General features: G+C 34.4%; 3 protein-coding genes across 19 annotated transcripts; 1 reads left to right on the top strand and 2 right to left on the bottom strand.

Annotated features, from left to right (window-relative positions):
- Positions 1-1,620: 1,620 nt before the first annotated feature.
- On the bottom strand, positions 1,621-12,304 carry LOC105197591 (probable cation-transporting ATPase 13A3). Its single transcript, XM_026138383.2, has 18 exons — positions 11,525-12,304; positions 10,153-10,276; positions 9,544-9,611; positions 9,275-9,442; positions 9,107-9,174; positions 8,748-9,014; positions 8,431-8,635; positions 8,170-8,368; positions 7,042-7,153; positions 6,643-6,832; positions 6,258-6,458; positions 5,579-5,764; positions 4,890-5,267; positions 4,625-4,787; positions 3,942-4,090; positions 3,624-3,858; positions 3,241-3,322; positions 1,621-3,144 (listed from the first exon to the last, which is right to left on the bottom strand). The coding sequence occupies exons 2-18, from the start codon at positions 10,166-10,168 to the stop codon at positions 2,109-2,111; spliced, it is 3,723 nt and encodes a 1,240-aa protein (XP_025994168.1). The 5' UTR covers positions 10,169-10,276; positions 11,525-12,304; the 3' UTR covers positions 1,621-2,108.
- Positions 12,305-12,900: 596 nt separating this feature from the next.
- LOC105197575 (protein retinal degeneration B) lies at positions 12,901-56,058 on the bottom strand. Of its 14 annotated transcripts, XR_005575167.1 has the most exons (24): positions 41,077-41,324; positions 39,673-39,797; positions 37,186-37,428; positions 36,170-36,506; positions 35,659-35,798; positions 35,430-35,547; positions 33,941-34,361; positions 30,653-30,822; positions 30,007-30,036; positions 29,275-29,379; positions 28,903-29,088; positions 28,074-28,236; positions 27,608-28,000; positions 27,141-27,415; positions 26,863-27,015; positions 26,201-26,463; positions 26,014-26,122; positions 25,651-25,807; positions 25,206-25,355; positions 24,587-24,767; positions 23,915-24,189; positions 22,795-22,911; positions 21,218-21,472; positions 12,901-17,872 (listed from the first exon to the last, which is right to left on the bottom strand). XR_005575167.1 is itself a non-coding variant. In XM_039451410.1 (22 exons), the coding sequence occupies exons 3-22, from the start codon at positions 37,261-37,263 to the stop codon at positions 22,988-22,990; spliced, it is 3,801 nt and encodes a 1,266-aa protein (XP_039307344.1). In that variant the 5' UTR covers positions 37,264-37,428; positions 39,673-39,797; positions 41,077-41,325; the 3' UTR covers positions 22,686-22,987. The 14 variants fall into 14 exon arrangements, 3 of the variants coding, with proteins under 3 accessions (XP_025994158.1, XP_025994160.1, XP_039307344.1); XR_005575156.1 differs by lacking the exons at positions 22,795-22,911; positions 41,077-41,324 and adding an exon at positions 55,872-56,047 and having other exon boundaries at positions 21,218-22,661; XR_005575155.1 differs by lacking the exon at positions 22,795-22,911 and having other exon boundaries at positions 21,218-22,661; positions 41,077-41,325.
- Positions 56,059-58,399: 2,341 nt separating this feature from the next.
- Positions 58,400-98,552, top strand: LOC105197574 (putative glutamate synthase [NADPH]). 4 transcript variants are annotated; one of them, XM_039451376.1, is made up of 27 exons: positions 71,146-71,708; positions 72,795-72,842; positions 77,851-77,976; positions 78,560-78,690; positions 79,432-79,558; positions 79,664-79,789; positions 80,205-80,348; positions 80,490-80,578; positions 81,432-81,636; positions 82,125-82,285; positions 84,480-84,585; positions 86,307-86,429; positions 87,039-87,041; positions 87,524-87,750; positions 88,099-88,198; positions 88,350-88,684; positions 88,775-89,015; positions 89,123-89,260; positions 89,614-89,799; positions 89,958-90,241; positions 90,407-91,163; positions 91,488-91,822; positions 91,954-92,092; positions 92,207-93,113; positions 93,413-93,810; positions 94,392-95,076; positions 95,423-98,552. In XM_039451376.1, the coding sequence occupies exons 2-27, from the start codon at positions 72,804-72,806 to the stop codon at positions 95,557-95,559; spliced, it is 6,249 nt and encodes a 2,082-aa protein (XP_039307310.1). In that variant the 5' UTR covers positions 71,146-71,708; positions 72,795-72,803; the 3' UTR covers positions 95,560-98,552. The 4 variants fall into 4 exon arrangements, with proteins under 4 accessions (XP_025994172.2, XP_039307310.1, XP_025994173.2 ...); XM_026138387.2 differs by lacking the exons at positions 71,146-71,708; positions 72,795-72,842 and adding an exon at positions 58,400-58,648; XM_026138388.2 differs by lacking the exon at positions 72,795-72,842 and having other exon boundaries at positions 71,147-71,708.
- Positions 98,553-117,101: the final 18,549 nt, after the last annotated feature.

The following is a 117,101-nucleotide window of genomic DNA, read 5'->3' as shown; positions in this document are numbered from 1 at the left end:
GGACGGGATGGCACGAACGGACGGATCGCGTTGCGCGTTCAATCACGTCTTCTCCGTTGCCCCATATCCCGTATCTCGAGTTTTCGACGGGCGTGAGTGCCGGAGGTGCCGAAAACGAACCAAGTGTCGCGCGTTTGTGCCAAGTATGAATCGAGAGGAGGAGGATCTTGGATCTTTGGAAGCGGCGGCTGAGACTACGAGACGGAGTTGGACGGAGCGATCAGCGAACGGTGAGTCAATTTATTTGTACGAGTATCTACTGTTTATTTAACCCCGCATTTCAGTATTTGTGTCTCGTCCTGATTGCGCTCGCATAAATTGCGACTCAATAGATTGCGCATAAGCCGGGGTAATTAGGGTAGGAAAAATTTAAAGTTCGTGTACGCGCGCTTGGCACTCATCCCTTCGCCAGGTGTGCCAACAGACGCGATTGATGCACTTTCCGAGGTATTAACCGACTCACGATTGTATATACATTGTCATCATAGTGTATGTTCACGTTGTAGAGATGGCGTCATGGCGTCTCGAAAAATCATATCAATTAAATCGTGGACATGGCCATTCTCAGGCTTTTTCTTCTCTTCTTCCTTTCGATTTTCTCGTAAAATCTATCCTATTCAAGTTCTTTTTATGCGTACTTTTATTCTACAGAAGAATTGCGATTTTCTCTTTTTTTGCAATTGTATACAGAATATACAATTTTACAATCTTCTGACACAATCTTCGTTGATCAAATGCACCATAATTTTAATTTTTTTAAAAGCCCGCAAATAACAATAAATATGCAGGCGTCCCTGTACCCTACAACATTCTTAGAATATCATACGAATATTATTAAAAATTAAAATAATATTAAAATAATATTCCGAGAATATAATATTTTTTAATATTAAATCTAATATTTTAGGAATATTATTTAATATTAAATAGTATTGTGTTATAGGGTATGTGTTTGTGATTTCTGATCATTAGTTTGTTTCCTATGTTTCATGGAGCGGAACTTGTAAATGCGCAATCAATGCCAATAAACACTATTCTGGCAGATTTCATATAAGTGATCTACGGGAAGACTTTTGCGATTGATCAGTGCTAATTGCAATTTCCGCTCAATGGGATATAGGAAAATACACCTTAGCGCAGCGGAATCGGCGAAATGAAGCCGCTATTAATCACGAACATTCTGCAGTTCCGCCATTCCGCGTCCCATGTGAGCGCACCTTGAATGGAGTTTTACGAATCCGCACTCTGCAGATCAGGACATGATTACAGAGTTGGGCAAGTCCCCCCCCCTTTTTTTTCTTTTAAATTAAATTAAAGTTAGGAAATAAATTATTAATTTGGGAAAAAAGTTGAAGTTAAAATTTATGTACTATAAAAATAACTAGTTAAAGTTAAAAATTAATTAACTCATTTGAAACTAAATTAAGTTAAAGTTATGAATTGTTTAACTTTCTTTTTTAATCAGTTACTATCCAACCCTCAATCTGTGTATCTATAAAATTCTAATTCTAATTCCTAGAACTAGAGAAAAAAATAAAAAGTAAATTAAACCGAATTTAAAGTTAAGCTCCATTGGTGCAAATGGACGATTGCATGTACAATTGAAAGAAAATGCTAAAATGGACGATACTTAAATAATAAATTTATTACATACCAGGAAGCGGCATTTCATACGTATTATTAAAATTTCATAATTTTTTTGAATCTCTGAACTAGAGACTTTTCTTTGGAAAAATTAGAACATTCGTAAAAATGGGCACGTTTCAATTGTTTATCGAAATACTTGACATAAAAAATTGAAAGAATGTTTAGAATAGAATTTGAACTTTGTCAAATTCACATTTACAAAGTATAAGTAGTTTACATTGTCGTTTAGCCGTAACGTGCTATTTATTCTTAAATCTACAAAGACCTATATTGCGTATCTAAAACATTTAAATAGTAAATTAAAATTGAGTTTAATTATTGTTGTGTATCCGGTCTTTTTTTCTATAAAACACTGATGCACTTCTTTTCCGGAACATCTCTGATGTCATGCCAATATCAAGTCATTACATCTGGCTTATTTGAAACGATTATTATGAATATTTCTATAATACATTTCGGCATTATACTTGATCATTTGCAAAGCCAAAATTTTCAAATCCATTTTCTTTGTTGGTCCGTTCTCTCAGTAACTTGCTTGAGTAGCTAAAATCATTCATCGTTTGATTGTTCGAAACGTCAATCTGACTGTATCTGTTACAGTGCGTAATACTGGCGATATTTTGCGAGCCATCTTCTTTCCGCAGGCTAGATAATATTGGCAGTTTCTTGAATTTCGGCCAATTTTCACAGTTCTTCAATTCGTATTCTATCTTTAGGTATCGTTTCTTGGATTTTTCCGGCTTGTATAGTTTTCTCTTCAAGATATTTTCAATGACGCGCTCTATTACGAAGCCTTCGATGAAAAGAGAAATAAAAAAGTTGGCTAGAGCGAGCGCTAGGATAATGAGTCTCCAGTCGTAAACGGGTGGTAAAACCAACTCCAGCGCGTTTATTATCCAATTTGCGGGATAAACCGTAATGTATATGCATATGGCCGTTGATACCAGTATGGAGAACAAAAATGCGCCGTTCGTGTAGATCGCACGTCTGTAAGGCTTCCCGCGTGAAAATACAATCGCCGTCGTGATGTATTGAAACATGGAGAGGCAGAAGACCGAATAGTTTTCGTAACACGTGTATCCAGTGTTGCTGGTAGGAACGAACGGGGTGAACCATGAGAATTGCCGAACGCCGTGGTATACTATTTCTTGAAAAACGATCGTCACGAACATGTACACTGTTAGAGATAAAAGTGGAGTGAAGCTTAGCATACTCGTCATCGGTGCTTTCTTGGATAATTTTTTCTTAGACGCGCGAGTCTTGGAGAAGAAAAAGACAAAGTTGAGACATAAACAGATATCGATAAACAGAAATTGTAGATCCGTCAAGTTCGAATCTATGGAGTACAGTATTATGACGGAAAAGAATTCGGTAAGGGAATACGCGATCATTAATTTAAAGATCCCAAACGACGTAACTAAAGCGGCGCGTCCTTCCCTTATTACTTTTGGGACGCAGCTTATGTCGGGTACTCTCGAGGTGAACGGACTGGCCACGCTATAAAGAAAAAATATGCAAATCGTCAATTAATAAATAAGAAAAGTAATACTCGATTAACAGGGAACATAGTGTAACGTGTGCGTGGTCGCTCACCTGGCTTCTGCTTTGGATAGCGATATACCGACGTGCGCGGCCCTTAACGCTCCGCAATCGTTAGTACCGTCACCACACATGGCTGAACATCGTACATAATAAATTAAATTTTCTACAGCTCGTATTATCATCAACAATAATGTGAAAAGATAGTAGATCTTTTTATAATTGAAAATTAATTACAGGAAATAATAACCCATTTTGCTCGTTTTGTTATTGACCTACTATTTTTTTACATTAATATTATTGTACGTAATAGGATTTATTTTATTACTTGGAACGCTCTACATTATATAAATATAAAATTTGTGTACATTTATTGTACACATACAAATTTATCTGTTTTTTTTTCTTTTTCGTTCGTTCGTTTTTGAAATACGTACCTACGTAATAACCGAGTTGCATTAGCTCCACGACCAATTGTTGCTTCTGATCGCTGCTCATTCTGGCGAATATCGCACTACGTACGCAAACGCGGTCTACAAGTTCGGGATAATACTTTCGCATCGCTTGCCACGTTTGGCCCGTCAAGGCGAATCTATAATTGCAATCGGCTATACCGCATTCTATATCTTTGATCACATTTGATGACATCACGTAGTCTTGATCTGGCGAGCTCTGTAAGAAGAAATTGAAAGATTCGTCAATTACCGAAGTTGGCGGCCAATAAGGTCCGATTCAGAGTTCTCAATGAAGGTTACCAATCTTGGAGAGCGAGACTGCACGTTGAAAATGATCTCTGGACGATCCTTTTCTTTGTTCGAGGCTACAGTTATGTCAACAATGTATTCTTTGACCGAAATTATTCCACATTCTCTCGCGACGCTCACCGCGGTTTGAATATTATCTCCTGAAAATCAAAGGTCGAATCCATTACACGTGAACACACAGCATCGTGACTGAAGAGAAACGCTTCCCAGCAAACAAAATTGAGTTCAAATGAATTAAAGATTGCAATTTATTTTAATTCATTTCACTACGTTTTAATTTATCCGGGTTCGCGCTTTAGAGTCTTGGAATATTTTTGGACTCAAATGTATTGAAATCCCTTATAGAAATGTAATAAATTGGCGAATAATTTAAGTAATATATTAATTAAATTATTCGCCAATTTAATACTGTCAGTATTATATTTCTGTAAAGGATACGACGAAGCGCGCTTATTCATCATTTTGAATTCGGATGGATTCAAATGAATTGAAATGCGAAGTGAATATTCATCATGTTGAATTTAGATGTATTCATGTCCAAATTATATTATTTTTTAATTCATATGAATTTCAAAAAATCAGAGGCGCGAATTGGAAAATGTCGAAATCAATTCATTTTTATCCGTTTCAATTAATTTTTATTCGCCGTATTACTTGATATCGTTTAATCAAACCTGTAATCATCAGTACGCGTATGTTGGCTTCTCTTAGTTCCGTAATCACTCGTGTCGTTGGTTTTTTCAACCGATTTTCCAAAATGACTAGTCCCAAGAATTCCAAGTCCCGTTCCACCGCTTCTCGAGACAATTTCGATATCGACGAACATAAGTACGCACTCTTCGGGAGAATCACATCGTGTTGGAATATTTTTAAATCGTGCATAATGATTGCGCGTTTTTATTTTTTATGTGGAAAAGAGAAATTGGGTGAACATGTTACCTCTGCACTACTTTTGGAGATTGTCGCTCTACGGCCCATAGCTATCACGCGAAATCCCTGTCTCGTAAATTGCTCCAAAACGGACATGATGTTCTTCGGTACAGTTTCCGTTTTACTTAGTTTGATTATCATCTCGGGAGAGCCCTTCGTGTAAGCTCTGAAATTATCTGTTCCCGCTGCGCGCACGATCACGGACATTCGTTGTAAATCACTTGAGAACTGATATTGTTGTATTATACTAATCTCCGTGATTTCATTCAGATTTTTCGTCGAGCTTGTGCTCTCCGGTGGCCTCACGACAATCGGTGCCATCGAATTATATTTATCCACGTGCGTGTAATCCGAATCCTTCAATATCCATTTGGTACTTTCAAACATCTGTAACGTATAATGTACACTGTTAAAATGTCATAAAATTTAATGTATTTTTAAGTTACATATTAAATTAAACGTACATTAAATTTCATATATTATATCTCTAACTGAAACGCATGTGCACGAAAAGTGCACTTTTGACAACATTAAATTGACATTTAATTTATATTAAATGTTTTCAATGAGCCTGCTTGAAATTTGCTTCCATTACATTACATTAAATTCTGCTGCCGATTTTTAACATTCCACGTGTTATCATATCAAGATATTAAAACGGTCGAAACAATAAAAGTGAAAAAGAAAGTATATCTTACCTTTGCGTCCAAAGGATCTCCACAAAGTTCTCCATCGATAAGTGTTAAATTGTGACAAACTAGCATCCCTTCGAAAAGAGGATGATCTTTGAGCTTGGATATATCTGTCTCGGCCTCGGCAAAAATGCCATTTGTACACGGTACAATGCCCCACATGTCCATTCCATCCTCGGTCAATGTTCCCGTCTATGAACAGAAAGTTAAATTTAAAAAAAAAAACGAGAGAAAATGTATCGAAATTAACGTTGTAATATCGAATTACTTGTCTATTTTTCGACCATATATTGAAGCATGCAAATTTATATTAAATTTCGTGAAGTAAAACGTTGTTATAAAAGAATGAAAATTGAGCTTGTGCAACTATTCGACTGATTTGCTATTTCAAAGAGAATAAAAAAAAATTATTTTTATAAGAAACTGTTCAATTCTATGAGTAAATTTTGATTCTTATAGAGAGTGACAAATTACTCAAAAATAAATATGCACCGACTTAATTTTTATTCTACGAGATGGGAAATATTTATACATGGAGCTATCAAAAGAAAATGCTTTTCATCAAAGTAAAAATAGCTTGCAAAATACATCTCGTACGTTTTTTTCAAGAATATATATTTACTCGTTAATATGGATTCGTTTAATCTTTTTAATCATACACACACGTACACATACTTATACTCACCTTATCGAAACATACGCAATTTATGCTACCGGAAACATTTATGATCCTGTTATTAATACAATAGATTTGCTCATATTTCAGTCTCACTTGAGCATATAACTTTCCTACGATCATCGCGGCCGGTAATGCTGATGGTACGACTATCGTAATTATGTCTAATGCTTTTATCGCTACATCGTCAGCTAAAATTCCTCTCGACGCCTAAATTATTTATATTATTGTTATTATTGTTGTTAAAATATTTTTTATCATTTATTATATTTAACGATAATTAAGATATTGATATCTTTTATCTCTTTTTACATAAAAGAATTAAAACAAATTTATGATGCGATACAACTAAATGATTAAGCGTAAGAATTCATTTGAACATCTTAGAAATTACCTTTGTTATTACAGTATATATACAGCCACAAAATGCGATGAATGCCAAAATGCCAATAAATTTATATGAATCTTTATCAAATTTGAAATCCGCTGGAGGTGGATGTAATATAGCGGCGATCAGAGCACCTTTATTAGTTAAAAAACCAGTTCTGATTACTCTCGCGAGAACTGGTTGATCTTTGTGATATCTGCGAATATCGCTCATCAATTATCCATGCTGTAATTGTTTACTATAGGAGCTTTCCAGCAAGAAACACAAATGGCACAGCAGTTTCTGTCTTTGTCTCTCATTGAATATCAAACAAAGACAGAATTACTCCTGTGTCAATTTGTGTTTCTTGTTAGAAAGCTTCTTATATATTATCTACATTGAAAATAGAAGCATCATGTTTCGTACTTAGTTTGTATTATAGTAGTACCGCTGTACAACGTGTGATACGTATGCTCTCTAGCGTTGTACAATGTATGGTGTAATGGTAAGGATGTTTTCGTTACTGGCACAGACTCGCCTAAAATTAGTAAAGCGTACAAATTTGTACGTGTGTATATCTATCAAAGTTGAGCAAATTAATATTTTCCTTTTAACTAAATCAAGTTAAAGTTAATGTTATAAAATTAATTTAATTACATTAAAAGGTGTGTGAAAAGAAAAACTAAATTAGTTAAAAGTTGCATTAGAATTAAATTAACTTCAGTTAAATTCGAGGGGAAATTCACAGCCGGCATTGGTGTACAAAATTTCGGCAGTGGACTGCCGAAAAAAGTAAGCAGTGATCTATAATATTGACGGCATTGTCGTCAGTGGTTGGGGAGTGGTGAGCTCACTTCAGAGTCGGTTTTTCGATCATGGGGTTGAGCACAAAAATTTTTGAATACTTCGGGAAAGCTTTAGAATTCTTGTGCAGGCATTGGCGTATGATAATGGGCACGCGGTAGTGTTCATAATTGCATGGCATTGCCTTAATTTTAATATAGGATTGACGGCATTGTAGGCATTGACTAACAATAAGCATTGTCAGCAGTGTACAAAAATGTCGGCAGTGTTTTACAGCAATGCCAAAAATCGGCATTGGTGTACAAAATTTTGGGTTGTGAATTCCCCCTCGGTTAAATTAAAAGTTTATTTTGAAAAACATCATTTATATTAAATTAAAATATATATTCTTTTAAATTAGATTACTTTTAATAACAAAATAAATACGACATGGATCATTAAATAAATTTAATATTTTATTTGTAAATTAACACAAAAGCATTTCATTTGCTTATTTATAGATTGAGTTTGTGTGAAATAATAAAAGTAAATAAATTTTTTTAAATATCTTTTTTTACATTTTCAACTTTGTAAAAAATTAAATAATAAGTTAAAGTTTACACGTTTTTAAAATAACTAGTTTAAGTAAAAATTAACTTTTTAATTAGTTACTACTTAATTTTAATATTTATATGTGGAAATATTAAGAAAAAGAGCTTTCTTTATCAAAGTAGAAATAGCTTGTGTAATGTATATTTTTTACATATTTACCTGTTAACATTGATTCGTTTAATATACACTGCCCAGTTAATAGAACCGCGTCGCACATAAGAATCGCTTGATGATTCGGTAATTCTATAAGATCACCAGGTACCAATTCCTTACTAGAAATATTCTCGAAAATACCAGTGTCGCGTAGTACACGTACATTTTCTGACGATGCAACGGTACCATGTAGATTTATTTGGTTCTAAAAATAATCGGTAATAAAAATTTTAATGCAGTTAACATTTTCTGTTTCCGTATAAGTACCTTACGCGTTTGCACTATAGAGCTTATTATTCCAAACAGCGACATTAACCCTAGAGCTATAATGTAATAAAAATAATCCTCCGCGAGCCATACGGACATGGAAAATACTTGAAAAATGTAGAAGGGATTTAAAACTTCCAACAATAGTAGTACGCCGATACTCTGAAGCGGAACTACTATGTCATTATTTCCATAGACGATGCGCCTGTAACAAAAACATGTTTCATAACTGAAAGAAAAATCCACTTATAGCTTGTACGAGACTTAATTGTTGCGATTTACATCTATCTGTACGAATATATCTACAGAAAGGTCACCTAAGTAATTGTTCTTCCTTAGATAAGCCGTTAGCGCGCAAAAGGTAGAGATCGGAACACATTGTACCATTCTCAAGTCCTACGAGCTTCGAGAACATATTTTTCGTGGTATCCCAAATGTAACATTTCTTTTTACACCAAAAAGCCTTGTATTCGTGAACCTCGCAAAGCGTGCCGTTCTCTAAATTAATTTTCAATTCTTTGTCCTTGATTTTCTCTAAGAGATCTTGGTCAACGGTACCCAAAGTGGCCAACAAACTTTTCTCACTGAAAGTGCGTAGTAACAGAGTTAGAGGCTAACATCAAATTGACAATTTTGAACTCGTATTCTTTTATCATCATATAACGCATAAGCTTACCTTGTATCTTTGGTAGAAATCTTTCTGACATCTCGCACAAAATACGACTTATATCCTTGATAATCATCCTACATTCATTGTTGTCATTACATACACATACAATTATTCCATTATATATATGCGACGTTATAATGATGATAATGAGCGTATACTGAAAAGAAAACTTACTATTACGAGTATTTTTGTCGCGCAATTTAAAGCACATTTTCGATGAGTCGCATACAGGTGTAGTCGAGGATACCAATGAAATAATAGCCGAACTAATCCGATAGACAATACGTATGATACGTATGTCAAAGTGATTCTTAGCGAACTTTTCTTGAATCCGTAAATACACTAAAATTCCATATTAATAATAATATAATAAATAAAATACTGCAAGTGAACAAAAAAATACTTGAAAGATTTAATATATATAGAAAAAATAGACAAAGTACCAGGTGTTCATTTTGATCAGTATGAATTTTCTGCCATAAAACATCCGACTTTTTGTAGTCGTTCACCCCTAAATAAAAGAAATTTTTAAAAAATGAATAAATTATATACATAAAATGTATTGACTACTTGAAATACAGCATTTATGCTAATGAAACTAGAGCAAAAGAACCAGGCAAAAACCAGTCGTGTTCAATTACTTAGTGAGAAACAGGTTTAACTACTTTGCTGACTTAAACTTGTCTAATGATTCATGTAATTTGCGCAACGTCTTTCACTTTCTCTATTTTCCTCTCTCTCTCTCTCTCTCTCTCTCTCTCTCTCTCTCTCTTTCTAAATTTTTTATCCCTAAAAGTATTTTTATTTTACATGCACAATAATATTTTATGTAAATATAAAATACATCAAACGTTTCAAGAAAAAGAGAAAGAAAGAAAGCGTAAGATTGAGTATATATTATTTAAGGGAATTTGTTCGCGATTCATTTGCTCGTTAATATCGTACAAGATGTGTGAGAAGAGTCAAAAAGAATTACAGAAAATATTTAAGTTTCTCCAATTATATAATTCTACACACGTACAGTGCTGCAGAGTATGCTTTAATTTGCTTACCATTAGCATTGAGCATAACTTCGACCTTGTTTGATTAAATTATTCCGTAATTTAGATAGTTTCTTTCGTTACGATCCAATGGTCTGTCACAAGATTTTTTTCGCCGTCGACAGCAATGTATCGCCTGCAAAATGCAAAGTTGCTTATTTAAAAATTAAGTTTAACGCTCTGACTTTTATACACATTAATCCGTGCACATATTTCATCGATGTTGCGTAACAGAAAAGTTCCAGTAAATAATATATATATCTATTATATGAATTAAAAGTTCTCTCTTAATAGAATCAATCTGTGAGAAACCTTTACGTTTTTGGTAATGCTTTGAGATGTGACGCTATCTACATTGCGTCAATTTATCATCTGTCCCGCTGCAATCACGCAATTACGTTCTATCGTGATGTTCGTAATAGCTCGTAGAAATATAACGTATATCTCGTTTATATTGCAAATTGTAATTTTGCTAACAATAAGGGGATTGACATATGATGTATATATATATGTGCGTGCACACGTGCAAGGGTATCGAAATTTTCCAATTCTTCTGCCATGTTTCATTTATGAATTTTTTCAACGATTTCAAGTAATTATCGAAAGTATAAACGCTTCAATAATAACAAAAAAATACTTGAAAAAAATTTTAAATAGTTACGAATATAATCGTTATTAAAAAATTGTTATTTGATCAAAATTAAAATTAAAAATCTCAGAAAAGCCCAAATCCACATGTAGTCTGTCAAAGAAGAGCGAATCCGGCATTATTTTTGTTTGGAAAACGTTGGACGAAAAATTTTGGTGACAGAGCAAATAACGAGCTTTTCTCTACGATGAGTTTTAAACGAAACGTCATTTATTGCCCGACTTTTATGAGAAAAAGACGTATTCTATGCCACGTATGTAAAATAATTCGAAACTGTGTTTTTCCAAACTCGGAAAAAAAAACTAAAAAATGTTGCACGAAATAAATACACAGAAAAAACCGCTGAAGTATCTCTAAAAATTTAGCCAGATACAGATCTGAAAACAGATTCTTTGGACCGTCAAAATAACCATGTAGAACATTCGAGCATGATGAATAATGCTGCAAAAAATATTGACATTAAAATCAATCATTTTAAACGTTCTACATAATTATTTTGATGATGTAACAAAATTATTTTCAAATCTGTATCCAATTAAATTTTTAAATACTTTAATAAAACCGTTCTTTGTTTGTAAAAAAAAAATCCTAAAAAACAATAATACATATAAAAACTAAAGCTTCCTGAAACGAAAAGTTGAAATAGTTTTGGTTCGATGGATTCATTCTATATAGACGACGATGACAATGATAACAACGACAATAATAATAACAATATAGAAGAAAAATACATACGAATGCGATGCTTTTCGAATATTCGTCGAGTTTCTTCAATTCTGCCTTCGCTTCCTCGATGGCCAAAGCGAGCGATTTCGCGCGCGTAACGAGATGCACAAACGCCTTTGCACGCCAGTTCAAGCCAATTCGCTGAATTTTTATAATGTGCAGAACTTTCGAAAATTCCGCGCGATACCCGTTCGTGAGTTATTGAGGTATTAGGAATGCAGGTGGAACGCATTGGTCGTTCGTGCTGTCGGTGCACGCGAGGCGAAATGACACGATTCGTCTATCGTGGAAATCTGATCAACGATGGAGTCACTGCGGATTTATTAAGCGTCGAGAGCTATAACGCGAGAGCGCTTCGTTATTGTTCGCGGCACACAAGGTCAGAGAGTGAACGTCGGATGCATCGGTAACTAGAGTACGTCAGAGACTTTGTACGAGTGACTAATATTTATAATAATAAATTAATTGATTGATTTCCGGTATTTTTTGTCTCGCATGCTGCCTTGCACTGAATTAATTGCATTTTATATTTATGGGAACAAAACGGAACGAACCGGAGTGCAGCGGTGTGCGCATGCTTTATACGCTATCTCGATTCGTCTCCATTTAGCATCCGACCGGTCTCGCGAATAAAATGCGCGGCTACTCACCTCTTCTTCTTTCAACTAATATAAAAAAGCACATACGTAATACTTTTGAAAAACAACTATGTTTTCTTAAAAAGATTATAACAGATCATAATATTGTACAATAACTGTATATATTATTATTTTCGTTTATTATTTTAGTTTATTATTTTAGTTATTATTTTAATTATATTATTATTTTAGTTAAGTACTTTGGTTAAAATATTAATATTATTTATTTACTGCACAATTTTTTTGTTTGGCATATAAAAAAATATTAGATTAGCGACAATGCATTCTGTAATGATTTTGTTATAAACAAAATTTCACCACTAATTAATAGAAGTTTAATTTAAGTTACTAATTTAAGTTATATCCAAGACTGAATAAGTTAATTATTTTTTTTAACTGAATTAAGTTAAAATTAGTAACTTATAAAATTAATTTGATTATGTTGAAAGTTGCATAAACAAAACACTAATTCAGTTGAAAATTGTATTAAAATTAGTTTAAATTAAATTGCTCATCATTTTTATGAACATACAAACTATTTTTGAAAACTCTTTCAAAGCTGTTAAAACTTTTTAAAAATTGTTTCCTGTTAAAGTACATGCAAAAATATATATATAATTTAGTAAAAATTGAAAATCTTTCGAATATATTATAAATGTAATATAATTGGATTATAAGAATATTTCTGTAAAGAATACAGAATTATGAGCGATGCGTCAACAACAGTAAAAAAAAGGATACCGAGAATATAGATTTATCATTTATTAATATCCAATGAAGGAAGTGGAATACAGTTTTGTCCGCTAAGCGTCATCTCCATTATCTCCCTTAACTAGGAAAAGAAACGGGTGTCTCGCTGCGGCGGGTTCGATCTCGGAATGGGGGAGGGAGGAAGCCGAGTCGAACCGTGATCGTCAACATTATATACATATATGTATATATAAAACAATTGTTACACACTAGAGCGAGAGCGCGTAATACAAAACAATGATTCTTCAGTTAGTTTATTACAATACGTCATTTTTTTTTACGTTACGTTTACTAATAAAAATATAACTCTCATTACAATACCGCTCAGTACAACATGATCGTCCGTCTCCAATATAGTATATAAGTAAAATATCTCTTGCAGTCGCTTATGTATCTACGAAGTGTCCACCAAATCGTGCGTCTCACGGAGACCGCTTTTACAGTTCAACTTTGCACAAGCGATTCAATTCGTCTTTATCCTAGCCCCCGTCAAATTCTAAAAACGTCCGTTTTGCCCATAGAACCAGCAATAATAATAGAAGACACTAATTAACTACGCGTTACTAGATCATCCTCAGTCACGACTGACTAATTTTTTTTTTTTTACATCCAGTTTTAATGATTATTAAAAATCTTATTGTTAACTTTACAGCACATCTATCTGTAATCGATTAGCCTTAACCGTAAGCGATTGATTCGATTACAAGCTAATTATTTGGTATCTCTTATCTCTAAAGTTAGTAAAATAATTAATCTTGATTATCAGTAAGCAATCTTAGTCGCAATTGTTGTACATACATTAGAAAAGAAAAGCCCCAAAGCGTCGGCGCAAACGATCTTTAAATTGATCTCGCTTCGATGTCGTCTCTCCTCTTCGTTTCCGGGCGATTCTCGTCTTCGACCGCGATATAACGGGTTTCGTGATTTGGGTTCAGAACCTGGGAAGGTCTCCTCGTCAACGATGCCAAAAATTCCCGAAAAGCGCAACAGCTGAATGGAAATGGAAGCAGCCTCCCTTCCGACGCAGGACTTCGTGGATACTACGCAGGAATGCATATATACATATTGTGTATACACACGCACACGCGTACATAAATGTATATATGCATTCGTGTATATATATATATATATATATATATATTTATATTCAAGTTTGCAACTTATATATGTATACATAATTTTTTTTTTTTTTTCATTTAATATTTATATATGTAGACATCTGTATAATATAGAACTATATTCTCATGCCATATTACAACAATACAAACAGTCAATATTAATGATAATGTTAACTTGCGTAATGCAAGCACCACAGCTAGTATAGCAGTTTGAGCAATACGTAATGCTTCCTTTAATCAGAGCTCGGGAGATTAATACGACGGATCATCGAGAAATGTACGATGGTAACAAATTAATCTCCGTCACCCTCGTCGCGCTTGATTCCGTTCCACAGGGTGTCCCGAGAACGACGAAGGTCAAATATCAAGACAATATCTCGTGTCTTTAATTTTTATCTTATTTACATATAATTTAAAACTTTAATCAAACATTTTTCTCTTAGCTACTCTTATCAAGGAAGATTAATATTAATTTCTCTCGAATAATATTACATTCAAGACATATAAAAATACAATATAGTTTTTTTTAATAATTAATAAAATAAAACGATAATTTAAGTTTAAAAGATGATGAGTGTGAGAATGAAAGTTAAGATTTCATATATTTCTCAATCTTGAATAGGATTATAGAAAATAGGATTGTCAGTTTTCGTTATGAAACACAGATCACGAAATACGTAGAACACTTATGGAATTTCGATACACACAGACAAGACTCGGAACACCGTGTATAGCGAATCGCGCCTGTAGGAAAGATTTTACCACTTTCTAACATTGATTGTGATAGATTTAAGCGTAATGAAACATCGCTGATTATGTCACTCCTATTCCCATCACATCACTGTGATTCAATGTCCGTTAAACTAGCATGCCAAAAAGAAAAAAAAACATACGTCTTTGTAAGTTTTACTAGGATTCCGTGAAAGTAAATTTCGTGAAATTAATTATTAATTAATTTTTGTAATTTTATAACTACAAAATTGCACGTAAAAAGACAAATGATAAAAATTACAACTTTGTTAATTACATATTTTATAAAATTTATTTTATTTAGATATATATAAATTAAATTATGTATTTAATGAGTCAAAATATGTATAGCAAGTTGAATTTTTTTAACTATATTTTAGAAAAAAAAAATCAGCACATAAAGGCACTAAATCTTCCTATACGTTTCATATGCTGATATTGGCATGCTAACTTAATAAACATTGCGATTCAGAGCTAAGACGAATCTCTTTTTTTTTTCTCCTGCGAACTGTACTCCTGCGAACTGTATCGCTGCAAGATATCAGGATTCTCCCTAAGAATAAAAGATCTGCGGGATAGAGTCGGGGAAATGGAATTCCATATCGGGAATCAGCGCATCAATTTCATCTCAGCTCCGACTCGCACGCTCCGCTTGGCACGCTTTCATCGACGAAGCATCTAGCAGCCAGTCACGTAAATATGATCTCGATCTTCTTCTAACATTTATTCACGGATAATGTACTTATTTACACAACATCTCTAAACGTATTTACATCGCCAGTAACAGGTTTACGCGACTATGTAATAAGAGAAGAGTAGCTTTGTACCGGTTGTCGCGCGCGCGCGTCTATATATAGGCATTGATGCTTCGTCTTATAAGTATGATACGCTTCCAACTTTCTCAACTAAACGCACGAATTCTCTCGATTATTTTCCAGAATATTCCCGAAGTACTGAATCGTAAAAAAAAAAAGATTCAGAAAGGATGAATCTATTAGAGACAACGATTTAAAGAAGATCCTTTTCTCATTTCTCAAATTAATATTTTTGGCTTCATCATTATCGCATTCTTGTTTATAAATAAGCACACTGTCATTTTTCAAATTACCCCATTAATATTGTCTTATATCATTTTCTTTAGTACAAATTATACGCATTGTCAGCTAATTTAATTATATAAATAATACAAAATATATATCCTCAGTATGTGTGTGTGTGTGTGTGTGTGTGTGTGTGTGTGTGTGTGTGTGTGTGTGTGTGTGTGTGTGTGTGTGTGTGTGTGTGTGTGTGTGTTCGTGGATAAATAATATTCGTAGGATATTAAATTTTCTTAGAACGAATGAAACGGTGAAGTGAAATGGATAAAATCGCGTAAAACAAGTAACACCTGTAAATCAGTGTTACCAAGCATGTTCCTTCGTTTTACGATTGCCTTTCTTGCCAGCGATATGAATATATTCCACGCGAGAAAATAGCCCTGAAAGAACTTGACGCGGACTTTGCAGAGCATTACGTATTACGTCTCTATATAACATTTGGCAATGAGTAGAGTGCTAACAGTTCTTACGCTAATTATCTCTAAGCGTCACAGTTAACATTACGTTATTTCTCCTTAATAACAACAGGGAGACTCAGGTAACAGTTTCAACAAGTTCTCATTCTCGGCGTATTATTCCGCTAAACAAAAAATTCCATTGGTATTTTAATTCATGCCTTTGCACTTACATAGCGAGGAAAGAAAACGTACTTAGAATAGACAAGTATTTGCAAGTGTAGACAATGAGATTACTGATAAATTGTGGTATAAAAGTGGCACAAAGTATATAAAAGATAAATCTTGGATACAACTTTTATATAAGCAAAATTTTGTTTATTGGAATAATACGAGAGACGTGCTAAGGTCGTATAACAGAAGTCGTATAGTAGGAGCTGTACAAGGATTCGTAAAACTAAGATAATAGTTAAAACGAATTATGGAATCAAAATTGTACATATATGTAACGAAAGAGCTATAAAATCGAATTGAGAAATAAATAAGTCATCATAGAAAAATCATGCAGATAAGCGAACGTAATCGTCAATCTAAAAGATTTTCGTCTAATTTCCTGGGACATCATAAATATTCGAAATCAGAATTTCTATTTTGATCATCTTTGTTCTGCTTGAAATGCTTATTATAAATAAAAAAAAAACAAGTGTTAAATGAGATTTTAACATAGTGTACACGCGATAAAAATATTTGAATGAAAATGTTGAAAAATTAAATGTTTAATTTTCAGATATAAACATTAGTTACGATTTTCGCTAAGATCTTAATGTTCGTTTTAACTTATAATGTACATTTTAACCAAAATGTATAGAACGGTAAATATAAATAAACAATTACAATATCCCAGGAATTAGATAAAAAATTTTAGAGCAATAATTTACGCACACTCATCTATGTCAATTTTTTCATTTAATCGTCAATTCTCGAGATTTTTAAATTGAAACTCAAATTTTGGAGATTAACATAGTATAATAAAAAAACGATCAAAGCGCAAGGTGGAATAAAAACGCAAGATTTCAAAGATTATTAAAAACTAGCACTTCACGTACAAAACTAAAAATATGCGAGATCGAAAAGGCTAAAGTGTGTCTATAGTACCATAAAAATCTGCGAAAATAGGTCAAGGAGATTTACGATATGAGATACGACGAAATGAGACGACAACACCTAAATACGTCATCTACAGGACAGTAAAAGATCTATAATACGAGATATCTGCGAGAGACCGTTTCTGTGAATCGTGAATACACGACGTAAAAATCTGTCACAGATTATCACAAAATATAACGATCTTTCGTATTACGAATAAAGAAACTAGCGGATACGCAACCAAGAATCGTGTACTTCCTTCGAAAGCTACCGCCGCGATTCGAAGAATGAGCGGCAGCGTGCAAATCGTCAGAGCTTCTCGGTTGTCGCTGACTGATGAATGCCGGCCGATGCCGATGATCCAGACGTGACGGATGGGCCCACGCTCGTTGAGCGTTCCAACGGGAAGGATGTCTTGCCTAAGGGTGGCTGTGAGATCGCACGCTTCGCCGTCCTAAAAGAGCTGTCGATCAACAATAGTCAATAAACAGTAGTAACCGAGTTGAGATAACCGAGGAACGTTTAACGTGAGCTCGATTCTTCCCATAGATGAATTTCATATCGATTTAATTTTCAAACATTAAAGATGCAATTCATCACATCGTCTTCGAAACAATCTTTTATGAATACTCTCAATATTTTATATTAAATATTATTTATTATTATATTTAATATAAAATTATTATGTACGACAAATTGATATGATTAAATTGGCTAATTCAATTCAGATGGGGAATTTTTCAATTATCTTTCGTCGAAGACTGTGACGTTTATTCTAATGATTTCGGTAATCCACATTGGGAAGGAAAGGTTTAAGCATTCCAGAGTTATCTCGATGAGTGATTTATATCGTCGGCACATTCAGCGTACTGTCATTCGAATTAGCATGACTGACAGCACGCGAAATACGATTATACTGCGATGGACACCGTATATTGCATTCTCGAGACTATCCGCACATCTAATTAAAATCTATCGATCGTGTGGCAAAAATGAATTGTAAATCAATCCTGAAAATAGAAGCCTCTTCGATAACAAATTTTAAGAGCAAGTTTTATTTATTACATAAATGCTGCGATAATAATAGCGTACGTATAATGGCATCGACTGATGCTAGATGAAAAAAGCGATTAGAAATTAGCGTAAAAGTCTATGAATTAAAAAAAAAATGGACGATAATCCGACAATATGCCATATAAAATTATTAACTGGACATTATTTTCCAGACGATATATTGTGCAATCCGCTTCTGTGCTGTGCGACGTGTGCAATAAGCAGCAGTGATACATCTTTCTTATTCGCTTTTCGCGTCTGGATGAAAGCACAACAATTTATCTCTCCTTTATAACATTTAGACTGAAAAACGATTAATGATTTCACTTGCATTTGCACATTATTCATTTCTGTTGTGTTGCAGTGTAATATATACATGATTTCTCTCGATAGTCTGTACATAGATAACATCAACGGATATTTACAGGATGCAAAAAATATATAAAACGGGTTTTTTGAAAATTTTCATTAAAAAAACAATTTTATCAAAAATTATATAATTTACAATCTTGACTTTATCATTATAAAATATTTCTATAATTAAACTTTATATACATATGTACACGCACGATAAATGACGAAAATATACATAAAGTGGAAATTAATTGAAAAAATGTATTTTTATATAACATTTTAGATTTTTCTCGAGAATTCTTTATTAAATATTTCCAGATCTCGTAAAGTTTCAGTTTTTAAATTGAAATGCAGGGAGAGTATTATCTAAATGATTCTAAAGATATCGCCTTATACTCTTTTTATATATTTCGCTCTGCATCCTGTACAGAATGGTGTGCTTCGTATTGTAATTTAACTCGCTTGCGAGTGAAATAGATCGCCATTGAAAGCGGAATGAATGAGAACAGCGCTGTGGGAAAGCGGCGTGTTTTACGCTGGTATTATACTGCTGGAAAAGCATGACGTAACATATCTGTGAAGCGTTAATGGATAATGAGCCAGATGTGTAGACGGAAGACACCTGTCCGCCCTGTGGATGACAGCGAGACAATTATTTAAATCTTGTTGTCCTTGAGTGACGTGGGGGGGAGGAGGAGGATCGTGGCACTAAGCATTCAACTAAGCGAAACGATTCTGTACTGTCCAAGCTTCTGTTATTCGATCCTAAAATAACATAGCTCTGGCAGACAATTGCACAACTACAGAAAGAAAAAAAAAAGTTAATTTTACAGTCTCCCCTTATACTTTCCATTATACGTAATTACAAATTAACTTATAAAGATTTTTCTATTCTTCAGCTTCCACTGTAAGTGCAAATTTTTTTTCTATTTACGATCACACATACGAGATGTATATGTCGGCATCTGTGGAATAGTGCAATGTAAGTTAATAGAAAGTTAGCAAGTTATACATTGTACAGTTGATAAACTCATCTTCGCACTTGCTGCCAGTACTATGGAGAGAACCATAAGTAGACAAGCGAAAAGGGCAAAACGATTTTTTTTTCTCTCTCTCTCTCTCTTTCTGGAACAATAAAACAGCTGCGGAATTAATTAAATACTTAATTTCCGCGGAGCGAATTTTCTAATTGATCGATTAATTCGTTTCTACAAGCACGCCAAGAGAAAAAGAGATCTTAGGAGTTGCCTAGAGGCTGATCTTACATTTTGGTTAGTCTTTATTTTATTTATTTTTGTTTTCCGGTAATTCTTGATACCGCTTTCTCCTTAGCGTATGCTATCGTTTGTCCCATGATTCCGCCACCTATGGAATGCAATATTATGAACGAACCAGAACCGCTCAGAGCGACGAGATTATTAGCGCGCGTGTATCGTGATTGGCACAGCGGAGTATGCATGATCGGGTGACAAGGGCGGCGTTTGCCTCTAATAAACGGAGATCACACGGGCGTAACCGTGAGCTCTCGGAACTTGCACATTCACATATATGATAATCGTGCACTGACAGTGTCTTCTGTAAATAAATCTATCGCATCCCCATTCGTGCTGTCTGTAGTCTTTTCACACAAGCAACGGTTCAGCCCGATCTACCACCAAGGAAATCATTCATTCCATTGATTCTTTATATATCTAATCTATAATCAAAATCTATCGATTATACTTGATGGCTGTTTAAACTCTGCGGCATGATAATGAATGTTCTTCTGTAAATTCTATCGTGTTCTTTTCTTTCCAGAAAGCGATTATCGGCAAGCGACGGTCCCTCAGTCAACTTGAAAATAGTTTCTTGTTATGTAGCATAAAATTTCTTAATTTATCAACTAGCGAATCATGTTTTTCGCAAAGTAAAACTATGAGTACTATTATTTATTAAAAGAATTACGTGAATTTTAATGAAAGTTTTAAAATTTGATTTATACGTCATATTTAAATCTCTATTATACCTATAGTATTAAATATAATATATAATGCATTAAATATTACATGCTGTATTAAATTATGTTAATGAAATAAAAAATTAATATACATTGTATTACAGTGAATCATAAATTTCAATAAATTTCAATAAATTAAAAACTTGCTGCGTATATTCAAATAAGTATTTGCATCAAGACCACGTGTTAAAGTTGAAAAGAACATTAATTATTCAGTTAAAACATGTAGCCTTCAATCGTATAACTTCTGATCCAATTTAAATTAAGATTACGATATTAAGTCAGAATCCCGTTGAGAGTTGAGAGACGTATATAAAACGCGGAGCGGACTAGGTGGTGGATCTAGCATTCTGTGACACAAAACACTCATCTAACAAGTTTCAAGCGGAACGTGAGACGGTTTACCTTCGTCGCTAAAGTGAGACCGGTTCGTTTCGGAGAGGATTACGAAAACGACTCTATTTCCCGGGCGTATCTAGCGAGCGGTCATAGAGCGGATTAACCACAGATCCTGGACATTGTGTACTAGCCGATAGGCAAACAATGAGTTCGAGCGTAGGTATGGCGACAACAGCTTTTTTCGCCAAGTGAGAGATAGAGACAGAGAAGTGTGATATTTAACTACGTTGAGACAACGCGACATATCCTCATAGCAGGTACCTGCAATCAAGAGACTGGTCAGCGAGATACGGTCGATGGGTCTCCGCTTTTACTGACTAGACAGCATGGGGACGTGACCCGGTGCAGCGCGCGTTAATGGCAAAAAGATCCGGTCGTAAGGGAAGAGCGAAGAGGAAGCGGCGAAACGTTGATTACGAAACGTCTATCGGACAACTGGCAATCGCGACAACCGTGTCGATTTTCACAATCGAACGTTCTATAATTCAATTATCCCTCTTCCCTCGTTCAAACGTCCTTCCTCGCGCACGACAGCTAGTGCAGACGATGCGATTCGAAGACAGACGTTAATAAATCTCATTGTAAGCCGACCGCTGTCAATTTCCGCGATTTGTTAAATGCGCATTGTTTCCGTGCGCGAAAAGATAATATGATTTTGTACAATATGATCTTTTTACCAGTAAGAGATCGCGCTGCGATATCTGCGATAAAGATTTGGGGAAAAGCGGAGGGCATAGGCGCCGACGCATTCTCGATTTGGATCAATTGATTTAAGCTAATTGAGTTAAATTCGGTAACAAGCGAGCTTTAAAACAGCCGGATTTTCTCCAGAGTGAAGAATGGGCACGAGGGACTGTTACGACTTCCCTTCCTATAAAAATTGCAAAGAAGCCGAAGGAGGCCATGACTCTTCGCAGGAGCTGTGGAGAGCAATCAACAGGGTGTTTACTCAAATATAAAAGAATTCCCTGAGAATTCTCGGATTTTCTAAGAATTTTATTCAAACTTATAGACAGGACTAAAGAATTTTTTAATACATTTTCGAATAATCTATTTTACGATAAGTTTTAAATATTAAATTTGAGGAAATATAACAAGAATCGTTCTAGCTCATTGGAAGTGTAGAATTTGAAAGGATGATTAAACGCGCAGAATCAATTTAGAATCAGGTACCGTCTTCTACTTGTCTTCCCATTGGTTTTTTATAAAAACTCGCGAATCTAATGAAAATGTACGTGGATGTATACATGTTTATTATTAATCGCTTGTCGACATTTTGCATTATCAAGAAAGAATGAGCAAAGAAATAATTTTGTCAGAAATAGAATTTAAAAGTATAAGATTACAAAAATTTCCTCGAGTATCAATAAAATTCCATAAAAATCCATAATTTTCGAAGAAATATCTTGAGAATTTCAGGTTTTTCCAGTTTTTCCCGGTAGTAAACACTCTGAAACAAGTTAAATCAAATTAAAAGTGCGATATTCGTTCAATTGGCTGCAGTGCAAGTTGGAGAACGATTATCGCGCGCCGCCGGCGCCTATGACGATGAGTAAGCAGTAGACGGTTTATTAGATAGTTACCAATGTGAGTAAGTAAATTGTACGTAGATTATAGGCGTGTGTTAGATGTGAGTAAGGTAGATTTTCCGCTTTAAGTAGACGCTGTTGCGCGCCGGGGAGTTCACCGCTGTGTCGTTACTGGAACATAGCCGGTGCTCGTTTTCACACACGCAAAGGACACACACACACACGCACTTTGCCGCTAGCCGAACAGCTACGGCAATCCCGCGCGCGAACGTCGCAGAGGGTGTCCTTTCTCAACCCTTTCTTGCCTGACCGCAACAAAGGTACGTAATGAGCCGTCTGCCAAGCTGGCGGGACAATCAAAATTTGCCGTCATTTCTATCCGTTTATTACACTGAATAAATTTTAACGCGGCAACGTTTGCGCATCGATTTTTCAAAATGCATATCTTTCGTAAGATTGAAAAGTTAACTCATTGTCAGATCAGATAACTTGTCGAATAATTTGTTAAATTGACAGTTCAAACCGGCAATCAATTGAACGATCGTTACTAGAGCGAAAGAAATAAAACAAAAAAAAAACAATCACGTTTGAAAGCAATTTCAAGCAATTGGGCAACAGAGGGTTGAAAGGATAAACTCGCTCTCGCAAAGATGCTGATTGCATCTTCCCCTTGTAGCTTCGAAAGTCAGTTGCACCAATGTTAACGAACTGAATAGTTCTTCGTTCGTGAACGGTTCAATAGAGTTTTTCTTCTACGTATTAATTAATAATATATATATAAGCACTAAATCGTTATATGTAGAAAAAACGAATTGAATTATTAGATTGCTTATTACAAAATTGATATTGTTTACAACAGACTACTATTAGAATGTGCAATGGTATTTGTAAAATGCTTTTTGATATCTACATTATTGTGAAGAAGAAAAATCACAATCAAAAACTAGGTGTCGTAAGAATAAAGCAGAAGTGATTGATAATCTTAATCGGGAGTTTAACAGCCACAATCACAGGTGCAATTGATTCCGGAATACAGTAAATGCATAACTACAACGCTTTCAGCGTAACGAACGACAACAGAATCCGGAAAAAATAGATATTTTATCCTTTAGCGAAGCGTGGGAAGATCTTTCGTTACGATATTGCCGGAAGTGCATTGCTAGAGAAAACTCACCTTCGTCGACGCAGGGAAGGATTCTGTCCTGGTAAACCGAATTGACCTCTGGGGATCACCATGCGCGCATTGCCCTGAGCAGGCCGCGAACCCCCATGCGCCTGCAGCATGCTCAAATGAGCGGCATACCCGTCGTACAGTATTGTCGCCATTGCTTGATGCTTTTTGGATACTTTGCCGATGATGAAGATCTGGCTCGCTTTGAGATTTATCGCCGTGTACACGCTAATATCCTTCTCACTGCCGTACGCCTGATGGATTATCATACCGTGCTCCTACATCCAATTGATCATTGTTAATTACACGGTATCAAAGTTATCGCATTGAATCGAGAGATGCGAGATGATCGGGTACAGGTTTAATTGATATACCTTTCAAAACGCAAAAAGGAAATTAATAAAAACATTGACTCTACTTAACTTTGAACCAAAAAGTTAATTTTGGAATTAAATAGATATTCTTATAACGGTGCACTGTAGAAGCATATTTTTATAAGTCGTCGAAATTAATTTGCTCGACAATAAACTAACTCGCTATCGATTCGTTGAAAATTTGCTTGTTAATTAGAAAAAAGAAGTATTTGCCCTTTGAGAATTGATCATATATGAATATCGATTTATCTAGTTCTACTGGTAACTATATAATTTTAGCAAGCATTAAGCTCGCACGAACCTTCACAAGCTTATTCAAGTAGGCGGCTTTGTGGGCGAGCGGATCCCTAGACAGGCCGTCGGCAAATGAGACGAGACCGTGAGGAAAATTATGCTGCGACAGCCAGGAAACTACTGTCTGTTGTTGCATATCGGGTCTCGCGGTAATATAAATGATGAGGTAACCCAGTTCCTGCCAATGCCTACAGGAGAAATAATAAAAAACTTTAATTAATAATATCGGCTATCCTTTGCTATCTTTCAACTAAAAAAAAATATAAATTTTTCAAAGAATATGTTCTTACAGCTAATTCCCAACTGCAACTATAAATCTTTTTGTTTAAACAGAGCAATTTTTTCATCATTAAAACACAAAATATCGAAAATAAAGAAATGTCGTAGGAAATCTTTGTAAATAGAATTATTTCCTAATGTTAATCGCGTTGAATATAATAAAATAAAGATTTAACTTTTAATTATAAGTACCTTATATATTCAATAAAAAGAATTTCGTGATTAAAACAAGAAAAGTTAAACATATAAAATTTCTTAAATCTTAATTGTTTTACATTTTTCTATAAATTATTCTAATATAGATTTTATAAATAAAGAAATAAATGCAGTTTGTTTTAATTCGTTACCTCACAACATCGACGGCACCAGCCCTGACTTTTGGATCTTTACCACTCACCGACCTACTAGCGGCAAAAGAACCGTCTATGCTAAAAACCACACACTCAGTTCTCGGCGGTATCACAGCCATGAAAAAATCTACAGATGTATGATCTCCCCTGAAACGCGAACACGTATGCATTCAGATTAAAAGTTTGTATTCTCTTTGCATTAACTAAAGAGAGAAAGAGAGAACTAATCTATATTAATTGTATCCTTAATTGTTCTCATTTATATTTCAACTTTCATATTCAAATATCTTCCATTTACATATATATTATGATATATTAATTTCAGTCTTCCTTAATTAATTATAATTAATTCTAATTACTAATAACAATTGAAATTTCCATTATAATTGCATTATAATTTGCATTAATATCTATTTAAATTTTAAAGACGCAAATATATTACCTTACAACCATCTTTACTGGATAAAGTCCGTAACCTAGCGCTTTGTCATCTGGTATTTTATAAATTATTCTACCATTCTTGTCAGTTACCTCAGTAGTGAGGTATGTCCACTCGCCCGCCGGTGAGCTTTTCATAATATGGATATCAACTTTCTCACCTGCGACATAACGATAACGATACGTGTTTTCCATCTTGAATTTAATAACATTTTTAACGATTGTGACATCGCGATTTATTTCACAGTATAAAATTACTAATAATAAATGAGAAATTTAACAAGTAATACATTAAATTTTGACATTGATTAAATGGATTTCTTGCTAGAAAAATTAGTTATAAAGAAGTTCTTTTCTTAATTTATACCTGTTAATGTTATCACATCAATAGGACTGTACATAAACCTAGCGACTAATACTTGTGGTGCACCTTCCCTCACGATGACATCATTCGCTCTGTGATTGGCAGCAACATTCTGAAATGCGTCAAAGTGAGCAATGCAGCTAACAACTACTATTAAAAATTAAATTTAAATTGATACAAAGAGATGAACCTTAAGTTTAACGGAGGTACGCTTTTTATTCCATTTTTCTCTGGGTTGACCTGGACGGAAGCAAGTGAGATCTTTTTCCTCATTGCCGAGCAATGGCGCATCGAATCTGCCCAATTGTCTCAAAATGAACGCGATTACGTCCGAAGACTCCCAATAACTAGCGTGGAAGAGATGCGGCAAGGCGTTTGTAGGAAAATTAGCGAGACCCTCTGGACAATAGAGCGCATAATCTAGTCTTTTGGTGCCCCACCACTTTTGCATCACTGGAACGAGATAATAAGCTTTTCAGATTATTTCAACATTGGTGCGATTATATACGTTGACCTAACAATGCGTTACAGTGCTTTTATTAATATGTACAACTTAAATTATATAGAATAATAATATACGGCTAAAGAAGGTCAAGTCAGACTGAAACGTTCCGTATTCGCAATCTTGTTAGATACAATTTAATAAATTATTCAAATAACCGTTTGTGCTCGTTCTTGGCCTTAATTATTGTTATTTTATTTGTTGTTTAACATATATGGGATCATTAGCTCTTTCAATCAAAAAAATCGACGCTTGCTCAGAAGAGCTGTCGCAAATTTAACTTTGAAATTCAAGCTTCGAGACAAATCTGAGTTATAGATAACGAAATGTAAGAAATAATTTTTACTTACGGGTAGACACTGCCTGTAAAGGAACATTGTCGATAATTCCTGACATTGTACTTTGAATTGATATATCGGATAATCTTCTTAAATGCGACATTTGAAAATTGGGAACATTCAATCCGTCGGCAAACAGCTGCGGATTAGTCTGGATAGTCTCCACTAAAATCACATAAATTTTCACGTTAAAATACTTTTTTTTTACTACAAATCTTGTGGAGAGATTGAAAAAATATAATTTCTGTTTCCATGTTTCACAATTCTATTTGTAATTTAAATATGCTTACGCAAGTGATAAGGCTGGCCATTGCCGAGAGGATACTTTTGATATCGGGCAATGTTGACCGGTGCGATCAAAGAAAATCTCGCTGAGATCAAGGGTTCCAATCTCGCGGCCACAGGATCCGTGGGATGAAACAGATTGTACACTTGGTTGACTAATGGCCTGGGTATGAAACTATTCCTGTCGTTAGACGCAGCAATCTTTCTATAAGCGAGGACTAGTGCAAGCGGACTACCGAACGTAAACAAGTCACCCACTTCAAAATCCAACTTGTTGTCACTGCAAACGTTAATAAGAACCAATTAATATTTTCATAGTTTCGAGATATTTCTTGACAATGAGCTATAGCCAATCAAAAAAACGCAATTGCTAAGTTCGCATTATATAATTTGTTTCCCTTTTTGTCTTATTTTTTTAGTTTTATTTAAGAAAAGTCTAATCATTGATATAATCATTGATATAGTTGCTCACCCCGTGCCAGAAGATCTTCTTCTAGGAGACGGTGCAGATAGATGTTTACCGTCTTCGCTGTTGTCATTACCCTGCTGGCCACTACCTTCTAGAATGCTATTTTCGCTGCTATGTCGCGAATGTTGCGTTGCTCTACATAGAGCGTCGTAGGACAAGATCGATCCCACCGAGTCGCCCACAAAGCAAATCTGTCCGTTGAAACCTTTACCCTCATCACTTTTGATAAAGTCATGGTACACTTGATTAGCGCTCATCACCACGCGCGACACTGTATCTAGATATTCGGAACTTGAGCTCGCCAACAGCGGAATCGCACCAATTGGAATGGTGTCGTGCGTCACTTGCGGAGCGTCCATGCATGAAGGCGACATGTCGAAGCTGTATGGACTCAGACTATGCAACGGAATTACAAGATTTAAGTAACGTCCGCGACACACACATTTGAGCACAAAACATATAATATTACCTTGACAAAATTCCCAGGCCTTCGGTACAGATGGAAGGACAGGCGACGAATTTAATGGATACATGACCAACCATACTGGGATAATGCTGTCTCATGACAGATTCGAAAGCTCCGCGGAATGTCGTTATGTCTGACTTTTTCGCCGTTAAATCGACATTCGCATCTGAAATGCAGAAACGCGATTCTGGATCAATACGTGCTGATATATACAAGACTTCTCAAACTTATGTAGATTCTGACCCGTTTTTAAAAATGGCAAACATCTGCGGCCCATCTAGTTTTAAGAATTATGAAAGAGTCAGGAGAGGGAATAAATTTATTATTTATTAGGTCTTTTGATAAAAAAATCGACTTTATTCCTCCTTCTTTTTCATTTTTTTTAATGAATATAAAATTATATTATAAATCTATCGTTCAAAATATAAGATATGAAGAATACGCTTATTTTCTATTTTTATTGATAATATTTTTAACGTCGCATTAGATCATTTTTATGTACAAGGAGTTTAATAATTTTTATTTATTTTGAAATTTAGTTTCAACTTTTATCATGGTTGAAAATTTTTTCGCAATCAACCAGTGACTCGCGAGCCATACTTTGGAAATCCTTGAATGATCTTTTCGTGATCCATTTATTTCACGTAAACATAATAAGGAAATATATGTAAAAGAAAACACGTTCTATTCCAAATAGTAGTAAAAAATATAAAATCATATAAAATACATTATGTAGATGCATAAAATAAAAGACTATAATTTTTACTCAAAGATAAAGAAAATCAAGAGCTTATAAGAATTATACAAATTAGACAAACGAGTCCTTACTTACCTAAAACACTGCCGCCGTGTACCACGATAATTAAAACAGTAATTTTGCATGGTTGATGCGTAGGAGAGTGTTGAGGGGACGCTGGACACGACACGTCGATACTAGCCGACGTGCTGATCTGTAATCTCTTACTGCTTCGTTCGTTGGTGATACGTTGCAGATACGAAGGCGAAAATATTGTATCCTCTAAAAATAAGAGAATTCCATTGAAGAATTTAATAACATTTTGTCTTATGTTTTATAATATTTTGGAAATGAAAATAATTTAGTAGACGCGGAAAATGATTCAGAGAGAGAGAGAGAGAGAGAGAATGTGAGTTTAATAATTATTACATTTACGCTACAAGGATATTTAAAAAAATATATATTAACCTTGCTCGTTTGCCGCAGATGGAGTCCGTACGGTCGTGTCCTCCCCTTCTGCTAGAAGATCCAAAGAACTCCATTTAGCTAATGAAGAGCTATCTTCAAAGTCCTCTGTGTAATCAGAAACGTTAACACTGCTTATGCAATGTGCCTTCTCCCCGATTGTATATATTTTGAAACAGGAAACTCGCAATAATATAATATATGAATCGATATATTATTTTAAAGAGCTTATTTTAACAACTCACAAACAATAACAATTTTATAACAATATTTATCTGATACGATATATGTATATATAAAAAGAGAAGCTCAATTGCAATTATAGATTATTCGAATTCCAGATTATATAGAGGTCATTTTGCACGCGTGTCACTCCGTCTAACGCAATACCTATGTGAAACTCTAACGTAAGCAAAACGAGTTAATTTTCGTTAGCCACTAATCAGTTAAGTCTCTTTACTACGTAGCCATGCTGTCGCATGCCGCGTGTGAGCCTTTCGCGGTTTCTCATGCTCGAGTCTAATTTTAGTCGCATGTCACGCCGAAAGATGCAAATTTAGTTTGTGCCAAAATAGTTCGATTTATCGTCTACGCGTACTTTAAGGCCATTCGTTAATTTCTACACAGATGACATGTGTGTGACGATATACTCTCACTTTTTTCTTTTTTTTTTCCTGCCTTTCTCTCACCTCGCAACTTATCTCGCTTATTACTTAATCACTCTACGTGTCCTACCTTTGCGTATAACAGGTATAATGAACCCAGCTGCAGTATGGGGGTGCGACATAAAAAACAAAGAGGATACACATAAAAAACGCAGCACATGCTGTTGTTTCTACTTGAGTTATCTATGCATTGTTGCAAGACACACTTCTTTCGCATAATTAGCAAGAATTAGCAAGAAGCACTATAAAACTTATTAACATTAATATTGTCGGGTTACAAAAAATATTTTACATCTCGCGAAAATTTAACATGTATAGATACATCAATATCTCGCATACGAAATGCCACATGTTTAAATACCTTCAAACAATAGAATGTTTTTCAAGAATTCGCAACAGATATTTTCTTAAAAATTTTTTCAAGATTATTGTTTATTCTATTAATTAATTACGACAAGGATGTTTGACAGCTTTTTGAAATCTTTAGAATATTTGGTATTTATCTTTTAAATAATATCTTTTGCTTAAACTGTTTCAGCGTTTGTAATGAAATTTTAGAGCTTTCGTTTGGTTATATCGAGACTCACTACGACAGAAAGCAGCGTGTCGCAGAATTATCATCCGGCTATCATTCATTTATTACGAACTGTGTTAATGCGTTTTCTCTAAATTATCACAGGCATGCTATACATACGCATGCGTCGTATCAATCTTACCCTGGCAATCGAAGAACTCGTCGTCGCTGCCGGATTCCGATTCCCTGACAATGCTCTCCATCCTCCAGTTGGCGATCTGCATGTCGAAATTTTTATTCGAATTCGGCGAATGCAAGGGCACGTTGTTCTTCATCCATTCCTTCTTAGCTTTTTCAGCGGCGGCCGCATTTCTACAACGCAGTTCGCTCCAATTAATTTGTTAATACGTCATTGACCGGAGGAGTCTCAATTCGTCCTCTGTTGCTTCATCATTATTGACTGATGACAAATTCACTCGTGTTTACAGCATACATTTTAAAATATTTAAGGCTGGTATTGCATAATCGATTTTTATTTCAACACCGTCTTGACTCTTCACAAATCACGTGGAAATGTGAAGATTCAGACAATTTTTCAACTTTCAATTATTCAGTAAACGGTAATAAAAAGAGGATCGGCTTTTCTTCCTAAAAAAGTTATTGGTATTGGGGACTCGTCGGCCAAGGGACTCGTTTCGTCAGTCGTATTTCATACAGTGACACGAAAATCGAACGTGTGCCGTCAATGACCTGGGTGATCTCGTTTTTTTTTTATCAAAGTAAGTGGATCATGTTTTTTTGGCTATTTTTAGCTTTCATTTCGATATCTAATTTAAGTAAAAGGTAATTTTCATTACAATAGGTATAGAAATTTAGAATAGACTCGAGATCTGCTTCAAAATAATCCATGTTTAGCACGACAATATTTTATAAAATAAGTTCACATCTTCTTTGGTGCAACTTCATATGCAATCTCGCTATACGAACAATTTTATCTAAAATTGGTGTGCTTCATGCCGAAATCCAGTTTACGAAAAGCATTTTTGTAACGCACTTTTGTAACAACACATTTTTGTAACGCGCGATGAGTAAAAAGAAATCGATTTTTTTTTCACTCAGTTTTTCAATTTTTATGCTATAAAGAATAAACGTGTAAAACGATTTAATGAAAATCGAACAGTTTGTTATTTTGGAAAAACGCGATGTACGGACGAAACGATGCGGGTTTTCACGCAACTTAACGACGCGCGTGGAATAACGCGCAAAATCTTTATTAATTTATAAAAATTTATTAAATTCAAAATCGATCTTTTTCTTCATCTCCAAATAATATGTCGAAAGAGAAAGAAAAAGATGTATTAAAGTGTCTGGTATAGCGGGACAAGGTAATTCATTCTTTTTATATATAAATTTTTTTGTAAAACTTTAAATCCATTTTTCCATGCAAATCCAAATTGTTTTTTAATCTTGTCCTAGGCTTTTCCGAGAAACAACTGAATCAATTGATTTTTTTTCCTGGAAGCAAAATATTCGCAATATTTGTGGCTACGGTTGGAACTAGGAAACTTTTTTAATATATTGAAAAGTTTTTCAGATTTTTTAGAGTCCAGAAACCCTTTGAATAACGCAACTCCCTCAGCGATCCAGGTGATCTGATTAGCTAGTGAAATTCAGGGTAGATTGCGAAAGATTAAGTACTTAATGTCTTAAGATGATAATATAGCTCTGTGATTGGTTTATGATACTTGAGATGATCTTAAGTATAAAAATCGACTATGAGCACCAACTTCTAAAACATCGTGCAAAGTTAATAGAGTTCATATTAGGTTGGCGAAAAAGTCATGCTGTTTTGTTTTCTATGTAAATGAAAGTTTTTGCTTGGTATGAAAAAATGTCTTTCATTTACATAGAAGAACAGCACTTTTTTGCCAACCTAGCAGTTTTCATCATAAGATTTATGATTATATTTATTCTTCATTTTTTGTCTAGTAGTCTGTTTCTTTTTGACATTATGAACGAAATTTTGCATGCTTCTGTATTGCAAATAGTCGGCCAGAGACATTAATTTCTGCATAAAATATCCGCTGGACAACGACGTTAATTCAACCACAAATGCAATCTAATGTCATGTTTATGTTAATACAATCATCATAACATTATTTTATTATCAAGTAGAACGCAGTTCTTTGCGGCAGTTAGCTGCAGCAAGCAAAACCACAAATTACTAACACCAGATATGGTACATTCGCGATTAACTTATCATTTTAAAGGAACTAATAATATTACCAGACGTAATGACACAATATTAAGCCCGGAGGACAGACTCTTACATAACGCATAAGAGAATTAACCAATTAAGTCCATTCTTCATTTCCATCCTGAGAAGGGAAATAAACGATTCTAATTGATGGATTCTCTTATGCATTATGCGTTATGCAAGAGTCTGTGTTTTGCTTTTTGCCATACATATGGTATAAAAATAAATTTTATTATATGGTCAACAGCCTCAAAAATATTAAATAATTATATAATCAAATAATTTTTCCACATTTTTGCATGGTTATAAATATTAAAATCATTGTGCTCAAAAGCTGTCATGCAATGATCAAACAAAAAATTTATTTTATATCTTCAATTTCTATTGTCGAGAAAAGGTCATTTTCTTCCTCGAGATACACTGTAAAAAAAAGTTTTCTCAAAATTATCCACTATAATAGATGTAAAGTTACTAAATAATTGTAAATCTCCATGCATTTGTAGTAAATTTGCAATATACAAGGGTAAAATTAACAAGGGTTAAATTTTGTAATTTGTAATTAAGCAGATTGCAGAAGTAAATTTACAACATGTATGGAAAGTTATAGAAATCATAAGGTCAATACGTTTTGCAATTGTATTACATATTATACATTCAAATATTGTCTCTCTATCATACGTGTAAACAATCAAGATAGACTACTTACTGTACCCTAGTAGATACTAGGTGGGCAGAGTTTTCACACGTATACAGTGAACATTAATTATATTTCACAGCGATATATGGAATATTGTTGTATTACGTAATGTTAAAAAAATTTAGATAATTACATATAATATTTAAATATCCTGTTATACATGTAATTTTTCGTATAAAATAAGATATATTTACTTAAGAAAAGCAAAACATATTTTTTGTGGAATTACATAATTTCTATATTTTAATTTCTATATTCTAAATAAAATTACATGATTTTTTATATTTTCGGAACTAATCGTGTAATTTTTACATCTATTATATGAAAATTTACTGAATTTTTTTACAGTGTATATCGAGCATTATGTGTAACAGACATCCTATGTTACTATGAATGCAACACGATCGAAAATAAAATAAAATTTCTGAAAAATCAGCTCAATTTTTTGAAAAGGAAATCTTAATCGCAGAGGATATAAGTTCACTCAACAACTTTGACACAACTGTCAGTGAAGCGAATAGACGGGATAATCTTACTTGATCTCATCCAGATCGATCGGCGAGTCTTCGGGACTGCCCTCGGAGCTAGCCGCCGTGTTGATGATGGGAATGTCGGACGGCTTCCTGACAGACGGCGGGCTCTGCGCCTCCTCGTTCTTCTCGATGCTGCCCAGGGTGGCCGCCAGCGTTTTGGCTACCGCCGACTCCTCCGACGTCATCGTCGCGTTCGTCGGCGTCGCCGTTGCCGTCGTAATCGACGTCGTCGTCGTCGCCGTCGCGCTCGCCTTCCGATTCTCGTCCTCGAGCTCGTCCTCCAAGTCACTCAGACCCATCTTCTGTTGCAGCGCCAATTGCGTCTGCCGCTCGATCTCCCTGATGTCTTCCATCGTCAGACCGTTCCACTCATCCTGCCAGGCCCAGGCCTGTCTGTGCGCCCGCACCATCGTCTTCCGCAGAGCTGGAACCGACCTTAATACGTCTCACGCACGGCCGACCGGATGCGCCGGTTAAAATTAACCCTTTCGATCACGACCTCTTATGTGTCACGGGAAAAAAGAAGCTGTTCCAGAAGCGGCAACATCCGATGTTACGTATCACAAAAGTAATAGCTTATCGATAACGAAACAGACAATTCTGCTAATTCCACAAGTTTTTTTATTAAATTTATTTTGATTTCTTGAATGCTTTTATTTTTATCAGCGAATATAAAGATATGGGCTATAATATTAAAGCGTTGGCAATTCAAAAAATCTAGAAAAATGTTGGAGATCAATAAAGTTGTAAATATGTTTAAGTTAACTTTTATGATTAATACAAAACGATAATTTAAAACGCGATTGGCTTTCAATTTAAAACAATCTAACGAGTTAAACAAAATTTTTTTCTAACGGAACAAAGATTCGTGATCGAAAGAGTTAACCCTTTAGCTGCCGGGTTCTTTGCATAAGAATTTATATCGTGTTAAATTTGCCAAACTTAAATCAAAGCGTTGTTATTGATAGAAAAGCAAAAAGTAAATAAGTACGTACGTTGGAGTTTGTTCAAATTCTTTTGGCTGCTTTTTTTTTTTTTTTTTTTATAAACTGTGATTTTGCAGTGCAACCTTTATAAAAGTTTCTTTTCAAATATTTAACATTAAACACGAATTTAAAGTCACGCTTTTACATTGGCATAAGAAGAAAGGATTCTTCTTTTTGACTCGTTAATTCTAACAAAATCCGAGAGATTCTGTGTACCGAGCAAGTGAATTCTAGTTCGCACTACGAAGAGAAAAGCGCGGCACTTAAATTGGCAAGGCTGAAGTTCCTCCAATTTCGTTTAATCCCGAAGGAAAAGAGCATGCGATATTTTTATGAATTCAGAGCTTTCTGCAGAAAATCTAATTTCTGGGAAGAGATCTTCCCGGTAAACTGATCCGATGAAGACGTCAGTCTCGCGTTGCTCGAAAGATAAAAATGTCGGAGTTAAATGCCCGGCATCCAAAGGGCGAGATAGGGCAGAGAGGTGAGCACGTAACAGTACTAACCTACGTCGTGTATGAACTTTTCTAATTTCGTTTGCATGCCCCAATAACGGAACTCTACTCGGCATAGCTTGTACGCGCACATTAGTGACTTTCCCGACGGCGTTGGCTGTTGCTTTCCCTAGCGAGAGAATCGCTAATGTATCAACGGTGAAAACTACTTAAGCGGATAGGTGTAAAATTCTTTGAAAGAGATAGAGAAAAAGGGTGAGAAAAATAGGGGGATGTATACTTCCACATCGGCCCAATAATCCTCCAGCCACGTGTCCTCTAATGGGCCCCTCTTCGTCTTTTCCGACACGTACAGCTTGGGATCCTCCTCCTTCACGTAGTCGGCCCCGTACGGCTGATCCTTGACAATGTCGATCAAATCTTGGAAACAGATTGCCGCGGAATCAGTCGGAGCAAATGTGACATTTGCGTTTTTTTTTTTTTTTTTTTTTTTTTTTTTTTTTAAATCAAAATCAACAGAATCGTGAGCAACGATAAAAACCGATCGATCGATTCGAGTTTTAATTTACACAAAAAAAAAGAAAAACAACGAACAACAAGCATTCATCTACAAAGTTAGGTAAATCGTACGAAAAAAAAAAAAACTGAAAAGTTTGAAAAATATCACGAGGTTCGTCCTAATCGTGACAACATTTGACGTCACAAGGTTCACGGTATTTTTGCTTTCATGGTTCAGCTACATCGCTGGTTAAATGGCACGGTGTTCCGTCTAATCTAATCTAATCTCCTACCCACGATCCTGTTCCTGTAATCACTGCCGGTGAGATTGAAGACGTTCTCCTGGTTGCCGTCGTCCGGGAAGTAGTAGGTTTCGATCTCGACGGAGAACTTCTCCACGAACGGGCACGTGTAGCGGGTCTTGGTGTACGGATAGGCATTCCATGCTTCCTCCTTGGCGATCAGCGCCGACTTGGGCAAGAGGCTCTTGAACCAGCCCGGCAGATGACTGCCCACGTGATAGATTTTGTGTGTGTACTGCCCGTTACCGCCCGGACCGTTGCTGTACGGCTCGTTCTCGATTATCTCCACGCCGCTACCGGCACCCTTGCTCTCCTCCCGAGATTTTTTCTACGCGAGTTACACAGAACGAGAATGGTTATTGATCACTTAAGGAACACATTCGCCGTCGGCCATAAAATCTTTATCCTCATCTTTATCGATGGAAGAACGACGGCCGTCGTCGCACGGACATCGCATCGTACACGCGGAAAGGTCGCTAAGAGGAAAAAAAAGCAGCAAAAGAAAAGGATAGACGCGCGTGTAAAATAACCGCGCGACGGACAAAAAAAAACCGTCGATGTAACCTCGCATCAGCATTTAAATGTATAATGCGTTTTACGAGAGAAATTAATCGCATTAGACTTCGTTATTGGCCATGCATGCGTAATGTCCGGCTAATGTGCATAATTCATAATAATTGGCAAGTAATATTCAATGTGTGACTCCTTATCCGTAAAATCGCAACATCGTACGCAAATAAACTCCGCAGAAAATAGACAAGTTGAAATAAATCAAACTTCTAAAGAAAGAAATCGCGGATTTGCGCGGCTCCTAAAATAAATAAAGTCTCTGTAATTTGCGCGGCCGCGAGAATCAAAATTTATACGTTTATAAATTCGCGTGGAACGCGCGAAATGCAAATAAATGTCAATAATGTGTAAATCGAGATTAATCGAAATTATATTAAATTGCCGTTCTCTCTCCCGCGGTGCATGCCCATGCGACTGGTTAATCTGGCGATAATTACCGCTATCATGTACAGCTGAGCGATTCGATACTCCTCTACCGTGAGAGGCAACGGTATGCGATACTCCTTGATCAACATTTTGTGGGAGCCTGTCCTGTATCACCCGTGCATCTTCGCAAAGTGCATCTCTCCTTCAGAGATACCAGGCGCTGCCGCGTTCGACGTCTTCGCAACATCTCGAGAGATCTTTCTCGCCAGGAATCACGAGTGACGTCTCCATTTTGCGTCGTCAAGTGTAATCCTCTGCAATGGTAGGAAAAAAGATATTCTCCATATCGCGTTACATCGATCTGAATTCAAAGTGGCAAATGCTACGATCGCTACGCGGATAGTATTCGAGAACCCCTCCGATTTCACGCGCGCGTATCGAGTAATAACGATCTTGGTGAAATCCCAAGGATGGTGGGCGCCGCTTGGAAAAAAGCACCTTGGAAGCGTAGAGTGAGTCGATAAAGGGAAAAATAAAAGGCAAGCGTGAAAGAAGAGCATTTCTTCTATTGTCTATTCTGTTCTTGTTAGCATCATACTCAGTGGCAATTTGCATAATACTGGTAAATATTGTAGATGAAGACAGTTGAATGTAACAAGAGTACAAGTGTGTGTGTGAAGTATTCGATTCGATTTCAATCTCCACGGTTCGAAAATTTTGAAGAGCTTCGATTACGAGTCAAATGTACTGACAATCTCATAAAATTATATTTAACCCTTAATACGCTGGCTGGAAGTGTCAAAACAAAGTCTGACTTTGTGAATTTTTTGTGGAAAGATGGAAAGAGATGAAACAGCCGAGTTTGTTTCTAGTTATATTGTACTTCTCTCTCCCTCTCTCTCTCTCTCTCTCTCTCTCTCTCTCTCTTCGTCATTTAAATTTTAGAGAAGTAATTTAAGAAGTAATTATAATTTTAGATTACAATTCCACCACGCGAAAGTGTGCGGAGTACGTTTGCATCTCACCAGCGTGATTAAAGTGACTTTATATCATGTTATCAATTATTTTCCTTACATAGAAATCTTTTTTTATTATTTGTCTTAAAATTCAACGTAACGATATTTATATTGTTAATTAAAAATTACGTTTCAACGATTCAATTTGATTTATTTCGATTTGATTTGGAGGAATTTTTGTTGATTCGGTTTGATTCGGATTCAAACAAAGAAATTAAATTCGATTCGATTCGATTCGTTAAAAAACCTTGATTCACACATCTCTAAACAAGAATATGTACTTTGAACTATCAAGTGAATAAATAAAGGATGATTTAAAATTAAAAATGAGACGTGCGGCTTTAATTATTGCGATTAGAATTTCTTGCTAAAAAAAGCAGATATCAAAAGACGAAGAAATAATAGGCAGAATTTGTATTATTATATCCAAGTTGTGCGTCGCTGGAATTTCTTTGATTAATTGAATTCTTTGACAGCTCATCTTGATAGCGGGATACACGCGTTCTCGCGAACGCAAACCATCGTATCGCAAGCTGCTACTCGAGTTCAGCGATACGTAATTATCTCATTCTTTCTGAAGCGAATATTTACTATGCTGGAAATATTTGCAGTTCCGTTGTTAGTCATCGTTGAAAGTGGCCGTTAATAGTTGACGCAAACAATAAATCCGCGTCTAAATAATGGAAGTTTCAAGTTTGCCATTAACGCAATTGGGTTTTTATCATTCGATGAACAAGTATCCATTTATCGAGATATACTTCTATGTACGCTGGTATGGCCTTGGTGCATAATTAATAGCTAAACGAAATAATAATGGATTGCCTGCAACATCGAATAATGATGCAACGATTATGTGTATTTCGAACGATAAATCGAAAGCTATTAATTACACACATCGTCAACAATCATTTATTATTTAATCAACCTCGCTGTTTTATTGTTTTTATTGTTTTCCTTCATTTTCTCATCATTTTGCTCATTTTAAATTGGATACCAAATCTAAAAACAAACGTGCCTTAAAAAAGATCACTGAATTTTAAAACTATTTTCGCGACCTCGAACAGGAAAGCGAATCGTTAATTTCATACTTTAATGGCATCATATTTTAATCCTTCTGTCCTAATCTCGCGCGAATAATGTTATTCCATGAAAATTGCCGACACATCGCAGCCTTACAGAGAACAAGTTTCTGCTCCAAACAGCCGCGTTCTCATACCCAGGCAAAAGCAATAAACAAAACGTTACGCAAAACGTTTATTTATACGCTGGTCAGACCCCGCGCTCGGGCGTACTTGAATTTTATACCTCGCGCGAAATTAGCAGCCGGCAATTACGCGGCACAGATCGACTTGCTGCAAAATCCTACGTCTGTATTCATGAAGCTACAGTCCTGTAAGCACACGCATACATACACACACACACACATATGTACACCTACTCACAAACAAAATTGCAAACTTTAATCGTCGTGCTGCGAATACAAATGCACGTTTACTCTATGCAAGCGGGAGCAGTAGATGTCGATGATAACGTCGGACGTACCATTCACGGCACCGCCAACGTGCGACGTAGTTTCCGGAGAAGACACTTTCGAGTTTTTACATCTTCCTCGTGCCCCGATTAAAGTTCGCTTCGCGGTAGAGAGGATACGTGGGATCTGATGGTCACTGGAGAATATACGCACGTGTCACTCGACGTCACTCCAGTTCCAGAAGACCAAAGGATTAATTATCCTACGTTCGCTGAACGTAGGATAATTAATCCTTTAATCTTCAAATTCGCTTCCCACAAGCGCGAGAAATTACGAAAAGAATTCAGTTCGTCGATTTTGAATGTAAAGAGCGCGATTTTCAATGTAAAGAGCTGTTACTCTCTGTAAATAGTTATTCTTTTTGATTCCTTGTACACCTTTGAAAAAATTTTTATTTAATTATTTTTATTATACACTCACTGAAAAAAATAATCTGATTATATTAATAAAACTTGTATGATTGAGTGTTTCTGATGAAGCCAAGTAGAATTTCTGGTTATTATAATCAGAACATTTGATCAATTTTATTAAAATCTGGTAATTCCTACAAGATTTCTGATTCGTCCGTTTTTGAACAGATGTATTGGTTGAATCTACCAGATTTCTAAATGATGCAACAAGACTCTTTTTCTAGTGCACGTAAAAGAATAATTTAATAATTTAATAACAAGTGTGCATATAATTATATATGTATATATACAATATTTATATTATACAAAAAGAAAGAATTTAGAATGTTTAATCAAATAGAATTATTAATTTAATGAAGAATAAGTTTTAAATAATGATAAATAAAATGTAAAGCGCGGATTATTGTGATTAAATAACATATTGCAAGAAGGAATTTTTAAAAATCTCTGTAAATAATCTCTTTGAACGTAAACAATTTTTAAATTCGACAGCACGATAATGTACATTTTTCATAAACAAACAAATATGTTCCTCATAGAGAATACTTGATAGCCTTCATTTATGTCAACAAAAAATAGAAATTGACGTTGCATTAACGTGTCATTTTTGTTACACCCGTCTCGAAATCGATTGTGAGAGTAACGATATCGCGGCAACATTAAACTCAAGAATTTCCTCAAATTTCAATATTGGAATGAAGAGGAAATAAATACAATAAAATATAGGATAAAAATAATACACGTTGCAATTCATTGAGGAAAATATTTGTGGCTTCTTTTTTTTTACATTGTACGTTCACGTTGATCCAATCAACCCAAGCAGAGCAACGAGTCATAATAACGTAAGAATGACATTAAAGTGAGTTGATCAAAAAGCGACTTTTAATAATCATTTGCAGTGATTTCGACGTCTTTTTGATGTCATGATGACTTGTTGTCCGCTTGGGCAAAAGAAATTTGCGCGCTCGAAAATCTCTGGGCCGAAGGGCGGGCGGTCCAATTTACCGATAAAAGGGTTAAACAATGACGTCAAATGATGCCAATGATGTCACAACGGGGACGACGGGGAGACGTGATTGAAGGGTACTACTAAGGAAGGGCGGCTCGACGGCGACGGCGACGACGACGACAACGACAACGACGACGGGACCGAGTGACATCGAAAGACACACGCACACACACAAAACACGCGAACACGGCGACGCGTCGCCACCGACTGACGGAACGGACCGGAGGAGGCTGCTCGATTGGCGGCGCGATCGCACGCGCGACTCGTCGAACCCGCGAAATCGCTGCCGTCCAATCGGAGCTCGTACCTCGCGACCCGACGAACCCGCGGGCAGGGCCGTAAATTAAACGGCGCCAATGAACAAACATGTTATTTTACACAGCGAAGAGCAAGCCCGCGCGCGTAGGCCGACGTAGTGAAACGATTTACGCACGCCACATGGTTGAAGAGGTTTATGTGTATGTGCATGTGTATCAATGGTCCGGACTGCAATTAGCTTCTTCTCTCTTAATTATTAAAGCATTTATAAGAGACTAGCTATATTGCACAGTAGAGAAACGACGTAAGATACATGATCTTTTAAATTCTGCATTTATAATACGCTTTTATATTTATACGAGGTATTACCGGAATGCGCTTTTATATCATCAGGATTATACCATTAATTCATAATATAAAGGTATACTCTCGTAATACGGAAAACGAATAATGCAAAAGCAATTTGCTGAAGAATTCCTGTCATAACAGCACAAGATGTATGAATATTCTAGAATATCATATGAATATTCTAGAATATCGTACGAATATTCGTGCAATATCGTAATATCGGAATACATTTTTGTACAATATCGTAATATCGTATATAAATTCGTACGATATCATGATATTTGTACGATATGCCGTTAGGATGTGCGATCACGCTGACAAGACTAGACCCAGGGGCTATCGCGATCTATCGCAAAGCGGTATAAAAGACGTATATCGACGTATATTTGCAGATCTCATATGCGCGTCTCCGAAACGGAGAAAAGAGCATCGTGACGATTCCGCGATGATGACAGCTCGACGATAACTCCCGCCCCTTTATCCGCGTGGCGCGGATATACGTGAGATCTCGCCGGGGATCGTTTCCAGATAATGGAGACGTGATACCGGAGATTGTTGTTAGATAATAGAAATGTGACGCCGGGGTGGTTAACTCGCCACTGCCCGGACAACTACCGTCCTCCGCCGCCACCCGGTCTATTGATCGCCCCCGAACGGCCAAGAAGGCGCGAGACCAGCTGCGCCACTCGCGCGCCGGCGAACCTCTCGCGAGCGGGCGAGACCGAGAACGTCGACGGCGTCGCGACGACGCCGCGACTCCGACGACGTGCGCGTCTCGTCTCCGCCGAAAGATCGCCTTAACCCTTTTGGGATTTCCATCGTCGTCGTTGCTCTAATTCGGTAGCGAGACACCTTGAAAATATCCCGCCTTTTGACAACCAGATTCCGCGAGCCTAACTTTCATCCCTGGATGCTCTCTCTCTCTCTTTCTCTCTCTCTCTCTCTTCGAAATCTACGTCTTCTTTCGAAATCTCATAATTGTGAGAAACCGTGCTTTCCTGGACTTTTCTTTACTCGCTTAAATTTCATACAATAAGAAAAATAAAAGAAAAGCACAAGGTCTAACTGACGAAAGATATAATAACGTACGAGAAACAGTTTTAACAAAACGACTCTGGAATTTTTTTTATTGAAACTTTCATACAACGGTTTCAAACAATTATTTCCACAACAATTTTAAATAAACAAATGTCATCGAATCATGCGGCAGATGAATCATGAACAAGTCACAATCACTTTACGCAGCCAAGAGACCTGCTTTAATTAACATTTAATATTTCAAATCTGATCTCCCCCCCCCTCTCTCTCTCTCTCTCTCTCTTTCGGGCGACAAGAACCGATTAAAAATTAAAACGATCGTCGCGTGTTGGTAGATAAGTCATCATGTTCGTTTCGCCGCTATTTCCAGCTGCCACTAACCAGGACCAAGTTATTCCCACTTCTGCTAATTGCCCGCTTTCTTGAGTCTTTCGTTCGGATCCTCGACTTCATAACCGTGCGGCGGTACCGGATTTTTCTCGGGATTATGGAACAACGAGTGATTGCCATCACCCCAAGGAAACGGCTGTTGAAAGAAAAAAAGAAAGCTGTGGATGCAGATTTCTTAACCGTTCGCGTATCGAATATTCGAGAGAATAATATTTTTAAAGTATGATAGATTCGATCAAGATTGATTCACTACGTAAACTCTCTGGCAAATGATACACGAGCAATATTAATTTTACGGATTTTTGTTTTCTAGGAGAACAAACAAGTTAATTTTACCTCGAATCACTAAAACAGCGGTTAAGAGAAACGTAATAAAATTGGAAAATAATTCTGTTTACAAAACCAAGATTAAAAAAGACGGAGCCTTTTTCCATCATTCTCTCTTTGACAAATTTTACAATCTCTCTTTGACGAAATGTAGCAAAAATTATAGAGAACTTTATAACAGGATACTCTCACTACTCTCTATGAATTGGTAAAATTTTGGTTTACAGTACTATATTTATTACAACTGTGATTATCAGTGATCACAGTATTCAATAACTTTCATTGATTAAAAAGGGGATATTCTGATTGACCGGAATCAGAGAGTGTATTATTACTGAAAGACAGTGAATGTATCCACTAATTGATATAGTTATAAGTACAGCACTGAAATCATTATTCACTGTCTTTCAGTGAATAATACACTGATTCCGAATTAGAGAGCAGAGTAAGAGGTCAGTGAAATTGTGGGACTTCATTAATCGATAATCGAGACCGCCCAGAAAATAGGTTTAGCTGTCAAAGAGGCATAATAGACTATTGTGTGATACATGAATGACCGAATAAGAATTTATATGAGTTCCAAAATCATCAGAATTTAATTATTTTGTAAAATTTAAAGAAAAACTATGAATGCAGATTCTTTAACCATTGAATATTTGAGAAATATTTTCTAAATAGATTCGATTAAAATTGATTCGCTGTCTTATTTTTATTACAGAATTCACAGAAGGAAAGCAAATTATGATTTTATATCTTTATGCTTATTTAATGCAATTTAAAAATCCTGTTCTAAAATAATTTAATGAGAATTAAATATATCTTATATTCATTTTTATATTTGATCAATATTGAACTTGATCAATATTGAACTAAATTTCTTTGCACGATCTGCAATGTAATTGTAACCTGCAATGATTTTATACATTTGTACATTGATGAATCGTTAAAGGTGTTACAGGCAATAGTTTTAATTTTGTAATAATAATTTCAAAAATTAATGGAAAAGTATAACATTTTTTATTTGTGTTTACCATTTGATATTAAAGGTAACGTCATATGATGAAATGTTTTCTAGATGAAGTAGTTTCTATGATTTGAATTTTGTTCTTGTTTTTTTTTTATATAATGTAATTATACGATTTTTTTATAGAACATGATTCCTTTAATTATTCTACAATAAAAGTATTAAGGTAGAGATATAAAAATGAAAATCAATATTTTACGAGATATTTTCTATATTTTATTCTGACATGTTCTGGCACATAAAATATAAACTATCTCGTAAACTATTAAATTTTTCATCCTGTTCTCTCTCAAGTCGGTCCTTCACGAATGAAGATCGCGATCTTCTTTTGATGTATGTTTATGCATATTCCACGGTAACTATCTTGGCAAAGATATTCTCGGTAGTTTGTCATTGCCTTGCGCGAAATGATGATCAAAAATCTGATATATTCTGGATTTGAATCCTGGATCTTTGGCACCGAGAGTAGACGCGCAATTTTTACTCCACGATCATCACAAAAATTTTTATAATCATAATTTTTTAACATTCTTTAACACTTTTACGCACAAAAAATTATACCTGTAACATTTTTAATAATTCGCCCCGTATGTAAAATGCCTACAGTCGCCACGTCATTAATCAATGATTAAACAAGGCACCTGTCGCAAAATTTGCCGTTACAAACATAAAATGGCACTCGTAAAGTCATATAAAAGGGCCTATGTTCGCCCAACTGGCGGATAATAAATAGAAAGATTTCTTAAGTCCAGTTTCTCCTGACTGTTCTAACAAATGGGGCCGACCAGAACCTTAGTCCGACGATACATGTACGGGAGATTCAGGAACGGCTCCCTCGGCTGCTTCGCTTTTTCTCGCTGCCGCGCATAAGTAATCGCCGACATGATTACGACGAGTGGTAACGCGACGCAGAAGGACAGCATACGCCAAAATACGAGCTTACGTGGATCTGTGTTCACACAATCGGTCACATTGTTATTTACATGCGATTAACGTTGGTATTACTAGAAATTCTACAGTCAAATTAAATTGCGTTGCACTCGTCATATTTCCCGATAAATTAAATTTGTGTCAATGGCACTCGATTCTCAATCCATGAAACATTCCTCTTATGAACGTGAAATATTGAAATAAAGGGTGCAATATCAACATAAAGCAAATCAATTAGATTTGAGTTATATACTAATAAAATTAATTAACAGTACTTAAATTTTGTTTTAACCGGAAGAAAATCGAGAAAAACGTTGATTAAATGTTGATTAAAATGTAATTAATTATTTTTCATTTTCGTGTGATATTCAATAACTTTCCCGAGGTAAGTTAATATATTTTTTTAACTAAATTAAGTTAAAGTTAATGGTTTATAAAATTAAGTTTATAATTAATTTAGTTTTGTTATACGAACAAAAAACTAACTAGTAAAAAATTACGTTAAGATTAAATTAACTTGAGTTAAAAGTTAATTTTGACAAATATTATTCATATTAAGTTAGAAATTTGTTATTATTATTTTTTTTAAGTTAAATTACTCAAAACAATTATAATATGGATCATTTAATATTTTACTTGTAAATTAAGTTTATATGAAATAAATCTTATTTCTGTGAAAAAGTATTTTTTCTTTTACATAGATAAATTTATACTTGGGAAAAAGTTAATAAATTTAAATTTATGTATTTAAAAAGTAACAAGTTAAATTAACCAAGTAAAAAATTGTTAACTTTTTCATTTTATTTTTTAATTTTTAACTTTTTAACCAGTTACTATCCAACTCTGCTTTATCCCTCTGCCTCACATATTTTGTTCAATTTATAATTTTAAAAAATAATTCTTTCATCTTCTACATATTTATACGTAATAAAAGAAACTGACGATCACAGTATAAGTATAGCACTGCAAACCAAGATTTGACTGATTCATCGAAATTTATAATAGTCTAAAGTCCAAGTTTCATTTTTCTAGAATGATACATGACTCTGTGCTCTTTCTCGGTTTTCTGTAAACATCCGCTTTTCGATAGATCATCGTTCACAATTCTGAGTCATCTAAATCTCAAGTCATCTAAATCTCGGCGCCGCAGAATTCCTGGTGCACCGAGTCACAAATTTATCGGGAAAGTTCGAGGTACGCGTGTAGGAATTCACAACGTTGTACCGGAGTGCGGGTGATAAGGTGGTGGCATGGGAGAAGGACACGACGGTCTCGAAGGGCACGGTGGGCAGGGATCGCAACGAAACTCATCATCCGTTGGGCTGGAGCACGGATCTGGCTCTGGCACGGTTCGCCGCGAGTCGCAGTCCTTCGATTTCTCGAACATGCCGAGCTTTCGTCGGAATGTCAGACACCGCAAATCGGATGGCCTCCAAATACGAGCGAACGACGTCATGTTATGCCTCGTGTGTTGCCTCACGTCCTCTTCGTTGCGCCTTCGAAGGGAAATTTGCCTCTCTCGAGGGAAATTCGGGATGAAAGGTGCAACCAAGTCTTAGGAAACTTAACCGTGAAAATGTTCTCTTCGCTTAGAGCTAACGTCAACGGTTATCACACGATAGTCGATTGATGTGAACGATTCAAGAACAGAAAAATGAATAACGAATTGGCGGAGAATCCGGTGTAGATGAATATTGACTAAAGTAGTGATGTCCAGGATTTGTAGGATTTGGGCTTGAAATTGAAATATATAGAGATCAAGGTTTTTGGGCGCCAAATAGAATCGAATCGAATTTCATTTCTTTGTCCGAATCCGAATCAAATCAAATCAACACAATTTTATTGGAATCAAATCGAATCAAAGCAATAAAACGCAACTTTTAATTAATAACATAATTGTTACGTTGAATTTAATTTTAATATACAAATATAGCAAAAAAAGATTTCTATGTAAAAAAAATAACATTGATAACGTGTAGGATATAAAATCATGTTAAATATATGATTTTATAAAATTGTCAATGCATGTGATTTGTATTCGAAATGTTTCTAATAATTTAGATTCGAATCAAAAATTTTTAATGTTTTTAGAGTTTCGTCTGAAGACCATATATCACGCGCTACGAGAAAATAGCTACAAAGTGAGAAGTAGGAATGTCAATAGATATGAACAGCAATACATTTCAACTTCAAGTCTAAAAAAACTACAATTCCTGAAAAACACTGGATTAAAGTTAATCTCCAGAGGTCGTACATTTGCACATTTCGATGCGCGCAAATGTATTTGAGAAATAGGAATCGGTCATATTTAAATTTCACTTAAAATATATATATTAAAAAAAAATAAAATAGTTATTTAATATTTATTATTTTAAATAACTTCTTATGACCTATTTCTTATTTTAAATAAAAAACGAAAAAATCATTCAAAGTTATACATATAAATATTTTAAATAAGATTTTTCTGTTGGTTAATTTTGATTGGATTTGCCTTTTTTTTATTGAAATAAAAAAAAATAAAAATCAATGTTGTAAAAAAAAATTTAATGGTTTTATAAACCAACCTAAAAACCCGAAACTATAAATGCTATATAAAAAGCTATTTCTCATTTATTTTAGCTATTTTAAATTACGATGGATACCGACAAAGAAAACAAATTACGTATGAGAGCTATTTTTCTTAGAGACAGAAAAATATAACGATAACTGTAACGTCGATAATACACTGACATATGTCACTCTTCGAAATGGCTTTGCGTCTAAAAGTGTTTTTTTAACAAAACTGTTTTTTTTCCTTTGATACTGAAAACGATAAGAATTCTAACAAATTGAATATAAACGCAACTAAAATGTATGCAATACATACGAGATGAAAATGTAACTGTGTAATGTTTGGACTGCTATCCAACCGCAAGACGGATGTTTATTAACGCGCGGTAAACGCGCGTTTGTCGTCTGCACCTGTGTGAAAGATTATTTTCCTATAGCAGCTTTATCACGAGACCAAATCGAAGGAGCAGGAAGGGGCCAATTTCAACATGCTGGTTTTAATTAAAGCCAATGAAAGATTCTATTAAAGAGTTTCGTACATAATACGCATAACACAATTATAATGTAATATATAATATAGTATAATATAGTTATAACTAAATACATAAAAATATTTAATGTTTAAATTAAAATAAACAAATTTATAAGAAAAACTATTTTGTATTTCAAATTTTGTTTCAAATATTTTTTTTTCTTATTTTATATTTTAAATAAATCGTCTCAATTATTTTACCGATCCCTGATTTGAAATGTAGAATCTATACGATGGATAGAAATAAACCTAGACACACGTTATTCAGGTTAATTAATGTAACCAATCGATGTTGTTTGCGAGAAGCCCTAAAAGCAACGGTTCGATACGCTTTGCTACAACGACGCCGACGCGAATCTAACAAGACATCGAAGAAAATGTGGTCCCGTTTAATCCCTTCGGAAGATGAGATTAATGGCGAAGTGCACTTAAACGCGAAGACGTCGCGCTTACGAACGGATGCGTCGCGTGATAAACGGGAGCATCGCTTAATCCGCACTCTATCGACACGCCACTATGTCTGGACCAGACGGAAGCTAGTAAACAGTCCGCCACCTGCATATCGCAATTCCCACAGAAAATATTTCCATATTTGCCTCTTGCGACACATATTCCTCTTGGATCAAGTATTTTCTTGGAAATTCGCTCGCGGAAAATTTTGTTTCTTCAAAACAACTTTTTTTTTATCCGAACAGAATAACAACATGACTTGTTATTACACTGAGAAAAATGATTTTATTATATCAACAAGACATGTATGATTGAATGCGTTTTGGGGAAAAAGTCAAATTTCTGATTATTGTAATAGAACTCGAGATTTTATGATCAGACCGTTTAGATTTTATTATAATTTAATAATTTCTAGATTTCTGATTCGTCTGTTTTTGAATAAACGAATTTATCAGACTTTTAAATAACACAAGAAGATTCTTTTCAGTATACGGACTAGAGTTAAAAAAGCCAAACTGAGAAAAAAAACATATACAATATATATATATATATATATATATATATATATATATATATATAACATATACAATATATATATATATATATAAAATTACGAGAAAGAGAGAAGAAAAGATGGCTATCATGTAGTTATTATAGCCACTCGTGTTGATTATTTTCGTTATTAGATGATAAGTTCTACTAATTACCTATTTTTTTATTAAAAAATACTCTAAATATACGAAAAAATTATTGGTATATTATTGAAGAACTGAAGTTCTTTAATATTGTACCAGTAATTTTTTCATCTTCTTGTAGCATTTTTTAGAGAAAAAATATTATTTGTTTAATAGTTTGTCGTTTTATAATGGCGCTAATATGTCACAACACGCAATAGCAAAACATTTGCTATAAGGCATTTTTTTTACTTTTGCACATTTCGAAACTTTCAAAATACATTTTAATATTTGATTACATTTAATTACTTCTTCAATCATTTTAAACTTAAGCTTATTATCATACGAATGTACACAAACAGTCGAGTGTTTTTTTTTTGTTATTTAACTTTTTATTCGGTTGTACGCATTTTGAATTGTGCAAAATTAAACAATAACATGGTATTTTGATAATCAGCCTTTATATATACTAACATTTCAAATTTTTAAAGTTTTTATGTAGAGATATTTGATAAATTGATTGTAATTTTACTATTAATTTATAGTTTACACGAATCATAAATTTTCAGTACTGCAATCTATATGCGAAAGGCACGTGTACGTACATACATTTGCATACATTCTGCAATGTTTTTCTTCACATAATTTTATAACAAAACACTGTATTTTTTAAATTAAAAAATATCAATTTTTTAAATTTATTTTTATTTTTTGATAAAGCGCATTATGATCTTTGTTTTTCTTTGACCCATTATGCAGTGTAGCCACATTTTTATAAATAATATTTGGTATAATAAATATGTCATAACTTTGAGTCTAGAATCTATTGAAGAACAATTTACTTAATATATCATTGAGTTTTCAATTTAAAATATTAACAATTAATATTAGCATAAAATTTAAAAGTGCCCACCTTCTCCTCTACACATATACATATAATTACGTAAGTACGTAAAAAATACACTGAAAAAAATCTTTATTAGATTATCAAATGAATGAAGAAAAAATTCGTGTATATCCATAGCGATGTCCAAAGAAGCGAGTGAAATAATTGAGGCCTGCATACCTAAATTTAATCTTAGACGCAATATCCGACACCACTCGCCAAGAAACCCTATTTGGCCTTCCATTCCCATAAAGATTGAATATCGAGCGAAGGAAGGAAAATAAAATTGTTTGCGAGCCGACGACAAAGAGCTTGCGCTTTAATTCCACCTCGGATCTTTCGTGTGACATTTAATTACACCCCTCAAATGTCGCGAATATTTATCTTTTCACACCGTGGCCGAAAAATCGAAAATCGAACTTCTGAATTTGATGGAATTGTAATGTCACCGAGCTGACCTTTCAAGGAAAATGTGGTTTGCCGGATATTCCGCGCTCGCACGCGCGCGCGCACCACACGATATTAATACAATAATTGTGCGAAAATATCAAAGGCTTCGAGCATCGATCACGGCGGATCGTTAGGATTATTATTAACCCCGACAGACATGGGGTTTTTTTTTACCGATAAAATAAGAATGTCCACTCTTAACTTATTTACACAGAAGTGTATTGGCATCGATTACGTCTCTCTTTACAAGATTTTCCATGCGCCCGGGCGCATTTATTATTGACCCATATTCGGAGATTTACGATCCTTATTCGATTAAACTTGGCAAACTTGATTTTCAACGGAATGGAAATCCATCATGAATTATGCATGATTTCCGTTCCGTTGACGCCTCGTCGATGTTTATTTGTTTTATTGATAAATATGTATGAATATGTGCCCCCGTATAAATGCGCCGAGCATATTATCGATCTCGAACCAGCGTTAATATTTCCTAAACCGTGCCACACGAAATGTTGGTTTTCTACTTGTTTGCCTTCTCGAGAATGATAGCGAATTATCCTTGTGGACGAGCAGAAACAATACCGTCGGATTCGCACGGGGCTGCTTCCTGGGAAATGGGGATACGTCGATGCGACTTGCGCGGCAACCTTTGACATTTCAAAAGGGCGGGTCGAAGTTTCCTTTCCACCCTCCGAGGGTAGGCACACTCCCGGTGTGACCCAACATCCGGCCGAAATGTGTACGGCGCATAAAAGATCTACGTACTAATTTGCTGAACTGCAAATGAGTTTCGATCTCTCTCCTAAAAGTTTAAGACTTTAATGTTCGTTAATCTCCTCGACTTCCTTTATTTTTTTTCTTTTCCTTTTTTTGTTTTTCCTTTACTCCCTATCCCTGATTCTTTCCAGTTGAACGCAATACGTCCTCCCTCCTCTATGCGCTTTCGTCATAGCGACATTTGCAAATGAAAGTACACACGAAGCGCGCAAAAATGTTTAAAGTGCATGTCACGCTCTCATATATTGCTCGAAAAATATATAACTGTCTCCTTTACCGTTAAAATTCTCAAAAAGCGACTTGTACGGCTTTATTGTGACATAAAGGTACTTGCAACTACCAGCATAAAAGACTTCTACTTTACATGTATCTGTTTTATTTTCTTTTGGAGTTAAATATACGGAAACTTTCATAATGCGAGGATTTGAAAAAAAAAAAGTAAGAGCGAGATTTATTTCTGTTAAAAAAAATATGAGAAACAACGTAATAAAATTTAATTATGTCATGCCATACTTTTCATAAAAAAATATTATCATCGAGTAATTAAAGATTATTCTAATTTGAAACATACCCTCTTAATCTCGTAGAGCGAAATATCATTCGGAAAAAATGCACAAACTTAATTTTTACTGTGCAGAAGTGAATTTCTACTCTTATTTTTTAGAGGACGTTTTACTCTATGAGATTTAAAAAGCACTTATCAAGATGTTATATAGAGATTCGCTTAAAATCAACTTCAAAATACAATTTTGTTATATTTACGTTTATGAAGTTTAATTTCCTGTTTTTCGATCGTTCATAGCTAAAATATTATCTGTATCTCGATATACTTGTTTAAAAAGATTTCTCTCTTCTGTTTTAGTAAAAAGTAATATTACGTGTGCTTCAAGAATATAAATAGTACGTGTAATAATGAATACCCCGCATAGAAATAAAAGAATTTTTGCATATGCGATAAATTCGTTAAATCGAGGACCATTTGTTAAATCACGTATCGTGCGATATATTCAACAGTTTGCAGAATAAAGAGAGCATTTCAAAAAAATCTACGGGACAATGAATTCAGAGAGCCGGAAAGCTTTGCGAGAACAAAGCTCGGGAAATAGAACGAACATTCTGAATTCTTATAGACCCAAAGAATTACACTATCAAGTAAAACATTGAGAATAACAAAATCAAGCGTTCCAAGTTAGCAATTTATTGGAAATTTCGAAATAGAATTCCACAGAGACGAAGCTCTGCGGAATCGAGTATCCATGTATCCATAGAGATTTGAGGTCAGTGGAAGATAAGCAATAGCTAATTTTTCGAAGTTTACCTCTCATTATAGCATGCTGAAGCCTGAAAGTTTGTGCCGGCTATTTTCGTCACGTATTTTTATTAATCGCTAAAAGAGTTCTCGTTTGCAAGCACGGACGCTCGGAAAACAAATCGATCACACGCTTCTTGAGTCTCAATTTCTAATTATTGCAGGCCATAATTAGTAGCGGACATGTGTGGTTTATCGTACTTCATCACTGAGCTGCGCAAACCTAATTGCGTCGCTAGGCACGCGAGAATCTTCGAGGTTGCGTCGCATGTGGCACATCTCCATTAACCGCAATGTAACAACAGGCCTGCCGTATCGCATAATTAAACAAGCGGAATAATTGAAATTATTAAAGTAACGCTTTTTCTTCACTTAGTTTCTACTAGTTTTCTCGTGAGCGTCTCGAGTTGTTTCTGTCACTAAAAGTTTAAGAGCGATTTTCTTCTAACAAGCCGACATAAAACTATCTCCTTTATCATTGTCATTTGTCATTTTGATAAATAGGACATTTAGAATAATAAGACTATAAAAAAAGAATATTTTTTTATGTGGATAGGAAAAAAATATTGAGAAAAAAAATTTGAAAAACTAAAATGTTTAGTCCAATACGTTCAGTTAAACGTTGGATCGATTTATTTAGGTTCACAAAAAAGGTATAGCTTGTTCATGTCAACTGTTCAAGTTTTTTAATCAAATATTAACTAAACTAACTCAATATTTAATTGAACGTATCGGACTAAATATTTTAGTTTTTCAACAAACTTTTTTTCTCAATGAATATATATAAATGGATAAAAAAGAACCCAATCAAATTGTTCGTTATATTGTATCGGAAATTTCTCATTATTACCTCTTCACTGTAAAGGTTAATAAGCTTTCCGGCCGAAAATTGGAGCGAGCCTATACTTAATCGATTTTCCAAATGTCTGACGTCACTCATGACGTCTCTTAAAGAGAGAGAGAGAGAGAGAGAGAGAGAGAGAGAAATATTTTAAGTTCGCTCTCGTTCAACTGAACCGACGTCAACATTGTGATGTCCGTTCTATCGTTAACGTCATTTAACGAGAGTGAAATAACGGGACACGAATGCGGTTATTTACTGAATGTCACACGGGCGCGGCATTTTCCACAAAGAGAAGAATATTAATCGCAAATGTCAAAACCGTTACAAGTGCGAAAAGTGAGAAACGTGATTGCGCGATTGAAAAATATTTATTTTGAAAATAACGGGGGCAGATTAAACGTGCGTTAAAAGTAAGCTCTCTCCTCCGGTTAAATAGCTCTAAGTTTGCACATTTGCTAAAATAAAATTGTATTTGCAACTAAAAATCGAAGATTTGTGAATCCAAAATTTCTAGATGAAGTTATTCGCGGTAACTGAAAGAAAAATTATTCTATGATAAATCTAATCGATAATAAATTCTTATTAGATGATTTTGTTACCTTTATAATTACCAATACGATAAAAAAGGCACAAGATAAAGTACATGCTAAAAAATTTGAAAAAAAAAAATTTTTAATAAAATTTTAAAAATGAGATAGTAAAAATTATGATACTAAAAATTTTCGAAGAGCAATCTATATAACTGTCAGTAATATAATAATTTGCTAATCGTATAAGACGAAATATTTAAAAAATAATAATAAAGAAGTGGTTTTATCTAGTAGTGTCTCTAGATTTGAATACATGATTTATCAATTTTATGGAATTATATAGAATCGTTGAATTAATGATTTACTGATCTAAAATCTAAATTCACAGTTTGTGAAAGTTTTGTTAAAAAGTTTTTGTTAAATTCGAAACTATTGTGAAACAATCATAAAGATCAAAGATCGATCTCAAGGATATGCAAATGCAAAGGTCAATGGATTATGAATTCATGAAGTCAAGTATCTGTGAATCTATGAATATACGAACAATTCATGAACTAATCATCTGAAATGTACGCAGCAGCATTCCGAAATAAACTATATAACTTCTAGAACTATCCTCCTAAACAGACTATCATAAATCTCAATAAATCAAATTGATTATAAGCCAATTGATTATATGAAATTAACGACGTACTGTCTCACAAATATTAAATTTTCTAAATTGCGAGTAAATTCAATTTTACTAATTCATAATTTTATTCCCCGTATTTTATACGAGATAACTTGAACGGATAAATTTTTAAGTAATTACAAGGAAGCAAAGGAATTTTATTAAATTTACGAATTATTTGGAAAACGTGATATTCATTCAGCATTATCATATGCATACATCTATGATCTCTACGATCTCTAATATCACAAAATCCTGAAATCATTGAAGCGGATAATTTCATCCGTAAACATGATAAAATCATTTTATCTTATTTATCTCATTAATTTATCGATTATCAGAGGAAACGCGATTTCCGTTTTATAATATTAAACATCACATGATGCAATTGAGACAAAGACAAAAAAATGTATAATAACTATAATATATGATGGAAACTCTCACGTGGGAGAACATTCCTCCAGGGAGGAAAATAGATCATGTTCTACATCAAGAATTTCTAAATATTCATCGCACGTGTGCCTTCTTTCCTCCCTCCAACGCCTCTCTCTCTCTCTCTCTCTCTCTCTCTCTCTCTCCACCCCGTTCCCGTCTCTGATTCTTTCGTACGCTACTGTCCATCAACATTGATCACCGGAACACAAGCTACCAAATTACTCGGCGATTCATCGCACGACGATCACGCGCGCCGTTTCGCAATTCGCCGCACAATTTCCTGCCGTTCGCCAGGCACGCAGTCGATTTGTCGCTCGGTTGTACGCACTTCGTCGAAGCGCACCAATCAATCGATCGTCGACTCACCGATTTTTCAACGGGCTCGCCAATCGCCGACAGGTGCTCCAATTGCAGGTGTACTCGCGCAGGTTCACACGCGAACGATCACACGCGAGGATCGTGCGGTCGCAAGGTGTTCCCCGGCATTTTCACGCGACGACTCCTCGGACGCGGCCAAGGCGAGACCCTGCGTTGGGATGTCATCTCGGTTGATAAAGCAGCTTCTCCGACGCCTGCGCGTTATGATTAGGAATGCAATGCCGTATCTAGCACCTTAGATGAATGAGAGAAAAAGCTTAAGGCCGTACGCACAATGGAGAAATATTGTAGATATTAGAAATAGAAATTAAAATTTTAGAATCAATTTTCTTAGTGAACATTAAACGCAACGCACAATAGATATGATTAAAATGTGAGGCATAAATGTGTCGTACAACACAACATAATTTACTATTTATTTATAGTGTTTATTGTTGCAGTGTATTTTATTATTATAGTGTAATTCCTATTCCCGATATCTAATATTTATTGTGCGTCTAACTCTCTCATATCTGGCTAAAGTGTTTTGACAATTACGTCAAAAATATAGCAATTATATTAATAATATAGATTTGAGGCCGTGATTAGTATACAACAATTAAAAATAAAATGTTTCGGATTTTTTAATTTTTGATATTTTTAATTTTTTAAACTTTGAACTTTTTCAATTTCGAACGTCCTTGAATTTATCGAACGTTTGCACAACTTATCTCTAAAACATTTTCAAGTTCTCAAATTCTTCAATTCCATTATAATTATGTATTTATATATAATAATATATATTTTTTACACATTTGATTTAATGTATACGTATTTTATAGCAATTGCAAATTTCTTGACAAATTTATATGTAGATTTTAACTGTGATACTTTTAATTTCTCATATTTGAATTTTTGTGGCTTTAGTATCGTGCAAATTAAAATTTTTTTGAACTTATCGAGCGCTTGTAACGCACGCAGTTTTAAAATTGTCTCTTTAATTTGTCAAAATTTTTTCAATTTTATATATGATATATGGAAGACATATGAGGATGTTTCAAAATTCGGAATTAAAATATTGTAACTAAAATGTTTTAGAAAAACTAAGTAAAATAGTTATTTATACATTTTTATTCCAAACAGTAGTTTCTAAGATACAAGGGATTAAAGTTGACCAATCACAAACTACGTTTAAAGAATCGTGTATCCGTAAGCTGTGCGCGCAGTAGTTTAGATATCACATGACAAATGGCCATCTAAATATTATCTCAGATTACATTTTAAATATTATTCTTCAAATAAGAATTTAAAAATAACTATTTCATTTAATTTTTCAAAACTTTAATATTTTGATTCGCGAATTTCAAAATATCCTATATATTTGATAATAATTATAAAACTTCTTGAATTTGTGTACACACTTCAATTGCATTATTTTTTATCTCCCTATTTTCCAGCTTTCAAATATTTACGTTATTTAATTCTAAAAATTCTCAAATTCCTCAAAAATAATATATTCAAATCTCTTTTGCTTCATAGAAAATAATTGAGCATCCTCTATCATCATTTTTTGTAATATTTGTCTAGATAAATACCTTCGAAATCAATCATTGAGCGGAAATCCTGTAAACAACTGCAAAAATTTGATGACACAATACCACGTTTTCATAACGCTGTTCGTGGACAACTTTAGAGGTCGTACGGAAGTAGCCAATGATTATTCACTGCGTACACGGATCGCGCCGGCGCGGCGTGTCAGCTGTTTCATTCAAAACCCACCATGACGACTCCATTCCGTTCAATTCACAAACGACCAAACAGAATGAAACGTAAGAAAAGTGTCTTGCGACATCTCATCAGAATAAATACGTCAAAACTATTTAGAAATCCACTTTGCGTTACATTCTAGTTATTTGATCATTGTAATTCCGCACATGAGACTCTTTTTCCCTCAATTTACCCTCGTTTTATAAGTCCATAAGTAAAATATGACTATGGCCGGTATTCATAATCGATTCTTATATTTAAGATCGTCTTAAGTATCAGGTGCCATCAACCAATCAGCGAGCTGTATTAGCATCTTAAGACGTTGCTTAAGACAATCTTGAAATAAGAATCGACTATGAATACCGGCCTATGACAATTTTTTAAAGTTGAAGAAAAAACTTTAAAGAAAGATTGTTACTCTTTTTTATTTTAATTATTTATACCTTAAAAACTACTAAAGCTTCACGAAGTTTCCAAAGGAAAGTGGCTCTAATTTAATTAAAAGACACCCTGAAACGTATCTACACTGTTTAAAATATTATGAAATTTAATGTATTTTTAAGTTGCACAAGTTAAAAACATCTATTACTGAAAAGTATGTACAAAAAGCTTAGGGCACTTATGACAACGTTACAGTTTTTAAAAGTACCCGCTTGAAATTAGCAGACGAAGAAAGAAGGGTGTACTTGATCGGTGGACGTTCCTGCTCCCTCATTACTCTAGTTACGTCACTGGTCGTCTAGTCCCGTCGTCATAGTGAAAATCCGCCAGTTACAGTGGGGTTGCACGGCAGCGTACGTCACGTTCTCGGTGTCGCCGGTGTCGTCGAGCGGCTTTTCCTAGGAGACAGCGACAGTCCAGCAGGCAAAAAGGGACAGTTGTCTTGAGAAAGCGTATCTCGCGAACGATTGGTCATTTTCCAGCGCAAAAACCGGTGCACAGAGCGAAGCTGAGCTGAGGGCGGCGCAGCGTGGAGGCGGAGCGGAGCACGCTCCTAATCGATCCTCTCGACGACGCAGGTAAATCCCGGGTGTGCCCTTATCCCCGCCGCGGGGGATGAACGCGACGAGGTGTCGGAGCTACGAAAGACCGGCGAGATTCGGGATGGAAAAAAAAACATGCGAAGCTCGGAACAAGATCGAACGTGGGAAGTATAAATTTCAAAGGTTAATTCCTCGAGTTGATTTATGCGAGACAAAAAGGATAGAATCCTACGTCCTTGTTCTCGCGCGATGTAACATATTCTACAATATATTTTCATAATACATCTCGGAGATGAATATCGGAGATCTGACGAAGATCGCGGGCGAGGTACGCGCAGAATTTGAAATGAGGGAGGCAAGAGTGTCGGGAAACTCGAAAGACATTTCAATTTGCATACTATTATGGATATGAGAAAAAAGGCTTGGAGAGTCGCTGTCGGTAATAAATCTCTGTTCGTTGCGATGGCGAAACAATTTTTTTTTATCCGGCGATTTCGGTGTACCCGTGACCCCGCAGATATAAGCCTGACATTTACGTTCGCTGTACAATTGACCTCCCACACCTCCCTCGATATAGCACCGTTAAAAAATCGATAGTACCGATGAGGATGAGCAAAATCTATAGCAGAAGGATTCTACGTCGCTGTGAAATATCACCACAGTATATATATGTCGACATCAAATAACGGTTCTAGACTGAATTCCTAACTTAAACGATAAAATTGTCCTTGATTTATGCAAATTATCGCTATACACGAAGAATGAATCGTGACCGCGAATGATTATGAATTCAAATAATTTCCTGTGACTCATAAATTGATTCTGTTCCACGGTTTTTTTTTACACGTGAAGCTATCACGATATGCGTATTTGTCATGCAATTTATCTTTGTCAACGACTACGAATAAATCTGATAGTCGAAACCTTTAAATATTGACATATAACAAAAAACAGAGCAATGCGCAATAAAGAATAATTTATTTTTGTTTTATAAGAAATTCATAAGAACCGGGCGGTGTCGTTTCCGGTTTCGCTCAATAGTCGCGGATGAACCGTCTGCTTTCACGGAAAGGATAGAGGAGAAGGTGATATTATGATCGTTCGTAATATCTTCATTATTATGAAGATAAAGAAAATTCTAGCGATTACTTATGAAATCGTTTGTTTAGTAGTCCGCCGTTATGCAATGGCGCTAACATAGACAAAAGATTAGTATCAAATCAATAATCTTTTTGTCATATATATAAGAATATAAAATCTTAAAAGAATTTGATATCCTAAAGACATAACTTGCTTGTATGAAGTTTCTGACACGGAGAACTTTGTTTCTTCATGTGTAAACAAGTTAAGTCTGTTTAAGATTATCAAATTCTTTCAAGAAGATTTATATTCTCGCGCATATATATGAGACAGTGATTGTCGATTTGATACTAATTTTTTCTATGAATACACGATAATTGACGTTTGTTAAAGGGTATTTTTTTAGAATTTTGAAATTTTTTTCAAAATATATTTTAACATTTAATTAACATTACATACTTCCTCATTCCGTTTGAACTTAAGTATTTTTTCTTTATTATTTAAGATTTTACGCATTTTGAGTTATACAAAATTAAAAAAAAAAACGCAAGAAATTTTGCTAATGCGAGCTTACGCCTATTGACGTCTCAAAAAATCTAATACGATCTCTTTCCAAATTTCCTTACCGAAGTATCATTCAACAAATTTATTGTAGTCCTGCAAATGTATTATCTATAAATTTTCATTACTCCACACAGAAAAAAATTTAGTATCAAATCAACAATCTTTGTTTTATATATAAGCAAGAATATAAAATCTTTTTGGAAGAATTTATAATCTTAAACAGACATACTATAATTTGCTTACATCAAGAAAATGTTTCTCTTCATGTAAGCAAATCGTGTCTGTTTAAGATTATAAATTTTTCGAAGAAGATTTATATTCTTGCTTATACATGAAATAATGATTGTTGATTTAATATTAATTTTTTTTTCTGTGCAGTATGCGGAAGAGTTATATATACATGCATAACCACTTGCATAATATTTCGCAATATTTTCTTTGCATTTGGAATAAATATATAATTTTATAATAAAAAGACTGTTTTTTTTTTTAAACAAAACCAATTTTTTAAAACTATTTTTGTGAAAGGGAGCCATTACCACCCCTATTTCTCTTTGACCCATCACGCAGTATTTCTATCGTCACATTTCTATAAACAACATTTTAAGTAACAAGTATTTCATAACTTTGAGTCTAGGATCGATTAACAGCATACTGACGAATATAATCGTTAAGCTTTCAATTTAAAATATTGATTATTAAGAAAGTCATTGCACAAAATGTAAATGGGAGTCGTATTACTATTTTTTCCTCCATATATGTATACTGTAGATACATTGTTAAAGGAACGCGTTACAATACACATTGTAACTGAGTGCCCAAGTTCTATTAATGTCAACGATAAATAAATCGTTACACTTATCATTGAAATGAAAGGTCGTGGCATAGAAAAAAAAAACTTGAGCAATAAAACGCAAACAATAAGGAAATCAACAGTTTTGATTTGCTACCACTTACATTACGGCCTTAAGTTCTTGATTAGCTGTGATTGGCTAATTTGCTTACTGCTTAAGTTTTACTGCTCAAGTTATTCTGTGTGCCACGGCCATAAGAAAGAACAACAGAAGAAATATCCAAAACTCAACGAATTGACCTCGCTATTTTAATCATTGAAACTTTGTGCGACTAGGTGAAGACTAATTTGAAGACAGACACTCGTCTGTCTTATTTTTACTTTGCACACTCCGATCGTGAACAGTTAAACTTGTCTCTCTCTCTCTCTCTCGATCGGGCCTAAGCGCCAGTTCATCGGCCGACATGCCTTGGTATCGATCCGCGTTTTATTCCTCGCGATATCGCTCGCTCTCCTTTAAAGACTTACCGACCTCGCGAGTTGCACGAACCGGCCGCATGTCTAGCCGTGTAAAAATTTTATTAATAGCAGTATCTGCATTTTAATAAGACCGTATCGTTTCCTAACGTCTGGTGACACCTGAGAATATTTTATAAGAGGTAAAAAAAAATGTCTGCGAGATTAGGTAACCGAACTCACGATTACAAAGTAGTTACGTTTTTACTCCCGACATTTCTACCTATTGCTGACGATATACTCCTGTATAGCACGCAACGTAAACGCGCAATTAATTATCTTCTATGATTAAAGAGTATATTTAACGAACGAATGAAATTGCCACTGAAAATTGTATCGTAAAACTAGACCGCGTAATGTGCGCGATAATTGGACGGTTATAATTAATGTGTAATTAGTGATACTTATTACTTTTATGAATTATAGTTTTGAAAATGTTTAATGTGTTATTTTCTAGGATAATAAATGAACGGCATGATATGTAGATTCTGTGATATTTTCTGCTTACGTTTTACAAGTTCGTGAAACGATCTTCTCACATTCGAACACGTTGCACGTTCGGAAAATAACATTGTCACAAATCGCATTCAGCTCACGATCCTACGCCACCTCGTTTTCCTTCTTGGTGTTTCTAACAACTTATACGGTCACTAATTAATACAGCACATTAAGGTAATTTATTCACAATCAGACACACTTAAGAATTCCACGATCCGCAAGCGATTAAGCGAAAAAATATGTAAAATTACCGAAGAATATGAGGCACGGAGTGAACAAAAGAGTGAGCCACTGGTGATTTCATATCGATCGTTTCATAGGAATATTTTCCTAATACGATAAGGCTTCGATAACGCGATAACCGGAAATCAGACGCTTTAATGTGAGATCAGAAGTCTATCGCGCTTCAGTCACTCGAGATTATCCATTTCCGTTGCCTATACTCGTATACACAAATATTTATTACGGGAATTCATTATCGGAATGGTTGCGAATCGGATACCGTCATTGTGCACGCTCATCGTTAACTGCAACATATTTACCAGGGAACGAATTCCCTGCGACGCGGACAATGTACGGTACGCGTGGTACGATTTGTTATCAAACACCACCAGGCTTATCGAACGAGCATCGAATCGGATGACGCGTGCAAATCATGCAGTCGTCGTATGCGCTCATTGTTGATAACGGAAATGCGAAGATGCCGCGATAACGCGAATCGCGCAGCGCAATCTTCGCTAGCACAATGCTAGCGTAATGCGGAATCTTTCCAGTCTACCGATTAGTCCGAGACGTGTGATCACCGCCGCCGCGCCGTTGGGGCGACCTTGGCACGATAATGACTCTTGGCGCAGCTTGACGCCTTGCTTTCGCAAGATAACGAGTATGTTTGAATTATGATTAATTGATTAACGCACGGAAGTTGACTATCCCCCTGTCGCTCGACAGACGAGACACGCGTTATTCCTCACATGTATAATTTTAATCCGCTTAATGACATCTGTTAGTGTAAGTACTGCAAAACCAATGAAGATGGAGGCAGCATAAAGCGTTCGTTCATTTTTGTTTATCCCATGACCGTCTTTACGATTACGAGAAATTCCGGTCGCGCTGATTGAAAAGACCACCCGCGAAGAGCCGTTTTGCGTAAACCTCATTGCGACACGCTATTTGGATTGTATAATCTAACGACAAAATGACGTACGACTTTTATGTTCTTAAGATGCGTGATATTGACGTCAGCCGAGGGGGTACCCTCTTGTCGCAATGAATTATCTGGAGAGACATACGGTTCAATTATCTAGAGACATAACACCGAGCAGAAAACACTCGTCGCGAGGGATCTTCTTTCATGAACATATATCTTTTTATATAAGAAATAGAATAAGAAATTAATATTTAATTAGGTTAACTAAATCTGATTAACTACATTTAATAATTTTATAGTGTTTCTCTATAAATTATTAATTTATTTTTTTATTTTTCTTATTTTTCTTTCTCATTTTTGCTGTCAATCATAATTGATTCCCCTTATAATTCTGTCAAATATTTTTTGTTTTAAAAATACCTTTTAATTTGACGCTTGACGCTAGCGTTTCGAACGATATCACATGACTGCTGATGTCAATTAGAAAGAAATTTAAATTTTCCAACTTCAAGCGTCAAAATATCAATTAGGTAGGTTATTATTCGGATAATTTTTTTATATAACTAAAGAAATGGATTCTGGTAATGAATTGACAATAAATTCTGAAAATGCAAGTTAATTTAATCGCAAGTTAATATATTAATTTGTTTTATAGAAAATAATTTTACATAAAATTTTGCATAATTATATTTAATTGCAGAAATAAAAAAATATTGAAAATAAGTAATAAAAAGTTGAAAAACTCTAAAGTTCTATTTTTTCAATTTTTACTGAAAATAATTACTAATTCCAAATATTTTTCCATTTCTATAATTAAATTTTTCAGATAATATATAATATTGAATGTTAAAAATATAATTATCATATAAAAGTTCATGTAAAATTATTAATTTTATATTAAATAGATTAATGTATTAACTTGCTATTAAATAAACTTAAAATTTCAAAATTTATTATGAATTCATCTCCAGAATCCATTTTTAGTTACATAAAAAATTATCCGAATAATAACCTAATTGGCGTTTGCGTCACGTGTGTTCACGTGATTGCTCGAAACTCTAGCATCAACGTCAAACGGAAAGGTACCTTAATTCATTGATTTTTCAACAAATCAATATTCATTTTTTTTTATTCCCAAAAAATAATTAAATTACTCCAGAATAAATCTTTCGAAAAATCAAATCGTTTTTATTACATATTGAAATGCATAAAAATATTATATGTAACAGCATGCAAATTAATTACTTGATATAAAATTTCAGTAACCTTGAGATTAAAAATTTATATATAATAAAATTGTTATAATTAGTGGAAAGGATAAAAGGCAAAATGAAAAAAGATGGAAATAATTAAAATTCACAGAGTCATTTGGTCTTTAAAATTGATAATATTAAAATGAAATATCTAATCCTGGTCTCGAGTACTCTTGATGGGCGATCAAAAAAGATCTACATTTATCTGATCATAAAGACCAGAAATAGATTAAAAAACGTAATTCATTTCCGTAATATTCTACCGCTGGACACCACATGTCCATTCGGTTAAGTGTCTATCTTCTTCTCCGTCATTCTTATTCCACGCACAATAATCGTGGTTGATTCGATTTAATACGCGCAGCATATTTTATCTCGATTCGATTGAAGAGATTGATATGGCGCCTTTTTAAGTCTTCTCTTTCTTTCTATCATACGGCTCTTTCTCTCTCTCTCTCTCTCTCTCTCTCTCTCTCTCTCTCTTCGTTGCGCGCAGTAACCTAATTATAGAATGGAATTGTTATCTAACGACCTCGCAAGTAACGGCGCTTACGCATTTACGCAATCTTACGGTTCGTCGTCCAATAACTTTTTTTTTACCACCCTGCAAACGTTAGTGCGCGAGTACGCAGTAAAATCTAATAATCTCTCTCGCTTTCTCACTCTACTTTTGCGCCTCTCTATCACCATCTCCGTCAATCGCGTTATCGACCGCGCAAAGTTCGTGTATCGTTTGCGTCAAACCGCATGACGAGGTTGATTGCATTTCTTGAGAAGTGCGCGACGATATCCGTCAGAAATAGGACGCCCGAGATTTCCGAGGGATGGAAATAAATTGAGTAAACACGAAGAAAAAAAAGAAGCAAACGTTAATCGATTTAATTACTAATTAAAGAAAGGATTGATAAAAAACTAAAGCGAAAGAATTTATACAGAGTATTCCGAGTGTTCAAAATATTATAGCAAAAAAGTTCTCGAAAAATGAAATAAAACAGTTATTTGTAAATTTTTATTTCGAGCAATAGTTTTGTAAATAAATAAAATGGCTTAAAGCTAGTTAATCAGAGATTATGTTTAGACAATCACTTGTCATGCAATTACTAAATACTAAATACTGTATGTACACCGACTTTTAAACTGTCTAAATGTAGCTTGACCTTTGACCAGCTTTAAATCTTTATATCTCAAAAATTATTTCTTGAAATAAAAATCTGTAAATATTTTTTTATTTAAAATTTGTTTTTAAACTTTCTCGGTATAATATTTTGATTTGCGAGTTTCGGAACACCGTGTATATATTTAGCCTAGAACTTCAGGATTATCACTGTTACCGAAACCAGACTCTGGATAAAATCATTATCATATTTAAGAAACATTATATATCTGCATTATATAATCGCCAGCATTTGTATTGATTCGCAGACTGCAATATTAATGAATGTACGTGCTATAAGTGATATAATCCTTTCACAGACGATTAATAATATTAACATAAGACAAGTTTAGTTACATTCTTGCGAATATCAATAGAAATACAAACGGCGCGCCACTGAACCGTGATGTAACCAACGTGAATTTATTGAACGACGTCCATTAATTATTCATTACCTTTCAGCAAGTTGACAAAGATACACGATCAAAGTTTTCCATTATAAAATTCTTGCGTATTTTGCAACATTCGAATATAAATGCCTGTGATATATAAATGTTTGTGATATATAAAATTTATACGTTCTAACAACAGCATGTGATTCCAGGACATTAATGTTGTTTACATTGGATGTTTAATAGAACGATTTACACGTTTGACATTTACGATTTACACGTTCGGACAATAAAAATTGATTCTACAATTTTAATGCTCATATGTTAGATCGCATATGAATAAGCGAATTCGTAAACAAAATAGTATGGTCTACTTACAGCTAAAATAATTTGTCGTTTAACGAAATTTCGACGTCACATTTTCCCACCTTTTTCAAAGCTTCTTTACTCTCTTTTTAACTTTGAGAAGGACACATTAGATTTTAATTTTTTAACCTTAGTCTCTAGCTTGAAAACCTTGAATGTGAATGCTTTCAAATAACGTAGCTGAATTTAATGCGTGTATGAATTCAGCACGTAAAGTTATATCATATAGTAAGAGGGGTCGTGAAATGGTCGTGAGCCATTTTACATTACGAGCGTAAGACCGCACTTGCGACTTTACGACTTCATAGTGGCATAATGCTTACTGTAGTAAAAAAAATCATTTTCAAGATGTTTTTTAAGCAAAAAATATTATTAAAGAAATTTTTTTTAAATAAAATATGTTTCATAAAATGTCATAAAACCTTATTTTGTGTCACTTATTAGAGTGTAAGATTTATGAAGGCTCAATAATTTATGATTTTTATAATCGAAAGTGCCTTTTATGACATTAGTTGTTAGTATTCCACGATCCTCCTATTATCTCACAAATGCATCCTTTCTTTTTCTCTTCAGTAAATTGTAAATTACGTTCTATGTACTCGATAAACTCTTCTATTTATAGGGTGATTAGTAGAACTCTATGGCTAACAAACTGATGTTGATAACAATTTAAAAAAAGACGAAATGGTATTCCATTATCTTCTTCTTTCCTCTAAAGTTCATGTAATATTTAATCCACGAATGAGATTTTATTTTCTGAAGCATATCAGAAATTTCTGTTTTAATCGATTGCAGCGCAAAATCTATTTGATATAATTTATTACAATACAAAGAAGGCCAGCTCAGAGTTAAGGTATTTCTGTCTAGTGTACTTTGTCCCCAAGTTTCTTCTTTTAACCGCACTGTCCACGTGTTTTAAGCTGTCGAAGATTGTCACAGTGTAAAATTGTTATTTTTTAATCTATACGAGCTGCTGCCAGTCACAATAGCTCATTTTAAAATCTCTTACTTAATCCCAACATTTGTACGGGTGGCACAAATCATTATCCCGAAGTTAAAAAAACTTCTAGCATTTTTGGACATTTTCTACAGATAACAAACTTTACTTTCGACGCAATGCCATAAATCTTAACAACTTATGTTCCCAAAAGTATTTACATCAAACGCGCCTGTCGAATACTCTGTACGAGTAAATCTACGATGAAGCATACATATACAAGTCTCTTTTAAATCGATTAGAGATTCTTTTTATCGCACTTATCGTAAGTCGCGTTGCATATGATAATAAGTAAATATTCGAATCGACACACGAGGAATTAGTAGCACACTCGAACGAGTGCGAGGAATCTCTCCAGGGGAGATATTTCACTGGCCGTGACAAAATTAAGAATCGCAGAGGCACCGGAGGCAGTCACGATTACGAGGGCAATAAGTAACGTTATTTCGCGCAGATGTGCAAATTAGTGAATGTAAGTGGAGTCAGACGGAAGAGGATGGAGGCAGAAGGAGAGTCGAAGAGAGAGAATCGCAGATGTACGCCCCGTGCCTCATTTACATATGAGACGCGTTGCAACGTTAACGAGTATAAAATAAAATGAAAGACTGCCCTGTAAACTAAATTTCATTAACGCGAAACTGTAACTTGACAAAGCTTGTATTGCAGTCGGCACCTGAACAAACATTTGTTGTTGCTGAAAATGACAAGTACGAGACTTGCATGTTTTTTAAATCTCGAAAGAGATTTTTGTTCCCGAGAAAATACGAGTATAATGTTATTAAAAATTTCTCGGTATTACCTCGGCTTTTGAAAATCTATGGAAGGTTCTAAAAAAATTAAAATTTTTTTACTTTGGCGATACTTACGTGTTACCTCGTTCAGAAAAATAGCAGCTTTTCACCGTAATAGTTAATTAAAGCACTGAAATATAATAATTAAAGCACACATATGTTTTCCGCAACAAATTTCAGAACAGAGTGCACCGGACGTCACAAATTGTCTCTTAGCTCTAAGTTGGTGTGGTAGAAATTTCGTCTATTGTTAGTCCTGTTGAAGTCAGTTCTGGTACGTTTCCAGTGTTTTAACGACAACAATGCACATTTATTATGCACTTTAATGGTAAACCAGAATACAGAGAACAGTTTTTAAACAATTTTTAAAGGAATAAATACGTACCGTATTTACCAACGTTAAGACAAGATGCAGAAACTTTAAATAATTCTTATTTATCTTGGTTTTCGTGCAAAATGTAACACCTGTCAGATGTTAACTGTCAATTACTGAACATCGTTTGTTATTTTATTTTTTTTTTATTACGTGCAATTATGTATGTCATTGTAATATGTTTATGTCGTGTGAAGTACTCTCGGAAAATTATGCAAGACAATTATACTCTTGCTGCTTATTCATGCTCGGATTATCTAATTTGTACATCCACTAATTAACAACGAATCCGATTGGATTGCATTAGTGCTCACTGATGCTAATTAAAGCTTTTGTACGCTGATCTAATTTAATGTAAAAGTGAAATGCAAATATCTAGGATGAAATGCATATTACCAAATAATACAATAAAGAATTGTATTGGCGAGTTTGCGCTTTAATTCGTTTATGTATTTTTATTAAATACATAATCTTTATACGTCGATATATAGGCTGACTTTAATGTACACCAGACACATCAATGCGTCCAATCGAATTTGCTAAAAGTTGTTTAATAATAAAGAAATGTAACGGTAATTTTTCTTCATAATAAGATATACTGGATTTTTTCGTGAAATTATCATTTACTATCGCATTATTATGTGGGGCGGCTGATAAGTAACGCACACATATGCAGCGTAAACGTACTTGTGATAGCAAAAAGCGATTCGCACATATCGTGAATTTATAGACGTAACCGTTAGTCACAATTCTAACAACTTTAGGAGAAAAATGTTTGATATTTGTGACTATGACTGCATGGTAAAAGTAAAATTATTAGCACCAATTACTACTATAATGTTACCAGTTACTACTATAATGTTAGTAATAAAGACATTGTGTTCTACCAACTACGAAAAAAAATTTAGCATAAATATAATGATTTCTAATATTAATATAGTAAATATTATATTTTAATAAATCAAGACGCGAATAGTAAAACAATAAACACTTGAAAAATGCAAAATCACAATTATAATAAATATAATTATTTTTTAAACATTCGTTTATTATTTATGCAGTAATAATATAGTTTGTATGGTTCAAACTGTAAATATATAACATCGATGTGGTTATGAATTATAGTTAAATTATGGTAATCACAATTAATTTGTTCTCTCAATGAAATTTTAGTCCTTTTCAAAAATTATGAATTGGTATCATACCTGCTAACATGGCGTCATATGATAAGGATGTGTCAACGAAGTTCAAACAACATTGATGAAATCAGTTTTACTGTACTTCTACGAACAGTCTTGTCATCATACATAGCTTTTAAATGGTGATAAATATCAGTTGGAGTTGCGTTTTCAGCGCTTAAAAATTCAGTTACTACGCATCGTTGACATACTCTCATCACATGGTTATATCACCATATTAACACGCACCGATTTACAATCACTATAAGGAAAAGAATAAAACTTGTTATCAACATTGAAGGTTGCGACTATAAGTTCACGTTCTGCACGCGTTGCTCCTTGCTGATACCAATTTATGCTTCACGCGTGAGCATTATCATTTATCAGCCGCCTCACGTATCATGACTAATAGAGAGCATATTGTGTATTGTAATAAATGTATCAAGTTAGACCCTAATTAAAGTGTTACATTTCACGCTTCATCGGTAGATTAAACAAAAAGGAGACGTTTCAAAATAAATCGACGACTTTGTTCCAAAATAATTTATCGCTAAATTAAAAAATGAACAGTTTCGCATAAGTTTCAAGCAAGTAAAATCTGTCATAATTTTGGCAAAAAAAAGAGCCAAAATATATTTTGACTAATCTTGTAAGGTAAAAATTACTCGTTTATTTTTCTCGGTGTCGGAATTCAGACGATGTTTAAATATTGTGACCGAGTGCTCCGAGGCTCGAAGAAGGAGCGCATTATTAACACACGGTTGAAACTTCATTAATATGAAAACTGTACCCGTTTGCATTATTTAGATTAAGATATTCGAAAACAAGAAGCGCCTCGGAACGAGGTCGTCTCGAAACGGCACGTACACGCTGCAAAAGGACTCGCCTCGGAATTCGAGCAGGAGGGAAACACAAAGTGAGGCATGAGCGAATGAATTAATGAATTGCGTGCAATGCGCCGCACTTGTCGCGTGCTTCGCGTAACGATTAGCCACAAACGAAATCTTGAAACTGCGCAGAATATGCGTTGCAAAGCTAAACACCTTGAGCCACGTCGATCTAAAAAAAAAAAATAAGAAAAAAAAAGAAAGAAAAGAGAGAGAGAAGAAAAGGACGTTGTTTTTTTCTTCTTGAATGAACGGGCCTCAAAACGTCGCAAAACGTCGTGCTCCGGAGCGATTTGCATCGAAACTCGCCGGCGGCGTGCCAAGAGACGAAGGCGCTCCGATCGGAGGCGAGACGCGCCGCGCCGGAGCGCGACGCGGGAGGGTCAGGAGGGACGAAGCGCCGCATTGGCACAGAGGGAGAACACGTCGGAGAAGGGGTTGGTGGGGAGACGCGTCGCGCGTCGACGAGTGCGATGGGATAAGGCGTCGAGACGCGAGAGGACGAGAGAAGGAAAGTCGCCAGCAGAGGAGGAGGGAAGGAAGCGACGGAAGGGGAAGCTTTTTCGGTTTTTAACGACATTCGAACGTCGCCGTCTCAGTGCCCGTCCGACTCGCGAATCGCATGTACGCTCGGTCTTCTCGAGGTTTTTTCTTTTTTCTTCTCTCTCGTACGTTAGCACGATACTGAACGGTCTGGGAGGAGACAGAGAAGTCGTTATTCAGGACTTAGATCGCCCTTCTCCCTCCGCCAGACTCCCTCCCAGCGCGCACTGGTGTCGAGGAGGTGCCGTTTTCGTACGATTGCCCTTAAAGGTCGATTTAAGGGTCGGGCTAGTAACTCCGTTGTGAATTGAACGGTTATGGTGCCGAGATCGCGGTGAACAAAGTTCCTATAGAACTTCTGGCGGGACGCTTTTCTTATCCGAGCGAAAAAAAAGGAGGTCTTTATAATCCGATCTGAATTGACAATAGACGATAACCGATCGAACTGACGACAATTGATAAACGTGCAAGGGACGTTTCTTATCTTCACCAGCAGTGCTGAGGGCAGACGCACGCATTCTCCTCGGGAGCGACCTGCCTGTCGTGGTATACCTCATTTCTACCGGTAAGAGAAGACTACAGTCGCCACGTCGACTATCGAAGTGTGGAAGGAAGTGTAAATTCGCGTACGCCGGCTTGCGATAAACTCCTCGCGATATACATTTCCTTTCGAGAATATCTGATTAAAATCCGGAAAGAAAGATTCCATTTAAAAAATCAATTAAATCAAGATACGTCGAAAATATCAAGGGTGACTCATAATGGGTGCGCTGCGTGAATAGACATCTGCTGCTATCTCAAAAAAAAAAAAAAAATTTCTGAAAGATTCAGCAAAGATCAAGATAAAAATGTGTGACGCGATAAAAATTCCAGATATATATATACATGATTTTAACTTATTTCCCAAGACACTATATAAGAATATTGAATATGAAATTATGTATTCAGTTCGTGTATATTATATATTATACGAATATATGATATATATTAATATATAATTATATATCATATATCATCGTATATCATATCAAATATTACATATCGTATAGCATATATCATACATTCAATATCGTATATCATAGCGTATATTATATTATTATATATCGTATATCAGATATCGTATGTTATATGATACATCGTATATCACACATCCTATACGATATATAGTATATTATATATTAAATATTGTATATCATATATCATGTATATTATATATCGTGTATCATATATCAAATATCGTAATTATATATTGTATATTATATATCAAATATCGTATATCATATATCCTATATTATATATCATATCGTATATCATACATTATATATTGTATTATAAAATACGTATTAAAATGTAATTGATGTAGCTCAAAGTCAAGCGTACATTATGCGAAATTTATGAATCAAGAATGTAATGAGTATCTTTTGAACTATTTTATTGTTAAGAGAATGATAGCATTCAACACTCTTAAAAATTATTATTATTTAAAATTTTGTGCAACACTAGACGCGGATCTCAAAATTAAATGTTGAAGTACTTTAATTTGGCGCTAAAAAAATTCCGGAATAAAAAAGAACATGAAAGAAAGAAATTATGTGCGTATAAAAATAATTTTAAATTTGCTTATAATAAAGTTGATATATATTTTTCGTAGACACCCTGTATGCAGAGACACGTCGGTCGCCAAGTGTCCAATGCTCCCGTAAGTTAAACCCAGTCCTGACATATAACGTTCCTCCACATGTGCAGCCCTTTTCTCCTTTTTTGTTCTTCCCCTCTCTTTTGCGCTGCTTTGCCAAGAAACGGGTCTCGAAACGAGAATGAACAGGTTAAAACACGATGTTACATGAATTCTTATGCATTTTAAATTGCCACGTTTTCGCTACCGTGACGGAATGCGCGCGCGAGAAAAAAAGAGAGTAATGAATTTTCTATGTAAAATAGAAATTAAAATAAATGTAACAATTCTTTTTTTTTTTAAATGTCTCCAAAGCAATTTCTAGACACAAGTAAGGAGAATCGCGTTCAGAACAAAATTGTCTTGAGTTAAACGTAGGATTTTTTTAATTGGATGATTAGATAGGATTATTTTGAAAAACGGTTTAAAAAAATGACGTTTTTTTCGTGAAATAACGAACTTTTTTTCAAACAGCGCTATTTTGTTAAAAACTACTGTCAAAAAGTCCTTACGCTTGACTGAAGCTCGTATACTTTGAAAAGAAGAAAGAATATTTGATTTCAGAGATCCCATTCAGAGTGTTTAGACACAGCACGAGCGCCAGTGCATGATTTTTTTCGGAGGGGCACTTCATCTAATATCGAAGCCACAAATATTATTTAATAATTTTTTTTATAACTTCTTCAATATGTATATATATTTTTTAATATATAACGATAATAGTTTCTACAACTTATTAGTTTCCGTGAAAAAAATTCACGAAGATGCCGTTTCTCCGCTATTATAGTAAGGTGATTTAATTTTTAAATAATATGCCAAATATAATAGAGTACAGAAATTCCAATTTTATTCTTTATATTCAGTGTTTTTACTAATCTTTGATGTTAATAATAATGTTTCTTTCTTTTGCGGAAAGATCAAAAGTAATAATTCGGTAATAATAAAATTTAATACTCGTGTGTTTTGAAAATTGTTTCAGTGAAAATGTCTCTTTATTTGAAAATAATTAAAAATCATACACTGAGAGAAAAATTACTAAATTCTAATAAATATTTATTCAAATAATACTAATAAATATTTATTAAATGTAAATATATACCTATTTAATACAAGAACCAGAAATTTAAATAATATTTTTTCTTATAGAATAAATATTTATGAACCGTAAATAAATATTTTATTAGTACTGTTTGAATAAATATTTATTAAAACTTTGAAATTTTTTCTCTCGATGTAATTATATATATATATATTTTTTTTTCGAAAGTGTTTCAGAATATTTGATCGATTTATCGAGAAATTAATGATTTATCAAGAAATCCACAGTTGTGTAACGAAGCGAACTATTTTTGTAACACCCATATTCATTTTTTGCTTATCGCGGTGTATAAATGCAAAGGTGATTAACCAGTTATCGCGTTTCGTGCGCTGACACTCTAAGTCGTTCTAATTCGGAACTATACAACGCAATTTCAACGATAACACTGCGAACGCTTCCTCTCCGAGGCTGAAATGACCGGAATAGCTTGAGGATAATTTTGGAGCCCCACCATTGTGGATTCCTGATCCTTACTAGCCGGCGCGCGGCTCAGAGAGAACGCTTCGATCCCAAAATCCGCGGCCTATTTTGCATGCGCAGTAATCATCTGTCGTAATAACCGTGAAACGATCGATCAAAATAACATAGGTGTCCAGTGCACAGTCTCGAGTCAAACGTTGTGCTACATATCAAAAAGAACTCTAATTTTAAGTTCAATTCATTAATATCATAATAACGTTTTCACTCATTTATATAAATATCAATAAAAAGAATTTATGTTCCCCTCTCGCGTTATCTTTTATCGCATAATCTCCAACAGAATACACGAGTACATTGTCATTATCTATTCGTGTTTTTGATATCAGGGGCGTGTTCTCCGTTTGTGTATCTGACGCGAAAGCACGACGAAAGAACGTGACAATCACGTTTCTTTCCAATGCTTCCAATGTTTCTTATTTTTATTTTTAAGTACTCTAAAAATTAGTATTCAGCGATATAAGATAACCGCCTAAAGTGATCTATTTTCATAATCTTCTTGTCAAGCCTCGAGAGAAGGGCCGCCCCTTAGAGCCTCCCGAATCTTTCAATTTTCTGCCTCGTCGATCCTCGGAAACATCCAGCATCCTCCAAGGACGAGCCGTCAGGCTCCTTGCCGGAGCTTTCAGACACACCTTGTGTCTCGTATCGATCAATCGCTCGCTCGCTTCCTCCGCTTCTTCCTATCGCACGTGGTTACGCTCGACAGAGGTGGTCAACCTTCGCGAGTTTGCCGATGTCGTCGCTTTTTCCGCGGATTCTCTGGCGCGTTTTCAAGCCGCGTGTTTAACATTAAACGAAAGAGTGACGCCGTCTTGATTTTTGTTTTACGCTTGGCATTGGACGCGACTTTCGCGTTACTCACGTGAAATTGCGGAATCAAGCGTGCGAAATCGAGTAAAAGCATTTTGCGACTGAATGGAATTAAATCAAAATAAACACGCGTGCTATATTTATGTAATAATCTACGACCGTTTATCACAGAAATTATCTGAGCCGGTCATACGCTCATTTCTTTTTTCAATCTCACGCGTTATATAAATACAAATTATTATGAATCATTACTGAAACAGAAAATAAGAAACAATCTGTTTTTTTTTATTATCAATCTATTTTCGATAAGCAAAGACAAAAATCTATTTTAGAACGACAATAATATCCAATATCTTTCAAAGAAAACGATTCAATGTGATTTAAAAAATAACTTTTTGTTTTATTAATTGGAAAATATTGCAGTGATATATTTGTCTCGATCGTTCCCTTTCTTTTTACATTTTATTGATAGTTTTAAAAACTCGGGCAAAAAAACGTTTTTTTTTTTCAATTTTTCTGTGGATTTTCTCGGTTGCAAATAAATTTTGTTCCTCTTGGAAAAGAAAATTCGCGGAAAAATTGAAAAGCTCCGGTATTTTTCCGAGCTTTTAAAACTGTAATTTTATTTGCGAACTATTATCAAGGTTGGACATTTATGCACAAAGCAATCTGCATATGTATACAATGTAAACTTTGTTTTTTGTGTATCTATGTAAATATATGGATTACGGGAGATTCAGAAATAGGAAAAATTGTTTCGTTTTTTAATTCTTAACATTGTACATTTTTATATCAATATTAAAGTCAAATATATGAACACAATGACTTAATTACTTTTTTTTTCTAGTACACTATTCAATTTGTAATAATTTACATTGTTTGTATTGTCTACATGAAAAAACAATTCGTGTGAACATGAATGTAAACAATATTCGTAAATAATGTAGACGTAATCTTGAAATGTACTGTCTGATTATTAGTAGACTATCAACAGATTAATGTACGCGCGCGCACTACTTATCTCTTCTAATTATCTTGATAAGATTTGTGCATGACGATCGAGTATCATAATATCTAGTTGGATCGACAAAGAATGGAAAAAAAAAAACAAAAAGTAAAGGTCAGAGAAAAATAGAACATGTGCCATTCTTTACTAATGATCAAGTTTCTATGAAATCGGAGTTCTTGAAAAATCACGCATCAGTGCATTCCCGGATGATTAAAGTCCAATTATTCGATCATATCTCGACTTTGCGAGAGAGAAAAGAAAGTGCACAAAAAAAAACATCATAATTGTATGAATTATTTTGTTTCTTCAAGTTATGTTAGTTTATCATATGTTTTTGGGAAAATTTTATAGTTTTGCTTATATACGAAAATATTATTGATTTGATACTAATTTCCAGGATTGGTTAAATTAAGATATTTTTTAAATTAAATTAAGTGAAAATTAATGACTTACAAAATTAATTTAGCTACATCAAAGATATATGAACAGAAAACTAATTAAATGTTAAGATTAAATTAATTAAAGTTAATTTAAAAGTTCATTTTGAAAAAAGTTATTCATATTAAATTGGAAATTAAAAAACTTTTAAAGTTAGATTGTTCAAAACAATTATGGATTATCAAACAAATTTAATATTTAAATTAAATTAAATTAAGTTTGTACGAAATAACAAAGAAATATTGTTTTTATGTAGAAATATATATATTTTTTTACATTAACTTAGAAAAAATGTTAATAAAATATAGTAATAAATTAAAATTTGCGCTTCAAAAATAATTAGTTAAAAATTAAATTATTGAAAGTTCAGTTAAATTAAAAGTTTTAATTTTATTATTTAACTTTTAACTTTTTAACAAGTTATTACTCACCCCTGTTAATTTTTTTTCCGTGTAAATGAATTCGAAGGGGATGCGAGCAAATAAACAAGGAAGATTATCGAGCGATTTGGCCACCCCTGTCGCACGCTTGGTACATCGATCGACCACGTGAACGCCTCTCGACACCGATCTCTTTGACGTATTTTCTTCATTTTGTTTACACACCGATCATCATATTGCTGCCGACACGACGACGACCGCGACGATGATGTCGGCGACATTACGTATCTGTTACGCTTAATGAATACGCATTGGCTTTACGTAATGCCGACAATGCAATATCCTGCGAATATCCCCGCCTCGACGTTCTCGCGATCTCTACCCCTAAAATACGCATCTGCTAACGTGACATTTATCCGTTAAGTATACTAGTAGATTGTGATAATTGCGCGTTTATGTTAAATGCACATTTATGACGATTAGAATAATGCACGTGATTAAAAATTGTTTAAAGGATTTTTTACAACGAATTATTTACGTCAGAAAAATTATCTATTACGTAGTTTGCAATGAACGAGCATAAATCACGTAAAACGTACTCTAGTTCTTTTTCCATCGAGATAAATAATTGATTTTGTATACTATTAATACTATTTTTAGTAATATATTTTTATATATTACTAAAAATACCTTAAAATGAAGAAAACATTGACATTGATTCAAATTGTTTACGTGTGAGAGAAAAATAAGAGAAACAGTTCAAGCGATTAAGAATTATTATCGATCGAAATGACGTTTTGAATTTTTTTCTTTCAGATTAAGAATATGAGTTCCGAGCCGTGGACCTTGCCTCCGAAGCAAGGTCTATATGACCCTACCCTCGAACGAGAAGCTTGCGGCGTTGGTTTTATCGTCGCCATTGACGGGAAGAGGTCGCACAAGGTGAGTCGATTTTAAGCTTCGTCTGCCTTTTACATATAAAGTTCAAAGAACGACCTATGTCTCTCGAGTGAGGCGCGTTTGATCTTTGCAGTCTATTAAATATGTACGTACATATACTGCGTTGTTGTATCGCATTGAGCATAGCGTGAGTAAAAAAGTGAAGATAAACAGCTAAATGCAGAAAATGATAATATATGTCATACTAATGATTTTCTGAGATAAGTATCGGGAAGAAATTCAGAATTATTGATAATAAAAAGCTCAGAGTAATTACGTCGCCGTCTTCAAGTTTCAGAAAGAAAGATTCACACGATATTGAATTATATAACAGTCTGAAATTTAAAAGTGCGTAATTTTAAAGATATGCGCCACTTAAAGTACACAGAAAATTGATTAGATAAAAAAAAATGTAAATTAATGGAATATCTGAGAAAGAAACAAGGTTCTTTTTCTGTCTTAGAGATAAACAATTCATTGACAATGTATTACAGTTTTACGATTTTATTTTTTTTTTTTTTTGTGCATCATAATGAGGTCGAACCGATTTTCTCATATTTATGGATACATTATCTACGAATTTCAGATCATTCGAGATGCTCAGACATTGTCGGCGCGAATGAATCATAGGGGGGCATGCGCCTGTGATAACGACACTGGTGACGGCGCCGGTGTGCTTTGCGCAATACCGCATGATTACTATGCCAATGAAATTCGGTAAGAGAGTCCCAGAAATTTATTTGTCAACGAGATCGCGTCCAGTTTCTCAAACCTTTACAATTTTTAGTGCCCTCGTGAAATGTCCGATTTAATCTTACCCGAGCCAAATGCCCACATCACACTTGGCGCTGTGTGCTATCTGATTGCGAACTGAAAATTTAATTTCAATTAATTTTAGACTCTAATTACACATTCTAACTCAATTACGTAATGTCATCGTAAAAATTTGAGAATTGCGTCTTAACTCGATTACTATTATATCAGTCACGATTTTGATATCTTCGCAATTTTTATTCAAGATCTTGATATCGAGTATGTAAAGTTGATAACGTCTTATAAATAATTGAGTGCAATTATTTACATCACACACACAAAGGGGCAATTTCACGTAATTTCTACGATTCATAAACCGTTTATAATGTAAATCCTTCATGCAAGTATTTCGTTTCTCGATTACGTAGAAGTTCCTTGAGATTGTCACGTGAGTTTCCCCAAATCCATAATGTCACATCTATTATTGCTTAAACATTTATCTATATCGCTCTTAATTTCATAAATCCTTGGCACAGTCCTATAAATCTTTCGTCACAGATCTTTGTTTTGTCAGATCTCTGAGTCTATAGTTTCTTAGATTTCTAAATCCACAAATCCTTGTACCGATTTCAACAAATCGTAGAAACTATCGTTAATTGTACAGAATTTTTATGCGAATTAGTCGAGTTATTTTTCGTATTACAGCCAACAGCAAAATATCGAACTGCCCGAGTTCGGACGGTACGCGACTGGTATCTTATTCCTCGACAAGAACACTTACAAGGAGGCGGAAGCCGGGTTTGAGAAAGTAGCTAAGGAGTGCAATTTAAGAGTACGATATCCTTATTATTTATTGATCGAACTCGATGCTTAGATTACCGCGTTATTTTGTATGCATTGAATACTTGATATATTCTCGAAATTGCGTGATTCATAGGTATTGTGTTGGCGTGACGTTCCCACTGATAGGACCCAGATTGGTCAAGTGGCGAAGAAATGCGAACCATACATGCGTCAAGTGTTCGTTACCGGCGATCAAGACGCGGAAACGCTTAAACGACAGGTAATTTGATTAATCCTCAAGGTCTAGTTGTGCCTCTAAGATCAATTAGTTCTGATCAATAATACATACCTCTCTAAATTCTAGCTTTATATCATAACTAAAATAAAAAAATTATTTTCTACAATTATTAGTAAAATAAATATTGATTGATAATTAATATTTCCATACATCATCTTTGGAGCCTATCTTGGAAGGCTCCTCAAGGATTAATTATTAATGAATTCAAAGTTGCGCTATATACCGTGCTTCGAGTTAAACGACTTGGCATTAAACGACTTTGCCAATTTATAAAATTAGAACTCGAATTCGTCGCAGATAGCCACGATTTTCAAGGTTAAAACGCATGCCGGGACCCTTTATTTGATTTGCTCATAAATTACACGTTCTTACATTTCAATTGTATTTTGTACGTTAGATTTTTGTGCTGAGAAAGAGATCGTCGCATATAATCCCGCGACCGGAATTGCGATACTACATTTGCTCGTTGTCGTTGAAGACGGTTGTCTACAAAGGTCAGCTCACCGCTGATCAGTTATGGCTGTATTTCACGGACTTGAAGGTGAGTCCGAGTTATTTCCGTACCGTTTTTCTTTTCCTTCAAAAATTGCCGCTCTTGTCTGGAAGTCTTACGTAAAATGCATTGTGCATACCGTCGCGAAAACAGTAGTGTAATATCACATGAATTTTTTTCTTTTATCAGTCTCCGAAATTCGAGACCTATCTGGCACTGGTACACACACGGTTCTCCACAAATACTTTTCCGAGCTGGGAAAGAGCACATCCTTTGCGGTAAGACACTACATGAAAATCCTATAAATATTGTTGATATAAGTGGTCATTTCCGAAATAATTAATAATTTATTTCATTTAATGACAGATTGAGAACGAGAAAACATTTGTATTTGTTTTTTTTTTGTTCCTCGTATAACCAATATACGAATAAAAAAATGTTTTAAAAATAATTAACGTTAAAGGATTTTAACGAATAACTTTCTGTCTTTGGTTGTATAGTTATGTATATATATTGCTTGAAAAGTATTGTTGAAGGAAAAGTTTACAACGAATTATTTACGCTTCAAAAATGATCTGTAGTTTGCTATGAACGAGCATAAATCATGTAAAACGTACTCTAATTTTTTTTCCAAATAAGTTCAGTATTATATTGCTTGAAAAGTATATGAAACTGTCACGATTCTTTTAAGTAAAAAAGAAATCGAAAGAAAAAGTCGGTGAAATGAACTTTAAAAAGTACGAGAAATTATTCAAATTGTTCCAAATCTTTTTTTCACAATAATGAAAGTAGAGTGCTTATTATTTTATAAATAAACGACTATACGATAAAGACTTTATTTTTAAGCTCTTATCAAACAAGGTCGGCGTATTAATTATCGATTATTTGCTTCGTTACGATACCTTTTCGCTTTATTCAATTTTTCTGCGTATTTCCTTTTCGATATATTCAAAATCAAAAATCCGTATTTTTTCTAAATGACGCAGACACTGCAAAACTCAATCCTACTCTCGCAATTCCGGTCCTTTATAAAAATAAATCAAGTTTTATGATTGTAGTTTAATTGTAGTTTCCGCAGAAAACGTATTTTCCGCAAATAGCGGAAACATAATGTGCGACGTTTGTCCATAGCTTGCTTGCTCACAACGGTGAAATTAATACGCTGCGCGGCAATGTAAACTTTATGAAGGCGCGAGAAGGTGTGATGAGCAGCCAGATATATGGCGATCAGCTGAAGCAGCTCTATCCAGTCGTAGAACCGAATCTCTCTGACTCTGGATCTGCGGACTGTGTGCTCGAGTTCTTGGTAATGGCAGGACAACGCTCCTTGCCCGAGGTAAATTGACGCTATGAAATATACCAGAAATATGCCGTCTAATATTAAAATATAAAATACATGATATGAATCCTCGATTTCGTAAAAATTAAATTTCTACTAATTATTATTCTTGAAGATACTTATTGTCATGAGTTAATTTCACAGATTTAGACAGATTCTAAGACAGACTTTCCTTGATATTATAAAATTTATTTTACAATAGTCCTTGTTCTTTGGTTCTTGAGTTTAGTTCCTTAATTTTAAAGGATTTCTACACTTTTCCTAGATATCTCCAAATCCTCCTTTTTTTATCTAAATCTCTGTCCCCACTTCCAAAGATCTAAGACGCCATTTACTTTCGAATTTGTATGACAAAACTCTTTATTCCAATTCTTCGGGTTGCCTCGCGCGTTACACGATTGACACGATTCCCTAGTTTCGCAGTTTCTCGATTTCAAGAAACTCGGTCCTCGAACAAACGCTTGAAACGTCATTACTGAATCCAGGCTGTCATGACGATGGTACCAGAAGCTTGGCAGAACGACTTGACGATGGCCACTGAAAAGCGAGACTTCTATCACTGGGCGGCGTGCGTCATGGAACCCTGGGACGGCCCGGCTCTTCTCACCTTCACCGACGGCCGCTATGTCGGCGCTATCTTGGACAGGTAGAAATTTTTTATCTCTCGTTATGTCTTGTTTATTACACGTTTTTACGTAGGCTCCACTTCCCTCTCGTTCGTGCTGTTTAGTGACCTACCTTTGCGACATTGTGTGTGCCCATTGACCTATGAGTTTGCGACTCCTCGAATCAAAAATGATTCGCGATTGTGCGAATTCTTGGATCTTTGGCTCCATTGATTTTCGACACTTTGAATCCAGTTGCGCTGACGTTGCACATGCCGCATTTTATAATTCAAAATGTTTTCACATTAAACATAAATATAGTGTGAAATCCTTCTCAATATTGTTTCTTTTGAGAAGAAATTGTTAACATTACGTGAGATATATTCATTAGTTTATTAATTTACAAAATTCTAAAATTTATAAACTACAAAATATTCGATTCAAATAAAATAAATGCGGTGAAATAAATTAATCTCTTAACTGTCAATATATATGTTGTATATATATCTGTAAAATGCGAATGATAAATGTGTGTTAATTTGCTGTTGCATAAGATTCCCCGAAACCATTAGAAAGAATTCACATAAATTTGCTGGAAGCTGCACAGGTAAGCGAGTGAATTTTTTGCATTAAAATAATTCCATGGAATAGCAAATTAATATCGCAAGTATCATCGTAATTTTTTTTTTTTTTTTATAGAAAAATATAGAATTTGAAAAAAAAAATGTTTCAATGTGAAATTGAAATCTATGTTGACAGCTAAAAATAAACATTAATTAAATTAAAAAGTGTAAAATGTCACGCGATCTAATTATCTCTTAGCAACATCCTTACAATATTATAGGTATTTTCTTACTTATTAATCTTTTATCACTATAACACTATTAATGTAAATCGAAAGTATTACCACATTATTCTCATTATTGGAAAAGTTCTTCAAAGTACAGTTCAAAAATAAATTCAGCGCGGGATGTAGAGATGCAAAAAATTGAATCGAAGTGGAATTCAAAGTGTTGAAAGAATCCTATTGAAAGAGAAACGAGCCGAACGAAAGGACCCTGCGGTGTCGTTTGTTAGAGGAGCCGCGAAGAAAGAATGCTAGGCTACGTGGGCGTATTGCCTATGCTTTGCAAGATGCATTCAGCAGGATTAACGGTGCTCACGAAATATATGAGAACGGTGCACACGTAAAGATACACTCGGGTACAGGTAAACATGGATTTCTAAAGCAGAGGAAAGTCGTGCAATCGAATGGGGGATAGGGTAAAAACACCATTCACCCCATGAATCTAATTTTATTCTACTATTAAGATAACGCGAAATAAAATGTACAATATAAAAATATTCTTGGAGAAAATAGATATTTTTAGGAAATTTGTTAAAACTTCCATTTAATCGAGACGCTATTTTATTTTTACATGAAAGTAAAAAAAATTAATTGTAAAAAAGAAAATTGATGTAACAATGTTGATTAATCGATTGTTTTAAAGTATTCTAGAACTAAAAGTAATAGATATTACAGATAGATTTTCCAAAATCTTTTAGTTTTTCTATTCTAGTTGGCAATTAAGCAAATTTCTGTTTTAATATTTTGTTTTTATACTCTCCTCTATTCTATCTCTATTGGCTTAATTATTAAACTAATTATTAAATTAAACATATCTCATTAGATTTATTATATTTGTTATAGTAGCTCATTTTCAATTACTTATTAATGTTTTAGTAATGAAACAATCGTTTCAGTTTATCGTTTAACTTTAACATTAACAGTAAATCTGTAGCATCTTCCAAAACATGAAATTACTATAAAATATGAATAGTAATTATTCATAATAAAAGTGCAGTTCTCTTGAACGTAAAAAAAGACAAAAATCTCAGAAACAAATTTTTCAAAAATCAAAAGATACGTCAGAAGAATTTCGCGCGACTTCCCTTTGCCCTGTCTTGCTCTGTACAGCCGAAGTGAGAATCGATGTTTACAATTTACTAAGTGTCCATCGTTGTCCCAACGTGCTGATAACGCAGGTAAATAGGGCCTAGGCCAAGAGACTGAGAGAGAAAGAGAGCGAGAGAAAGAAAGATGATATAGAGAGCGAAAGAGAGTATAACGCGAGTAAGCCAGCAGGAAGGCAGGCAAGCGAACGAACAGCAATGTAGTTCACTCAGCTGATACCTAGCGCGAGACACAGAGGTGGTGTGAAATACAAAAGACCTTTTTGAATTTTTGTTTGGCAGAAACGGCCTGCGCCCGTCGCGCTTCTACGTCACTAAGGATAACATGATGGTGATGGCGTCCGAAGTGGGCGTCTATGATACTCCGCCCAGCAATGTAGTCCTGAAGGTAAACGAAGGAAATATGCGCATCCCAAGCACCAGCCGGTCCCACGGGAGTGTCTCTCACTCTGTCTGAGGCGGAGACAGCTAGTTCGCAGTGATTTATGATTTATCGACGAAAATCAACCCCCGTATGCTCAATCTTCTCCCCCCAGCCCCCTATTCTCTCATCTCCGCGCCTATTCTCTACATTTCTCTCCCATATACAGCAATTTCAGCTAGTGGAAGAGCAACCAAGGAGACCCTCGCGTCTACCCGGAGAAGTCGGACCCTTTTCTCCCTGGCTAAGGAACCTTCTACGCGGAAGCGACGAATGAGTCTGCTCGCATTACAGTTGTACAAAAGCAGTGCTTGCGCGTTTAACTGCGCGATAAGCCGCCTTGGATTTTTTAATGTCATTTGAAAGTTTCGCTGTCCGAGAGAGCAACTTTTGTCAGGATTGTTTAGCGGACGATAATACTGGGCGCCAAAAGTGAGCCCCTTACTTGGTTATTTTCGAGAATACTTTCTGACAGAGCGATTTTTTGTTCGGTGAAACTCTCAAGCACATATACAGCTTCGATAACGCGGCTTCTCGCCATCATTCTCGTCAACTAATTATTATTGTGTCACAAAACAACCCGCTTTGTTGACCTCTCGCTGATTTCTTATTAGAGGAGGAGCAAGAGGAGGCGGCGATACGGCAGAACTCTATTCGAAAATCGAACAAGTCGAGATTAACAAAATAATAGTAAAGACTGGGAGAAATTTGAGATAGCTTGTTGATTCCACGGGATAATGGTTTTTTCAGATTTACGGCTTGATAATTGCATGCTTATACGCCAATTTTGAGTTCCAGAGGTCTTTGGTTATACAAATCGTTGATCATGTACGTCCTTGGTTACATATGTTGCGTCCTCGGCCAGGTTCTTAAATCTATGGGCGTCTTCGTTCTGGGATGCAAGCACCATCATGCGATTTGTTTACTACACAAATCACTTTTTTTATCATATTTCATCTATGTCTAACAAATGCATTACTCATTACATTTTGGCATCTCTGTCGGAAGCAACAAGCGTATCGTTTTTGTTGAGTCCTGTCTGATGAGTAACGTGCTTCGTTTCATATGGTTCATCGAAACATGCTTCGAAACTGATGCTTGTGTACGATAAATAAATAGAGTTCTATCGTGCGGGCAAGAATAAAGCAATTTACATTTTAACGCTCGTCGAATGATTTTGTGCGAATTCTATAGATCTCAGATATTGCCGAAACAATGTAATGTACTGGCACTCTGCTTTTACACTGGCCGATGATCACCAATGTCAGCCATTGAGACGATCATCACTCACTTCATCCAGGATTCGATAATCCTCAAATGTATATTTTATGCTTGCATTTTCTTTCATTTCTTATAAAGCCATTTCTTATAAAGCCGCAGAAATATCACATTCGAGGATTAAAGGTAAATAGATAACAATACCGAAAGAGTCGGTAAGGGCAGACTGTCACCGATCGATCCGCAATACCTACTCGCTGTATGTTAGTATACATGTATAATAGCTAATCACATATATCGTATTTTATTTATTTTTTGATCATGTATCATGTATGATGTATAATTTGTCATCTAGGGACTAGGTTTGTATAGAGCTGTAGGACCGTCATCCAGTGCTGTCATATGAATGTCGATCATCGACGTGTCGAACCCGTTCTATGGCGATTATTGGTGTACTCTTTTATTTACAGAGTCGCTTGAAACCCGGCCGGATGCTTCTCGTTGACACCGAAGAGAAGAGGATCATACAGGATGTCGAGCTGAAGTTGCAGATTGCTCGAAGCAGGCCTCATTCTCAATGGCTCAAGGAACAGGTAGCTAAATGTGCTTTTTTTTACATTTGAGATTAACTCGCCATCAATTGTCACATTATCGTGATTAAATTTTACTCTGAAAATAAGGCTGATTTTTTTTATTTTATTATATTATAAAAAAGAATTATTGCTCAAAAAGACTTTTATCTAATTTTTCGCGAACATTTCTATTATGATGGTTTTTTTTATGTCAATTGTAAGACATTACATATAACTTGTGAATTATACACAAGTTATAATTTAATTGTTAATTGTATATAACTTATATTTTATATATAAGTTGCATTATACAATTAACATGCTTGCATGAAAAATAATATCACACATTATGCGTATGAGTCAGCTCAAAAATTAAGTAACTCTTTGACTTTTCTTCTCATCATATACATCAATTAATGCACCTAATTAGTCAACTAATGCATTTGGAAATCAAATATCAATGTTACATCTTTGTGAAATATTTAACCCAATAATTCCAATGGTTTTAATAAAAAATTGCAATAACGTAATCGTGTTGAAATTTACACCAAAATTGTCGTAAAAATCCATTTCTAACGCAAAACTAACTTTTTTGCACTGCTGTACATGCTGTTATCGTCGCCTATGCAGAGGGTGAGTTGTAATAATATCATTTTGAGTATGTTGATTTTTATCAATATGGTGTACAGGTAGAAGTAGCAATAAAAAAGTATCAGAGTATAAATGCACAGTATATATACAGAGTATATATACAGAGTGTAAGTGTATCAGTAAGAGTTATAGTGTGTATAATATGTAGTTATATAGTAGTAGAAAAAATACCATGAACGAGTAAGTAGAAGCCTTCATGGGAAAATTTCACATAATTCTACTTTGCATGAAGATTCACTGTATCTATTAACTTTATTCTGTCGTATTTTGTATTTAAATAACTTATTAATTAATTTATTAATACTCGATCGCTAACAAAACTCCTAGTTCGATATCTGCTTATGCTCGATCATAGAAAGCATATATGTGTATACAATTGCGAATCCTACTTCTCCATCTTTTTTTTATTTGCGACGCGCGTAATTTCGGCAACTAGTAGTTTGGAGATACTCTTTCAAACGCAGATTACCATGGATGAATTGCGTGCCGCACACGTTCTCAATGGCAATGCAGGGAACGTGATTGAGAACGGTCTATCCAGCGAGACAGCCATTGCAAAAAAGAACGCTATCAACGACATAAACGAGATTTCGGCTGTGAATAAAGTTTGGAGTGGCGATAAACGGCTCTCTCTTTACGGTTACACTCTGGAGACAATCAATTTACTGCTTCTGCCCATGGTGCAAACCAAGTATGTGCACCAATAAATTTTGTCCTATCAACGTTGTATTTCGTATGTAATATCTAATATTTCATATAATAACGAACAGATAGAAATATTAAATTAACGTAAATTCAAAGAATTACTTACCATAAATTTAATGTGTCATTACACATTAATTTAATGTGTGCTTACTTAAATATAATTTCCGATATCGTTTACGATCAAAATATTTTCTTTCTTCAAGATTTCAGTTATATAATTGTATTCCATTGTTTTAATACATTTTACCATCTAATTTTTGCGAATGATAATAATTCAATCACTTTTTAATCACTCGGTAAATATTAATGTAAAACAACGAAACTTTGCCTTCAGAAAAGAAGCATTAGGATCTATGGGCAATGACGCTCCTCTGGCGTGTTTGTCGGAATTCCAGCCATTGTTGTACGAGTATTTCAAACAATTATTTGCGCAGGTACGTAAAATTTGACTATCGTTACCTTGAAACGTAAAATATTAGAGAAAAGCAAAAAAAAAAGAAATTACAGAAATCAACTTAACAATTAAATACGATGAAACATATTTGATATGTGCGTTAACGTTTTGCGATTATAACTTTTATTTAGGTAACGAATCCACCGATCGATCCATTCCGCGAGAAGATTGTAATGTCGATGCTGTGCCCAATCGGGCCCGAGGGTAACATTTTGGAACCGAGCGAGTTGCAAGTACATCGTCTATTCCTGCCTCAACCGATATTGTCTCTGAATGATCTTGAGGTTCTGAAGCACACGACTCATCGCAATTGGAGAGCAAAAGTAATCGATATCACTTACCCTGTTGAAGACGGGCCTGGAGGTTTGTTGAAGACGCTGAATCGCGTTAACAACGAGGCTAATGCGGCCGCTAGAGACGGTTATCAGCTCCTCGTGCTATCCGATCGACAAGGTGGTCCGACAAGGTAAGAGTCCAATCTGTAAATTAAAATATCAATATTCTAAATTAATTTTAAAAGAAAAAAAAAAGACTAAAATTTATTTATTGATTTTAGAGTTCCGGTAAGCAGCCTGTTGGCTCTGGGCGCCGTTCATCATCATTTAATCGAAGAAAGACAGCGAATGAAGGTTGGTCTTATATTGGAAACCGCCGAGGCCCGAGAGGTGCATCACATTTGCGTGCTACTTGGTTACGGGGCGGACGCCATATGTCCTTACTTAGTATTTGAGATGGCGAAAAATCTGAGAGCGGATCACGTTTTCGATGAAACCTTTACCGATGATGTTATTTATAAGGTAAGCCTCACAAAACGAAAATTATTGTTTGGAAATAAAAAGAGTCTTTTTGTTTGAATATGTATAAAATATAAAAATAAAAATAATTAATCGCTTAAATTCTGCAGAATTACGCAGAAGCTATGGAACGAGGAATTGCGAAAGTGATGGCCAAGATGGGAATCTCGACTTTGCAATCCTACAAAGGAGCGCAGATATTCGAAGCAGTTGGATTGGCCGACGAAGTCATCGATAAGTGCTTCAAGGTACATTTTTCATATTATAGTCCATAATACGAGATTTTTTTAAAGAAAAACATTCATATACTTTGTCATTAAAAATATATAACTTCCAATATATAAAAAAATTTATTAAACGTTTTTAATTTTTACAAATTTTTCAAATTTGTAATCAAATATAAGTAAATTAAAAATTGTTTTTCAAAGAACATTATTTCATTCTTCAGATGCAAATGATTAGCAATTGGATCCAATTAATGATTATTCAATGATTCAAACTTTTTGAATGATGCATCTTAGCTAAGTTTTATTTATCTTATTTATCTTATTAGTAAATAATATTTTGGTTAATCGCAACTATGCACACTCGAATTTTTCAGGGCACTCACTCTCGTATTGGTGGTGTGACATTTGATATTTTGGGCAAAGAGGCGTTCGAGCGACATCAAATAACATACTGGGATAAACCGATGGATTTGTTGGTCATTCGTAATCCAGGAATTTATCACTGGCGATCCGGTGGCGAGAAACATATCAATGATCCCGTCAGCATCGCTAGTTTACAGGTAACAAAAACATTTTCAGACATAACATTAAAAAAATTAAAATATTATATAAACAATTTACATTTACTAAAAAACGTAAAAGGTACAAAGTTCTTATTTTAAAAAAGAATATAAGTATATAAAATGCGTTTTTTTTATAACCTTTTTTTTTTTATCAGGAATATGTTGTCTCCAAGAACAACCCTGCTTATGAGAATTATCGTAAGACGACGATGGAAGTGGTCAAAGCTTGCACTTTGCGTGGCCAACTCGAACTGAAGAATTCGCGTAATCCGATTTCCATCACAGACGTGGAAGCTGCGTCGGAAATCGTAAAACGCTTCGCGACCGGCGCAATGAGTTTCGGCAGCATCTCCTTGGAAGCTCACACTACTCTGGCAATCGCTATGAATCGTATCGGCGGCAAATCGAACACCGGTGAAGGTGGTGAAAACGCGGACAGGTATGATAAAAAAGAAAAAAATGATAAAGAATTAAATGATTTACAAGTTTAAGAATTCTAGATCAACATCATTTATGATAATTACCGCAACTATTACGATAGTTGCGGTAATTATCATAAATGATGTTGATTGAATCTGTAAACAGCTGTTATCGTTATCAATAGGTATCTGAACCAGGATCCAGAGTTTAGCAAGCGATCGTCTATCAAGCAAGTAGCGAGTGGTCGCTTTGGCGTTACTGCCAGTTACCTGGCGAACGCAGACGACCTGCAGATCAAGATGGCGCAAGGCGCGAAACCCGGTGAGGGTGGCGAGCTTCCCGGTTATAAGGTCACTGCAGAGATTGCCGCCACCAGGCACTCGGTAGCTGGGGTCGGTTTGATCTCGCCACCACCACATCACGACATCTATTCCATTGAAGATCTGGCTGAACTTATCTACGATCTCAAATGCGCCAATCCAAATGCCCGCATTTCCGTCAAGCTCGTATCCGAGGTCGGCGTGGGCGTTGTCGCCGCCGGCGTTGCTAAGGGTAAAGCCGAACACGTAGTGATATCCGGCCACGATGGCGGCACCGGCGCCAGCAGCTGGACCGGCATCAAATCCGCCGGATTGCCCTGGGAATTGGGCATCGCCGAAACGCATCAGGTGCTGACAATGAACAATCTGAGATCACGCATTATTGTTCAAGCAGACGGTCAATTGCGCACGGGTTTCGATATTGTGGTGGCTGCGCTGCTTGGGGCGGACGAGTTTGGTTTCAGTACCGCCCCGTTAATTGCAATGGGCTGCACAATGATGAGAAAATGCCACTTGAACACCTGTCCAGTTGGCATCGCCACGCAAGATCCAGTATTGCGAAAGAAATTTGAGGGCAAGCCAGAACATGTAATCAACTTCTTCTTCGCATTGGCTGAAGAGGTAAGGTTGACTTAGATTAAAATTTTTTCCATTTTTACTTTCCGTGATATATTTTTTTTTTTATTTAGCTTTTACTTTGCTTCTGTTTATGTATTATTCGTTTTTACTGTTATTTTCATGTTTTTATTTTATTATGATTTTAAATATTTTTTTGTTCCTGAAATTCGAATATTAATAATAGAATGTTAATTAAATTGGATTTTTATATTAAAATTTTAAGAAATTTGAATATAAATAAATTATATAAATATAATATACAATTTTTAGTTTTTGTGAATATTATTTTAACATCTACTGAATTTATTATTTTTCTTGTTTTTATAGGTACGTTCGCATATGGCGAGCCTGGGCATCCGCAAATTCCAAGATCTAATCGGACGCACAGACCTTCTTAAAGTACGTGATGACATCTCTGTTGAAAAAGCCAAAACCTTAAATCTCAACAACATTCTGCGAAATGCGTTGGACTTAAGGCCCGGCGTAAATATCAAGGGTGGTTCCGTAAAGCAAGATTTCCAATTAGAGAACAGACTCGACAATAAACTAATTGAACTAGCTGAGCCTGTTATGAACGGAGTACATAATCGAGTTGATATCGAAATGAACATCAATAACGAATGCAGAGCATTTGGATCAACGTTGAGTTATCATATAGCTAAGTAAGTATATCGATATTATCGAGTTTTTCTTCCGAGAAAGAAGCAAAACAAAACAAATATATAATTTTTATCTTACTAACAATAGTAATTTCAACTTTCTTATTCTTATTTATTTTGCAATTGCTTCACAGACGATTTGGAGAGGATGGATTGCCCGAGCATAGCATCAATATCAAGATGAAAGGTTCTGCTGGTCAAAGTTTTTGCGCATTTATGACGAAGGGTGTTCATGTCACCCTTGAAGGCGATGCTAATGATTACGTCGGCAAAGTAAGCACAAGTTTCTTAAACTATTGAATTTGACGTTTTATTGTAGTGAAGATCAAAATATTAAAAGCTTTTAACTCTTTTGCATAAAAGATAAATAAACAATTTTATTCACAGGGCCTCTGTGGAGGTGAAATTATCATATACCCGCCGAAGGACTCTGAGTTCAATTCGGAGGCGAACGTGATCGTCGGAAATGTCTGTCTTTACGGAGCTACTTCCGGAAAAGCCTACTTCCGTGGCATCGCTGCCGAGAGATTCAGCGTGCGTAACAGTGGGGCAATTGTCGTGGTGGAAGGTGTGGGTGATCATGGTTGTGAATATATGACCGGCGGTTGCGCCTTGATCCTGGGTCTTACCGGCAGGAATTTCGCGGCTGGAATGTCCGGTGGAATCGCGTACGTCTTGGATGTCGACGGCTCTTTCAAGAGCAAGTGCAATCCAGAAATGGTGGAGTTGTTGCCGCTCAACAAGCCAGAAGAAATTGCTTATGTGAAACAATTACTGGAGGAATTTATCGAGAAGACAGATTCGCTGATTGCACAAGATTTGCTCGCCACGTGGCCAGAACCGACCACGAGATTTGTCAAGGTATTCCCTTACGAGTACCAGCGAGCACTCAAACAGCTGGAGGAGGCGAAGCAACAAACTCCCAGCATGATTAATGGTAACGCACAAATGACGAACGGCAAGATCAAAGATATAGAGGATTCTATAGAAGACGCGGATATGGCACAACGAAAGTTGGACAAGATCAGAGGTTTCATGAAATATTCAAGACAGAAGATCATGTACAGACCGGCCGAAAAGCGTATAGATGATTGGGATGAAATATACAATTTCCAGGGTGTTAGGAAGACTCTGCGAGTGCAAGCGGCAAGGTGCATGGAGTGCGGCGTGCCATTTTGTCAGAGCAGTCACGGTTGCCCATTGGGTAACATCATTCCTAAGTGGAACGACCTCGTGTTTCACCAAAACTGGAAAGAGGCCTTGAATCAATTGTTGCAAACTAATAATTTTCCTGGTACGTCAATTCATATTAGAGAATATTTTTGCTGTGAATCCTACTTCATTTTATGATGATAAATTTTTTTCTATTCATCTACTAACAAACATGATTTTATTTTTTACATATAAAAATTTTTTATATATGTAAAAAATAATTTATTGTATTTATTATTATTTCACGAGAGCAATATACTAGTTATTTTTCTTTGCCAAATATTTTTCCAATCTGATAATTTTATCTCTTTTTACTCATTTTTTTAAATTAATTAAGTATATGGATAACTGTGTCTAATTCTGTGAAATTAAATAATTTAGAGTTTACTGGAAGAGTCTGCCCCGCACCTTGCGAGGGTGCATGCGTCCTGGGAATCTCTGAACCACCAGTGACAATCAAGAATATCGAGTGTGCCATAATCGATCATGCATTTGAGCAAGGTTGGGTCATGCCTCATCCGCCAACCCGTAGAACCGGACGGTTAGTAGCTGTAGTCGGATCCGGTCCCGCAGGTTTAGCCGCCGCTCATCAATTGAATAAAGCAGGTCATACAGTGACCGTATTTGAAAGAAATGACAGAATCGGCGGGTTGCTGCAGTATGGCATACCGACTATGAAACTATCCAAACAGGTCGTACAAAGAAGAGTCTCTCTACTCGCCGCGGAAGGAATCATCTTCAGAACGAATGTCGATGTAGGCAAGGATATTACAATGCAGGTAAGCGAACGTATTTTATGTGACAGTTTTTTACAATTTCATATATTTATATTATGTAGAGAAAATTTGATATTTTTATTGATATTTAGAAGGCATCCTAAAATTCATGAACTAAAATAATATAACAAAAAAGTTTTTGAAAAATATTATTTGTAGATTTTTGTTTTGAGCGGTAATTTTTAAAATATAAAGAGTTAAAGTTGATCAGTCAGAAATTACATTTAGATGGTTACCTGTCGTGCGATCACTATTTCCGCTCACGTGATTCATAGGCATACGACTGTCTAAATATATTTGTGATTGACCAGCTTTAAATCCTTGTATCCCAAAAACTATTATTTGAAATAAAAATTTATATTTGTATAAGTTAGATGTAATTAAAAAAATTTTTTTAATGTAAAATTTTTCAATTTCTTGGATAAAATTTCCATATCTTTAAATTCTTAATTTTTAAAACTTCTCTACAGAATTATAAAACATTCCAATATAGATTTTTCCATTTACTATTTGTACAACAAAATTATATAATACTCCTTGTTTTTTATACTAATTCACTCACGCGTATATATATATTATTGTAGGAACTTCAAGAACAATACGACGCGATACTGTTATGTACAGGCGCGACATGGCCGCGAGATCTGCCGATTCCGGGTCGACAGCTGGAGGGAATTCACTTTGCCGTGAGCTTCCTAGAGCACTGGCAAAAGAAACAAATGGGTAACGCAGCGCACCTAGATATGCGGCTGATGGCCAAGGATAAGGATGTTATCATCATAGGTGGCGGCGATACCGGATGCGATTGTATAGCAACTTCGCTACGTCAGGGTGCGAAGACAATTACAACCTTCGAAATCTTGCCCGAACCGCCAGCCCAAAGGGGCAACGATAATCCGTGGCCTCAATTCCCACGAGTGTTCAAGGTTGACTACGGTCATGAGGAGGTGTCCCTGAAATTCGGCCGAGATCCGCGTAGGTACAGTACGTTGAGCAAGGAATTCCTGGACAACGGAAACGGCCACGTGAGTGGCATTAAGACGGTGAACGTGGAGTGGCGAAAGGATGAGAATGGTCGATGGAAGATGGAAGAGGTACCAAATTCAGAAAAAGTGTACAAGTGCGATTTGGTACTACTCGCCATGGGCTTCCTCGGACCTGAGAAGTACATCGCCACGGAAGTGAATGCTGCAATGGACGAAAGAGGAAACTATAAAACTCCAGTTGGAAAATATTGTACAAGTTTACCCAAAATATATGCGGCAGGCGGTTAGTGTATAATGTATCATGATATTATACAAAAAGAATTATTTTATTGAATTTATATCTTCAGTTTTACAAAAAAAAAAAGTTGTTCAGATCTTGCATCTATTATAAATTTACTAATGATCTTATTTCTTTAAAAGCTTATAATGTCTTTTGTTTGCTTTTATTACGTATATATAGAACTTTAATATATATATTTTTTAATATTTAACTTGTAACTTTCTACCTTGTCACACAAACTTTTGATTATCAAAGTCGTTTTAAATCAAAACTGATAGTTATCTAAATTAATTTAAGTATAATTACACAAAAGCATGAACATTATTATATAAATTTTTTTGTAAAATAGATTGCAGACGTGGACAGTCTCTCGTGGTATGGGCGATTGCAGAAGGCAGAATGGCTGCGAAGGAAGTTGATTTGGCCTTGATGGGCGAAACCGGCCTTCCCGGAAGCGGTGGTGTCATAATTGGCGTTAGCGCTTAAGGACCTTCATGATGGATGTTGGTCTTCCAATTAAAACAAAGAAAAGATCCCCGTGCACGCGTACTGCAAGGAAAGAGTCGTCTACCGACTCTCAGGAGGCAAGGAAAGATTCCTTAGAGATCTAAGGATGCGAGTGGGACTCGAGGATTCGAAAGTTCCATAGAATCCAAGGAGATACAAGCCTAGAATCGTAGAATTCAGAAATTCAAGAGTCCGAAGAATGTAAACATTCGTGAAAATCCATGGATTCAAACTTCCAGTAATCCAATGATTCATAATTCCTAGGATGTGGAGATCGAAGGATTTTCCTAGGACTAAATGACTCAAAAATTTAAAGAATTGAACATCTGAAATTGTTAAGAACCTAAAGACCAGAAAATTCGTGTATCTGAATTTTACGACAATTAAGAATTAGGGTTCAAGAATTCAAATATTCAAGGATCTAACAACGAGGCCATTAGAAAAACAAGTTCCAACTTCAGATATGAAAATTAAAGAATTAAAAAAATTAAAGATTTTTAATTATAAAGAGATAAAGGAATATGTAACTCAAAATTGTGCAAGAATTTAAGCATTCTGTCAAGACATTTTGAAAATCAAGAATTTAAACATATAGAAATTTTATCCAAGAAATTAAAAAATCTTTTATTTCAAAAATTGTTTAATCACATCTAACTTATATGTCAATGTATATGATAAAAATTTAATAATTTTATCCTTTGCAGATAACAACTTTAAAATCGAAAAATTTAACATCGGTTATTTGGAAAATAAGAAATTTAAAAAATTTAGAATTGCTGATAAAGAAGTCCAAAAATCTGCCAATAAGACACTAGGAAATTCGAAAAATTAAAGAGCTTGGCATTCGAGTATTCGCAGGTTTCAAGCGATTACAAGCATTCGAGGATTTAAGAATCGGAAGATTTTCAGACCTCGATCTGAGGATGTGATAATCAAGTGAGAAACGAGAAACGAAGTACGATAATTTTTGTGGCGTGAATCTCTCCGTATCAGAGTATCCGTATCGAATAATAAATGTAATTTTTCTGTAGTGGAATCGTCTAAACATCTCGTTCGTCCAATTAGAATTAATCATACGCGAGAGAACTAGAGCTTTGAGTATAGGAAAACATACTGAAAAATGAGCTGATAGCAGGATACGTAACTCCGACGGATTTATATTAGGCGATATACTTTGCCTATGCTAAAATATTCTTTTAAACGTGCAACTACAAATTATTTTAAAAATAAAAATAAAGAGAGATGTTTCAGTAAAGCATTATTTATAAAGCACACCTGTATGAAACTACTAGTGTTTTCCAGCTTTTCAGAGCAAATATTGAAAAAGCAGAAATGATATTCTTAATTATTATGCAGTTTAGGTACTTCAAATACAATTAAAAATTTATTCCGTTATAACGCAAAACGTTCGATTGTGATTATTAACGAAGTTTATGTGTAAGTACAAAAAGTATTCGTATATCGCCATTTTTCCTCTGTACGTTTTAATTAGCAATTAAGGATGTAAACATGAATAGACCATAAAGCGTTATATAATAAAATAATATTCATACATTATCATCTTTATTTTTTTGAATCTCATTTTATTAGTCAATAGCAGATAAACTCAACATCTATAAAATATAGATGTTATATATTTTAAAATATTTAGATATATTTTAAAATATTACGTTGTACTGATACATCGTATATAAAACTATGAGCGACAACATATCTGTGACGTTTATTATTTAATTAGCAGTATAAAAATATTTTTATAATTAAAGATATTACTTTAGTAGATTTTATATTATTTCATTATTATTAAATATTTTTTTAATTCGACCTTAATGAATTTGCTTTGTAATAATTTTTAGTTAAAAACTACATTTATTATTTAAGGACTAAAGATACAAACAATAAAAGTTTGTATACAGATTTGTTTCATCTTTCTTTTAGAATGTGTGATGAACAATTAATATTATTGCAAAATAAAATGATGGCATACGAATACTTTATGGTACACTTATTTCTTGTTCTCCAGTATATGGTCACTAGTATTTTTAGCATTCTTGGGCATTCGCCTAGGTTGCCTAGCGTATTATTACAGATCTGCTTATATTATCGATGAGAAAAGTTAACACGAATTGCCGAAAGATCATGCTATAGCATAAATGATAAAAGGACAATGTAGCACTTGTACTATATATATATGTCGTTTCACTGCAATTCCATAATAATAATTCTGCCAATTATTTCACAATCAAATTTTTGCAAGTGAATAGAAAACGATCGTTTAATTCTTTAACCGCACAACTATAATTGTGATCAAACATAAACTTGATCATAAATTTATTGCATCTGAATTCTGTTAGCAAAATAATCATGACATTCTTAAAATATATGAATTCACAAAAAGCAAAGAGAAAAGATTTAATTCTTTATAAAAATTGTATATAATTTAAATATAAACAATATTCAAAATTTACTAATTGCATAACTTTGTAAAGAATGATTCAATTATTTTTTAATTAAACATTGAATTAAATAAACATCTCAGTTTTGATTTAAATATAATTATTGCAAATAATGGATTCATTAAGTAGAATAAAATAAAATCAACATTGGTTAAAGGGTTAATATCGACGAATTACTTAACTGCGCGTCTTTAATGCTTTCGTAAGCTGAAAATATTCTACTGAATTGCTTTTATATTTATATAAATCGCAGTATTACTTTTACTTACGCGTATACTATGGAGAAAAAAGCATCAGCTTTTAATTTTTCGTAAAGTTCACATTTTTGAAGAAAATCTACAGCTAGGCCTTAAATTAGAAATCTACCGCTGAAGAATAATTACCAACGAAAAAAATTAACGTTTCATATTTAGACGATTTATTTCTAATGCAATTTACCTTTTTATTCATAGCCATGTAAATTTCAATAAATACAATATCTTGAGACAATAAATATATATTGAACGTTACGAGTAATACACCGTCTTTGACTTTTTCTGTTTATAGTAATTTTCTAACCCATTTTGTGTGATCATATAGTACAATATTCTGTCGTACATGTATAATGATTAATTTATAACAAAAACATATATCAATCAAAATTTACTTTTATGATTATTAATAAAATTTAAATTAGTTAAATTCATTATTTGATACTTTTAATATAAGAATAATTTTTGTTTATGATCCACACGCGAAATAAATTAGCGTAAATAAAAAAAACATTCTACATATATCTTTTATGTGAATTTCTTAGTACTTAATAAATAAAATTTCTATTTATTTAAGTTGATCTTTCCAGAGGTCACTGATTCATTAAAAAAGAACATGTGTTGACAAACAGATGTATTTTTTTTAGTATCAGAATTTTGCTAGGGTTAAAATCGTTCCTGGAAAGCAAATGAAAGAAGAAATGCCAAGGAATTTGCAGTGCAACAACGAATCGACGAATTTGTTATCCGTATCACGCTCCTCCAAAATCGCCGGCGAAGTTTTGCCTTCTCTCTCTCTCTCTCTCTCAAATTCCTATAGCGAAACAACAGGAGATAATGGAAGATGACCACGTCAGCCATATCATCGGGTTTATCCGCGATGAGATTGTTCGATCGGCCGCGGATGTGATTTGCGAGGGTTATTTTCGAAGAGCGGTCTACGGTTTCGTTGTCGATTGCGCATATGAGGCTTGGATGCGCGCGTTTCAGGTAATTCGCAAAAACCCGAGTAACACACAATGTCGCATTGAAATTGATATGCTTACCAAGATAGCATCATCTTGATAATGACATTTTATCGGTACAATCGAGTGTTACTTGGAAAATGTCGACAATCATGTGATTGCTATATATCTTATAACTAAAATACCAAAGAGAATTTAAGAAAGTTCTTTTTAAGTTCCTGAATTATGAAAGCAATTCTTTTTCATCTTATTTTTTTCTAAAAACATTGTGAAGAGTTCAAAAAGAATTTACAATTTTGAGATCTTTTTAAAAACAAAAGTAATTCTTTTTATACTTTATAAGAATCGGCAATGAAAGGAATTCTTTTTTAAGAATTCTTTTATTTCGAATTAATTAGATTAATTTATAAAAAAATTAAAAAGGCAAATATTTTTTTAAGTTAAATAATTATCTGTTTTATTTGTGAATCGCTATTTATACTTTATACGCAGGAAAATATTATTCTCGTGCTAAGAAAAGCGATTACTCAATTTATAATTTTTTTCTTTTAAATGAGAGTTGTCTTTACAAAAAATATTTTTTTGATAATAATTTTAAAATACATTCATTCTTTACTTAATATTTATTTGAAATAAACTTTTATGTGCACATAGAAAATACACTTGAATTAAATATTATTTCAAATATTTTATAAGTTGATGTATCCGCAATATATCATATGCAATATATGCATCAAACTGAAATCTTCAAGAAATCTTTATGTTTTACATCTTTCTGAAAAAATCTTACAATAAGTCCCGCAAGTCTCAATGTTTCACGCACTGTTCATAAAAAAATGATGGTCTAGTCGTTTTATCGTAGATTTTTTTAAATTTATTATGTAGTATTATGTCGTGACGATTCTAATTGCATATAGTGATTGAATTACTTAAAAATGTGACACTTGATTTACTATGCATCATTGACACATAATTAATAAAAAAGTAAAAAAAAATATATATATATAATTTATATATATATGGGGCATTCCACGTGAAAGGGGTCCACCTAAAAATAAACTGTTTGGAATTTTTTAAATGATAATGAAAATATGTTAGTGGATGTATTGTATAAGATTAATCATAAAAAAAAAGCATTATATGCCTTGCTTCAAAGATATTGAAGGCTATTGTTTAAATTAAAGAAAATTTTTTTTCTTTTTTCAATATTTTTAATTAAAATTTAAAAAATTTTAAAGACATGATTTTTTTTGGATTTTTTACGTACTTTCAAATAAAAGTATTAATTTTAATGACAAAAATTTAATAGTATCAAAAAAAGTAATTTTTTAGTTGTAAATAAAAAAAAATAAACAATTTTATCCATTTTTAAAAATCTGAAAAAATTCTCAAAAATACTTCAATACGTGTAGAATATCGCACCACAAAGAAAATTTTGGGATCGCAATGGGATCCTCTCAAAAACAAATATTTTTTCCAATACAAAATTATAATTTCAGTCAAAAGCTAGATATAGCTAGTGTTTGGGTCCAAGCATTATGCAATCACGCCGTGAGTATCACGCCGTACGCATACTGTGCTATCATCACATTACTCACGCGACGTGATGGAAGCATACATGCGAGCGCAATGAATCGCATTATGCAACGAAGTATCGCACAGTGAGTATCACACTGTGCACTTACCGTGCTATCATCACGTTACTCGCAGGACATGATGGAGACATGCGTGTATATTATTAACATTTTTATTGTTTATGATAAATAAAAATTGTTTATGATAAACAAAAAATACTTTTTTTATAACTGTAATATAGAAAATAGCATTTTCAGCTGTAATTGCAGGTTTAAAATGTGTTTTTTTTACTCATTACTGTATATGATAATTAGAACCGGAGTTATCTTATTTGACTATAACAGAGAATTGAAATTTGTTAAAATTAAGTAATTCACAATTTTGATAAAAAAAATGTTATTTGCAATTGCATCGACGACGTGCCGTGACGCCGCTCGTAAACAATCGCGAAGCGCGTTGCTACACAGAATTTATAAATATTGATTAGGCGTCTGTGAATCGTACATCTACAAACATCGAGTTTAAAGCTTGACGTGAAAGAACCAATTAAAGTGCTTTGTGCTGTTCTTTTGCTATACAACTGTTTCGGCCGCGTGATTTTAAGATTACTCCAGATACAACGTGTATAGACGTGTACGACTTTGGTAAGTATAATATGTGTATATACTTAATTTATAATTATTTCATTTAAGATATTGAAAATTGTTTTAAATTTTTCTTTTTTTTGACATTTATAGCTAAAATTATAAAATTTATAAGGAAATTTCTAATGGTATTTCTAAAGTTTCTGAACGCAGGAAAATTTTAAATCAAGAAAATTCTAAACAATAAAAAATTAAAAACATGTATAATTTTGTAACAAAGTACTGTATTTCTTTTAAACTAAACTAATTTTTTAAAATTATTTTTATAGATAACCACCACATTTTGATAGAACTTTTTTTCTTTCACCGATTATGCAGTGTATTAGATTTTTATAAATCCCGTCCTAAATAATAAATATTTCTTTACTTTGAGTCTAAAATCTGTCAAACACTACTTTGACAAATGTATAATCGTTCAAGTTTCAATAGAAAATATTAATTATAAACAAAGTTATTTAATAAAATAAAAATGTGTGTCATATTACCTTCATCTTCTCTATATTTAAAAATGTATTATTTATCGTTCAATCATAACTTTTTTCAATATTTTAAGTTGTTATTTTAACACTTAAGAACAAATAAAGTTTTCTGAAAATCGTAACTAACCAATTTTAGATAACTGCTATATTCTATTGAAGCATATATAATATTTTAAAAATAAGCGACAATCCAGCGATAGCCACATTATTTTTAAATATACTGTTAAAAATTGAAAGCGATTGATTCAATGGCATTTGAAAAATTGTGATATTAACCATGCACGTCACAAAATAGGCTTTCATTAATGTTTTATATCTTTGTGATAAACAAATATCTTTTAATTTTTTTTTTTAATATTGTATGACATGTAAAAACTTTTTATTCGTATTATATTAAACGTTCAATGTAAGTTATTAATAACATATAATAAACGCCAAAGTCAATATTTTTTAACCCGTCACTGTGATGTTCTTCCTTAAAACACCGTGAATTAATCTTGCAATAATGTCTTTATCTGCACGTATTAACATGACCATAATATATATAACGTATATTTTTCTTTCTTTAGATGCAGCACAGAGCTGCCTCCTTTTTGAGAGACCATTAAACAAAACTGTATTTAAAGCAGAAGTCCAAGAAGTTTTAAGGACAGTAAAACAGCGCGTAAAAAGTCGAAAAAATAAAAATAAAAATAAAACCAGCAATGGAAAGAAAAGCAGCAAGGAAGACAATGATGGACTCTAAAACACCGAACAATCAAAATTAAAAATTAAATTATATAAATCTTTACAACTCACAGTTCTTTTGTAACAGTTGGTATTCGAAATCTACATATAATCGTTTGTTATAATTTTTATTTAATATTAAGGAACATATTAGCGCGATTAACACGTTAGAAAATGTGTGCATTTAAAAGAATACATGTGATTTAGTGCATAATTTACAGTTAAAGAGAATCTTTCAGAAGTTGTAAATATTTTAATTATTGTGTCATTTAAAAAATTGACATGAGCAAGTTGATCATAATGACATATGACTCGACTTGTTATTACAACAGTAGAAAAACACTGCAAACGAAACAGTGCACGTCCAAACGGATAATAAAAAAATTAAGTCTATCAATGATACATATTAGGAGTATAAATAAGTTTCCGCCGTTTTTTATCAAAAATTGGGCATTTATTGTGAAAGAACGGTACCTAATGTTTTATTCGAAGTATTGTCCATCGCTAGCCACTACTTTTTCCCATCTTTCTGGCAGCATACGGATACCGCGTCGGAAGAATGCTTCATCTTTTGAAGCTATCCACAAATCGACCTAATTTTTTGTATCTTCATATGATGTGAAGTGTTGCTCAGACAGGCCATGCGCCATCGATCGAAACAGGTAGTAATCAGAAGGAGCAATGTCTGGTGAATACGGCGGGTGGGGTAAAACTTCCCAATTGAGTGTTTCCAGGTAGGTTTTGACCGGCGCCGCAACATGTGGACGAGCATTATCATGCAGAAGAATAACTTTGTCGTGTCTTGCGTAGTAGTGGGCACGTTTTTCCTTGAGTACTCGGCTCAATCTCATCAATTGTGTTCGGTAGAGAGCCCCAGTAATGGTTTCATTACTGGGGCTCTCTGGGTTTGAGCAACTCATAATACACGACACCAAGCTGTTCCCACCAAATACACAACATGAGCTTTTTGCCATGAATGTTTGGCTTGGCTGTCGATGTTGAAGCATGGTCAGGTGGTCCCCATGATTTCTTCTTCTTTGGGTTATCGTAGTGGATCCATTTTTCATCACCAGTAACTATACGATGCAAAAAAACTCTTTCGTTTATGCCTGGCAAGCAGCATTTCACATGTGAAAAATCGGCGTTCAACGTTTCTCGGCTTCAGTTCATATGGAAGTTTCCTTGTTTTTGAATCATTCCCAATGATTTTAAGCGATGTGAAATTGCTGGTTGAGTCACTCCTAATGTAAGTGCAAGTGCTTCTTGCGTTTGGCACGAATCTTCATCTAATAATGTTTCTAATTCCGCGTCTTCGTACACTTTCGGCCTTCCGCTACGTTCTTTGTCTTCGACGTCAAATTCACCGTTCTTAAACTTGTGAAACCACTCACGGCAACTTCTCTCACTTAATGGCACCATATGCTTCTACAAGCAATCGATGCGCCTCGGCTGCAGATTTCTTCAAATTAAAGAAGTAAATCAAAAGCTTCCGCAAATGACACTTATTTGGCTCAAAACTCGACATTTTCGCATGAAAAAAGATATATGATGCTGATACAAAATCGCTAATATTTTAAGATTATGTTGTTACCAGATGTCAAACCTTACGATATAACGTTTTACAACAGACAATTTCAACCATAATATACTAGTGGCGCCATTTTTTGTGAAACGGAAACTTATTTATACTCCTAATATAAGAAAAAGACGAGTTTATGATTAATTATATTTGTGCGACAAAGCAGAATATTATATACGCATGCAAATATGCGAGCAAGTATCTTTGCAACAGGCAAAATTTTGCAGAAATAGTAAATTTTATCTATTTCATCAATCGCGTATCGATTTTGTATAAATTGCGCCATAGGTATCTCTAATTGAGTCGAGTTGCGAATGTTGCGTTCCAAAATTTATTGAGTTTATCAAGTGAGTCTGTTTTTGTTTCTGAGTTGGTTTTTTGTCAAGTCTGTTTCTCGTTTAATACAAAATTTTGTACGACAACGAACTGGAGAATCTAATCTGTGTTATATGAAATCCTAAATATTTATATATAATAAGAATTATGGATAAGCTCCACGAACGTTGTTATTGCGTACACAAGAAATGTAAGAAATCTGAATATATGCATATACATATGTAAATGATAATAAAAATAAAAAATATAATATATAATATATGCAATTATATGATTTTTTATTATTTATTGTTATTTTATTATTTTTTATTTTTTACGTATACATTCTCATGAGATTCATATTGCTTGCATGCATGCAACCTTACGTGTGCGAGTCATACAAATCTCACGTGTAGATTAAAAATGCGTTCTCAATTGAAACTCATATGATTCGCACGTATGAAGTCGCACGCAGATTATCCACAGGGCGTGCGCGCATCATAATATCACTATGCAAGCATTTTGTTATCTAGGATATAGTATAGAACCAGCCTATATTGATAATAATTATTAGTGGGCGCATCGGTGTACGAAAGCCCTGTTACATAATACCACGAGCTAGAAGAAACTGATATTGAAAATTGTTCTGATCCTACCCAAGAAAGAATGTTTGTGTATTTTCATCGAATGTGATCGACGATCATTTTGAAGAAGCTGGATCCGAATCAACGAGCACATGACTGGCTAATACATCGTAGTTTCTGGAAACATTGACGATACAAGGGCTATATTGCTGGAAAAGCAATTATAAACCACGTCTCTCTTTAATAAGCTTATCCCTTGGGAGTCGGGAGGGTAAGTTTCCTGTTATTATTTGGCAAGAATAAACGCATTAGCATGCTTCCCTTACTTTTGATAGTTAAAGAAGTAAGAAAACCCTGACGAACGAATGTACTTAAATTAGAGTCATATAGTTTTTGATTGATGATTATTTATTCTTGTATTAATGATTTTCCACCTATTATGGGAAACGGATGTCTATTTCGATGTTAACAGTGAAAAATTATATGAAGTTAAATATTTTTTTTTAATGAATGGAGATGCGTATATAACTAATGATAAGATAGGATGTAGTTCATACGAAGAAGTGATTGATATGCTGTGTAATGTGGAATTCTGAAATTTAAATTAATGATAGGGTAGTAAGCCTAATTCCTCGGTTAAGAAAACTGTTGTAGGGTCAAATAGTAGGTCAAATAGTAGGTCAGGTATGTTTTTTTCTCAAGATCATACAGTTAATGCCTGATTTCGTAAAGCGAATTTATTCAACGACGGTATTAAAATTTAAGTTGGTAAAGAGTTCTTTAGGAGGGTTCCTGAGACTATCATTGCATATTACATATAACATCTGTGGGTTAGAGTCGGTTGTTATTATAATAAAATATTTGCGTTCTTTGGGTATGTTAGCGAAAAGTAAAATAGAAGAAGTGGGACAATTTTAATAAGAATATTCTCACAAAAGAGTATTTGGTGTGGAAACTCCTTATAATAGATAATAATATTTTGGTAATTTAACAACAAAATTTAAAAGTATATGTATATTTACATAAAAGGAAGTTGCTGAGGTAAATCGATGATTCTGAATACTATAACAAAAATAAGGTTAGATAATTCTGTAAATAATAGAATGAAGTTAACTAAGATATATAAGCTAAGTAGCAGGAGAGCGTTGGAATATTGTTCTCTTTAATACTATGCCTTTGTAAAAGTAAATGGAATAATATAATGTATATATTTGGAGGTTTCATGTCATTTGGCACGGAGAATCTTCACTATACTCGTATATAATAATAATTTGGTAACCTAAAAACAAAATGGAAAAAATATATTTACGTTAAAGAAAATTGCAGAGGGAAATTGCTGGACCTGAATATTATAGCAATTGTAATGGTAGACAATCTTGTAAATAATAGAATGAAGATAGCTGAGACATTCAAGATAAGTAGCAAGAAAACATTGGAATGTTATTTTCTTTAAGGCTTTGCTCTTGTAAGTGAAATTCTACAATATACCCATCTGGAGGGCACATGCCATGGTGATGAAATAATAACTCAAGTATGCTTTCTCTAAATATTACTGTATATACCTTCCGTCAAAGGTGAAATTATATTTACTTTACGGCATTACTAAGAATAAAATGATATATAAACTTTTATTCAGGTTATCGAAGTGGATACATGAAGTCATAGGATTTAGGTGCGTTATATTTACTTTACGGCGTTACTAAGTATAAAATGATATATAAACTTTTATTCAAGTTATCGAAATGGATACATGAAGTCATAGGATTTTATGTGCGTTTGCTATTGCTAGAGGGCGATAGAGCCTGGGTTGTAATTGGTTATAATTAAAAATATTGTAATAAAAATAAAAAAAAGGAATTTTAATTAGATTAATTAAAAATAGGAGCGTAAGATTTTGACTGATAGAAAAAGTTGGCTTTAAATTTAAATTTATAAGGGTATAAATAAATTCCATATTCTACAGAAGAGGCTGGTGAAATCTTTTATTAATTAAATATAAAGGGAGGGACTGTTAGTTTCCTTGAGGATTTTTAACCTTCAAGAAGAAACTCAATAATTACGCAAAGTATCCACTTATACTTTGTATAGGAGTAAGATATAACAATATCTGTCTTAGGTTCTGTTATTAAATTCCTCAATGTTTAGGAGGAGGATATGCAATAGAATCAATAAATTTAGATAGGTGAATAAGGTTTAATTCTGCAAATAAGTCTAATACCCTACAATATTATACCTTGTTGGGAATTTATTTGATTTTGTTTTCCGTTTTGTCCGTAGAAAAAAATTATCTCTTTGGTCTTAGCAATTATTATTTATAATTATTATTTATTATCTTATATTATTTATTATTTATTATTTAATATTATTTATTATTTAATATTTATTATTTAATATATTTAAAAAAAAATATTAATGAAAGTAGTGGTTTGCTTTAAGTAAATCGATTCAAATTATATGCAATATAGAGATATCTTTGGATAGAAATCTAAAAATAAAAGTCATTTTTTAGTAGTTGTATAAATTCGATTTAGTAATTATTTATTTAAAAAATATATATATATATATTTATATAAAAAGAAAGTATTGAATTAAAGTGAAAATGACTAAAAATAATGATAATAAAAAAGGAGGTGGGAAGAAGGCTTGTTCGAAAGAGTCTTATTTCCCAAAGAACGAGGATTTTGAAAATTTTGCAAAAAAAATAAAAAATCAAAACTCGGAAACACCAAATAACATTAATAAAAAACACGGTTATCTTTTTCTTCCCCCTCCAGTATCTCCCCCTCAGGGAAGTTCCAGAGGAACTACGAGTAGTAATATTTTAACAAAATTCTTTGATTCTAACGTAATTAGATCAGTAGTTAGTAATATAAGTCGTTCAACTGGGAGTCGTTCCACTGAAGACAAATAATACTAGCAAAGTGGGAGGCTTTGAGACGTTAGATAAAGAACAGTCCTCTAACTGGAAGGTTTTGGATATAGGGTCGGAGATTGAAGTCGGGAGTGAAACACTAATTTCTGAAAGTTCAGGAAATCAAATCTCAGACACTCCTCAGGATATCAATTTTAACACAAACCAAGAGTTGTTAGAAACGAAAACCAGGCATATGATGGACAAATCAAAGGAAACACCTGAAGGCCTTAAGGCTCCTGATTCCCCAGCCGAGAACTCCGCATTGACGGTAGCGACATTCCGTCGCGGACAAAATTAGAACTAATACACGGGAAACGTGACAGATTGACGATGAGATGTTGTCGTGCATGTCATTTTATTATTATGTGTTTCATTGTGAAAATATGACTTGTCTCGTATTTACCAAATTCGAGATGATTCGAAATAAAAATGGACCGCGAGTAAAGTTTCTTTGAATTTTATACATAAAAGTACATTTTTTACACCTCTATTAAGCTGGACCCCCCACCAGCGAAAATCGAGTTCGCACTAGGTCAAAAATTTAGTGCTTTTTAGGTGCTACTTTAGTACTCTAGTCCGAATTTTGGTGCTCAAACCGTTTAGCAGTAATTAAAAAAAAATGGGGGGGTGCAGCTTAATGGCAAGCTGGACCCCCTCATAATAAAAAAAATATATACAGTGGTCACAAACACAAAACAAGTACACTAGAATTTAGTGCTAATTTAGTGCTCAAAGAAACCTCTAAAAAAAAATTAAAAATTAATAATTGTTTAAAAGAACATCACTATAAACCCAGCGCAGCACTGCGATCTTGGAGAACAATACTTACAGACCACTAAATTTGTATGTTTTTGGTAGTAAAATAACATGGAAAACGAAAATAATCATAATACAACAAGATTCAAAGTTATTAATATAATAATAATTATTAATTCCTGTCCAATAGTGCAAAAAATCAGTTATCAGATCGTCGAATTTGACGCTTGTAAAAATTATATACTAAAATGTTATTTAGACATCGAAGTATCAAAATATATCAATTTTAAATCAAGTGCTCACTGCAAATTGCTGAAAAATAAATTGTTTATGCGCGGAAAGCACGCGCCGCGCTCTAACTTTACTCTTCTGATCCACAGAGAATTTGGTGCTCGTAAAAATCTTATATCAAAATGTTCCTTAGACATCGTAGTATAATAATAAATTAATTGCGACTTTGGTGCTCGATGCCAACTGCTGAAAAATAAATTGTTTATGGGCGGAGAGCACGCGCCGCGCACTAACCTTACTCTCCAGATCGTCAGAAAATTTGGTGCTCGTAAAAGTCTTATATCAAAATGTTCCTTAGACATCGTAGTATTATAATAAATTAATTGCGACTTTAGTGCTCGATGCCAACTGCTGAAAAATAAATTGTTTATGGGCGGAGAGCACGCGCGCGCACTAACCTTACTCTCCAGATCGTCAGAAAATTTGGTGCTCGTAAAAATCTTATATCCGCGCATAAACAATTTATTTTTCAGCAGTTGGCATCGAGCACTAAAGTCGCAATTAATTTATTATAATACTACGATGTCTAAGGAACATTTTGATATAAGATTTTTGCGAGCACCAAATTTTCTGACGATCTGAAGAGTAAGGTTAGTGCGCGGCGCGTGCTCTCCGCCCATAAACAATTTATTTTTCAGCAGTTGGCATCGAGCACAAAGTCGCAATTAATTTATTATAATACTACGATGTCTAAGGAACATTTTGATATAAGATTTTTACGAGCACCAAATTCTCTGTGGATCAGAAGAGTAAAGTTAGAGCGCGGCGCGTGCTTCCGCGCATAAACAATTTATTTTTCAGCAATTTGCAGTGAGCACTTGATTTAAAATTGATATATTTTGATACTTCGATGTCTAAATAACATTTTAGTATATAATTTTTACAATCGTCAAATTCGACGATCTGATAACTGATTTTTTGCACTATCGGACAGGAATTAATAATTATTATTATATTAATAACTTTGAATCTTGTTGTATTATGATTATTTTCGTTTTCCATGTTATTTTACTACCAAAAACATACAAATTTAGTGGTCTGTAAGTATTGTTCTCCAAGATCGCAGTGCTGCGCTGGGTTTATAGTGATGTTTTTTTAAACAATTATTAATTATTAATTTTTTTTAGGGGTTTCTTTGAGCACTAAATTAGCACTAAATTCTAGTGTACTTGTTTTGTGTTTGTGACCACTGTATATATTTTTTTTATTATGGGGGGGTCCAGCTTGCCATTAAGCTGCACCCCCCCATTTTTTTTTTTTAATTACTGCTAAACGGTTTGAGCACCAAAATTCGGACTAGAGTACTAAAGTAGCACCTAAAAAGCACTAAATTTTTGACCTAGTGCGAACTCGATTTTCGCTGGTGAGGGGTCCAGCTTAATAGAAGTATTTTTTACTCTTTTCAATAGCTATCCGTGTGTTTTCCTGTCTGAATAGGCGTCACTTTTTAGGACTATTTACTGACTACTAAGCAAAAAAAGGATAATTGTTACCGATATTTAGAAGTGTTTTAAAGCCATCTGATTAATCTGTTTTATCCAAATTGGCTTTATTTACAAATGGCATGTTTGACAAAGTTATGTGACCGTGTGTTTTTCTGTTTCAATAGCTTCACTTTACATGCTTTTTACGACTATTTACTGACTGTTAGGCAGAAAAGGGATAGTCGTGACCGATATTTAGAAGTGTTTTAAAGCCATCTGCTTAGTCTGTTTTGTCAAAATTGGTTTTATTTACAAATGGCATGTTTGACAAAATTACGTGTTATTTCACGCAATTTCTCGCTTCTGACGTCACGACTTCAATATGGCCGCGGCGAGTACTCAGGAGCCTTAATATGGTTTCCTCGCCTAATGAAAATTTAGAGAGTTAACTAGCCAAGTTAACAGAACTCAAAATTTGAAGAAGCAACAAAAATCCAATAGGTATAGTATAAACAATGTAGGAGCTTATATTGTAAATATAGAATCACTTATGGAAATAGAGAATTTAGGAAATTTACATCCAATATCTATTGGGAAAAAATTATTTAAAATTGGATTAAAGAACGTTAAAGGAATCAGGAAAATAGGAAAAAAAGTAATTGAAGTAAAATTTAGCAAGTTTTCCGAAGCTAATAATTGTGTAACAAATAAGGAACTTGAGAACTTGAATTGGATTGCATATATTCCCGATCACACAGTAATCAAATACGGAGTTATAAAGAGAATCCATCCGGACTTTTCTATAGAGGAAATTCGGGAAGTTATCAATTTTTCTTACAAGAAAATTGAAATTAGAAACATGGAGAGAATGAAATACTGGAAGAGATCTGAGGAGAAATACTGTGACTCTTTCAACATTAAGGGGGTACTCTACTCTAAAAATTTCAAAAAATCGAAAAAAAAATTTTTTTTTTTCTTCCTCAAAGCATATGTTATGAAAAATATGTCTGTAAAGGGATTTGCTTAAATTCATAAAATTGACGAAGTTGTAGCGGTTTAAAGGGAGCGGCTTACAGCGCGCAGTGCCGAGCGCAGCGAGAGACGAGCAATAGCTTTGTCTCGACAGGTCTCGTAGGATTTTAGTTTGAAAGCCAGAATTGCTACTAGGGAGGAGAAATCAGCTGAGCAGGACTTCTTTGAGCATGAGGAAGGTCCCCTGTATGGTCTTGGATTGACAGATTAATCTTCGTAAGTAAAGATCCTTCATAACTTTAAACGCGTTTTTCTCAAAACCATGTTTTTTGAACTGGTGCCCAAGATATCTCAAGATCTATTTGACCGATTAAATCCGGCTTTTGCGTACATCCTCAGCAGATGTGCCGCTATAGCCGGAACTAGAATTAAGTAAAAAAAAAATTTTTTACGATTTTGACAACCTTCGAAACATAAGAAAATTCATACTAAATTTTCAAAGTGCCGCCATTTTTTTAATTTTCTATTTTTTTATTCCATTCTAGTTCCTGCTATAGCCAAACTTATACTAATTAAGAATCTTTTTGAATTTTTTGTTTCAGATAACCAGAATGGACGCAAACATGGACACCGTTTTTTTTTTACCATGTATTTGATAGGGTTTAATTAATATTTATATTCATTAATTTAGCTTTAAAAAATATTTTTTATGTTCTCTAAACATAATAAAATATATACATAAAAAGCTGATATTAACAATTTTCACAAGTTTCTTGTAAAAAAATCCCGAAAAAAGCGTGTTTTAGAGTAGAGTACCCCCTTAAGGTAGAATTTTGCTCGAATCTACTTCCGAAAGTAGCAACCGATGTGAAGTTAGCGCCCAACTTTATTAAAAACAAAAATAATTAATACAGATCGATTGTACTTCGTTTGTACCCGTTTGTACCACTTTTCTTTTCGTTTGTACCTCAAGGGGTAAAAAGATATTAAGGGATGAAAAATGGCCAGCGCTCAACTATAAGATTTTTAAATTTTGTTTACACCATTCGAAAGAGAATCGTTTGTACCCGTTTGTACCACTTTTGTTCTCGTTTGTACCTCAAAGGGTTCGGAGATACAGCGCTTTTCAGTTTTACACCCCTTCCATCGAGAAGTTAGCCATTGTATAAGATATCGAAAAACGGCCAACGGCATTCGAAAGAGCGTCGTTTGTACCCGTTTGTACCACTTTTATTTTCGTTTGTACCTCAAGGGGTAATAAAATATAAGGGGGTAAAAAAATAAAAAATGCTCAACTAACAGATTTTTAAATTTTGTTTACGCTATTCGAAAGAGCATCGTTTGTACTCGTTTGTACCACTTTTGTTTTCGTTTGTACCTCAAGGGGTGCGAAGAGACAGCGTTTTTCAGTTTTTACATACACCCTTCCACCAAGAAATTAGCCATTTTATAAGATATAGAAAAGCAGCCAACGGCGTTCGAAAGAGCATCGTTTGTACCCGTTTGTACCACTTTTGTTTTCGTTTGTACCTCAAGGGGAAATGAAATATAAGGGGGTGAAAAAATAAAAAATGCTCAACTAACAGATTTTTAAATTTTGTTTACGTCATTCGAAAGAGCATGATATTGAAGATATGAATATTCAGACTTTCCTTCCCTAACCTAACCAATATGTTAAGATATTCGTATCGTGTTTTTCGGATATCATTTGCACAACAGGCAAAATTTTTGATTTAAATGGAACAACGGCTTGGTATAGGAACAAGAAATTTGTAGATCCATCAGGTTTCTTTATTTTTTTTACTACAAATCCTGTTGCATCTATGCTTAATATTCCTGCTTTTTGCGTCTGTCGGTGAAATTGCTGATATAAAAGTAATTGTTCGGGACTGAAGTAAATAACAAAAAATTTATCTAAACCTATTTCTCTTATAATTCCTGAAAATTCAGGTTTGTATTTTAATGACAGAATTGATGCAATAGGATCAGATATTTGATTAACACCTAATTTTTCATCATTATCTGTCTGCTTCGCTTTGCGTAACACTGTTTCATTGTACAAGTGTGCTGGCTCTACATCACCAAAACTCATTATTTCGTTGGCTTTTTCCCTTCGCCAACCGTACGCAGACATCGCACGTAAATCTTTAACCACGCGGCTTCTTTCGGGTTTTCGTAACTGTCGCTTTTTTTTTATGTACAATATCTGTTGTGTCAAAAGTGGAAATATGAATTTGTATATTGGTGTCTTCGTTATTTGGCTCATGCAGACTATATGCATTAAAGAATGCACCGCATTCCGGGCATTTTCCTTTTATTTTTAAAAAGATTTCTCCTGCATTGCGATTAATTTTTGCGGATTTAAATGTATAGCAACATGGTATCTTCAATTGCTTCCATATTTCATTGAAGATGATATCTGTCCATCCAGGTCGCAAACTACTACATTTGTCAATATCTTCTATTCCGCATTCTGATATTTTATGCCATGTTTGTTTATCTAACGATATAATAGTGCGCCACGGCTTAAGAGCACATGGAGACATCGACCAGTTTGAAGTATTTCAATTATTCGACTCGTTACTCGTATTAATTGTACCCGTAGATTCCGAAAACACATCTTTATTAATATTGTATTTCTGTCGGAATCGTTTTAAAATTCCATTCCGGTCTTGTGATACATATAAATATATATACTTCATCGATAGCTCTCCATTTAACGCCTTTTCTGCGGTTTGCCAAATCGCATTTGTTAATCTTAAAATCTCACCTCTATCATCGAAAAAATTCAAATCTTTCAGTGACTCGAAAATTTCATCTACACTCTTTTTCGCTATGCGTGGCATTTTTATAATCTATACTACTATAAAATAAAATAATCTTATCCTTCTAATCTGGACTTCTCTCCTTCTTAAATTTTGAGCGCAAATAAACACCTCAGTATAGTTATATATCGTGCTATACATGCTATAAATCCAAATTTAAAAATTGGAAACTGCAAGGAAAATCAACAGAGCCAACGCTAGAAACATCAGCAGAGCCAACTCGAAGAGAAATCAACGATGCCAACGCTAGGACACAAGATGATCAAATCAAATAAGAATCTCAAGCGTCAGAAAACATTCGCAGTCTAACAAAAGCCGATTCTGCTACGGAGCCAGTATCGAGACCATCGAAAGTTGCCGCTACGCGCCTCCGTTTATCCCCTCCATAAGCCGCAGGCCGCAGTTTCGCGCCGCCGCTTAGCCCCTCCACGCTACACGAGATGTCCCCTGTGGCTCCACGCTTGCGCTCGATCGCTGCATGAGTGACCGGTACCGTCGATTCTTCTAAGAGTTGGAGCAGTTTCCAATTTTTAAATTTGGATTTATAGCATGTATAGCAAGATATATAACTATACTGAGGTGTTTATTTGCGCTCAAAATTTAAGAAGGAGAGAAGTCCAGATTAGAAGGATAAGATTATTTTATTTTATAGTAGTATAGATTATAAAAATGCCACGCATAGCGAAAAAGAGTGTAGATGAAATTTTCGAGTCACTGAAAGATTTGAATTTTTTCGATGATAGAGGTGAGATTTTAAGATTAACAAATGCGATTTGGCAAACCGCAGAAAAGGCGTTAAATGGAGAGCTATCGATGAAGTATATATATTTATATGTATCACAAGACCGGAATGGAATTTTAAAACGATTCCGACAGAAATACAATATTAATAAAGATGTGTTTTCGGAATCTACGGGTACAATTAATACGAGTAACGAGTCGAATAATTCAAATACTTCAAACTGGTCGATGTCTCCATGTGCTCTTAAGCCGTGGCGCACTATTATATCGTTAGATAAACAAACATGGCATAAAATATCAGAATGCGGAATAGAAGATATTGACAAATGTAGTAGTTTGCGACCTGGATGGACAGATATCATCTTCAATGAAATATGGAAGCAATTGAAGATACCATGTTGCTATACATTTAAATCCGCAAAAATTAATCGCAATGCAGGAGAAATATTTTTAAAAATAAAAGGAAAATGCCCGGAATGCGGTGCATTCTTTAATGCATATAGTCTGCATGAGCCAAATAACGAAGACACCAATATACAAATTCATATTTCCACTTTTGACACAACAGATATTGTACATAAAAAAAAGCGACAGTTACGAAAACCCGAAAGAAGCCGCGTGGTTAAAGATTTACGTGCGGATTTACGTGCGCTGTCTGCGTACGGTTGGCGAAGGGAAAAAGCCAACGAAATAATGAGTTTTGGTGATGTAGAGCCAGCACACTTGTACAATGAAACAGTGTTACGCAAAGCGAAGCAGACAGATAATGATGAAAAATTAGGTGTTAATCAAATATCTGATCCTATTGCATCAATTCTGTCATTAAAATACAAACCTGAATTTTCAGGAATTATAAGAGAAATAGGTTTAGATAAATTTTTTGTTATTTACTTCAGTCCCGAACAATTACTTTTATATCAGCAATTTCACCGACAGACGCAAAAAGCAGGAATATTAAGCATAGATGCAACAGGATCTGTAGTAAAAAAAATAAAGAAACCTGATGGATCTACAAATTTCTTGTTCCTATACCAAGCCGTTGTTCCATTTAAATCAAAAATTTTGCCTGTTGTGCAAATGATATCCGAAAAACACGATACGAATATCTTAACATATTGGTTAGGTTAGGGAAGGAAAGTCTGAATATTCATATCTTCAATATCATGCTCTTTCGAATGACGTAAACAAAATTTAAAAATCTGTTAGTTGAGCATTTTTTATTTTTTCACCCCCTTATATTTCATTTCCCCTTGAGGTACAAACGAAAACAAAAGTGGTACAAACGGGTACAAACGATGCTCTTTCGAACGCCGTTGGCTGCTTTTCTATATCTTATAAAATGGCTAATTTCTTGGTGGAAGGGTGTATGTAAAAACTGAAAAACGCTGTATCTTCGCACCCCTTGAGGTACAAACGAAAACAAAAGTGGTACAAACGAGTACAAACGATGCTCTTTCGAATAGCGTAAACAAAATTTAAAAATCTGTTAGTTGAGCATTTTTTATTTTTTTATCCCCTTATATTTTATTACCCCTTGAGGTACAAACGAAAATAAAAGTGGTACAAACGGGTACAAACGACGCTCTTTCGAATGCCGTTGGCCGTTTTTCGATATCTTATACAATGGCTAACTTCTCGATGGAAGTGGGGTAAAACTGAAAAGCGCTGTATCTCCGAACCCTTTGAGGTACAAACGAAAACAAAAGTGGTACAAACGGGTACAAACGATGCTCTTTCGAATGCCGTTGGCCGCTTTTCTATATCTTATAAAATGGCTAATTTCTTGGTGGAAGGGTGTATGTAAAAACTGAAAAACGCTGTATCTTCGCACCCCTTGAGGTACAAACGAAAACAAAAGTGGTACAAACGAGTACAAACGATGCTCTTTCGAATAGCGTAAACAAAATTTAAAAATCTGTTAGTTGAGCATTTTTTATTTTTTTACCCCCTTATATTTTATTACCCCTTGAGGTACAAACGAAAATAAAAGTGGTACAAACGGGTACGAACGACGCTCTTTCGAA

The sequence above is a fragment of the Solenopsis invicta genome, chromosome 1, assembly GCF_016802725.1.
Source record: "Solenopsis invicta isolate M01_SB chromosome 1, UNIL_Sinv_3.0, whole genome shotgun sequence".
In the NCBI taxonomy this organism is placed as follows: Eukaryota; Metazoa; Arthropoda; class Insecta; order Hymenoptera; family Formicidae; genus Solenopsis; species Solenopsis invicta.
Note: the sequence above shows the minus strand (reverse complement) of the source record. Positions and strands in the feature narration are given on the sequence as shown.

Coding starts and splice junctions, on each gene's coding strand:
- LOC105197574 (XM_039451376.1), top strand. CDS start 72,804: ATGCAGAGACACGTCGGTCGCCAAGTGTCCAATGCTCCC. Junction 77,977..78,559: donor ACGGGAAGAGGTCGCACAAG/GTGAGTCGATTT, acceptor TACGAATTTCAG/ATCATTCGAGATGCTCAGAC. Junction 89,800..89,957: donor TCAGCATCGCTAGTTTACAG/GTAACAAAAACA, acceptor TTTTTTTATCAG/GAATATGTTGTCTCCAAGAA.
- LOC105197591 (XM_026138383.2), bottom strand. Junction 4,788..4,889: donor TCTCCAAAAGTAGTGCAGAG/GTAACATGTTCA, acceptor ATTCTCCCGAAG/AGTGCGTACTTATGTTCGTC. Junction 3,145..3,240: donor CTATCCAAAGCAGAAGCCAG/GTGAGCGACCAC, acceptor TTTTCTTTATAG/CGTGGCCAGTCCGTTCACCT.
- LOC105197575 (XM_026138373.2), bottom strand. CDS start 37,263: ATGTTGATCAAGGAGTATCGCATACCGTTGCCTCTCACGGTAGAGGAG. Junction 27,016..27,140: donor TGGCCAGCCTTATCACTTGC/GTAAGCATATTT, acceptor ATGTGATTTTAG/TGGAGACTATCCAGACTAAT. Junction 24,768..25,205: donor GGTGCCGTCGATGTTGTGAG/GTAACGAATTAA, acceptor TTTCTCCTGTAG/GCATTGGCAGGAACTGGGTT.